The following is a 144,179-nucleotide window of genomic DNA, read 5'->3' as shown; positions in this document are numbered from 1 at the left end:
TTTTCCAAGCTCTGCAGGGAAGGTAGGAAGTAGGGTTGCTAGGTTCATGGCCTGAGAGTGATCCTGTATCTTTAGGAGAAGATAAAGTCAGCCAAGTGCAGGTGTTCTTGCAACTCTTTAATGGGTTAAAACCACCAGGTGGAATTCTCTCTTCCCCCTGCACAACTTTTAAAGATACAGAAGACCTCTTGGTTGCCAGGCCCGGCCTCAAAGAGGACTTCTGTATCTTTAAAAGTTGTACACGGGGAAGGGAGAATTCCACCTTGTGGTTTTTCCCATTACAGTGTTTCAAAAACACCTGCACTTGGCTGACTTTCTCTTCTCCTAAAGATACAGGATCACTCTCAGGCCATGAACCTGCCAACCCTAGTGGGAAGGGAGGAAGGGTGGGTGCAACAAAGCACAAAAGAGGGAAAGGAAGTGGTGGAGCTAGCTTATAAGCCAAACTCCACTCCTGCACAAAAGCCTGGAAACCCCCACATGACTCTGGAAAACTTCATCCTGTCGGGAGGGATCATCCTGAGCGTCCTTTGTCAGGAGGGGGGAGCAAACACGCCCCCACATTAGGCAGGAATGGTATTATCAGACTGCCATGATGATGTATAAACCAAGCCAAAGTGTTGTATGTATTTCGTAAGATGAGACTACAGTCTGGCCCCACATTCAGAACACCTGCATGATCTTGAATGAGGAATTTAACTTCACCATTTGTTCTTCTCTTCTCCTTCCCCTTTCCTTCTTTTCTGATAAATAATGCGATGTGCTCCGGTCTCCTCAGGGAGATACTTATCCTCACAGAGATACCAGTGATTTAATTCATGTTTGTAGCAATTCCTGTGATCGCCAGATGAAAGGTGCTTTATCAAGGCAGAGTATTATCCTAATTAAATACAAAATGGCCGAATCAGATGATTTAAAGAGTAAATACTCAGCAGGTGAAATGGTAAAAAAAGAGTCGTCTCAGCCAACTCTCCCATGTCTCAGCAGGAGGTGAGAATAAAGGCATAATATGGGAAGGTAGAAAGAAGTCTTGTTCGACAGTTGATCTGCTTGTTTCAAAAGCTTCCCTACAAGTCAATTCACTTATTTTGCCAGATTTTGGTGGGCTTAAAATAAAGGTTGGCCTTGCTCATACAGCAATTTGTGTTTTCAGAAAGAGATACAAAGAGATGCTCTCCTGGGGTCTCATTTAAAACTAGTGTGATTACAACAGCAATATATTTATTTTGTTTTATTTATTGCATTTGAATACTGCCTTTCTCCAAGGCACCCAAAGCAATTTACAGTTTAATACTAAAATAATTAATATAAAAAGTAAAGTTGGCCCTGTAGGTGGTGGTGGAGGGGACAGTCCAACTAGAACAGGTCCTGATCTTGGCTCCATCTGCATTATACTGTACAATGAAAGCAGTATCATACCACTTTAAATAGATGCTTCTCCCGAAGCATCCTGGGAACTGTTGTTTGTTAAGTGTGCTGATATTTGTTAGGAGACCCCTACTCTCCTCACAGAGCTACAGTTCCCAGAGTTTCCTGGGAAGAGAGTTTGATTGTTAAATTACTCCAGAAATTGTAGCTCTGTGAGGGGAATTGGGAGCTCCTGACACTCTCAACACTGAACAAACAACAGTTCATAGGATGTTTTGGAGGAAGCCATGACTGGTTTGATATTGCTTTAAATGTATAGCGCAGATAGGACTGTGGTCTTTCCCTGCCTGCCCATCTCATTCTCTTGATTAAGGTGCCCTCCTCACTGACAATGAGGAAGATGTACCTGATCCTGCCAGACACCAGAAGATTCAACTAGTGTTCTTTATGAATAGGGGCTATCAAAGCTAATCCAAGATGTGGCACCCCAATATTATATATTATAGTATTAAAATCATTATATCCTGCTCTTCCTATGGCAATCGGGGCGATGTTCACTAAAAACAGTAAAATAGTATAATACAAACAAGCAGTAGTAAATAACAAGACTCACAGTGGCCAAATTATCTAGAGAGGCTCAAAAGAAAAGTTTTAACTGTCCTCCTAAATGCAATGAAGGAGATGTTCTGATCTGTGTGGGCGTGGAGAAGGGAAGTCCAGAGACATGGGGGGGGCACCGTAGAAAAGCTCCTTTTGTGAAGTGTCATTTTATAAATGCCTGAAGATATAGTTGCTCTGTGGAAGATCTAAATTCTCAGACAAGATAATATGGTAGATGCCTTGGTCCCAAGCCAATTAGGTGATGGCTGTGTTTCAGTTCTTATGTTGCTTTGGAAAGTGTGGATTTGATAAATTCAGCTTTAAATATGAACTGAATCAAATTTCAGACCCATCCCTATCTGCAAGTGATCAGTTCAGGTTTCTGGCAAGAGTGACCTGTCCCTCTCCTGGGAGAGAGAAGGGGTGTTGGAGAGAAAGAAATGAAAGGGTATGGCTGAGAGAGAGGTGGAAAAGGGTGTGACTCCTTTCAATTCTGGCCACACCCACTTATAGACCTCAAGAGATTACCCCTGAGGGAATGTGACCCTGGGCATACACACAGGTTTTTTCCACTTCTGCTTTAAACAGAAGTCTTATGTTTCAAGGTAAAGGTGGGAATGGAGTAGAATATGGCAACTTGGGGGTTTCAACCAAGAGAGGGAGAAAGGAAGCCAGAAAAGATAATGTATCCCAGCTGGGATCCAGAGAAGAGCAAAGTCTGAATAAAGCCACCAAGGGCTGTAGAAGAAACCAGCTGCTAGAAGAAAAGAACACACACTGCACCATAGTGCTATTAAATTAAACATACATGTAAATGGCCAGTTGACACGGTCACATTTGACTTCAAAAGAGGAAATTTCACAAAAATGAGGGGATTGGTAAAAAGAAAGCTGAAAAACAAAGTCCAGAGGGTCACATCACTCGAAAATGCTTGGAAGTTGTTTAAAAACACTATATTAGAAGCTCAACTGGAGTGCATACCGCAGATCAGAAAAGGTACCGCCAGGGCCAAGAAGATGCCAGCATGGTTAACGAGCAAAGTCAAGGAAGCTCTTAGAGGCAAAAAGTCTTCCTTCAGAAAATGGAAGTCTTGTCCGTATGAAGAAAATAAAAAAGAACACAAACTCTGGCAAAAGAAATGCAAGAAGACAATAAGGGATGCTAAAAAGAATTTGAGGAGCACATTGCTAAGAACATAAAAACCAACAACAAAAAATTCTATAAATACATTCAAAGGAGGAGACCATCTAGGGAGGCGACTGGACCCTTGGATGATAAGGGAGTCAAAGGTGTACTAAAGAACGATAAGGAGATTGCAGAGAAGCTAAATGCTTTGTGTCTGTCTTCACAGTGGAAGATATAGGGCAGATCCCTGAACCTGAACTAACATTTGCAGGAAGGGATTCTGAGGAACTGAGACAAATAGTGGTAACGAGAGAGGAAGTTCTAGGCTTAATGGACAATATAAAAACTGACAAATCACCAGGCCCGGTATTATAATAATAAAGTATTATTAAAGCTAGATTAACTAAGCACATAGAAGAACAAGCCTTGCTGAAGCAGAGCCAGCATGGCTTCTGCAAGGGAAAGTCCTGTCTCAGTAACCTATTAGAATTCTTTGAGAGTGTCAACAAGCATATAGATAGAGGTGATCCAGTGGACATAGTGTACTTAGACTTTCAAAAAGCATTTGACAAGGTACCTCACCAAAGACTGCTGAGGAAGCTTAGCAGTCATGGAATAAGAGGTCCTCTTGTGGATAAGGAATTGGTTAAGAAGCAGAAAGCAGAGAGTAGGAATAAACTGACAGATATCCCAATGGAGGGCTGTAGAAAGTGGAGTCCCTCAAGGATCAGTATTGGGACCTGTACTTTTCAACTTGTTCATTAATGATCTAGAATTAGGAGTGAGCAGTGAAGTGGCCAAGTTTGCTGATGACACTAAATTGTTCAGCGTTGTTAAAACAAAAAGGGATTGCGAAGAGCTCCAAAAAGACCTCTCCAAACTGAGTGAATGGGCGGAAAAATGGCAAATGCAATTCAATATAAACAAGTGTAAAATTATGCATATTGGAGCAAAAAATCTTCATTTCACATATACGCTCATGGGGTCTGAACTGGCGGTGACCGACCAGGAGACAGACCTCGGGGTTGTAGTGGACAGCACGATGAAGATGTCGAGCCAGTGTGCGGCAGCTGTGAAAAAGGCAAATTCCATGCTAGGGATAATTAGGAAAGGTATTGAAAATAAAACAGCCGATATCATAATGCCGTTGTATAAATCTATGGTGCGGCCGCATTTGGAATACTGTGTACAGTTCTGGTCGCCTCATCTCAAAAAGGATATTCTAGAGTTGGAAAAGGTTCAGAAGAGGGCAACCAGAATGATCATGGGGATGGAGCAACTCCCTTATGAGGAAAGGTTGCAGCATTTGGGGTTTTTCAGTTTAGAGAAAAGGCGGGTCAGAGGAGACATGATAGAAGTGTATAAAATTATGCATGGCATTGAGAAAGTGGATAGAGAAAAGTTCTTCTCCCTCTCTCATAATACTAGAACTCGTGGACATTCAAAGAAGCTGAATGTTGGAAGATTCAGGACAGACAAAAGGAAGGACTTCTTTACTCAGCGCATAGTTAAACTCTGGAATTTGCTCCCACAAGATGCAGTAATGGTCACCAGCTTGGATGGCTTTAAAAGAAGATTAGACAAATTCATGGAGGACAGGGCTATCAATGGCTACTAGCCATGATGGCTGTGCTGTGCCACCCTAGTCAGAGGCAGCATGCTTCTGAAAACCAGTTGCCGGAAGCCTCAGGAGGGGAGAGTGTTCTTGCACTCGGGTCCTGCTTGCGGGCTTCCCCCAGGCACCTGGTTGGCCACTGTGAGAACAGGATGCTGGACTAGATGGGCCACTGGGTTGATCCAGCAGGCTCTTCTTATGTTCTTATGTTCTTTAGTAGGATTGCCAGGTTCAGGGCCTGAGACTGATCCTGTATCTTTAGGAGAAGAGAAAGTCAGCCAAGTGCAGGGGTTCTTGCAACACTGTAATGGGAAAAACCACAGGGAGAATTCCAGGGCCCAATGAACTGCATCCTAGAATATTGAAAGAACTAGCTGAAGAACTCTGGGAACCACTGTCTCTTATCTTTGCAAAATCATGGAAGATGGGTGAAGTGTTGGATGACTGGAGGAGGGCTAATGTCCCTATCTTCAAAAAGGGCAAAAAGGAGGAACCTGGGAGCTAGAGACCAGTCAGCCTGACATCAATTCTGGAGCAGATTGTAAAGCAGTCAATCTGTCAGCACCCTGAAAACAATGCCGTGATTACTAGAAGCCAACATGAATTTATCAAGAACAAATGCTGCCAGACTAATCTTATCTCATTTTTTGATTAGGTAACCTTCCTGGTAGATTGTGGGAAGGTTGTGGACATGATATATCTTGACTTCAGCAAATCTTTTGACAAAGTGCCCCATGATATTCTGATTAGCAAGATAGCTAAATGCTGGATGGATGGAATAGCTCCGGTTCTGGTCGTTGATGAAGGGTGAGCTTTTTCCCTGCCGGCTCCGTCGGTTTAGCTATTTTGGCCAATTAACTTTCTGGATTATATTTTCTTTAAAAGTAATTTAGCAATCTACACATTTTATGTTTACATACATGCTTAGAGAACTTGGAGTTCAAAAGACAACTGGCTGCTTCCAAACAAATGAGCAAGCCTGATTTCCTCCCACTCTCCACTATCAATTGAATAACAGCTTCTTTACTTCTTTACTTTTGAAGTTGGAAGATCAACATATGGTATTAACGAGAAAGGAGAGGAAAGCTTTGGGCCTTTCTCCCCCCTTGGAGAGCTTGCCCAAGGAAAACAAAATAAAGAAAAAAATGTGGAAAGACTCGGCTTGTCTCTCCACCATCATTACAACAGGCTGAAACCCCTATCCTGAGTTAAAGGGCCAGCAAAAAATTACAAGCTTTTTTACCTCCCTTTCTCAGTATAATGCAGATCGAGAATGGAAATCCACCCCCCCTTGTCTGGACTGGTCTATATCACACAAGGGTTTTTTAGGCAGCCCAGAGAGGGAGTCATTGGCAATGAATTTGGCAGATGAAATTGGACTGGCTGAAATGCATGATAGACATCATGTTAAACAATTGGAAGACTCTATTGAAGACCCAGCGTACATAGACCCGGTTGTTCAACAAATGCAGGCGAATATAATTCCAAGGGTGGAAACAGGGACCCCTTCTAACTCACCCGAGCTCGGTGTTCGATTCTCACAGGTTAGGAAGAGGAGTTCCTCTCCTATTAACCCCGTAGAGCAAACGGGAATGCAAGATCTGAATGAGAAATACAGCGACATACTAGACGATTTAAATGGACTATCTTTAAAAGGCTGGCTATTTATGTTGGCAACGGATTTGGAACACTTAAAAACATACATGAAGGAATGTAATTCATTTTTAACGACCTTAGTAACGCTCCAACGGAATATTCAGTCCTCATCGCCACCTACGGAACAGGCTCTTTCGACAAATCGGCCAGTTATAAATAAGCTCCCGTGACAAAATACTATTAGAGCAAAAAATAAAAAAAAGAGGCATCCGACAATTCAGCCAAAAAAGAGCAAAAATATGAAGGCTCAAAAGCCAATTCGGAACAACAAGATAAATTTCAAAAGACTCTTTAATATATTGGATGATCTAACCAAAAAGGAGCCACAGAATCTAAAAATGAACCAGGGCAACTACTCTAGATTGAACATTCCCAGAGGTACGACAGCTGATCGTTTTAAAACTTCTACATCTCAGAATAATGGAGAATTCATAGAACACCCCGCTAAAATAAATGCAATTGGATATATTCCACATCAGGATCCTTGGCAGGATGCACTGTTAAATAATTGGCTACCACTCCTGCCAGAGCCGGCACCTTCTACTTCCTGTTGGAACCTTGTCCTAATCAGGAATAAACTAGTTTTTGAAAACTATCCAAAACCGTGGGGTTGTATTAGACCACTCTCTAGAAAGCGGCATTTCATCAACATCTTAAAGAATTCTTTCCCAAAGATTACAAACACGAATATCAATATTAATGATATTAATCAAATAGAATATCTTTATTTTAATAACTTCAACGCCCGAGCAGTGGTTACCTTTACATCCACGGAAACAGTAACCCATTTATGGCGCAACAAGGTTTTTCTAGAGAAGATGGACATACGTACTTCGCGCGTCTTTGAAAATCAAAGTCTCCCCATGGATTTATCATTGATTTATAAGCTTCCTCAAAAACAGGTTCTTTCAAGTTACGATCCGTTGATCTCCCTGGAAATACAACGAACCCCGGAAAGAGGAAATGACGCTATTAATCTTTTGGACTGTCAAGTCTAGCCTATAGATTTAGGGAAATATTATGATCCTCCCATCAATGCCAGTAGGCCATCATCATCGACCTCGGTTTTATCGCCAAAGCAGTTATGGATACGGGCCCCCGAGATGAAGGTAGGGGAGGTTGATCTGCTGGCCGCGGACAACTCCTCTGAATATTCTCAGTGTGCTAACCATCCGACTCCAGATGAATTTATTCAGCACCTGGGATCGCAGGCTATTCCTCTGTTAGAAGAGGAACAATCCTTGCAGCACTCATTCGCTCTCTTACCCAAGACAGAAAGGGATGAAATCCTTAACAGGTTGGTCCAACTCTCTCTTCATCTTTCAGTCATCCACGAACAGTTAGAAAAGGCCCAGCCCACCCCACGAGAAGGAGACAAGGGGACAGAAGATAGGATGGAACTACACCTTTCAAACTCCTCCCATCTGACTCAGCTGCAACAAAGAACTGTTATGCCCTTTGCTGAGCTCCACCTAAGCCCAACGCAGAGCTTGATGCCTACAGTCTTAGACCAGAAGTGTCCTACTTGATTACGTCACCTGTATTATCTGGTACTGATTGACATCTTAGACTTTTGTCTTGGAACATCATGGGGTGGAATAACAAAGTTAAGGAAGATGAGTAAATTCCTTTCTAAATCAGTGTAAGATCATCTGTTTGCAGGAAACCTGGGTAACGGAGGAAACTTCAATACTCCTTCCAGGTTTTCGAGCCTTCCCACTTCCAGCATTTAAACTTAATTACAATGGCAGAGGTAGTGGGGGCCTGTGTATATTCATTTCTGACGATTTACCGGTGGACATCTACATATTCAGTCCAATCTGTGAGCATTATGTACAGGCTGTAAGGTTAACTGGTTCCATGTTTGGAGCTATTATTATTATAAACATCTATTTTCCTCCCCTCAAGGCTAAGATACTAACTCCAGGCTGTGTTTGGGATCACCTCGCAGAATTTCTGACAACTTTGGAACACCAATTTCCTGCTTATAAATTAATTCTCTGTGGGGATTTCAACGCTAGGCTGGGACCTGGCTTGACAGAGGGACCCTCCTCAAATCATGGGCAGTTATACAATACCCCACATAACGTAAGAGTCTCCCAAGATCAAATATCAAATAAGCAAGGCCTGAGGTTTTTAGAAATTACGCACACCAGCTAGAGTGTCTGCATGGCTCAAATGTGGACCGCTCTAATGGTACATGTACTCACCTATCCTCTAGAGGAGCCAGTGCGATTGATTACACACTGGTTTCAAGTTCCCTTTTCTCGGAAGTAATCAAGTTTTTGGTTCTGGACAGATATGATAGCGATCATTTTCCCTTACTTACGGTCCTAAGTGTGACCCTCCCTAGGATTTGCCCAATCCTTCCAAACTTGGAAGATCTCCAGTTAATAGACCAAAGAGTTCGCTGGTCTCCAAATTTGCACTTTTCAATTTACCTCTGCTTGAGAATAATTCCCTTCTCGAACTCAGACAGGCTATTATAGCTTCTAAAATTGATGTCCAGGACGCTTACCAAAATATAACATCCTTGCTAAAACCTATGCTGACTCGGAAAGATATTCATAAATCCTCTCGTCATGGATATTCCGGATGGTTTGATTTAGACTGTAGAATGGCAAAGCGCCAACTATCCAATCATTTACGAAAGATGACAAGAGACCCCTCTATTTTTGATCAAAACCACTGTATCGCCCTCCGCTCTTCTTATAAGAATTTGATTAAACAAAAAAAGGCACAGTTCGCGAGAACTCAGTGGCATCAGCTCACCCTCGCACAGGCGGAGGGAAATGAGCGCCTTTTTTGGGATATAGTAACAAGAGGTACAGGAAACTCTAGACAATATGTAACCAGTCAAATTTCTGCCTCTGAGTGGATTGAACACTTTACTAAGATATATTCTGACCCGAGTGTTCCCCTGGCTCCCCCTCCGTGCTACATAGAGGAGAATTGGCCCCCGGTTTCGCCATTGCAGGTTAGGACGCTTATTTCTACACTAAAAAAGGGTAAGGCCCCGGGTGAAGATATGCTCCCTCCGGAACTGTTTTACAACTTCCCTGATTGGTGGATTCCCATCTTCGCCAAATTATTCACACAGATAAATAATACGGGCATTATGCCGGAGGGGTGGAAACAGAGCATAATTATCCCCATTTATAAAAAAGGGGTGAAAAATGATCCAAACAACTATCGCCCCATTAGTCTTCTAGACATAGGTGCTAAATTATATAGTAAATTCCTCTTATGCAAGTTGGATGAGTGGATAATGGATAATTCAATAATTAGGCCAGAACAAGCAGGATTTCGTTGAGGACAGAGCACTATAGATCATTGCGCCACTTTATTATTCCTCGCGAGACAATCGATAAGGGGACCCACAAAACACCTTTATGCCACCTTTGTAGATCTGGCGGCAGCTTTCGATTTGATTGACAGAGATCACTTGTGGAACAAACTGGGCCAAACAAATATTGATAAACGTTTACTATATTTAATTAGAGAATTGTATCCCTTCAATACTATTAGAATCAGAGTGGGAAACAATGTTACAGATCCAATATCAACAAACAAAGGTGTTAAACAGGGCTGTTTATTAGCCCCTACCCTCTTTAATTTATATCTGAATGATATTATTACTGAAATAGAGGGTCCAAAATTTTTCCCTCCCTCTGTTGGTAGTAGGAAGATATCCCTTTTATTATATGCTGACGACATGATCCTTCTATCCTTGACCCCTATAGGAATGAGAAGGCTTTTGGCAAAATTGAACCACTACTGTAAAAATGAGGGTCTTCAAATTAATTATAAGAAGACCAAGATTATGGTCTTCGGCAATAGACATCGTCAACATACATGGACCATTGGGAACCATCCAATAGAGCAATGTCGCTCATTTAAATATTTGGGAATTAACTTCCAATACATGCTTGCTTGGAAAATTCAGATGACAGCAATAAAATTAGCCGCCTCTAGATTGGTAGGGGCGATTCTCAAATTTTATAGAACAGCAGGGGGTAATTTAGTTTTACCTGCTTTGAAAATATTCCAAAGCAAAGTCATCCCACAGATAATTTATGGGGCGGCTATCTGGGAATGGTTGGTGCCCTCGTTCCCGGTGTTAGAGGCCATTCAAAATAATTTTCTTAGGCGCCTTTTGTGTGTTCCTCCAAGCACTCCGGCCGTGTTTTTGAGAGCCAAAACCGGCTTACTCCCAGTCACAGCAAGGATCCATGAATCACTGCTGACTTCCTGGGCTGCACTATCCAATTCTACTTCTAAGATTATAGTAAAGGCATGTTTTGACGTGGCAGCGGTAGAGAAACACTGGTTTTTAAAATTCAAGACGGTCTTAGCCCATTATCATATCCCGACCCAATCAATCACCTCTCTTCACAAGTATAACTTTCGGGCTCAGATAGAGAGAAATAGTGTTTGGCGGGACAGTCTGGCAATTTTAAACACTAAGTTTTCCAGATGGTATGGTATATTTAAAACCAATCACCTAAGGGCTAATTACTTGTCTTACTCTCTACCTGTACAATTAAGAAATGCTTTTACAGCCTTAAGATTTCAAATTATGCCTAGTGCCATTGTAACCGGCCGATATCATCAGACCTTATATGAACAACGATTATGCATTTGTCACCAGGGGAAGGTGGAAGACCTTAACCATTATCTATTTGAATGCCCGATTTATACACACCCCAGATTTAAATTTCTTGACGGTATGATTAACCGTCTAAGACAAGAAGCGGACGAAGATTTAATCTCTTTCCTTTTAGCAGATAATAACCCACAAATTACCTATTATGTGGCACATTTTGCCCTCGCCGCTCAAAAGTTGAGGGTTAAATTTTTGACTGACACAGGATTATAGGTATAAATGAGGATATCTCATAGGGCTGTTTGGTTTTATGCTGTATTCGCTACTACTAAATAAAGTAAGGATCATAAGAAAGTGAGAGATCTTATAGATCAAGAATTTTATAGTAATATTTGGTACTATGATTTTAATGGTTTTAATAGAAAAATTTTATTTTGTGTCTGATAATTTTAAGGTTCTATTGCTTTGCTATTGCTGTATTTGTGTTGCGACGGCCTATGGCCTGCAATAAACTTTCTATCTATCTATATCCAAAAAAAAGAATAGCTATCAGGTGGATCCACCCTTGGCTACAGAATCGTACTCAAAGAGTGCTTTTCAATGGTTTCTTCCCAAACTGGAGGGGAGGTAACAAGCAGAGTACTGCAGGGCTTGGTCCTAGGCCCAGTGCTCTTCAGCATTTTTATTAATGATTTGGATGAGGAGGTGCAGGGAACAATTATCAAATTTGCAGATGATACCAAATTGGGAGGGATACTGATACCCTAGAGGACAGAAACAAAATTCAAAATGATCTTGGTAGGCTGGAGCACTGGGCTGAAAAAAACAGAATGAAATTTAACAGGGATAAGTGCAAAGTTCTTCACCTAGGAAAAAGAAACCAAGTACACAGGTATAAGATGGGGGATACTTGGCTCAGCAATACTACAGGTGAGAAGGATCTTGGGATTGTTGTTGTTCACAAGCTGAATATGAGTCAACAGTGCGATGTGGCTACAAAAAAGGCAAATGCTATTTTAGGCTGTATTAACAGAAGTATAGTTTCCAAATTGCATGAAGTACTAGTCCCCATCTATTCAGCCCTGGTTTGGCCTCATCTTGAGTACTGCATCTAATTCTGGACACCACACCTTAAGAAGGATGCAGACAAACTGGAACAGATTCAGAGGAGGGCAACAAGGACTATCAGGGGACTGGAAACAAAGCCCTATAAGGAGAGACTGGGCATGTTTAGCCTGGAGAAGAGAAGACTGAGGGAGATATGATAGCACTGTTCAAGTACTTGAAAGGTTGCCACACATAGGAAGGCCAGGATCTCCTCTTGATCATCCCAGAGTGAAGGACACAGAATAATTGCAAGAAGCCAGATTTTGGCTGAACATGAGGAAAAAACTTCCAACTGTTACAGCAGTACGGCAATGGAGCTAACTACCTAGGGAGGTGGTGGGCTCTCCAACACTGGAGACATTCAAGAAACAGCTGGACAACCACCTGTCAGGTATGCTTTAAGTTGAATTCCTGCATTGGGCAGGGGGTTGGACTCGATGGCCTTATAGGCCCCAGCAGATCTACTATTTTATTATTTTCCGAATTCCAGCCACACAGTGCATGTGATTAGAAGGAGAAGGGAGAAGGAAAGACCCAGGATGGAGCAGAATGGGGTGGGGGTGACGAGTGGCAATAATTACCTGAAGCCTGTCCAGAGTTTTGGAGTGGATGGAAAGGAAGGTTCTCTTAGGAACTCAGGAAGTTTACTTGCATGCTGTTTGCTGGACTCATGTTGACAATATAACAACAATGCAGGAAGGAGGCACAGAAATCACAAGGAATGCAAAAGGAGAGATTTGTTCTCAAAAGTGGCAGTACGTTTCCCCTTTTTGCATTCTTCTCGAACCTTCATTGGGCTGCTGATTGGCTTTGGCTCCCTTCCTCTGCCCGCTGAAACCTTCCCCATGGTTTCCCTATAGGTTTCTGCTTAGGTTTCAACTCTGCCCTAGGACTGAGGAAGCGAGGGTTTGACTTGCTTTACTGCAAACACGCCCCTAATTAATGCAGAATCTCCAAGCGTTTCCCTCTTTGTTGTGAGCTTGACCCTTTCAGCCTCAATCAACAGATCCTCCATAACCTTCTGGGTCTCCTGCTGCTTTGCTAGCAGCAATTAACATCTGCTTGCTTCTTTCTAGCCACTCTTAATTAAACATTTTATGCAGTAAAACAGAAGGCAAGAGGGACTATAAGGGCAGGATTAATTTAAAAGCAACCTATGGCTGCATAGATTGAAATTCAGAAGGCTTTCCAAAGCAGCCTGTAGGAAGAAAGAAAACAAAGTAAACAAGATGGTGCTAGACGGACTAATATTTTGAGTAGAGGTAAGGCACTTTCCTAAATTCTGATTTATACTTATTTCTGTACCAAGTTTAGCATTGACTTTCCCCTTTGTTGCCCTCTAGAGTGGGCTTTTTGAACTTGCAGAGTTGTAATTTGCTTTCTGACACTCATGCTATGCCCCATAGAGCAAGAAGCTTGAGATTGCAGAGCTGCAGCCTACTTTCTGGCACTCTCATTCTCTCGAGCTATCATTAATTCCACCATCACCTACAAATCTCTGGCCATGTGTTAGAATGAACAGGGGAACTTCAGGCCTGAGGATCAAATGTGGCCCTCTGGGCATCACTGTTTGCCCTTGGGATTCTTTCCAGGCCACATCCCTTCCCCAGACACATCCTCTCTTCCCAGGCCATACTCCTTACTGGCCTTGCTTTGCACCCTCCTAGAGTGTTTTTGCCAAATGAAATATGGCCTTGAACTCTGATAATTCCTCTTGCTTCCTGAATGGTGGATAGAGAGGGGTATGTGAGTTTGTGTAGAAATCAGCCTACTGTACAAAAGTAAAATTTACATTCATAAATTTATATTTTAGCCCTGCCCATCACTGGAATGTGGCCCTTGGAAGGTCACAAATAAGAGAATGTGGCCCTCAGCCTGGAAAAGGTTTCCCATCCCTGTGTCAAGAGATCAAAATGCTGAGTCAGACCATCTAGCTTAGCATTGTCTGCAGTGATTGACAGCAACTCTAGGGCGTCAGGCAGGAGTCATTCCTGGCTACCTCCAGATGCCTGGAACTGAATTTGGGACCTTCTGCATAAGAAGCACATGCTGTACCATGGAGTTATGGGCTCCTTTGCAGTATTGAACTTCAGAGAGCAGATGTCATACCTCCTCTATGCCCTTTGAAAGCTCACAATTCTACTGTATGCTAACTCTACATTTCCTCCATGAACAGATTCCGCCACTCTGCTCTCGGCCGACTCAATTTGCTCTACTGTCAGGAGCATTATTCATTCTTTTATTCTGTTGCAGTTTTCTCTTAACTAATACCAGGCCACCCTCCCATTCATTGGCATTTGTAACTTCATACCGTTATATAGAGATAGCTACTTCTTCATTGAAGTCATATAGATTTGGTTCTTTTCATCTTCACAAATCTGCACCTCCGTTCAGTGTGGTTCTTTTTTTTTTAATGGGAAGCCATTGTTCTTTCCTATAGTACTCTCTTCAATTGCCCTATCATCCTGTCTCTCTACCATTCATGTTTCAAAGACTCTTTCAATTTCTCATTCTCCTTTGTGATCTATCTTTCTTCCCACCTCTCATATTTCTAAAGCATTATCACTCATTACAGGTTGAAATGAAACCTGAAACCAAGCGGGTCTACCTTTCCCACATTTGCTCTCCTTTAATTATGTCTTCTTTCTGTCCATTGGTGCATTTCTTCTTATTAAGGAATCTAGAAGTGAAATTCCAGGTATGATTCCATGAGGACCTGCAACAGACAACTGATTCAATGGCCTGTCCTATGAAGGCATTCATAAGATCCTCAGTCTTGCCATAGTCTCACCTTCTCTGTTCCGGCTGCTGTTCTTGCATGTCAAGATCTTCTTATATGTGGTCAGGATGTATGTGTGTGTATGTGGAAATGAATGACTGCTCGAGAGTATGAGAGTGTCTGAAGGCAGACTGCAACTCTTCACATTCAAGATGCCCACTCTAGAGAGTACCAGAGGAGAAACCCAACACTGGATTTTGTACAAGTTAGACTAGTGCAATGCATTGTTGAGCGGGATTGCCTTTGAAGATAGTTTGGAAACTACAGTTAGTTAACTATGGCTACTAGATTATTTAGTGAAACAAGATGGTGTGAACATATAACACTGGTTCTGGCCCAAGTGCAGATTGCCAATTTATTTCAAGGCTCAATCCAAAAGGCTGGGTTTGACCTTTAAAGCCTTTTATGGCTCAGGACTCTTATTCCTACTTGACCTCTTTTCCCCATATGAACTTCTGGACCTTGAGATCACCATCTGAGGCCATTCTCTTCATGCCACCTGCAAGGGAGATCCAGGGGGTGGTGACAAAAGAATAGGCATTCCCTGTAGTTGTGCCCCATTTATGGAATGCTCTCCCCAGACTTCATTGTTTTCTTGGTTATAAATCACTTAGGGGCCTTTTTTTAATGGCACAAATTCTATAAACCTAACCTAATCTAAACCTTCAGAAACATGTACACAGCAGAATTTAGGATGCTGCCTTATACCATGCCAGACCGTTGGTCCATCTAGCTCAGCATTATTTACGCTGACTGACAGTGACTTTCCAGGATTTTAGCACGAAGCTTTCTTAGCTCTGCTGGGTGATGCTGGGAATTGAACCTGGGACATTTGAACCATGCAAAGCATGTGCTCTACCATTGAGCTATAGATTCCCTACCCTACCCCCAATACACAATTTTGGATTTGGGTAATTCAAATCTTGCTCCAAAATTCTGGTGACTACACTTCAATCACTCATGCTTAGTCTGTGTTCAAAGCATGACTGAGCATTATATTGCCATTGTTGTCACTCTTCTGTCAGCATGTTGATCTGTGTGGCACCCAGGACCAGGAATAAGGAGGTGAGACAACTTCAGTGGCTGTTTGTTTTTAAAGGAACACAGCTTTCTCTAACTGAACTGCAATGGAATACTTATTATCTATTCACCTGAGTTGCCATATTCTCAAGTTATAGGTAAACTTCCTAAGCTGAGCCTTTGGTTGCCCATTCTTCATCTCCCTTACTCCCACACCTAAATGAGCTCCATTCCGCTCCTAGCTTCTCTGCCTTATATTATTATTATTTATACCCCGCCCTTTTTCCAAAACTGGAACTCAGGGCGGCTTACAACTAAAAATGGGTACATATAATTTGGACATATAAAAATCTACATTTAAAATAGAATTAAACTCATTACAGCATTAAAACAATTAAACATCACCTAAAAATACCTAAAACCAATTTAAAAATAATGTAATCAAACAGTAAAACAATACAGGATACCTCTAGAAGTTCTGTCTTAAACAACTTCTACTCCAACAGCCTGCTGGAATAAATAAGTCTTCACCTGTTGACGAAAGGACAGTAAAGAGGGGGCCATTCTTGCCTCCCTTGAAAGGGAGTTCCAAACCCTAGGGGCAGCTGCACTTGTGATGGTGGTGGGACTGAGAGGAGGGCCTCTCCTGAAGATCTTATATCTTGGGATATGGCCTAAAAATTATAATCCTTTAAACACCCAACCAAATGCTGTGTTCTACAGGAGAGGGGATCCTGCAGGTACCATTTTTATCAGGAGGTCAATTCCGTGCCAACTGGGCCTTCAGGGTGGTGGCGGCGGCACCTACGCTTTGGAACTCCCTCATTTTACATATCAGACAGGTCTCTTTATTGTCTTTTCAGTGCCTGTTGAAGACTTTTCTCTTTCAACAAGCCTTATAAGTAAAGATTCTTTTTATCCTGAATTTATTTGAAATTGTTATACATATGCAATTGTTTTTGTATATGTCCTGGGAAAATTACCTGAAGAACTGCCTGCCTCTGTACAAACCTGAAAGATCACTTAGATCATCAGGGGGAAATTACTCCTGATGCTGCACCCTAGAGAATATAATTGGGCAGTGACCTGAAAAGAAACATTTTCTGCTGTTGCCCCTCTTCTATGGAATGCCCCTTCTTCTTTTATGTGTGAAGCAGAAACTATCAGTTGCTTCAGATTTGTAAAGACTTATCTTTTTGTCTAGGCTTCTCCTGACCCATAAGATTGGATCTTGTTTTATGTGCTTGAAACCTCACAATTTTTGCTTTATTTGCTTTTATATGCTTTCACACATTTTTGTACTTCTGTTTTATTGGTTTTCAGGGTTTTTTGTTTTTAATGATGTGGGCTTTTAAATATATATAATGTATATGGTTTAGAGATTTTTTAAAAAGCTATGCAATTTATAAATGCTTTTAAATAAACAAAATACATAATTGTTTTAATCTTTTATATATCTAATTTTAATTGTTTTTATATATGCAATTGTTTTAACTTTTTTATATCTTACTATATAATAAAAAGGTAAGACATCATGCCGTTGCACAATGTGATGTTGGGGGCGGAGCGTGGTGGCAGGATGGTAAGACACAAAAATGGCTTACCAGGTGCAGGGTGTTTGGGGTGGTGGAGCAACAACCAAGGCAAGTGTATTGGGGTGGTGACTGTGGGTACCTGTGGGTGGCAAGGGGGTGAGCCAACGGAGGCAAGGGAGTGAGCAAACAAAGTAAGGATGGCAGGCAGGTGAGTGAGCAAGCATCGGGGTGAGCAGATAGCAAGCAAGCAAGAGAGCCTGTGGGTGAGTTGGCTGATGGTAGGGAAACAGTTTGGGAGTTGCTTGTGGGTGGGTGGGTGTGTTTTGGGCATTGCCTGTGTGTGTGTGTTTGGGAGTCCCAAGTGGTTAGAAGTTCTTGTATGTGTTTGGAAGTCCATGTGTGTGAGTGAGAGTGTCTCTGTATGTGTGCATGTTTGGGAGTTCCTGTGTGTGCGTGCGTGCACATGTTTGGGAGACTCTGTGAGTGTGTGTTTGGGAGTCTCTCTCCGTGTGTAAATGTGGAGTTGACATGTGAAGGATACAAGGTATGCAATTTGTTTTGTATATGGTCTTTATTGTATTGTGAAATCACTTTGCAATCCTTTGTAGGAAGTAATTTATAAATGTTGTTGTTGATGATGATGATGTAATATGTTGTGGGACTCTGGCCCAAGTCACTACTCCCTGAGCCTGTGGGCAAAGGAGGGAGCGCTCCAAGAGGCTTCTGTTTCCTTTTCTCCTGAGTCCGTAGCCATGAGACACTGGTCTAGGGAAGCCCCTCCTATTGAAACCTCAGGGAGTTTACCAGCATTTCCAACTTCATATTCCCTTCTTACCCATTCAGTTTCTGTCAGCTGTGACCAAAGTAATTAAAGCTCTTTAACAATGCACCTGCTCTGCTAGAGAACTAGGGATGCATGTGAATTTCAATTTTGTTAGCATTTTGATGAGAAATGACATAATTTGCACTTTAGAACCAATATGCAAACCAAAGTAAATTATTCTTCAAAATTCGCTTTTCTCCTAATTTTGTGATGCCATTTTCCAACCAACCAATGTATACAAAAATGCATTTATTAGGGGAAGGTGTGCATAAAAATGCACACATCAGTGAAAATAACATACAAAAATGCATTATATTAGGGAAAATTGCTTGCAAAATGTGCATATTAGGAGAAAATGCACACAAAAATGTATATATTAAGATAAATTTGTACCAATTGACAAATCTTCATGAACGTTAAAAATATAGTAAAATTTCTGAGGAAATGTGGAAAACTGAATTTAAGATTGGAAAAATGAGAAACGGAAACTGACAGATTCATCCATCCCTAGAGGGAACATGACTCCACCTATCCAACCGTAGAGAGTAGGAAGGGGAACTCCCATCCCAAAGTCACTGGGGGATGAAGGTAAACATATCCTTCTGGGGAGACTCGCGGAGTTGGGTGTCGGGGGCACTGCTTGGCAGTGGTTCCGCTCCTACTTCGCGGACTGTCACCAGAAGGTAGTGCTTGGGGAACATCACTCGACACCATGGACTCTCCATTGTGGAGTCCCTCAGGGGTCGGTCTTGTCCCCCATGCTTTTTAACATCTACATGCAGCCGCTGGGTGCGGTCATCAGGAGTTTTGGAGTGCGTTGCCATCAATATGCTGATGACACGCAGCTCTATTTCTCCTTTTCATCTTCTTCAGGTGAGTCTGTTGATGTGCTGAACCGTTGCCTGACCGCGATAATGGACTGGATGAGAGCTAATAAACTGAGACTCAATCCAGACAAGACTGAGACACTGTTGGTGAACGCCTTCCCTGCTCAGATGGTGGATGTTCACCCTGTTCTGGATGGGGTTACACTCCCCCTGAAAGAACAGGTACGTAGTTTGGGGGTTCTTTTCGATTCTTCCTTGTCTCTCGAGGCCCAAGTGGCTTCGGTGGCACGGAATGCATTTTACCATCTTCGTCTGGTAGCCCAACTACGCCCCTATCTGGACAGGGACGACCTCGCCTCCATTGTTCATGCTCTGGTAACTTCAAGATTGGATTACTGTAATGCGCTCTACGTAGGGCTGCCCTTGAAGACAGTTCGGAAGCTTCAGCTGGTGCAGAACGCGGCTGCCAGACTATTGACGAGGACCAGTCGGTCTTCGTATATAACACCTATTCTGGCGCGTCTGCACTGGCTCCCTATTTGCTTCCGGGCGAGATTCAAGGTGCTGGTTTTGACCTATAAAGCCTTACATGGCGTGGGACCTCAATACCTTGTGGAACGCCTCTCTCGCTATGAACCTACCCGTTCACTTCGTTCAGAATCTAAGGCCCTCCTCCGGGTACCAACTCATCGGGAAGCCCAGAGGGTGGTTACTAGATCTAGGGCCTTTTCTGTGGTGGCCCCTGAGTTGTGGAACAGCCTCCCCGAAGAGGTACACCTGGCGCCTACACTTCTATCTTTCCGGCGCCAGGTAAAGACCTTTTTATGCTCCCAGGCATTTTAATCTTTTAATCTTTTTCTTAATCTTTCTATTTTTAATATGTATCCTTCTTAATTTGTGTTGTATTTGTTTTTGTTGTGCTTTCTGTTGTTTGTTTGTACATGTTTTTGTGATTTTTTACCATGATATATTGTATTTTACCTTGTTTGTTCACCGCCCTGAGAGCTATTCTGCTAAGGGCGGTATATAAATTGAAATAATAAAATAAAATAAATATTTGGCCCAGAACTGACCAGCTAGTCCTGCAGTATGTAGATGGGAGCCCCTCCCACTTGCTAGCTCCTCACTTTTTCCAGTGTCAGATCCCACCCCCCAGTTGGCAGTGGAGCTGTGCGTTCCTCAAACTGAGGCTGCTCTAGTTGAGATGTGGGCTCACATTTCTGAGCCCTCTTATATAATCACCCCATCTCTAGAAGTCATATGCTGTAGCTCAGTGGAAGAACATCTGCTTTGCAGATGATCCAGCAGGACTCTTCTTATGTGTCATTAGAATCTTACTAGAGGCATTCCAACTACCAGAGAAGATGGTGGTGGTGGTGGGTGCCTTTTCTAAGATGGCATCCCATATTTATGGCTTTGTAAGTACTTGTATTAAATATAACGAATAGCTTTTAAAAAACAAACACCACACCTGCTGTCTGATTAATTGAGGACAATTGTTTTCGTTGATGAAAAGGTTTGTAATTGCTTAAACTAATTAATGCATCACTGAAACACTGCAGCCTTAATATTTACCATTCTTTAATAACTTGAACTTTTGGACCACACAGTCCATGCACAAAGAGAAGGGGAGAGAGATCCATGTGGCCCACTTCCCACATTGTTAGCTGGAGCTGCCAACTTTTCAACAAGCCACGCTTAGAGGTGCCCTTAACAGAAGCTTGATGTGTGCAGGCAGAGGTGGCAATATTTATTTTCATGCAGCATAAAGCTTCACCTACGGTATTCCCTGCACATCTAGCTGCTGTTAAATGCAAAAGAGCAATCTATTTTCCCCTGATCAGTTGGCAATCCTGGCAAAAGCAGAAAAAGAAGCACAACTTCTTTTGTTCGCTACTTAGAATGCATGAAGTAGCTCTTGGTTTTCAACCATATATTACAGTTGAATTGACATAGCTTAACTATTGCTCTTTTGTTTTGTTTGTTAGGATCCTCCCTGCATCTGTCTTGGGATTCTTTTCTTTCGTGCACCACACCAAAGTGTATCCCATTTGATTATTTCCTGCGCCTGTTGCTAAGCTTCTTAAAACCCCATTTTATTACTTCTTTTTCTTCCTTCCTGGTGTTCATCATGCCTCCCAATTTAATAACAGCTGCAAATTTCATTAACATGAGCTCCTTCCAGAGGCCTAATGGAGACATTAATAAAAAGGAGCTAGCTGTCACATTCTTTCTTGTGATGAGTGCACAGTTATGCTCACCATTTGTATCAGCACTCTGACATTTATTACTGCCCTTTGATTTGGACCCTTCCTCCTTCCTCCCCTTTGTTTTCAGTCCATATGCTTCACCATTCCACTCAAAAGGAATTGTGCAGAATCAAAAACAATGACACACTAGAGCCCAATTCAGGCATTTGTCTTCTGGGTTATGAACATGTAAGGATCAGAGTGGGGATAAGGACAATAGCATTGCATTGTTATCACCTTTCATAAATAGGAGAGTGACTGTCTGCAATGAGAAGCCTGCTTATTGGTGTGGGCTTTGTGCATGATGTGTAACTGTGAAAAATCAGAGTTCTACATGTCATAGAGCAGGGGGGTTAATCTTGGGGCCAGGGGCCAATTGTACCCCCCCAAACCTCACCATCTGACCCTCAGGACTCTCCCCAGGTCCTTCTCCCTAGGCTATGCCCCTCACTGGCCTGGTTGTGCACCATCCTTCAGTGTTTTTGCCTGGTTGAAATGTGTCCTTGAACTCCGATCTGCTTGACAGGATGGAGGATAGAAAAAGGCGTGTACAATGAATGTAAAATTTACATTTGTTGCTCTACCCACTTTTCCCTCTGCCGTGCCCACCACTGGCATTTGGCACCTGGAAGGTTGCCCAGAAGGGAATGTGGCCCTCAGGCTGAAAATGGTTCCCCAACCTTGGTGTAGGGGTAGAGCAACACCCCCCTGCTGATCGTCCCCCTCCAACTTGTGGAGACAAGAGGGGTGATGAGGGCCATGGAGAGGGGAGCTAGTATGCTTGTCTCTGCCCTCCCTCCCTTGTATGTGGATTTAAGGTGTGTGGGTGCTAATGGTGATGATGCAGCAAAAGAGAGCCTCATAACAATCCTGGAGTTTGGTGGTGCTGCTGCTGCTGATAGCGCTGTCATGAGATTAGCTCAGTTTCTTTACCTACTCCTTTTGGACAGACATAAGCCACCCAGAGAGCTATGGCTATGGGGCGGTATACAAATGCAATAAATAAATAAATAAATGTAAGAACTACCTTGATTCATAATACCAAAATTGACCAAGAAATTCAGATTAGGACGATTTCAGAAGCATGCTTAATTCAGCATCACCATTTGACAATTAACATGTTTCAACAGAGTTCCTGTCATGTTCCCCAAGCGCACTCTCTGTATTGCTCTAAAGAAGACATGGATGGCGAGGAGATATGGGCCACCTTACTTAGGGGTCAACTTTCATCATCTTCTGTGTCCTCCAAGTCTGAGGACATGGCTCTTCTACCATTCTTGGACTCAGAGGAAAAGTTCTTAGATAAGGGCCATTTGTGTTTGCTTTGAAGAAGCCAGAGATTGCAGAATTAGATGAGCGTCATTTAAAAAGCACAGCTAGCTCCTCCAACAAGGCTGGGCAAGCTGCAGTACAGGCCCTTTCAGCCTTATAAGCCTTCAGCTCTTTGCTAAGACAAAATCTCTCCATTATCTGTAGCAGGGAGAACCAGCAGGGCTAACTGGAAGCTGTCCATTGTTATGATTTCTGTGACCCTGCTTAAAAATCTGACCAGAACAGGCTTTGCCTGATATGAGTTTAACTAAGTAAATCAGTTACCATTTCCCCTGTAAGCTCTAGTAGAACATGATAGCTCCCAGTTAATATTCTGTTGAGACCTAATATGAAATATTTGACAGAAATGGACATTCCTATTCCTAGAAAGATACAGTAACCAAATACAAACCCAGTATTATCTTCTGAGATAATTTGTTGGCCTGACAACCCAATATTATCTTCTGAGATTCCACCAGAGCCAGACTGACAGTGATGTTGCTGCTCAGATCATCACCCACTCCAGTCAAGTTATTCAGAAGCCTTTGAGATTTAGAGATGAGTGACTGAATACCTGAGCTACCATACATTTCATCAGTCCTGATTTCATCAGTCCTTTAAAAACAAAGAAAGAGAAATGAGAAGCCTGTCCACATCCTGACTCTACTAGTTAGGCCTAAATATTAGGGCTGTGCAAAGCACCTGTGATTCAGTTCCGGGCCCAATTTGATGATCCTGATCTGACCCGGACAGATCCTGGCCTGACCTGACCTGGGCTCTGAACCAAATTGGGAGCATTGCATAGACCCTAATTAATAAACCCTAATGCACTTTGTGGTATCCTCTCCTTTTCCTCCCTGACCACATAATCAGTTGAGGAGGGGGGGAGAAGAAAGAGAAGATGCAGGTGAGAGTCTCTGCCTGCATTGTCCCTTGTTGCCTGACCATCCTTCCTTTTGACAGCCCCTGATTGAACCCGGACCGATCTGGCACTGTTTCAACATGCTGCAGACAAATTCTGGATTTACCCAAATCAGCCCAATTCAGTTCAAGATCCAGGATTTGTCCATACCAGATGCATAGCTCTGCTAAATAGTTTTAGAACTAGAACAGGATTCCTGACCACACATTCTGGTAAATACCATAGCTGATGAGACCTAAGCAGTGCTGAACAGAACAGAAGGGAACTAGTACTTCTCATGATTTGGATACTATACTTTTGTTAATGCAGCCTAAAATAGCATTTTCCCTTTTTGCAGCCATATCACACTGTTGGCTCATATTCAGCTTGTGATCAACAACAACTCCAAGATCCTTCTCGCATGCAGCACCGCTGAGCAAAGTGCCCCCCCATATTACAACTATGCATTTGGTCTCTTCCTCCCAGACCTCCCAAACCATAGCTGCTGTGGCTGAAAAGTTGGCCATCCTAAGCAGAGGACCATACTTAGAGTTCTAATTTTTTCAGTCTTCTGGATATCTACCAGGCTGTTTGGGACTGCACTGTAACAACAAGCACAAAGCATGGCTCCTGTAGGCAAGTATGAGAACTTGCCTATGTAATGGAGATACCAGTGAGTTCATTAGCACCAACACTCTTGAGCTTTGTTTGACACTAAAAGTGTTCATGTTGATTCCTCCACACTACACAAAACATCATCTTTTATTTAAGGACAGATTAAATTAAGCTCCCTTCTTTCACCAGTGCCTATTCCTTTGAAGAAGAAATTGGTCATGAGGTTAGATAATCTGAAATATAAGAGATGGTTTGAGTACTGTAGGAAAAAAGGCAATTAGAATTATGAAACACAGAGTTGCACTTTGAAACTTTGCTGCAGAAGGATGAGGCTGCTTTTCATGAGATGCCTTTTGAAATATTATAAAACTCCATGTTCGCTGATAGCTAAAATGACACTTTAAAAAGTATTATGATCAGGCTTTTACAGTCGTCTCATCAATCACTTGAGTAGCTATAGTAACAGACAGATTTTCATGTTCCTTATACTCAAAATCTGGGTCCAATATTTAGAAAAGCTCAGTCCTCATTTAATAAGACAATCTTTAAAAGAGACAGAGCGCCAGCACCAGTGCCTACAAGCCTGGAATATTCTTCAGGGTGTCACAACATATTATCTTAGCAAACATGTATTCCCAGATTTGTGTTTGCTGAAGAAAAGCAAATATAGAGGAAGGGTAGGGACAACTGTGGGGGAAAATCAATGGGTAATAGCATGTTTAAGAGCTGTTGCTCAGTGGTACAGCACATGCTTTGCATGCAAAAGGTCCCAGGTTCATTTTCCAGGGTCTCCAGGTAGGGCTGGGAAAGATTCCTGCCTGAAGTCCTTGAGAGACACTGTTAGTCGGTGTCAACAATATTGACCTAGATGGACTGCAATGCTACAGGGTTTCCTATGCGCCTAACCACAGCTGCACACTCATTCTTCCTTGCAAATACTCCCCCACAGGTGTATTTTCCTTGGCCTAACTTGTTTCTAGTCTTAGAGCCTGACTGGGAGAAAATAGTTTTAAAATAGATGGTGGGAGAGATAACCTGGGTAGATTCAGGAGGCAGGATAAGGTTGAAGCATCCCTTGGAATGATTCTTACAAACCAAATGTGAATATGCGAACTCCGGCTTGAATCCTGGAATAATTTAACTTATAGAAGTATACAGAGAGGACGCTTCCCCTCCACTCTGTCTCTCTGCAGTCATCCATGATCACTGAAAAGCCTCTCCAGGGGGTCAGAGGGCTTTCTTGAACAATGGGGTGGAGGTCTGGGAGTCTATGGTGGGAAGGGAGAATAAGAACCTCTCCTTCTAACTTCCGTAAATTAACTTATCTTAGAAACCATGCCCAATTTTGAGTGATCCCCTTCTTGCCCTGCAGTTCCCTACCCCCCACCCCATGTTGTTCCGAAGAGTCCACTGACCCTCCAGAGAGGCTTCCTGGGGAGCACAGGTGGCTACAGGAGGAAGGGAGGAGAAACTTTCCTTCTGCCAACTTATCTTTGGATCCAAAGGTTGTATCCAAATCTGTTCCACTCAGAGTAGACCCACTGAGATTAATGAACCTCAGTAATTCATGTCCATTAATTTCAATGGAACTACTCTGAGTATGATAGCATTGGATACAACCTCAAGCCTCTGTGTTTATATCATAATGTGTAACTCCAGTGTCATTTGCAAGTAAATCTCAAAGGTGCAGTCATGTATCAGTACCTGCAGAATTATGAAAGGAGAGATGGTCCCTTAGAATTAAATGGTAGGGGTGTGCATGGACCCCAAGATTCACCTTGTATCTGTATCTGTGCTTTAAAAAAGAACCCAGTCGGTTTTTTAATTGCTCTGTGCTGTGTCCATATTGATCCGTAATTTGGGCCCTGAACTGCTGTGTATATAAGAAAGCCTCTGTGTTTCCTTTTCAGTCTGGTGGAGAATCTCCAAATGGCTGTAATCTTTCCTCCTCTTTTGGCAGAAGAAGATGGAATTTGCAGTAGAGGAGTCCCTACAGAGTGGATTAAGACTACCACATTGCAGGTCCAGGGGCTTTTGTAGGGGAAGTAAAAGGGATTCATGTTTCTTCATAATCCATATTATATGAGGTCAACTAAAATTCCAAAATCCATATTAGCTTTTATATTTTTGAGGGGCAGTGGCATGTAAGTTTGTGTCTTAAAATAATTAAGAGGTGGATGAGTGATGTGTATTCTTGGGTGTACTTTTTATTTTAAAAAAGTTGCAGTTTCACACCAGCCTTTTCTGGTACTTGTTGTTTTGGGAGGGAACATTCTTCAGTAGGCATCACAAAGTGAGAATGTCCTTAGAAATGCCTACAAACTGCTGATATGAATTCCAATATGGAAATCTGATATACAAATGAATGGATGCATCCAAGTTAAGACATCAAAACAGTCACTGTGAAATAAAGATAATATGGATTTGAGAAAACCCATTGGGCTTCTCTCTAGAGTTTACATGCATGTTGATCTTTGAATTTCTTGGTTTGCATTTGTAGTAGCTGCAGCACATTGGAAAAAGTTGGTCTGATACTGTTTTGAGACACATGTTCCCCCAATTCACCATGCCTCTTTTCCCTCTCCATTCGAGCTCTATTGAAACGTTTATGTATATTTCCCCAGCTTGTCTGTTTGAAGCATGGGTCACTTTCCCTGTCATATTCTATTTATTGAAGAAAACTGATGCTTTCCCTCCAACTAGATAGAGTGAAAATGTGCAGACGCTTCAAGCACTGGGATGTTGGTTACTAGGAAACAGAGTCTCTCAAGAATGGTCTAGGAACACTAGCGGCCTTGGACTACAAAGATTTCTCATGGGGAAGATCTTGTAAAGAGCTGGAATTAGAATAATAAGTTATATATTAATCTAAAATAATTGCTAATGTCAGTGGACTATTTTAATGAACGTGGCAGGCTTGGGACAAGCTTTCTCCTCCTGTTTTAGCAACATCCTTTATGAATATATTTCAACTCTGTGCCCATTTACTTCAGGAGGAGAAGTGGAGAGGTTCATGGGAAATATAGATCAGAGCCCTAAATAATAACTATTCTTCAAGGTCATCTCATTGGCCCCCTTCCTGTTTGTTATCCAAAACCGAGAGTTGCCTCATTTCCCAGGGCAAGCAGTCCTTGTGCATCAATAACATCAATGTATATGTAGGTTTGTATCCAGTGCTCTGCGCACGTAGTTCCATTGGTGCAACGGAACTTCCATTTGCTCTCCTTCCCCTGTATACTTCCAAAAACATCTCCAGGGGGTCCCCCAACCCTTCAGAGCTGATTTTGAGGGTGCATAGGAGGCTGGAGGGGACAGAAGACGAAGCTCAGTTACACACACAAGTTTGTTGCATCAGCAGAGCTGAAGCATTTTCCCATTTTTCCATTACTTTTTCACTTGAGGTGCAAAAATATCTTAGGTAGCACTGCCTATACCATTTGTCAACCAGCCCACTTGGAAAAGGGTGCCAAAAAGAAGCATTACATCCATCATCACTTGCAAACCAATCCAATTGATTCTCATGTTATTGGTATTTTATGTTATTTTACTGCTTAGAGGGTTTTTTTTAAAAAGGCAAGTGGTATCTAAATCTTATTAAATGGTATCTAAATATTTAGTGATATCTAAATCTTATTAAGTAAATAAATCCTGGGTGGAGGGAATGGATATTTTGTGCTTTTTCTTTGGATGAACACTTTTTTTTACTATTTTATATTGTTTTATTGAATTTCTTATGTACATATCTTTATTACTGTAAATTGCTTTGGGACACTTCTGGATATGTGAAGTGATATATACATAAAAGAAACCAAATTATGCATACTTACTCAGCAGTAAGTCCCACCAAATTCAGTGGGGCTTACTCACAAGGAAATGTGTAACTGAGTTCAATGGGATCTACTCCCAATTAAGTGGGAATAGGTTTGCAACTTTGGCTGCTTTCCCCCTCAGCTAACTGAGCAATGCTGGCCTCAAAATGTGTTGAAAATGGCAACAGAGCTGATATTAGGATGGGTTTAATTTTGTGAGGGTGGGAAGTGAGTTGCATATGAAATCTCCAACCATCACTTGGATTAATCTGGAAGGAACCATGTCTTTTCCCTTGTTGAGGTTGAGGAGGGAGAAGGAGGGGATTGGAAGGGGATGGGGAGGGGAAGGGAGGGGTGAAGGAAGGGAGAGGGAAGGGGCAAGAGGGAGGGGATAGGAGGGAGGAGGAGGGGAGGGCAGGTTTGATCATCTGCATGGTTTTTTGAGTTCAGTGGGATTTACTCCTGTGCAATCATGCTTAGGATAGGTAAAACTGACCTGGGAGAGGAGGAGGGCAGGAAGGGGAGGGGGAGGGGGAGGGGAGGGGAGGAGATTGGATGGGTGGGCACTGGGCAGAGGGGAAGTCCCTTTACTTTCCAAAAGGAAAACATTGTGAACAGTATCATTCTTTTTCAGGGTTTCTCCCATCTTTTTATTCTACAGCGGGCACATGTAGCCTCCCACCCAAATTTAAACTAAAGCTGTCCCTGGCCACATCCACACCAGACCTTTATTTCCCTTTAGTTATTTAATTCTGGGTAGTGTAGTTAGTGAAGGGTGCTGAGAGTTGCTAGGAGACGCCCTGTTCCACTCACAGAACGTCAATCAGAGTGGGTGGCTGTTAAACCACTCTGGCCACTGGAGCTCTGTCAGACGAATAGGAGTCTCCTCTCAGCACCCTTCACAAACTACACTTCCCAGGATTCTCTGAGGGAAGCCAGGACTGTCTCATGTGAAATCAAAGTCTGGTGTGGGTGTGGCCCCCTGATTAGGCAAGCCCAGCAGCTTGGAGTCTGGCTTTTAGAACACTGACAATTCGTTCTTACTGAGCATGCCCGACACTATCATTGAATTCAAGCCAAAATTTCTTAAATTAATTAAAAATCAGCCAGGCATGGTTTTTAACTTTTAAACTGCAGAGAATGGTCAGTGTATGGGGCAAGTTCAATAATAGGATTACAGGTACTCTGTGAACATTGCTGATTTTTAATTAATTTGAGCAGATTATGAGAACTCTGACAGAAAAAAAAGTCCAAAAGGTCTCTGGCTTTTTCCCTCTCTGTTTTTACACTTCAAACTCTCAATTCTGTCTGACTGTTTTGTGTATCACCATGAAAATTTAGAGGGTTGTTAAGCAAGCATTTCTGAGTTCAGGACTACACATTTTGAAAGGTTTTGTTTTGAAATGAATTTATGGGAAGGATCAGAATGGCATGGGGGTATTTTACATTTAACATTGCGAAATTCCAGGATTCTTTGGGGGAAGCCATGACTGTCTCACATGAAATCAAAGTCTGGTGTGGGTGTGGCCCCGATTAGCCAAGCCGAGCAGCTGTGAGGCTTTTAGAACACTGACAGTTGGTTCTTACTGAGCATGCCCTCATAATCATAGAGTTTCAGCCAAAAAATTATTTAATTAAAAATCAGCTAGGCATTTTTTTTTTAACTTTTAAACTGCAGAAGATGAAGGTCAGAGTATGGGGCAAGGTCAGTATTGGGATTACAGGCACCCTGTGAACATGGCTGATTTTTAATGAATTTCAACAGATTATGAGAACTCTCAGAGAAAAAAGCCCAAAAGGGGTCTGGGTTTCCCCCCCCTCTTTTTAGACTTTGAACTCTCTATTCTCTCTGCCTGTTTTGTGTATCATCATGAAAATTGAAAGGGTTGTTAAGCAAGCGTTTCTGAGTTCAGTACTATAAGTTTTGTAAGGTTTTGTTTTGAAATGAGCTTATGAGAAGCATCAGAATGGCATGGGGGTATTTTCAATTAACATTGCAGAATGTGAAAAATCCACACTGGCTATAGTATACAGCCACTCTCATGGCTGTATAATCTTGCTTTCCTCCTAGATAATTTGTCAACATGGGCCTCAAAATCAGCTTAAAATCACACAATTCTTAGAGCTTACATTATAATAAGTTTAATGTTTAAATTTTAATCAGGTGAACTTTTTTATTTAAAAAAAAGCTTGCATATCCATGTTATTTAGTTAGCCTATGGTTTGCTATGTGACAATGTGGAGAGTAATATAGGAACAGATGTGGATATGCATAGACTTAATGAGTTAAAGGCAGCAGAAAGCATGTTTCCTTTTTCGTTATTAGAGATCAGCTCTGTTCAGGTTTCAGGGTGAGATATTAGGAAGAGATGGGTCATTTTGCTTCATAAATCTATGAGGCAGGAGTCATCAACTCTTCCGTGACCTAGCAAGACCATCGTTGTGATAGCTGCAATGAATCAAGGCAGAAATGGCTGCCTTTAGCATTATCCCTTTTCACGACCCAGTGAAGTGCCTTCTGCATGTCCTAAGAGTTCCAACTGTCTAGATAACACGTCTCAGCCTAGCTGTCACTTCAGATTTCTCTTGGGATTCTCCACCACCCTGGGTTGTTCTGATCAGACAGCACTGCCCCAACTACCAGAGTTTAAGGGTTTGCTCAATCCCTGAATAGTATATAAGTGGGTCAAGTAGGGATGGAAGGATTTGTCCATTTCAGTCCTCTCGGTTTCTTATTTTTCCAGTCTTAAATTCAATTCTCCACATTTCTGCAGCAATGTGTGATTTTTTTAAAAAAAAATCTCATGAAAATTCTTCAGCATTACAGTTTTGACTGAACTACACTAAAGTAAACATGTTGCAAGTGATTTCTCCTAACATTCATTTTTGTATATTATTTTCACTAATATATTCATTTTTCCCTAATATATGCATGTTTGTAAGCATTGTTTGGTTGGAGAACTGCATCAGAAAATTCGGACAAGTGTTAATTTTGAAGGATGGCTGTTTTTCAGTTCTCATATTGTTTTGGAAAGTGCAAATTTGATAGATGCAGCTTCAGATGTGAACAGAATCTAATTTCTCCCTATCCGTAGTGTCAGGTAAGTCTGTTCCTGGGAAGATGAGGGGCTTGGGGCAAATCACACTGTTTGAACTCTCCCCTGGATGCCTTCATATCTCCCCTGTCTCTGTCACCCTCTTTTTCTTTATGGTGATGCTGGTGCCCTCTCAGGTTACTATTTTTGTTGTTTCTTTTGCAGGGAAATGCTGTGTGCCTGTGTGTCTGTCTGTCATTCTGTCTATGTTTTGTACTTTGAAAGAGATTTCAGTGACCTCTGTTGATGTCAGATTGTCCAAGTTTGAGACCTTCTGCTGTTAATATGTTGCAGGCTGTAGCTGCTTGGTGATGGAGGGCCAGAGAAATGATAACTTTTAATGGTTACTGATGGGGTCTAGATCAGGTAAATTCATTTTGATTGGTCTAGCAAACAGCAGACTTTTATTATTTTTATTATTATATTTTATTTATACCCCGCCTTTTGGCCAAAGGCCCTCATGGCAGCTTACAAAGAAAAATAAACACTGGTATAAAAATACAATATAAAAATACAATAAAAGCAATACAATTTACAAAAATTAAATTAAATAACAAATAACATTATAATAACAAATAAAATTAAATAACAAATGTCATGAAATTTTAAATTTCTATGAATTAATAATCTGATTTTTAATATCATGGGTCAGTTATACAGAACTCTGGGAGTTACATCTTGTCAGGAGACAGGCCTCTGGAAAGGGAAAAATGTTAAGTTTCGTTTCCAGCTGTAAGCAGTTGGGGAGGCCTGAATAGAAACACCTGTTTATCTTTGCTAATCAGTAGGAGCCTGGTACTCAAGGACATGCAGGCCTGTGAAGGTTAAGAACACAGTTGGGAGGGGGGCCTGCAAGGTGTGAAAAAGTGAAGAAGTTTCGGGAAGGTGATTACATCAGAAAGCCCCTGATTGGTTAATTAATTCTGGACTGTTGGGTTTCTTTTTCCTTAAGTATAGGGTCTGAGACCCATAGCCTTTGTTCCCCCTGGAGAGTTCCCTCTGGAGAGTTCCCTCTGGAGTGTTCCCTCTGGAGTGTTCCTTTGGGTGTCCCTTTGGGTGTCCATCTTGCTGGTGGTCGCCTAAGTGGGGTTCCATTGTTTCGTACCTGATGCTGTTCTCTCTGAGGAGAGGTGAGATTACAACTAACTACCTCCCAAGTAAGTAGACAGGATAGCTAGTTTGTTATTTTCTTGTTGTGTGTTGAAACCTCTTATGTTGTACCTGAACCCCTGATTGGGTGTGTGGTTTTGAGGAAACTGTTTTGCTGCTATATATTGATGTGCACTTATATTTTTTAATAAAGCTACTTCTATTTAACCTGGTGTGTTCATTGAGGGTAAGGGTGGTTCTGAATCCAGCACCTTGACCATTTGACCACGAAATTACCAAGGACAAAGAAGTTAAGCCTAAGTATATTTGGGGGTTTTACCAGAGGTTTCTTGGCAAGGAGTGTAAATTTGGCTCTTGTCTTATTGAACCTTGGTTTACCTATTTCTGGGCTCTGAGTTCCCCTAGTTCAGAGCTGAACCAGTGAAGGGGTGGTGGCAGCCTATCTTCTACCTTGCAGGGTTGGTGTTGGTTTGCACAACCTTGGCAAGGAGAATTTGGTGATTGGGTTCCAGATCAGTTGCCCTAAGGGTGGGAATTGGGTCTGAAGCATGCAATCCATGCCCTGTGGGGGCAGGGGAGCATGACAACAAATAACATTATCATTATCGGCACCGCCAAGAAAGAGGAGGTGGTGTTAGTGGGGGCGGCAGCTCCCGAGAGGCAGAAGGGTGACAGGCATTTGTTACAGCAAAGCTGTGTGCTGTTTCAATGTTGTCTTCCTCTCCATGTCCTCGGGCTTGCTCAGCTGATGCTCCCCAGGCTTCTGAAGGTGGTGATGGTTTATGTCGGGAGTCAGCTGTGGGAGCTCGGGCTTGGGGCCTTGCCTGGAGCAGGAGGAGAAGGATGCGGCAGCAGCTGTTGTTGAGCAGGAGGCCCTGTGCTGGGAGGCCCTGCGCAAGAGGCCCCGTGCCAGGCTGTTGTTGGGCAGGAGGCACCGGGCTGTTGTTGAGCAGGAGGCCCCCGCACCAGGAGGCCCCACACTGGGCTGTTGTTGAGCAGGAGGCCCCATGCCAAGAAGCGGTGGTGAGGACCTGGGCCTTGCCTGGAGCTGGAGGAGGAGGAGGACGCGGCGGTGGCTGTTGTTGAGCAGGAGACCCTGTGCTGGGAAATGGTGACGAGGAGTTCTATTTCTCTGCTGCACACGCCAGCGTGACGGTGAACGCATTTCTCTCTCTCAGGATGGGGTGGAAGGACTGCCAGTTGGCGCTTTCCATGTTGTTGTTGTTGAGGTTTTGCAGCAGTGACGGTGGTGCTTTGATTGGTTGGAGGTTCTATTATTTATTTCTTTATTAATCACTTTCCATGAGGCATCCCAAAGCAATCTACAGTATAACATATTTAAAAAGTTACATATACAAAAACAGCTTGAAAATTTCATATATAAAAACATTTAATATATATATATATAAACAATTTGAAACAAATCAAAAATAGATACCAACTGGGATAAAGATTGTAGAGGGCATGTTGAAAGAGGAACATTTTTAGCAGGTGCTGAAAAGACAATAGGGAAGGCACCTGTCTGATACGCAGTGGGAGAGGGTTCCAAAGGGTGGGTGCCACTCCACTAAAGGCCTGATTCCAACTTTGTGCAGAATGGACTCCTGATAGGTTGGTATTTTCAGGATGCCCTCTCCTGCAGAATTCAAGGTTCGGTAGGATATGGAGGGGGTGAGATGATCTTTTAGGAATCCTAGTTCTAAGTGGTAAGATTTAGTATGCCTATACCAACACTCTGACCCTAGCCTGGTAGTTAATTGGCAGCCAATTCAATTCTTTCGGCAGCAATTCTAATCAGTGATTTCCTTGCTTCATAATCACTGAAAGATGAATATATATACACACATTCATAAATGTGTTTATGGGTGCTGGACTAAATAATAATAAATGGTCTGAAACCTGGGATCTGAAGTAGCATTTTCTCTAGTGTGAAGCTCCCCAATTAAGACCTTCATCATGTACTCTCTTCTGGGTGCCCCCAACTTCTCAGATGAGGAAGGTGGCTATCCGGGTCAGGGCCTGTTCTGTGGTGGTGCCTCACTTCCGGCCCTCATTTATCTCATTTTATATATGCATACTCTGATGTTTTTTAAGCACAAGTTAAAATGCTTTTTTAAAAAATTAGCCAGGTATTTAGTGGTGCATCATGGGTTTTGTTAAACTGAACTTCTGGCAGTTGTCATTCTTGCCACTGATTTGTTTTAATGGTTTTGGACGAGTTTGTAGCTGTGTTTTACTGGGTTTGAAAAAAGCATTTTTACTTTAGTTTATGGTTACTGTTCTAAACTTTGCAAGTTGCCTGGAGGGCAAAGATAGCTAAGAGGTAAAAATATTTGAAAGAAATAATGCAGCACTTCTGGAGCATTCCAAAATCTTCATAGGTATTGATCGTCCATGCAACGATCTTGTTAGGTAAGCAGCACTGGTAAACTTTTGATACCCAAGACCACTTTTTTTTTTTTTAACATGGAGACATGCTTCACTCTCAGTAAGATTTTTTTCTTTTAAAATCCCAGTAACACACTGTTTTTACAGAAAAACAAAACACTTTCATGTAGTTTTTTTATAAGCAAATACAGAATAACATAAACAAAAACAAAGATTGAAACATGGTCAAAAGATAACATTAGGGGACTAAATTTACTTGTTTAAGTTATTATTAAATTTATGGACTGCCCTTTCTCCCAAAGGAAGTCCAGGTTGGCAAACAACAAGTGATAAAACACTTAAAACATCTATAATTAATTAATAAATTATATTTATATCCTGCCTTTCTTTCCAGAAGGAGCCCATAGCAGCAAACAAAAACACTAAAACGCTTTAAAACATCTCGAAAACAAAATATCTTTAAAACATATTAAAATCATCTTAAAAACATATTTAAAAAACAAGTTTAAAAACATATTTAAAAGCAATTTCAGCACAGACACAGACTGGCGTAAGGTCTCTACTTAAAAGGCTTGTTGAAAGAGCAAGGCCTTCAGCAGCAAAAAAAATCCCATCTAATATTTAAGGGGATGGAATTCCACAGGGTCAGTATCACAACACTGAAGGCCCTCTTTAAGTACATCTGACCAGAATGACATCCATCTCGTAAGAAAACATTTAATCAATGTATTGTTATTTACAAGCGAGATGAATGGATTCCTATCGTCTGAAAAAGAATCTGAACCATCCCTTCTACTGCAGCTTTGAATTTCCTTTGTTAGCTTGTCCATTAAAGACAAGGGAGGATATTTTACTATACCATTGTTCTATGGCAGGATAATCTTGACACTTCCACTGGTATGCTATATATATTATACTACCAAGAGTGCCCCCCTCTGTAGATCTTAATTTCTAGTCTTGGTGTCAAGATGACAACACAAACAAACAAAAAGCAAGCCTCTTGTGCACAATGTCATGAGTATGACTGAGCTGAAAGATCTCAGAAAAGAATTTCCTGACTTTTGGGGAAGGGCATACTTTGTCATGTCCCTCCTGAACTGATGAAGAATCTCACTTCTTCTCTGGAGAACATTCAGCAAAAGGACCTCCCCAGTTTTACCATGCATGAGTTTTGTGCAGAACAGAGGAACCAATTTTAATATTGCTTAATTTTATTTTAATAAAAATGAAGGAAGGAATGGGCTTTGCCCCTACTCCTTCCAGTTCTCTTATTTTGGTTCACGTTCCTTCATCCACCAATATGAGCTAACAATTAGGGCTATGCAAGGCACCATCTATTTGGTTTGGGGTCTGGTTTGGCAGTCCTGATCCAGACCAACTTGAATCAGCCTGATTCAGTTTGGGATCCAGTATTTGTCTGGACTGGATGCACAGCCCTACTAACAAGAGCCTTTCATTTAACATTAAGCGAGCTGAAATTTCTCAGGAGGAAGTTTCTGAGAAAAACTGTTGGACAATATCATCTCTCTCACCCACAATATTCAGCAAAAGGCCCCCTTCTCTATTTCAGCTCTCGCAAATAGCGTGGATAATTTTGAGAGGTTGATTTCATTCAGCCCTATTCCTGAAAAGCTCCCCTTGGTCCCAACAGGACCAATCAGATCCCAGAATAAGGGACATGCATCTTCCTTGCAATTGTGGAAAAGCTCAGATCACAGTGCCCCCTGAAATAACAGCAGCAGCAGCAACAACAACAACCCGCCCTTCACCAGTAGGTCCCAGGATGGGTCACACAATATAAAATACATTATTAAAAATGTCACCCTCTCCTTTGCCCAATCAGGGCTAGGGAAGGGTAAGGCTTTATGGCAGAGGTTAGGAATGTTTTCCAGAACCAGAGCTGCCTTCCCTTCTAGGCAACCTTCAGAGAGCCATGTGCCAGTGGTGGTGAGGCCAGAGGCAAAATTGGGTGGAGCTACTATTGTAAACTTTTACCTTTGTACCGTAGACTAGTTTCTGCACACACTCACATACCTCTCTCTATCCTCCATTCAGACAAGCAAGAAGCTTTATCGGGATTCTAGGACACATTCCAACCAGGTAAAAGCACTCATTCCAACCAGGTAAAAGCACTCAGGGTGCCAAGCGGGGCCAGTGAGAAGTGAAGCCTGTGTAGTGGGGATGTGGTCTGGGGAGAGTTCTGAGGGCCAGACAGAGAGTTCTGGAAGGCCGCATTTGACCCTGGGTGTTCCACTCTCCACTCCTGCTTTATGGACAGTCTTTCTGTCAGGAGCTGTTGGATCTCTTTGTTGCTGGCAAACCCAAGCTGCCCATTGCATTCTTCTGGACAGAAAAAAGTATAAAGGGCTTCATGTTCCAGCTCAGTCTTGCTCAAACGATCCATTGTCTGTGAGCTTTGGTACATTACTGTGTCCTTGGCAACTCTTTGCTCCTGCCACCTGGTTTGTCCTCCAGTTCTGTCTTGCTCTGTGGTCCTAATTCCTGGTTTGTACCTTGATACCAGTTTGCCCTTCAGTTCTTTTGACATGTCCTTTAGCCCTGACTACTGGCTTAACCCATGGCTCCTGGCTCCTGTATCAACTCAGACCGCTGCCTACAGCTCAACTCTGAAAGGTTCTGGAGTTCCCCAGCAACGGCCAACACACAGGAGGAACTTGGTATGACCCAACTCCCCCTCTCAAGATTGCGTCATACAGACAAAGACAGGAGGAATCAATGCTGCAGGAGGATTTTCAGCTTTAAGAGTAACTTTTAGCCACTAAACAACAGCAGCTCTACATAAGATACCTTGGAACCAAAACAGATCTGCCACTAACTTACCTTTGGCCAGCCACTTTGCCTCCTGCTGCCTTTGCTTCACCTCAGTTTGCCTACTCTCTGTCACTCAAAGGCAGAAAGAAACTGCCTTCTATTGTGTGAGGAAAGGAAACAGCATCTAACAAAATGATCTCTGGCTGGTTGGTGCTTCTAAGCTGCTGTACACACAAAAATGATTAGCTGTAGAAGCTACTCTACAGAATACATAATTGGTGAATTTCCTCCCATTTGTTATGAAACTGAGATGGGTCAATACGTTTTCTAGTCTCAAATTAAAACCCAATGCTTTATTTCTTCGTTTTTCATATTTTACAAAGCGATAGAAATCACACCACTCAAACAAACTGAATCAACTGCTAGAAGTTTGCATCATTATCTCTAAGCCTAAACTAGTAGTACTAAGGTTCAATGTAATTCCACAGCAGGGCAGGTAATTTTGCACAGTTCTCTATATCATCTAAACATGGGAGGAGGGCAGGCAAGCCATTGTGGTGATTTATATCTGATTTTCAAAGCCGTTTCCTGCTGGATATCTTTCAGAGAGCTGTTTAATACTTTGCAATGAATGATACTGAGAGATGCTAAATTTAGATGTTTGCTTAAAGGTAGGCAAAAATAAAAGCTCATCTGGATGAGAAGATCCAACGCTTGAGAGCACATCAATCATGTTCAGCACCAGTCTTGGGGATTATGGCCTCATCCTGGTTTTTTTCCTACATTAATAATGGGGAGAATCACAATGGGGTTGCAGACAGACCCAGTGTCAAGGTGAGGCAGCAGTATAGGCTAGACTTATCATGGGCTAATGATTATTGGCTTGTGGTGATGCAGAAGAAGACTTTTTCAGTGGTGGTGCCAAGGTTATGAAATATACTCTCTGCTCTAATGCAAGAGGGCCCATCTGTGTTGGCATTCCACTGGCTTTTAAAGATGCACCTGTTTACACAGGCATTTCCTTGGTTTCTTCACCTGAGTGCCCAGTTTTAATGACTGTTGCTGAAATGATGAAACTGAGGTTATCATACTTTGGACACATCATGAGAAGACCTGATTCACTAGAAAAGACAATAATGGTGGGAAAAACAGAAGGGAGTAGAAAAAGAGGAAGGCCAAACAAGAGATGGATTGATTCCATAAAGGAAGCCACAGACCTGAACTTACAAGATCTGAACAGGGTGGTTCATGACAGATGCTCTTGGAGGTCACTGATTCATAGGGTCAAAATAACTGTGTCTACTGAAGACCTTCCTTTTAACAAGCCTTTTAAGTAGAGATCTTATCCCAGTCTGCATCTGTGTTGGAATTGCTTTTAATGATGTTTTGAAAGATGTTTTGTTTTAATATGTTTTAAACTCTTTTGTTTTTAAGATGTTTTAGGGTGCATTTACTGTTTTTGTTTGCTGACCTGGGCTCCTTCTGGGAGGAAGGGTGGGATATAAATCTAATAAATAATAATAATAAATAATACTGAAGCAGTATATAAATTACTACTACTACTAAAGCATTCATGCAGTTTTGCTTTCATTACAAAATATTCATAGAATATTTGAACGGAAATACAATATCTACACATAATTGAAATCTGCTGAATTCTCACATTGCAAAAGTAGACCCTGCTCTCCAGCATTGTTCCATGGGGAATTGTGTATGTGTGGAAAAAGATGGTGGCTGCCTGCTTTCAAGATGAGTGCCACCTCTAGCAAGGGCTCAATTTTATCTCTTCCCCACCCAATCATCAAAATGGCCCTCTCTCAACTTCATTGCCTGGGAACGGCGCAATGTAATTGTGAAGCATTTTGACTAGCCCTATACAAGCTCAAAGATGGAGTGAGATTGTCCTTGTTAACTCTGTTTCTATCTTGCACATTTTGAGGAAATGGCAAATCAGTCTATTTCTGGTCCATGTCACTTTCACATATGTTCACCCATATGCTTGTTTTGTCCCATTTTTGCTTTAGTCTGCTTTTAAAAAAAATCTGACCTGCACCACCATTTGTATAATTGGAAAGAAAGATGGGGAGAGCCTTCCACTGTAAAAATTTCAAAATCTTTGAATAAAAATACATAGTAACAACAAGAACAAAAGCATCCCATTACAGAGGCTACGTGATGTGTACAGATGTAATGTGCATAGAATATGGATAGGGGAGAATTTTGATTCTGTTCTCATTTAAAGGTGAATCTACCTAATTCACACTTTCTGAAATAATATGAGAGTTAAAGCACAGCTGTCCTTAGAAATTTGTACTTCTACAATTTTTGCAGTGCAGTTCTCCAGCCAAGTAATATGTACAAAAATGTATATGCCGGGCTGAAGTGTGCATATATTAGTGAAAATAACATGCATTATATTAAGGAAATTTGTTTTTGCAAAATGTGTATATTAGGCAAAATTGCATACAAATATGTGTATATTAGGAGAAATCCATGCTAAAATGCTGGTGGATGTTTGTTGATTTTTTAAAAATAAGAGTAATTGCAAACTGATGTGGAAATGTGGAAAACTGAACTTAAATTTGGAAATATGAGAAACTGAGAGAAACCAGTATTGCCAGATTCACCCATCCCTAGTATGGAATTGGCTCAGAAAGACTCATCAATGTGCCGAGGCTACAGATGAGACCAAAAGATACAGGCAGCCCAATGCATTTTGCTGCCTGAGGCAAAGGACAAGATGGCATCCCCTCCCATTTTGTGTACAGAAACTGACTGGACTGGCAACTGAATCTTACTTCAACACTGGCAACTGCGGGGAGCAAGGTAGCTCAGGGGGCACAACGCTGTCCTCCACCATCTGACTGCTATCTGCCCCCCCCAGCCTGGGGCAGCCACCTCATTCTCTCTCAAGACAGGGCCAGTCCCGAGTGTATACAATCTTGTGTCCCTTCCACACACTATGTTAATTATCCCCACATGAAAGAGAGTTATAAGCTGTGAGATATACAAGGGGAATAAACTTGAGATTGTTTTTATAAAAAGGAATACATGCTGCTCCTTAACTGTTCTTTTGTTAACTTTTTTTTTTCCATTTGAGAGCATAAAAGGCCAGCTTATGCTGTTCATACTACTGTCCCGCCATCTTATTTTAATTATTTTCTGGACCTGTTGAGGAACAAGTCCGTTTACTGCCTGCTAATTCTGTGTTGGGATGAATTAACTTTGAAATGAAATTAATTAAAGCAGATGAAGTTTTTGTTTATCCATTATTCAGAAGCTCATTCGAACAAGAAGGAGTACATTAGCTTTATTTAGGGTATTCTTTAATGAATTTCCTTTTCCTAGTATTTAACACGACTGTTAAGCAAGAGTTCATTTTTGTATTGGTGGTGGTGGATTTTTTTCTTTTCCCTTTTGCTCTGTGCAAATAATGTAATTAGCCCCTTTCACTGCTCCCAAAAAGAGCTGTAAACCAGTGGCTCAAGCAATGATTACATCAAAGACCAAATCTACAGGGTGTTTGTGTGTATCAATTAAAATACATGCCAATCTGCAAAATTGTTTCTTGAACTTCTCTTTTATCCTGACTTATAGCAGATGATGGGAGGGGTAAGGAATAAACATAATGCTCCCCACTCAGGCACAGAATACATTGAAGAGATTTAAATGATTCTCATAGGTACCTTTAATTTTGGCAACCAAATCTTATAGGGCAAGAGTAAGGAAGAGTTTTTCAGCACATGGGCTGCATATCCTTCTAGCAAACCTTCCTGGGGGAAGGGACACCTGCCAGTGGTGGGCGAGGCCAGAGGAAAAAAGTGGGTGGAGCAATTAATGTAAATGTTATCTTCATTCAGTAGGCTAGATTCTGTACACACTCACATCTCTATCCTCCATCCAGGGAAGCAAGAGGCATTTGCAGAGTGCAGGGACTCATTCCAGCCAGGCAAAAACACTCAAGGAGGGTGTGCAGCAGGGCCAAGGGAACAGTGTGGCCTGGGGAGAGGTGGTTTGAATTGGCTGGGGAGAGGGCATAGTACGGGGAGAGTTTTGAGGGCCAGAGAGAGAGGGTTGAAGGGCCACCTTTGCCCCTGAGCCTGAGGTCCCCCATCCCTGCTATAGAGTTACAGAGTCCACAGAGATTGGCATTGTTTTAGCTAAAACCAGATCCACTCCTGAAATGAGGATTGCCAGCTGCATCAGCCACAAAAGGGGCAGCCACGAAGCCTGTGAGGTCATGCCAGGATAGGTGCCAACAAACCAAACATGAATGCAAGATGAGAGCATAGCTCACAGGGCCAGGATAAAATGAGGAACACGACTGTGCAACAGAGCCCCAGCAACTTATTGGCTCAGGCCAATAGGTAGGCATCACATTGCTCAGACACGTTCATTGTGTTTGACATTCATTGCTGTCTTACAGTTGCTCAGCAAAAGCTAAGATTTAGATATTTTTAAAACTCCCAAGCCCACAGTTGTTCAACATTCTTTATTGGGACCAATCAAAATGTCACAAAATAAGTGCAAGGCATCTGCATTCTCCAGAACTCTTGTCAAGCAAGATGTCACACAAGGCAGGGGATGAGGGATGATGAAAAATAAAACAACCCCCCCAAAGTGTGTGTGTGTGTGTGTATGTACACACACACACACACACACACACACACACACACACACACACACACACACACACACACACACACACACACACACACACACACACACACACACACACACACACACACATATATACACACATATATTGCGAGATGGGATTTAATCTACAAACAGTCCTTTGCCACTGTGAGTGAGCATGGGGTTTTGCCACCACACCAAAGAAGAGTCATGACACATATATGGTATAATGTTATATTTATTAAAATATAACAAATATTGAATCATATTCAATTCAGCCAATTAATCGAATTCCAACTACTTCGGGCAGGTGAGGCTCAACCTAACTGGGAGGGAATACTCCCTCCAATTGTCAAGGCAAGTCCGACACCTCAGACTGTAACTCCCTAGTCAAGGATGTGGGAAAACTTATCCCTCCTTGCTATTGGAGTCGGGTCTGTGGTTCCAACCTCCGCATCCTGGCCCCACCGTACAGGTGTTCACCATGATGCCCAAGCCAGTCCCACGAGGACACTCCCCAGATCCCCACCAGACATTAAGCCCTGATGGTTCCCTATGGAGTGCCCTTTCCCAGAATGCCTCAGCCGCCTCAATTTTTACCCCAATTACCTCACCTGCCCGAATTCCATGCCAGCCAAAGCAGGATAACCACAACCCTTCCCATCAGGCCAATTAAATCAAACCAAGCACTATGGAGTAGGCAAAACCAAAGGGATTCTGAAATCAGGATCCCCCCCAAAATTCCTACTCGGCCCCAATTGGCGACTAGCAGAGCCCATACTGACAAGGAAGGGAGGGTGGGTGCTGCAAGGCAAAAAAGGCAAGTTTTAAGGGAGGAGCAGTCTTATTTATACCGGTTCATCCCTTTGCCTAATTGGTCCTAAGACCCCACTTGACCCATACAAAACCTTCGGGAACCTTCCCGAGTCTTCTGAAGAATGGGGGGGGGATGGCGGCAAACATGCCCCCGGACAATGCAGGAACGCCATTTCTAAAGTCTCAAGAGCAAGAACAAAGCAAAGGATGCAGAAAAAAGAATGCCTTGTTTGCAGCAGGCAAAGGTCTTCATGAAAAAGCCAAGTAGGGTTCAGTACAGCTCTGACACAGAGCCTGTTTGTTACCCAGGCCTGTCCCAGGCCTTATGAGAAACAAACAGGTTCCTATCTAGGCAAACGGCAGAAACAAAGAGAAACAAGGAATAGGAATAAAGCATCACTCAAAGATGTATTTGAAAAATGAAATTTGAATTCTGTAATAATGTCTAGTTTCATCTATCTATCTACACACATACCAGTGTGGTATAGTGGTTAGAGTGTTGGGTTGCAATCCAATCTTTGTATACTCAGAAGTAAGCTCCATTGGGTTCAATGGGACTTACTTCCAGGTAAGTGTGTATTGGATTGCAGCCGTGGACTGGGACCTGGGAAACCAGGGTTCAAATCTCCATTCAGCCATGAAGCTCACTGGCCCACCTTGGGCTAGTCACTGTCTCTCACCCTAACCTACCTCACAGGGTTGTTGTGAGAATAAAATGAGGAGGGGAAGAACCATGTTTGTATTCCACTTTGAGCTCCTTGGAGAAACGGTGGGAGTTTGGAGACAAAAGAATGAAATTAGTTGTGATTAAGAGTACCCCTGAAGAATTCAGTTCTAAAATGTGTTGGGCTCAATAAAACATATTTCTGCGCACTCAAAGATCCCCTTCCTTATGTGCCTAGCTTATTGCCAGACTAGAAGCATGAGTGTTTGCTCATCCCTATTCCTCACCCCCTCTAGGATGCACACCTTAATGTGGTGAGGGGGTTTGAGAGTGTCGAAGAAGCTGAGAGCAATGCCGTCAGGAGTTTAGACTAAGAGGCTAGGCTCCTAGCAGGGGCACCCAAGGTGGAATGGTCAAAGCTGAAACACCACACTAAGATGCATCCAAACTCAGAGGAAGGCAATGGTAAACCACCTCTGAATACCTCTTACTACAAAAGCTCTATGAACAGAATATCCAAAATGCAACATGAAATAGTGCTGGAAGATGAGACCCCCAGGTCAGATGGCACTCAGTGAGCTACTGGGGAAGAACAAAGGACAAGTACGAGTAGCACTGTGACTAATGACACAGCTGGGTCAAAGCCGAAAGGAAGTCCAGAGGCTGATACGCACAGATATGAAAGGAGAGACTGGAGTTGTACAACGCATGCAATAGGAACATGGAATGTGAGAAGCATGAACCAGGGAAAGTTAGAAATCGTCAAGCAAGAAATGGAATGTATCAACATGACAAAACTTGGTGTGAGAGAATTAAAATGGACAGGAATGGGACATTTTCAATCGGGCAACTACAAAATATTTTATGCAGGAAATGAGAAATCAAGAAGAAATGGGGTTGCTGTAATAGTGAGAAGTGATGTAGCAAAAACAATTAAGAGCTATAATGCAAGTCTCTGCACTTCAAGAAGGATGCAGACAAACTGGAACAGAGGAGGGCAACAAAGAAGATTAGGAGACTGGAAACAAAGCCCTATGAGGAGAGACTGAAAGAACTGGGTATGTTTAGCCTGGAGAAGAGAAGACTGAGGGGAGATATGATAGCACTCTTCAAGTACATGAAAGGTTGTCACACAGAGGAGGGCCGAGATCTCTTCTCAATCATCCCAGAGTGCAGGACACGGAATAATGGGCTCAAGTTGCAGGAAGCTGGATTTCGACTGGATATCAGGAAAAACTTCCTAACTGTTAGAGCCATACGACAATGGAACCAATTACCTAGAGAGGTAGTGGACTCTCCAACACTGGAGGCATTCAAGAGGCAGCTGGACAGCCATCTGTCAGGAATGCTTGGATTTGGATTCCTGCATTGCACAGGGGCTTGGACTTGATGGCATAGGCCCCTTCCAACTCTACTATTCTATGATTCTGAGTTCTGAGCGAGTGATATCAATGAGATTAAACAGGAAACCTATTAACATAACCATCATCCAAGTTTAGGCTCCAATGGCAAATGCAGAAGAGGAATTGGAGGGATTTTACGCAGAAGTACAGGAAGAAATTGATCACACACCAAAACAAGATGTGCTGATAATCATGGGGGACTGAAATGCAAAAGCAGGGAACAGAGAAGAACTAGGAATTGTGGGGAAATGGGGCTTAGGAGATAGAAATGAAGCAGGATAAAGACTTATCAAATTCTGTGAAGCCAATGATTTGTTTCTTGCAAACACATTTTTTGAACAATCTAAAAGATGAGTGTACACATGGACATCACCAAATGGTCAATATAGGAATCAAATTGATTATATAATTGGTAGCAGAAGATGGAGAAGTTCCATACTTTCTGCGAAAACAAGACCAGGAGCTGACTGTGGTACAGATCATGAACTGGTCATATCGAAAATCAGAGTAAAGCTTAAGAAGAACAGCAAAGCGATCATAATGCCAAAATACAATTTAAATATCATCCCAGAAGAATATAAAGGTCAAATAAGGAACAGATTTGAGGTTTTAAACTCAGTTGACAGAGAACCAGAACAACTATGAAGTCAGACATTATCAGGGAAAAATGCAAAAAGACAATACCTCTTGTTAAAAAGAGAGAAAGACCTCAATGGATGACTGAAGAAACTCTTAAAATGGTTAAAGAGAGAAGGAAAGCAAAAGCAAAAGGAGATAGAAACACGGTTAGAACCCTAAATGCAACAATACCGCGACTAGTACATAGGGACAAAGAGAACTATTACAATGGTTATTGTATAAGAAGAGGACAGCAAAAAGGGTAGAACAAGAGCACTATTCCAAAAGTTTAGAAAAATGAAAGGGACATTTAAACCAAGGGTAGGGATGTTGAATAATCAACACGGGAACACACTGACTGACCAAGATGGAATAAAAGGAAGATGGAACCAATACACTGAAGAACTCTACAAGGGAGATGCAAAGATGACAGATTCATTCATGGAGGAAATGTATGATGAAGAACCAGAAATTTTAGAATGTGAAGTGAAAGCTGCTCTTAAAATACTTGGAAGAAACAAATCACCAGGAACAGATGGCATACCAATAAAGTTGCTACAAGCTACTGAGACTGAATCTGTCCAAATTTTGACAAAAATTTGTCAAGAAATACGGAAAATTAAACAATGGCCCACAGACTGAAAGTGTTCAATATACATCCCAATTCCAAAGAAAGGGGATCCTAAGGAATGCACTAATTTTGAACTATTGGCTTAATATCCCATGCAAGTAAAGTAATGCTCAAGATTCTACAACAAATGCTCTTACCATACATGGAGTGAGAAATGCCAGATATCCAAGTTGAATTTAGAAAGGGAAGAGGTACCAGAGGTCATATTGCAAACATATGTTGGATAATGGAATGGACCAAAGAATTTCAGAAGGAAATCACCCTGTGCTTTATAGATTACAGCAAAGCCTTTGATTGTGTAGATCATGAAAAACTATGGAATACTTTAATAGAAATGGGGGTGCCACAGGATCTGATTGCCCTGATACTAATATGGAGAAACCAATTGGTTTCCCACAGGTGTATTTTATCACCCTACTTTTTTAATCTATACGCTGAACATATCATATGGAAAGCGGGATTGGACCAAGATGAAGGAGGGAGAAACATAAGATATGCAGATGATATTATACTCTTAGCAGAAACCAGTAATGATTTGAAACGAATGGTGATGAAAGTGAAAGAGGAAAGCACAAAAGCAGGACTACAGCAGACCGTCAATAAGACTAAAGTAATGACAACAGAAGATTTATGTAACTTTAAAGTTGACAATGAGGACATTGAACTTGTCAAGGATTATCAATACCTCAGCACAGTCATTAACCAAAATGGAGACAATAGTCAAGAAATCAGAAGAAGGCTAGGACTGGGGAGGGCAGCTATGAGAGAACTAGTAAAGGTCCTCACATGCAAAGATGTATCACTGAACACTAAAGTCAGGATCATTCAGACCATGGTATTCCCGTTCTCTACATATGGATGTGAAAGTTGGACAGTGAAAAAAGCGGAGAAGAGAAAAATCAACTCATTTGAAATGTGGTGTTGGAGGAGAGTTTTGCTCATACCATGGACTGAAAAAAGACAAATACTGTAATTGGGTGTTAGAACAAATTAAACCAGAACTATCACTAGAAGCTAAAATGATGAAACTGAGGTTATCATACTTTGGACACATAATGAGAAGACGTGATTCACTAGAAAAGGCAATAATCCTGGGAAAAACAGAAGGGAGTAGAAAAAGAGGAAGGCCAAATAAAAGATGGATTGATTCCATAAAGGAAGCCACAGACTTGAACTTACAAGATCTGAACAGGGTGGTTTATGACAGATGCTCTTGGAGGCCACTGATTCATAGGGTCGTCATAAGTTGTAATCAACTTGAAAGCACATAACAACAACAACAAAGTTGACAATGAGGACATTGAACTTGTCAACGATTATCCATACCTTGGCACAGTCATTAACCAAAATGGAGACAATAGTCAAGAAATCAGAAGAAGGCTAGGACTGAAGAGGGCAGCTATGAGAGAACTATAAAAGGTCTTCAAATGCAAAGATGCATCACTGAACACTAAAGTCAGGATCATTCAGACCATTGTATTCCCGATCTCTATGTACGGATGTAAAAGTTGTACAGTGAAAAAAGCAGATAAGAGAAAAATCAGCTCATTTGAAATGTGGTGTTGGAGGAGAGCTTTGCGGATACCATGGACTGTGAAAAAGACAAATAATTAGGTGTTAGAACAAATGAAACCAGAACTATCACTAGAAGCTAAAATGATGAAACTGAGGTTATCATACTTTGGACAGATAATGAGAAGACATGATTCACTAGAAAAGACAATAATGGTGGGAAAAACAGAAGGGAGTAGAAAAAGAAGAAGGTCAAACAAGAGATGGATTGATTCCATAAAGGAAGCCACAGACCTGAACTTACAAGATCTGAACAGGGTGGTTCGTGACAGATGCAGTTGGAGGTCATTAATGCATAGGGTCGCCGTAAGTCGTAATTGACTTGAAGGCACATAACAACAAATTCCTTACCTTATGTGGTGTAGTGGTTAGAGTGTTGGACTACTACTTGGGAGACCAGGGTTTGAATCCCCAGACAGCCATGAAGCTCACTGGGTGACCTTGGGCCAGTCACTGCCTCTCAGCCTCAGAGGAAGGCAATGGTAAACCACCTCTGAATACTGCTTACCATGAAAACCCTATTCATAGGGTTGCCATAAGTCAGGATCGACTTGAAGGCAGTCCATTTCTATTTTTAAAACTTGTACCATGGACAGCTCATGGAGAATGCTATGGTAAAAGATATGGCTCCATCCACCTGGCCAGGGCATTGTTTCCTCATGTGATAACTTAGAATTTCATTAGGTGTGTCTCTTACTTCATCAGGATGAACTGTTCCCAAATAAGTCAGGCCCTTGACAGAAAACTCTCCTCTGACAAACTTCAGCTCCTTTAATGCAGAATGAACTCCATTGTTAGTTCATATTGCTGGATGAAGGAACCAAAAGCCTAAAGGAGTAGGACTGGAAAGAATAGCGGGCAAGCCCATTGCTTCCTTCAACAATACTAAAATAATATTAAATAATATTAAAACTGGAATCACAGTTGTACCCAAAATTCACAGATGGCAATAGCAAAACTGGACTGGCTGTTTAGCGGAGGGCAGGCATCAGGACTGGTGCAGAACGCAGCTGCCAGACTACTGACGAGGACCAGTCGGTCTTCGCATATAACACCTGTCTTGGCGCGTCTGTACTGGCTTCCTATTTGCTTCTGGGCGAGATTCAAGGTGCTGGTTCTTACCTATAAAGCCTTACACGGCGTGGGACCTCAATACCTTGTGGAACGCCTCTCTCGATACGAACCTACCCGTTCACTTCGTTCACAATCTAAGGCCCTCGTCCGGGTACAAACCCATCGGGAAGCCCGGAGGGTGGTTACTAGATCTAGGGCCTTTTCTGTGGTGGCCCCTGAGTTGTGGAACAGCCTCCCCGAAGAGGTACGCCTGGCGCCTACACTTCTATCTTTTTGGCGCCAGGTAAAGACCTTTTTATGCTCCCAGGCATTTTAATTTTCTTAACCATTTTAACCTTTTAATCCGTATTTTTAATTTTTGTCGTATTGTGTTTTTGTAGTGTTTTTTTGTTGTTTGTTTGTATATGTTTTTATGATTTTTATTATGATATATTGTATTTTATCTTGTTTGTTCACCGCCCTGAGAGCTATTCTGCTAAGGGCGGTATATAAATTGAAATAATAAATAAAAAATAAAAATAAATAAACTGGATCTTGGTGGGTGCCCAAGGGTGTCAGGTGGTTACCTGGGCTCTGTCCTAATAGCCAGGAATCGAACAGGAGCATGGATAAAACCAAAAACTGCTTTCAAGTCACTTGATCAAAACCATACTAAAAGTGCAATTATCTATCATTTCTGAAGATTTACAACCCCCAGAGATACCTTCCAGAAGATGAGCCTAATATAACCATAAGAACATAAAAATCTGCCTTATACTGAGTCAGATCATGGGTCAGTATTATCTACTCTGACTGAGCTGCTTTCCATGGTTCCAGACAGAGGACTTCCCTAGTCCCACCTGGAGATGATGGGGACTGAACCTGAGGCCTTTTGCATGCAGAGCAGCTGTTCTACTACTGAGCCTAGACCTTCCCCATAATATGTGTATGATATACTGTTCCAACATGTTGAAAAATCTGCATTATTGTCAGAGACTCTTGTCTTGAACTGAGACAGAGCTCCCAGGGCTATGGGTGTTCAGGGCTTAGAGTCATTAATTAAGGTACATAATCATTAAACTACCCACAGAGCTTGTCTAAGTTATTTCTCATTCCTGTGATCCCCTATTCCAAATTCCTTGTTCTGTGACTCTGAGGCCTGAACACCCATACCTCTACAAGCTCACTAAACACTGTCCTGGGTCCATAGCTTGATATCTGGAAACGCTAGTCTGGCCATTCCACTTCCTGTTGTTGGAGTGCTCACTAGTACTGTCTCCATGAACAATGCTATGCTACAGTACAATCACTAGAGTCCCTCCTCCACCGAAGATGGCAGGAATGGGAAATTGCATAGACAAGTTCTGTTGGTGGATCGATGTGCCTCTATTTCACTTGGTGGTTTCTGACTTTGATGCACATGGTCCAAAGCACATACACAGCACAGATAAATGCTAATGGGAGAGAAATTAAAGAAGTGGCATAAACAAGTGGAGGTGATCTTGTAGACAGGAGAGGTGATGGGGCAGAAAAGATACAGGAAGCTGTTCTGAATTGTACAAGAAGAGAAAAAGACTCTCTGAACAGCAATCATACAAATGGGGACAGAGGGAAGAGCAACAACAAGACCAAGAGGAGTTCATCTTCTTAATGAGCCGCTGAAGAAGCATACAAGGTTCCTAAGCAGTGCTTGCTAGACAGAATAATTATACAACCATGAGGTTTTTTGCATTCCACAATGCTAAATTGAAAATACGCCCATGCCATTCTGCTGCTTCTTATAAGCTCATTTCAGAACAAAACCTTACAAAACTTATAGTCCTGAACTCAGAATCGCTTGTTTAAGAACCCTCTAAGTTTTCATGGCGATACACAAAACAGTAAGAGAGAATTGAGAGTTGAAAGTGAAAAAGAGGGGGGGGAAATCCAGACCCCTGTTGGACTTTTTTTGTCAGTGGTCTCATAATTTGTTGCAATTAATTAAAAATCAGCCATGTTCACAGAGTAAGCCTATTACTCTTTGAGGCCGGGCCTGGCAATCAAGAGGTCTTCTGTATCTTTAAAAGTTCTGCAGGGGGAAGGCAGAATTCCACCTTGTGGTTTTTCTCATTACAGTGCTGCAAGAACACTTGCACTTGGCTGACTTTCTCGTCTCCTAAAAATACAGGAACCGTCTCAGGCCATGAACCTGGCAACCCTACCGTACATACATTTAAAGAGAACATGCAAGTTGTACATTTTAAAAAGACTTTTGTGTATGTTTAATAAAGAAAATTAGGTTGAAAATTAAATAGAATGTACTTTTAGTTCCAATAGACATGTGCAATAGACATGGACCCTAATTAAGATTGTTCCACCCTTAACTTGGCAATTGACACCACCAAGTGGCAACAGTAGTTTAAGAAATGATCATATGCATGGTTTTTGTTTACATAGAATAGGACTTACACCCCAGAAAGACTCGTTAGGAATACAGTGCTGGATAAATGGAACTGCATTGGTTAATGGCCATTTAAAATGTGAATTGCCTATCATTGCCTATCAGTGAACAGGAAAAGACTACCACCACCACCTCCACCACCACCACCACCTCAAGTCCTGCTGGACTGGCAGTGCATATAAAAATTGACCAATCTTGTTTGGTTAAGGGACGGAAGGGAGAAGGATAAGAAATTCATTTAACAAAAGTAGATCTTGTTTATTGCTAGCTGAAATGAAAAAAAACACATCTTGAGACACTGAATCCATGTGCATTCTTTCTTTATTGTAATGATCAGTAAATGATTTTTTTAAAAAAAGTTAAACAGATAGCCAGGAGTTGCACACCAGAATGGCTCTGTGTTAGAGTTTCTAACATTTTTCTTTCTGTGCCTTTCATGGGTATGTGGAAGCATCAAATTCTGTTGGTGCAACTTGATTTCCCTGTCTTGGAGCTAGTGACAGCTAACAGCGGAGCTGAATGATATAAGGTCTTCCAAAGTTTCACTGTTATAGACAAGGATTCATTGCAGACCATTTTTAATATATGCTGGGGGCTATTATGGTTCCCAGAGCAATTCAGCATGCTGAGTCGACATGTTTGCTACCTGGGCTCCTCATAAATCTTCCTTGGTGTCTCAGTGCACTAAATTTTATCCTTATGCAAATAGCCTCCAGCGGTCTTCAGAGACAAGAAGGCTGGCACCAAGCAAAAGGCCATTGTCCAAGACAAGGGACACAACCATGAGTAGGTGGAAGTTAAATAATTCTGAATGTCAGGAGGGAGAGAGCTTGGCAGTAGCAGATGCCACCCTCTCTTGGAAAAAAAAATATTGGCAGTTTTCAGAGGCTCCATTCCTAGCCTTATTTAGCAACAATGGACACTCCCCAAAATATCACTCAATCGATCAGTCGGTCAGTCGGTCAGTCATAAACTGCTTTCAGAGGGGCCTTCTCACTTTCAAAGTCAGAGTCTTCAGGAGCTTTCTGAACATTCTTTTCTTTGTGCAGTACATTGTTGCACATTTTCTGCAGGGGGATCCAGATGTCTTTCCTCCTTATTGCTCCAGTCTCTTGACATCAGTAGAGAATGAGAAATTGAACTGAAACGTAGGACTACAAAATCAGACACTGGAGGAGATCACTGGCATTTCTGGTTCTCTTGCCAAAGCTTATTTACACGTACACCATCTTTATCTATTCCAAATGCTTCTTAACAGCCCCCTTGAAAGTCTTCTGTTTCCCACTTGCTCTTATGAGGAGCTTGACTCCAAGGCTCATAGAGTCCATATAGCTCACCAGCCTGGTTTCCTGCTGGGGTACTTAGTTCTAACCTCACATTTTCGGACACTCTTTTGGTGGGCCAAGTTATTCCTCCCCATGACTGAACTGGATCATTTCTTTGAGAAGCACCATACTAACCCTGCAACCTAGCCCTCCCAATCATAGATCCCTCTATTTCTTTGAACTAGCTCTGTCTTATGCCCCTAAGTCCTCATCATTTTGTCTCCATTTGGTTTGGGAGACTAGCTTGCTTTGTAAGGAGCCTTTCAAGGAATGTAGGGCCCCAAGCCATACATCTGTGACAAAGATGTATTGTACAGAGATGCATGTATGGCCAGGCATCCTGCATTATATGAGTGGTTCCTTTGAACACATATTAGTGACTCCCCATATGCATGAGGCAGCAGAGAGATGGATCTTTTGACAGCAAAAGCTATCGGCATATTTATGCTATTTTCTCTCCCTTTCACTCTTCCTTCTTGTAGGGTGGTCGTAGGATTTCCTTGTCCTAGCACAGGAACCGTTGGCCCTCCAGATGTGGCTGAACTACAACATTCATCAGCCCTAGCTATGGCTATGGATGATGGGAGTTGTAGTTCAGCAATATCTGGGAGACCAATGGTTGCCCACACCTGTCCTTGCAGAAGAAATAATTCCAAGGACCAAGTAAGGCAACCAATTATAATTCCTGTGAGCCTCTTTGGGAGGCAATCCTGCCTGAACAGCAGAGTATAAATGTAATAATAAATAGAGTGTGGGAAGACAGATGACCCACATTGTGTGCTAACAGAATAAGGTAAAAGATGTGAGAAGCAATCATGGTGAGGACAAGTTAACCTTACAAGAGAACAACATTCTTTCCCCATCCCCCATTTTCCCCTTTTGCTTTCTGCTTTGCAAGAGTTGGCAAAGGATGAATAAAAGGTTATCTTGCTCTGCACAGAGCCTTGACTTGCCAAATCAGGAGAACTGCTAGAAAGGTAAGATCCACCAGGGTATTTCATGCCCTGGAATGAGCAACAACTAGTCTGAAATTTCAAAGTCAGAGAAAGTAAATGGGGACTGCAAAGGAAACTACTCAGAATAGAGCTTTCCCTGAACACAGACAGACAAGCTATTAGATGGTAGGGTACATTTTATTTTATTAATATGTTCCGTTTGTTGGGGCTGCTGAAGGAATTTGCTCTTTACAAATTCTGGTGTAAACTGACCTGATCCGTACCTCCAAGACTAATGTGTAGTTTGGAGTTTAGTTATCCTCCAAATTTTGCACTTCTCTGAATTTTGCAATGCGGTTCTTAGTTCAAAAAGCATATAACATTGCATTTTAAAATGTGCTTGTGCAGATAAAATACATTTAGAATGCATATTGTGAGAGTAAATACCTTAAGAGAGCTGTGTTGTGTGAGAAAATGCATTCAAAAGTACATATTTATATAGTATTCAATTTTTGTTTTTTGGTTCTTTTTAATCCAAGATTAATGCAGAACAACAATGGAAAGGACTTATGAATGATTATATTCAAAAAGAGATTGATCATCCCTTCTATTTATAGGCCACTCTATAGCAGAGGTTCTCTGGGCAGCTTACAAGAAGAAAAAGAAAAAGAACAATGTGGAATCTTCAACCCTCCCACCTTGGATTCCTAGGGTCTTCAAAGCTCCAGGAGTTCCCTTTCCTTCAGAAAACACATGGTGAGCTCTTCACTTAGATGGGTTTAGAGCCCTTCTTAGCCTCAGAGTCATTCTGATTTAAGTAGTCTTGCTTTCCCATCAATCTCTTTATCGTCAGCTATGTAAGAAGCCTACAGGTAACACTTTCCCTCCTTGCCACTAGGGTGGCTAGCCCCAGAATTGCTGCCTTTTTCTTCTTTTCACACTGTGTCCTAAGTTGCTGTGGCAAGGCTTGCCCATAGCATAGCTCTTTACCCTGTTCTTTTTCTGTTAATCCATTTCTGCCCTTGCTCCCTCCCTGCCTGGAACCCCCTCTAGATGTGCCACCTATCACATCTTTAACCTCTGGCTGGTTGAATGTTTCTCTCCTTCTCTGGTGGGGCCACCATGCCCAGACTCTTTCAGTCTGATTGGCTGACCTCCACAACTGACCATCATGCTGACAACTGAAATAAAAATACAGAAAAATACAGCAAATAAATAAACTATAGAGTGAAATAGACCATTTGAAAAATGGGGAGCAATGGAAAACGACTTCTCAACATGAAATCAGTTAAGACACAAAGCAGAGAAATTCACACAGCTGAATCAGTGCTAAATTACCACAAACATTAAAAGGCCTGGGAACATGTCTTTGCCAGAAAGACATTACATTAAGTATTTAGTGCACCTCTCTGGGTACGGCATTCTACAGCCCAGGAGCTGGGGTGTTTCTGCAAAGGCCCTTTCATGTGTGACCTTCCACTATTTGGCAGGGGCACTTGTAGAAGGGCCATGGATGATGACCTCAAGGTATGGGCAGGTACGTGTAAGAAGAGGCAATCCTTCAGATACTGAGGGCCTCAGCTGTGAAGGGCTTTAAGGATCAAAACCAGTACATTGAACTGGGGTCAGAAATGGACTGGAAGCCAGTGAATATGGTGATGTACTAGTATAACATAGTTCCCTCACTCGAGCCTTCATCAGCTGTACTAGAAGCCACAAGCATGCACTACTGGTGCTGCCATGGCTTTCCTACATCTTATTAATTTCACCAGAGAGCAGCAACAGTGAAGAAAATGGTGGTGTGGTGGACAGACTGCCTGATGCAGCAGAAAAGTTTCAGAAAGCCCATCAATGGCAAGACAACATCAAGGAAGCAATGTCATTTATGAAGCAACAATCACTTTAGTCAGCTTGAAGTTTCTAAAGAAAAGTTCTGGAAGACCTAAACTGGCATCAGGAATTGGCATTGTTGGGCACATGCTAAAATCCACATCCCAGCTGAGGACCAACTGTTGCCAACTCTTAATGTCTCCTGATGTTGTTCCTCCTCCTTGTCTTCACTGGACACCACCACCACCGGAATAGACCCCTCCCTGCAAGTGGTTTATAGCCATGTTAAAAATGCAATGCAAGACAACTAACAGGATATATATATATTCTGAATTCCTGATCTGTATTATTAGATGTGAGAATGCTTTTTTTGTAATATTCATGTGAATTTTTAATAAAATCAGACTGACACAATGTTTTGTGATGGCCCTGATCACGACTGGATTAAGACATGCTGAGGCCCTAAGCCTTGCCAAGATTCAGAGGCTTCATGCCATAAAAATAAAGAGAAAAAATGTGGTGGGAAAGTGGTGAGAAGGGGATTAGAGGAAATTTTGCCTGCTGTGGAACAGAACTTTAGAATGTGTTGGTAGTCTGGCTCCAATTGTGTCCCCTTGAGGTCTGAGGTGTGGTTGGGCAACGTGTGGATGATGCAAGAAGTCTAAAAGCCCTGGAAGGGAAGTTTATGGGACTGGGTATGGACTGGGATGTGGAGGCCAGGTTTCAGAAATTTGGAGGTGGGGTTTATATGAAAGGGCATTTAAGCCAGTGTGGTGTAGTAGTTACAGGGTAGGACTAGGACCTGGGAGACCAGGATTCAAATTCCCATTCAGCCATGAAGCACACTGGTGATCTTGGGCTAGTCACTGCCTCTCAGCCTAACCTACCTCACAGGGTTGTTGTGTGGATTAAATTAGGAGGGGGATAACCATGTATGCCACTTTGAGCTCCTTGGTGAAAACTCCTTAGTTATCTCCAGTGTATTTAGAGGCCCCTCATAATGTGAGGCCCTAAGCCACGGTTTACTTGGCTTGTTCCTAAATCCAGCATTGGCCCTGATCTAACTCAGTGTAGGGTTATAGACATTGCATTTTAACTTGACAGGGCAAAATAGCTCTGAGCCTTCCCAGTTCACCTCATTATTCTGTCTGCACAAGAACCAATGTGCACCCCATCATATAAAGCTATAAAAAGCACACTTAGGTGAGGTTCAGTCCATTAAAACGAGCGGGAGTTACACCGGTGAATATGATAAAGAATGTGTTTCATATATCAGTTGGAACTTACTTGAACTGGGCATTTTATCAAAGAAATGAACACACATTATTCCAAGAAAACAAAATGAAGTGAGAAAATCTAGTTTCCAAATATCCTGAGTATCTGCTGTGTAAGCTGCAGCCTTTGAGGCAGCAAAACAATAGGCTGCAGACTCACTGCAAATCCGATATGGAAATATTATGTCTTTATTTTTCTAAATGATTTGAAGGACAAGCAAAGGTTTCTGAACAAAGAGATTTGGCTATATGGGAATATTCCCATGCAACCAAATCTCATTGTTCAAATTCTTTGCTTGTCCTTCAAACCGTTTAGAAAAAAATATTTCCATGTTGGGTTTGCAGTGAGTCTACAGCCTATTTATTTCCATTTTAGAAGATGGTACGCAGATTAGCCAGTCTGAGAGAATGTTTTCCCTGGAGATGACTCAATGTTTTAACAAACAACCCCTAATTCAAGTGGAAGACAGTTAAAACTCTTTGAGAAATAGTAGCACTTTCCCCCCTTTGTTTTCTTCCCAACAACCTTTGCTTCCAGAGACATGAACGAATGTATAACTCCAGAAAGATATGTATTGTTATAATTAATAGTCTAATAACAGCAGCACCTTAAGTGTATTTAGAGAGACATGTTCGTGTACCAGCCCCAGGCTGCTTCCTCTGACATGAAGGATATGACATGGTCCTTTTTCATTGTTTTTCTTGCACTGATATTATGCATATCGCACCCACTTTGCCTGGAACCCCAAGGCCTAGGGACATTGGGAGAAGGGGGTGAATGGACAAAAAAAGTTGAGAAATGAAAATATGGGTGGGAAAGGAAGGAGAGGCTTTGTGAGGACATTAACCAAAGATACCCTTTCCACCAGGATTGGCATCAGCATCATGCAAAAAAGAGGAGTGAACATTGGGCCAATTCAATTTTTTATAGCCTGTCACAGCCTTATACAAACTCCATATAGCAGTGGTTCCTAACCTGGGGGCTGTGACCCATGGGGAGGGGCATGAAGTAATCCACAGGGGGCCATGAACAGTAAAGAAATGAATTATTATTATTTTTAAAAAAGTCTTCACTGCGTGGACACTGTCTGCTCCCCACAGCCACTGCAGATGACACCTTTCCCTTGCTCCAAACAAGAGCGGAGGACATCTGCTGAAGCACCAGAGTGTCTTTCAGGCACACCTATACAACACATGGCAGATGCTGAAGGAGTCTAAGGTGGAGCTACCAGGAAGAAGAAGGGATTACTGTCCCAGCTCCTGTCTCCTCACTCTGCTGCTGCTGACGACACCCTTGCTCAGAACAAGAGAACAGAGCTTTTCTTGAAGCAAAAAGAAGCAAGGCTGGAAGGAAATGCTGCTTTCCCTCTTCCTTCCTGTCAGCCAGCCTGCCTGCCTTTCTTGGCTCCTGCTTTGTTGCCACCTCCTTTTAAAAATTATTCTTATTTGCGAGGCTGCCCAGGTCTCACCTTTGGCCCAGACGGAGCCAAGGAGCAGAGAGGAAGTGTAGGACTTGCTCTTCCCCCATCTCTGAGGCTAAGGGTGTGTGCACCAGCATCCTCCCTTTCTTCTGCCTACACTCCGCCTCCTCAATCTCTCTCTCCAAGATGGTGCAGCAGTTGAGTCTCCCCTCCCATGTGCCCAAATGCATGCATACTTGCAGATGCTTGTGTGCGTGCATGCACCGATCTGTCTTCTACTCCACTCGCATTCCCCGAGTGCTCATATTCCCCATTGCCACCCTGGACTCCTGCTGGGAGGAAGGGCGGGATATAAATCAAATAATAATAATAATAATAATAATAATTGCATGCTTACCAAGTCATCAACACTAATCCCTTCCTCAATTTATTCACCCTTTTGTCTTCACAATCTAGATCTAGCATCCCCACTACTACCACATTGCTGCTTCTTGATTATTATTATTATTAATAATAAAAAGCTCAGCAAGTTGGCTGAGGCTGGGGTCCATGTACTGCAGCTGAATTGTATTTACAGTAGGGCCCCGCTTACCGGTGCTTCGCTTACCAGCGTTCTGCTAATACGGTGGCTTTCATTCCCCTTTTTTAAAGCTGGCTTTGTGTCATTTTCACATGACGTACCCCATTATACTCAATGGGGTTCCGCTTTATGGCGATTTCCGCTTTATTGCGGGGGTCCGGAACGGAACCTGCCTTATAAGTGGGGCCCGCCTGTATTTATTTAATTATTATTGCATTTACATCCCACCTTTCCTCCAAGTTGCTCAAGGTGGTTCACATGGTTCTCCCCTTTCCATTTTATCCTTACACCAAACCTGTCAGATAGGTCACGCCGAGATACTATGTCTGGCCCAAGGTCACCCAGTGGGCTTCATAGCTGGGTAGGGATTTGAACCTGGATCTTAGTCCAACACGGTAACCACTGGTGTTGGGAGACAGGACTGTACCTCTTCAGACTGTGTCTGTGCGCGGGGAGAGGGGGATACCAATTTGATTGAATATTTGCATAAAGAAAAGAAAGCAACACCTCCCTGTCTGCAGGGAGCTTTTAATGGAAAGGGATATTTGGAGATGTGACACCCTTTTTTCAATTAACAGAGACTAAAATTACAATTAGCGTGGGGGGTCATTAAATGTTTTGAGCTTACAAAGGGGTTCTGTACTCATAAAGGTTGGGAACCACTGTCATATAGGACAATAATCAGCAGAAAGCAGATTGAAACAGTGTCTATGACTGTCAGGAGACTCCTATTGCCCTCACAGAGCTACAGTCACCAGACTTCCCTGGGAACAGACATGGATGGTTAAACCACTCTGAGAATTATACCTCTGTGAGGGAAATAGGAGTCTCCTAACAACTCCCAGGACCCTTAACAAACTACAGTTCCTAGGATTCTTTGGCGGAAAACAAGACTGCTTAAAGTGGTGTGATATGTGTATAGTGCAGATGTGGCCTTAGAGAGGCATGAGTGCACCAAAATGTTGAAGTGTGGGGTGCTGTTGTTAAGAGTTCCAAGCATTCCCTTCCTCTCCTCACTTTCCCTATTTCCCTGGTCTCCAAGCATCAGTTAGCATTCTGTACTCACTGGGGATGGTCAAAGCTGTCCATTTTGGTTTCTCTCACTTTTTTTTTTTTTTAGTCTTAACTTTTCCATATTTCCATATCAGTTTGTTATTTAAAAAAAAACTGATGAAAATTCACCAGCATTTTAGTGCATATTCCCCCCCAAATACACCTTTTTATATGCACTTTTCCTGAATATAATCATTTTTGAAAAGCAATTTTCACTAATATGTATGTTCCTTTCACTAACATATGAATTAATAGGCACACTTTACCTCAGTATTTACATTTTTTGTACATATTACTTGACTGGAGTACTGCATTGCAAAATTTGGAGAAGTGCACATTCTGAAGGCTGGCTTTCGGTTCACACTTTGTTTCAGAAAGTGTGAATTAGGTAGGTTCACCTTTGAACATGAACTGAATTTCTTCCCCATCCCTAGTGCCCACTGAGCATGCTCAGTCCTCATTGTGGTATTTTAATTGGGGGCTTTTCCTGTGTGTTTTTTCCCCCTAAAGACTTTATGTACTTCTGTAAACCTTGGAGTTTCCCCAAGCTTGCTTATGATACCCTCTAGTGCATGGATGGTGCTGTCTTGACATGAGGACAAGCGCTTAGAGAACTGAGATCAGAATTAGTGTGTGAATGATTATTCTCAATGATTGCCTCTCAGCTGTGTGACATCCTTCTGAAACCCTCCAAAATTTAGGCATTCACAGCTTTCTAAAGTTCTGTCTGGAGAATATGGGCTTGTAATAAGGTCATATTCTAATATTACTTTATGAATATGATTCTGAACTTTCAATTGTTCTGATTCTGAGTGCCATGAAATACAGCCAGATACTGGCACATAAGCTCCATAGAAACTTTCATGTGTAAATTAACCATTCTTGTGAATTCCTCCATGTTATCTAAATTTCAAAGGGCTTGATAAATAATTCAGGAGAATGAGACTTGACGTTTTTCAGAGGTTTGAAAATTTCAGGGGCATAGCCACTGTTTTTACCACTAACCCAGATCTATATATGACATTAGAAGAGCCCTGCTGGACCAGGCCAAAGGCCCATCTAGTTCAGTATCCTGCTGTCACGGTGGTCAGCCAGATATCTATAGAAAGCCCACAAGCTGAAACTGAACACAACAGCACCCTCACTACTTGTGATTCCTAGCAAGTGGTTTTCAGAGGCAAACTGGCTCCAAACCACTTGTTTAAAAAAAGGTTTGGGGGATGTTGTTTCTACCTCAAGCTTCATTCCTTCTTGGGGTAGTGAAATGTTCTCAAAAACCAAACCAAGGATGGAGAATTAGAAGAAGTCTTCTGCCTTCAATGATTTTTTTTGGGGGGGGGAAAGAGGGCAAATAATCTTTTATTATTATTATTTATTACGTTTGTATACTGCCCCATAGCAGTATTAACATTAGCTGGGACAAAAAAGCTGCTTTGACACTGATAGGGCCAGGGAGCAGAATCCTTTCCTAGGCGAAGATACGGACAGGGCCAAGAAGGGGCGAGGTCTTTGATGGCCGTTGGCAGAGGGATCCCGAGCTCGCCGTGTGTGTATGTGAGGCAGCCCGCAGTGGGTTCCAGCTAGTGCTGCTCCCATTTCCCCTCCTGATATTGTAGTTACCACAGTCGCTGCTCTTGCTTGAAGCCTCTTGAGGCTCCAGCTGTTGCTGCTGTCGCCAACCGCAACCCAGCCATGGCTGACCAGCTTATTGAAGAGCAGATTGAAGAATTCAAGGAGGCCTTCTCCCTCTTTGACAAGGACAGGGATGGCACCATCACCACTAAAGAACGTGGGACTGTGATGCGCTCTCTGGGCCAGAATCCCACTGAGGCAGAACTGCAAGACATGATCAATGAGGTGGATGCTGATGGGAATGACACAATTGACTTCCCAGAGTTCTTGACCATGATGGCAAGGAAGATGAAGGACACAGACAGTGAGGAGAAGATCCAAGAAGCTTTCAGAGTGTTTGATAAGGATGGAAATGGCTACATTAGTGCAGCTGAGTTACGCTACGTGATGACAAACTTAGGGGAGAAGCTCACCAATGAGGAGGTGGATGAAATTATAAGGGAGGCAGATATTGATGGTGATGGGCAGGTCAACTATGAAGGGTGGAGTCCTGGGTGAGAGCCAGGAGGTTGAGAGATGTTGAGTGGAGAAGTGCAAGGCAATTGTCTTAATATTCATTTGTTTATTTGTTAATCTGTATTATCTATGCTTTTGTATTCTGGTCTTATTGTGTATTTTTGTAATATTTGTTTTTGTTTTATCTTCTGTATACCGCTTAGAGATTCTTGTATATATTAAGTGGTATAGAAATAGCTTAAATAAATAAATAAATAAGCATCCCAATGGCAAAAAGCAATTTTTTGGGGGGGGGATGTTTCACCTCCAGGTTCTTTTTGTTTTTCAGGAAGAAAATTCTGTTGGGGCCTTAAACTTACATCACTGGATTGAAAAAAATTACCTCAACAGATTACATTGGCTGGGACAAAATTAAATAAAAATCACCCGTCATAAAAATTCAGTTAGTTTTCCTAGGATTTTTTTTACCCCAGGAACTTTTTGTTAACAGAAAAAATGGCTGAAATTTGGGGACAGTGTTTCCAACTCTGCATACAACAATGTGCGAGAACAGGGTGGGAAACTGGATCTGGCTAGTGGGTCTTATCCCCAGTCCCTCCTTTTTTGGACCAACTTCAACAGGTAGGTGGGATATCATAATGATGTCAGTTGATTGACACCTATCAGAGTTCAAAGAGAATCACTATAATTGCTGATCAGCTAATTGGTGGTTACAGTGACCTCCTTGAAGATACTCTCACAGCAATTAGCTGATTGGTGCTGGGCCTATGCCTTCAGAGGGGCTTGCTCAGTTGGAAACCACTTCCTAATCAGGGCTGCTTGAAAAACAAGAATGGTGAGCTCACCTTACGCTAATTGTTCCTTTGTTCCTATACATACCTGCCCCACATCTGATGTCATGTCTGACATCAATGTGAGCGTAGGGCAGATGGGCATGGTTTGTGGGGAACATCCTCATGGGCCAAACTGGGACCTGTACCAGGCTTAAATAAGCTGGTAGGCCAGTCATGCCCCTTTCTGTCTTAAATTGTCTGTGGTTCCACCCCATCACATGGGGTGCTACTATTTAGTGTTATTCTTGACATGGGGTAAAATATCTTTGCAGTATAGGCTAGTCATGAGTCATGGCCCCTCATCTCAAGGATAATAATGCTTCTCAGCTGGCCTTACACACATATTCACATGTTCTTTGACTGTGCAAAGACTGAGGTGTGGCCAGGAGAGTTCATTGTATGATCATAAGTTAAGGTCATCTGTGAGCTCTGCCACCTGATGATGGACTCATTGCCTTGTGAATTGTCACAGCTCCTACAGGCCTCCATCAGATAAGGCCAACCACAACCAAGACATCTAGTTTGAAATTAACCTGTTGATTCAAAATCAAGAGCAAAGCATTTTCTTTCTTTATTAAAATATTTAACATTTATTAAAATGTTTATATAAAATATTTATATCCTGCCTTTTTGTTGTTTATTTATGATAGATAATGAGCTCGATCTAGACTAACAGTGCGATCTTAACCATGTCAGCTCAGAAGTAAGTCCTATTGAATTCAGTGGGGCATACCCCCAGGCAAGAGAGGTTAGGATTGCAGGCTAAGTTACTTGTACTTAGATTCCATTGACATCATTGTGAAAATAAATTCACAGTTAACTCAAGTCTCATCAATTTCAGTAAGTTCAACATAAAATAAAAACTGCAGCAGTAAACTTCCAGTATAATAAATGTTCAATGAGGCTCAAAGGTTCTCTGAAATAGAACCACCATTGCTTGGCATCTAAAGTCCAATAAAGCTGAAGCAAAATGGACCTCTCAAAGAAGGGAGTTCCACCATTTTAGAGCTACTGCTTAGCAAGCCCTCATTTTAGCTACCCACCGTATATTAGGTGGTGGGATCACACAGAATAGGCCACTGTGGAATATTTTAATATGTAAGCAGAGTCATATGATAACATCCTGATCCATAAGGTATTCCTCCCATATTTCCAGCAGAACAGTCAATTTCTTGTTTATTTTTTCTAACGGATTTTCTGTCTTCAGCAGCAGCAGCAAAACTGCATCAGCACCAGTTTTGCCTTTGTCCTTATTCCCTAGCAAATACAAAATAATTCAAGGTAAAGACCAGGAAGAAAGACAAATCAAGGTTGGATTTAACTGCTTGCTTCTAATTTCTGTTGCAATGGGTCAGAATAATATGTAATAGGTATTCATTTATTCCTTTCCTCTATCTTTCCTCTCTTTTTTTAAAAAAAAAACTTACAAAGGCAGGAAAAAAAGACATATGTCAGTGATGGTGATGAGGAATATATTTTGCTGGCAGATATTTGCTTTCGTTTAATTAAGTTGGTTTAATAAAGTAAACAGCATGCAAAACACTTCTCACACAGATGATATTAAGGTATGCAGGACTCATTTGGCAGCCTGCAAGAGAAGGTGCCGCACAGCAGGAGGGTTGTGGTTATGCCTGTGCATAGCAATTTATAAGTGTAGCCCGCACAATGAGTTTTATGCAGCACATAGATCTTGTCAGTTCTTTGAGCACTCCCCTTGGCGCAACCTAGCTTTCTTAGGTGCTGCTGTTGCCTTCATTACCGCAGTATATTCAAACTCATTCATAACCCTCTCATGTACACAGTACCCCTTGGTGTTAGAAATAAGCCAGTAATGTTTTTCAACTCCAATTGCAGACCAAAGTCATAAGTACCCAAAAGCTGAGTAACTTGCTCAACCATAACCAAGGTTGGATGGGGAGGAATTGAGCCATAACTTCCGAGCTGACTCATTGCAGAGCAGCAAGCAGTAGGAGCAACTTATCTGAGCCAAAAGAACTTAGAATAACAGCAACAATACCTTTAAGAATCTAAAGTCATTCCTGACTTGCCTCAGATTTTATTGTCTTGCCCTTCAGGTAGTCACACGAGACATAATTCCTGCTTTATCCTTTGAACTTCTTTATGTATTGCATATTGTCATCTCCTAGAATATACAAGCATCCTGTTGAATTTTCATGGTGCTGGGGCCCGAGGAGTGGGGTACAAAGAATTAGGAGTCTTTCTTTTTTGCAGGAATATCTAGCAAACAGCACTGATCATACCTAAGCTGAAAGCCACTACTACCCTCTTTCTCCTTGAAGTTTGTGTGGTAGATACTCATTTAGCAAATCTGCATGGAAGATTGCTCCACCTGCAATCCCAATCCATTCCAAGAGACAGTGAAGATGTAGATGCATTATAGCAGTTTCCTCTCTTCCAATTACAGCTTTGTGAATTTGAGCCTAACCGCTGCAAACCATAATTTTTCCTTCCTCATTTCTGGACCTGTATGCATTTACTATTCATGCTTTCTCAAGACTGGCACTTGTATTCAAAAGAAAGAAGGCAGATTTCCCTTGAATCTCTCTTTCTCTCTGCTTTGCTTTGCTTTGCTTTATTTTTGATGACTTATTAGTTGTATATTCTGGATTTCATGTGGAAATTCCAGGCTTGACTATTTAACAGTGCAATACAATTGGTGTCAGAAGTAAGGGCCACTGAGCGTAATGGGTCTTACTCTCAGAGTATAGGATTGCAGCTTCAAGCTCATACTTTCCATGTTCATGAAATTCTACCTTTATGGAATTTGGGAAGAAATCAATACTCCCAGATTCCAATACTGAATCGTGCTTCCTAATTCTGTGTATGTTTACTGCACAGGGGGGGAGGGAGAGAATTCCATGGTAGGGATGATTAGGAAAGGGAATGAAAATAAAACTGCCAGGACCATAAGGGCCTTTTACAAATCTATGGTGAGATCACATTTGTCTGTCATTGTTCTTGTTGCTAAAATCAAAATCAGCCTGGACAGGTGTTGAGATGCTACTTATCTGTAGGGATGGGTGAATCTGTCACTTTCAGCTTCTCATTTTTCCATTCTTCAGTTCTCCACATTTCCACATCAGATTCTTTAAAAAAAGAGTCCTTTTGAAAATTCATCAGCATTTTAGTATGAATTTCTCTAAATATAACACATTTCTGTATGCAATCTTGCATAAAATATTTTTGAAACACAATTTTCCCTAATATAATTAATTTTTGTATGACATTTTCACTTATATATTCATTTTTATGCACACTTTACCCTAGCATGTATATTCGGTATATATTACTTTGCTGGAGGACTGCGTTGCAAAAACTGAAGATATGTGAATTTTTAAGGTTTCACTTTGGGTTTCACTCTGCATATTGTTTCAGAAAGTGCAAATTAGATACATTCACCTTTAAATGTGAGCTGAATTTAATTTCTCCCCCATTCCTACTCATCTCTTTCCCTTCAGTCCTTTTCCATCTTAAAGTCATCCTATGTGAATTGCTTTTTCAACAATGCAAAGGGAAAGACACAGGGTCCTGACATCATTCCTGTATTCCTAATGTTGGGAAGGGTGATTTTGAGCTGGCAATGATTGGTGGGGAAAGGATTAAGCAGCCTCCTTCGACCCTCCCTCTACTTCAGCACACAACCTGGCTAGGCTGATTTTGCTTTACCAAAAACAAAACTGTAGAGGGAGAAAAACACAGAACTTTGTGTAATGAGCAATGGGAGCCAATACCATTGTATGCAGAGCATCAGAGTATGGTGCTTCTTGTTTTCCCTAACACTATGGAGCCATCAGATATGCAAAGAGCTTTGCCTAAACACATGTGGCTTCTTTGGAAAGCAGCATAAAATTAGCCAGCTACAAATTCTTCCATGACTTGTTCAAGAGGGCTTTTGGAACAGTTGCTCTGTGCTCTCATTAAGCCTACAAAATACTTGTTTATGTACAAAGAGACCTGGGACTTTATTTGATTTACCCTAGCTATCCAGTAACTGCATTTCCAAGGGTGCATGACAACAGTGGCACACAGTAATGCTTGGCAATCTAGTAATGGATAATTAGTTTGCTGAGGGCTCACTCAAACATGCATCAAATTAAAAGCAAAGACACAACCTCTTCTTCCTATTTTCCCATTACAGCCATCCTCTCTGGTGTACATTTCTTCTTTTGTGTCTGTCTTAATTAAATCACACCAGACCTAATTTGAGCATACAGATTTTAAGAATGGTCTTAATTTGAGGATACAGATCTTTTCAAATGAGAGAGAGAAAGAGAGAAACCAAGCTACTAATTTTAGACATCAAAACCAGAACTTGTCAGTTCCTATCAGTAGAAAAGAGAGGGACACAACGCAAATGGGAACAAAACTGGTGGACAAATTGCACTCCATACCTGGCACAGTTTTTTCCCCTTTCTGAGTTTGTTAGGGCATGACTGGATGACTGAAAGTTGGCCCATGGGAGATAAGGATCAGGTTACTTACTCTTGGTCTAATTCTTTTTTATTTTAAGCCATCTGAGTTAGTGACTGTCACCACATCACGTGGCTTTGGGCATATAGGAAGCTGGTTTACATTGAATCAGATCTTGTTCCACCTGGCTGAATATTGTCTACACTGACTGGCAGCTGCTATCGAGGATTTCAGACAAAGGACTTTATTAACCCTACCTGGAGATGTTGGAAATCAAGCCTTTCACCTTCTGCATGCAAAGCAGATGCTCTGCCTGTGAGCTGTGGCTATGAATTATGTGGAGAATGTGGAGTCCCTTATGTGCAAAACTACTCTTTTTTCTGTCATGAAGAAAATGCCATTCAGCTTTTGTTAATTTCACAACTTACACGTCCTTGCTGAGCCTGCCACCATTGCTTGATGCTCAGACAACAGCAGGTACCTGGATTTTTTAAAATTTGTGGCTGATGAGTAGAGTCATTCCTTTTGCAGCAATCATTCCAATCTTTTCTCCTTTGAGATTGCATCATTGTGATGTTGCACATGGGGGTTTATTCTTAAGGCATTCCTAAAGATGGGTTCTGTGACCACTTAAGGAGAAAATGATACGGAGAGCATTTTGTGGAAATGCAAGTCAAAACTAGGACTGGGTAAGTCAATCTATTTCTAATTCATGCCACTTTCACCTGTGTTCACCCAGAAGGCTGTTCCATCCCATGCTGACATTTGTCTATATGTCAGGGCCAGCACCAGAGCGCAGCTAGGTTGAGCCCTGGCCGAGGACCCCTGAAGGACCCTTCCTTAGGGTGAGAGGATAGCTCTTCCATTCCATGATCCATGGCAGCTTCGGCTCCCTACCCTGCTGTGGATCACAGAGAGGGAGCTCCCAGACACCCCACCTATACAGACCACTCAGGCCTGCGATGCCCGCATGCATGCCCCACCTACCTCTCCCATTGTGGTGAATGCTGTACACCCTGTGCATGCATACCTGCCATCAACCAAGGTAGTGGCTGAGGCTTCCCTAAGGGGCTGCTGCCCCTGCCGCCATCTTGGTTGATGGCAAGCATGTGTGCATGCATGCCATCAACCAAGATGGCAGAAGAGGCATCAGCCCGTTAGGGAAGCCCCCGCCACCATCTTGGTTGATGGCAGGCATGCGTGTGCATGGCATTCACATGAAGCGACAGGGGAGGTAGGGGAGGCATGCAAGGCGGACACTGCAGACCCAGGACAGGCTGGTGCCCAAGGGCCCAGTCATGCCTGACACTGGCCCTGTTGTGCGTTTTCAAAATCTGCATGAAATTTCACATTTAAATATGTGTTTTAGAAATATTTTTTATCTCAGAATATGTATTGCTAAGAACATTTTCTCTCAAAATACTCATATGTTTTGTTGCATTTTTTTTTGAGCTGAGAACTGTGCCACAACATTTGGAGAAGTGGTGGATAACTAACCAAGCAATCCAAACTGTAGTGTTCTCTCACGTTTAGTGTCTGCTGCTGATACACATAAAAATCACTGCATCTAAAATCTGTTTGATGATGGCTAGGAGGGGTGCAGCTGGCAGAAAGCATGCAAGCCTAGCAGGAAACACAAACACACCAATGGCATCTATAGCATCACCACTGATGTCACCCATTCCCCACCCACCTGACTTACCACATGCCCAGAACATGCACAGCTAGTCACAGACACCCATGCACAACCAACGTGATGCAGCATGACATAGGAAACAAATTATGTGGACACACTAGCATTCCCAAGTGAGCCATGATCACAGCCACCCACAAGCACCCCAAGCATTGGCAGATGGTGCCCACACTACTCTCTCTCCCCTTCAAGGAACCACCACAACACAGAGAGAGATGCTAAAGAAAGCTTTATTGCAATAGTGGAAGTGGATGCATAGCCAAATGTTCACAGCAACACAGTGCAGCGAGAGGCAGATCATGCATCCTTCAAACACCCACACAGGCCCATCCCTTCAGGTGTGGTGGCAGATGCAACCACAAGAACAGACAGTGGGCACCTCCTCCTCAGTGGCTGTAGCAATGGCAGCAGCACACAGCTGTCACCATGGCCAGTCAGGGAGCCAGCTGAACCACTTTGGCCACAGGAATCTGAGGCAGTACGCAAGTGAGCTACTGGCTGGATCAGATCCCAGAGAAGGGGATGCACTTCTGACACCCCTGCGACTAACATTACCAGGTCATGATTATGGTTCACCATGCTTCTCTGTCAGAGATCAGCATGGCCTAGGGAGGCTATGAAGTTGCCATTGACCATGCCACAAGGAGGTCACCATAGTCTGGAGCTGCATTGTCATTTCCCCAGCACCATCCTGGACTTGGAGCATTGTCAGTGACTGGGTTGAGGCAACAGCTGCCTCCTGCCACGAACAGCCAGCCTCTACTCCACAGAGCGGCCCCAGGAAGGACCAGACTGGGTAGAGCTGATTCGGGAGGTGCAAATCTTGTCAATTCATATTAGAATTCACATTACTCAAGCATCCCTATTAGTGACTCAGAATAGGAGGCAAAGGGTGTTTAGCCCTTCTTTCTATCCCTTCTGCGTGCACACATTCATGCTTCTCACTCACCATCTCATCATGGAATGTCTGTTTCCCAGTAGCTAAGACTGCAGTCCTAACCCTACTTAACTGGGAGTAAGCCTCATTGAATTCAATAGGACCTACTTCTAAGTAGGCAAGGCTAGTATTGTGCTGTAAGTGTGTGACCTGCATCCACTGAACAGTAATGTACTTGACTTGATAACAGTTTCGTCCAAAATGGCTGTTACACACACACCAGTAATAATTAAGGTGTTTTTTTTTTAACACTGCAGGCCAGGTCTCTCTTTTACTATAACAGAGAAAAACAGTACATAAGGCCATATATTATCCCAAAGTTGTATATGCCAGGACATCATCAATAATAACCATCACTCTACAAAATGATTTTCAGCTCAGCAACCTTCCCAGCGCTGAAATTAAGGTGTTAGTTTATCATCAGCCAACTAATAATATGTTAGTTTGTTGTCATCTGCCAAGTCCCAATGTCTATAGAATCATTTTGCTAATGGTGCTGAGGGAGGGAGGAGATTTTATTTCAACCAACACAACAATATAGCAATTTCTGTGGCAGTCAGAAAGTTCATCACGAATTCCAAACTTTAACCTCCACAGTGCCCTTCAGGTAACCCAGAAGAACAGTCTGCCAGATGTGCTGAAATCAATTTGATGTACTGTAATTTGTCAAGTGGCAAACATGGATGTTAAGTTCTTATTAAGCATGGACCTTATTATGAATTATAGGAGTATTGATTCATATTATTGTATATTTTTAATAAGATGTTTTCTTTAACTTATTGTTTAACTATTTGAATTTTGTTTTGTAACAGTGAATTATGTCACTTTTTCATGTTGTGAGCTGCCTTGGAAAGGCAGCATGCAAATATATTATGATGACAGTATGATGGCTGTAGCAACAATTTTGAAACAGTGCAAACATTCACAGTGCAATCCAAAGCCCCTTTGCACCAGGATGGGAGAGGATAGAATGGGTGGAGGGACAGCCCTGCTGACCTCCACTAGCCTTTGCTGAAGGAGTGATGTCACTCCTCCAGTAAGGAGTTTCCCCTTTTATTCACCAAAGGTGCAGGTGGGTGGAAGTACCGCTCACAGGTTCCCTACCAATGGAAAGCCCCGGACGGGACATTCCAGGGAGCGGAGGGCCTGGGCTTATCTCAGATCTGTTGGATCCTCAGCTGGACCCACTGCAGTCACAGGACAGCATCAGGGCCAATGTGGGCCTGATCACTGGGACAGCTCCAGGCTCCCACCTTCCACCCTGGCTGACTTGAGCAACAGAGCTGCAGATGTGTTGGTGGCCCTGCTGCTTTGTTAAACTCCTCTGGGAAGCAGCTGGCACTCTAAGCCTGCCATACATTTAAAGAAATATCAATGTAACATGTGTCATAATTATATATGCATATTAGCATTTTTTATTTAAAAGTATAATCCCTAGAGGGTGCATGTATATGTTGCAGCACCATGTTAGAAAAAGCATTCCCTCATGTGTGAGAGGGAGTTAAAATGCTTCTTCTAAGATGGTATCTGCTCTCTGTAGTCTTTGGGTGTGCTTCCATCATTCCCTTTATTTCCAGTGTGCAGGCTCTGAGTGCTGTTACCTGTGTAGCCAAAATGGCACCACCCCCGCACAAGAGGGAGGTATTAGCAGGCTTGATGGAGCCCAAATGTTTCCAGAAGTACAAAAATATCTGTAGAAAACAACCCTAAGCACTCTCTCTCTCTCTCTCTCTCTCTCTCTCTCTCTCTCTCTCTCTCTCTCTCTCTCTCTCTCTCTCAACAGACCAAAGTGGACTGAGCACATTCAGTGGCCATAGAGTGTTGACAGAATGTTGGGGTGGAGGATGGAAAACTTGTGCAGTCTTGGCACAGAGCTTTTATTTCATTTTATTTTTTAAAAAAGCACAGAACACAGGCAGCCAAAGGCTTTAAGTCCAACGTATCACATCTAACTTGCCATGATCCCATCTCAGCTCTGTAGTGTACAAGGCACAGAAAAGTCCCTGGGAAAAAGCAGTTACTTTTTACCTCACACATCTCCATGCTAAAAGGCAACAGCACAGTCCATGCTGGTCAGAATGCAGAGCCTCCACCAGCCCCACAGTAGTATTTCTGTGAGGTAGCACAGGATGAAGGGTTCTATGTGTGTATACTTTGGGCTCTAAATACTTTTGAAACAGTTCAGCCTCCAGTCCTTTACCTGAACACTGTCTTAACTTGGCAACCGAAATAAGAGGTGTTTCTATACATGTGGGGTCACAGTGTGTTGCTGAAATACTTGCTAAAGCCTCACCTGTCTCCAATGTGAGCCTGCCTGTTTTTTAACATTGCTTGCTGAGGCCCTGCTCTGGGAACTCTAGCTTTTGAAAGTGGGGGGGGGGGAGCTTCAAGGGACAGGGCCTTTTCTGTGGTGGCGCCCCACCTATGTATTCACCTTCTCCTAGCACATTTTCCAGGCACTGATCTTAATATCTTTAATGTGTGAAGTGAAATCTATATTCACCCAAGCCAACGAAAGTATTATCTTTTTTTAAAAAAGGGTATCTTCTATTTTATTGAATCATTACCATCTTTCTTTATCTTTCTTTTTCTCTGTTTTATTTGCTTTAATAACATCTGATTTTTTTTTACAAGATCTCTATATTAAATTGCAAACTATTTTGCAGACCAGCAGATGGAAAGGTGGGACATATTTATTTATTTGTTTGAAAACTTTCAAATATGGCTTGAAGTTGACACAATGGCCATTGATTGTGTTTTTGGGCAGAGGAATGAGGTTCACTCTTGTTTCATATTGTTAGGAACCTTGGGCTCTACTGTGTGTTGTTTTCCTCTGCTGTCATTAGGGGACTTTGCAGTGATGCAGCCTGGCTGAAAGAGGTCCTGCATTTTAACTGTCTCAGGGTTATTTATCCTTGTATTTTTAATTTTGCATGGTGCCCAGGGCTCTGGAAGCACTCTGCTCAGTCAAAAGAAATAAAACACCTGTAATAGGACTTTCTTGCCTTTGTTTGCAAAATGCCCTATGTTCCTTCACCTTTCCCTATTACCTCTCAAATCAGAAAGTAATATAAGTAGCTTTAGACATCCCTAAATTTAAGCTGCGTTGAAATCTGGCTTTCTGGTAATTGACCAGCCTTTTGGTTCCTCTCCACACACTCTAGCTTGGCCCCTGTTTTCCTTGAGTCTCTGCCAAGCCTATTAAATGTGTCAGAACAGCCAGGGAAATGGAAGAATTATGATTTCCATTTGGCTTCTGCAGACGCTTAGTCTAATTTTCACTAGGCTTTGAAATGTAGCAATTGCTTTGCTTTTTCTTTCTTTCCCTTTCCCCCCGTGTCATTTGTGTCCTTGCCCCCCACTCTTTTTGTTCTTTCTCTAACGGAATGCAAGAAGCTTACACAAACAGACTCATATATAGTAGAAGACCCCTGCTTCTCCTTATTAAAAAAAAGAGATGGGGGGACTTGTTTGTTCCAGAGAAGAATTTCATTATCTGAAGAGCTTTGTGGTAAGAGGGAGGGTGATAATGAGGTTATATCTAATCAGAGCATATGGAAAGCTTTACCATTAAGCTCCATTTTTCACTGTTTCTGAATTAAAATATGGAGAGAGGAGCGGAAGATGGCGAGGGACAGCTGTGAGGACAGGCTGTTGCTGTGCCATAACAAATGCTGAGGGTGGCAAGAAGGGTTTGAAGCAAATGGAACTGCTGGCCTAGGGGTGTTATCACAAGTGATACTAAGAGCACCCTGTTGTCTTGAATGCACCACTTCTGATTGTTGTTAACATGAGCACCATCCACATATTATGTCATGAGGAGGGGAGGAACCTTAGCTCAGTGGTAGAGCACATACCTTGCATGCAGAAGATCAATCTCTGACATCGCAGTTAAAAAAGAACAGGTGGCACTTGGATGGAGAACTTACGTTCCTCCAGATGTTGCTGGACTATAACTCCCATCATCCCTGACCATTTGCTCTGGGGATCCATTTGTGGTGAGGTTGAGGTGGGGTTGGTGAGAGGGTGGGGGACAGCTAGGGGCACCAGATGGAGGTGGGGGGTGACATGAACCTGTAATGTTCATGAGTTATTAAAAATCTTAAAAGCAACACTTTGGCTCAAGCAAGGGGCTCTGGGAGATTCTGCAGTTAGAAAAAAGACAGGCCTCTGCCAATGTACAATCTTGAGTTTCATTTTCCAGCTGAAGACGGTTAGAAGAAGCCTTAACAAGCTGCACCTGGTTATCTTTGCTGATTAGCAAGTGCCTGGTACCCAAGGTCATCCTTGGCCTGTACAGTTGGAAACACAGTTGGGAGGGGGGCCTGCAAGGCGCGAAAATATGAGAAACATCGAGAAGAAAGTTACATCAGCCAAGCCCTGATTGGTCAGTTAATCTTGAGCCGTTAGCATGATTTTCCTTAAGTATAGGGCTAGAGACCCATAGCCTTTGTTCTCTGTTTTCTGTCCTATGCTGACTTGGCACCAGAGTTCCAAACCTTTCTGCCTTATGGTTCCAGGGGGTTGCCTATGGGAGGTAACCTATGTCTGGTTCCATTGCTTTATGTTGAACATCCATCTCTCTTAGGAGAGATGCCACACAACCAACTACCTCGTATGTAAGTAGTTAGGTGAGTTAGTTTGTTATTTTCTTGTTGTGTGTATGAATTCTCTTGTATGTACCTAAACCCCTGTTTGGGTGTATGGTCTTAAAGGATTACTTGCTGCTATATATTTTGTGTGCACTTATATATTTGAATAAAGCTACTTCTATTTAACCTGGTGTGTTCATTGAGAGAAAGGGTGGTTCTGGATTCAGTACCTTGACCATTCTCAGTCACTAACTACCAAAGAGGGTTAAGAAGTTAAAAGCTTGAATTTGAGGTGTTAAACCAGAGGTGCCAGGCAAGGAGTGTAACTGTGACTCTTGCCCCATAGGACCTTGGTTTTACCTATCTTCTGGGCTCAGAGATCCCCTGGCTCTGAGTGGACCAGTAAACAGGGGTGGTGGCAGCCTACCTTCTACCTTGCAAGGTTGTTGTGAGCGTACACAGCCTTGGCAAGGGTGAAGTAATAGTCTTTTCAGTTCCAGACTCATTTCCCTAAGGGTGGGGGTCTGAGTCTGACGCATGATCCCTGTGCCTTGACGGTAGGGATTCATGACAGGGGGAATGATGGGAGCAGCATGCCAGAGGGGATGGAGAGATGGCTAGGGGGCTCCTGGAAGAGGGGGTAGGGGCCCTGGGGGTGCTGTAGGGTGGGGTGTAGGGGGTTTGACAAGTAAAATGAGCAGGGGCAGCAGCCCCTAGTAAAGTCATATGAATACAAGAATAGTTCCATTGGATCAGGCCAAATGCTCGTCTAGTTTAGCATCCTGTTCTCACAGTGGTGAACCAGATGCCTATGGGAAGCCCACAAAAAGGACGTGAGCACAGCAGCGCTCTTACCACTTGTGATTCCTAGCAACTGGTATTCAGAGGCATACTGCCTGTCATTACATCTTGTAAGAGTGATTCCCCAAAGTTAATTGAGTTTTTTTGTGAAGAAGTACTTCCTTTTTGCCTGTTCTAAATGCAATACCAAGTAACCTCAGATTTTTCTGGTCTCTGAATTAATATACGAAAATGGAGTGGTCCTTCAGAAAAATACAGACGTTGGCAATTTCCAGTCTTAACTGTGAGATATTAGACTAGGGATAAGGAACCTGTGATCCTCCAGATAGTGTTGGCTCCAAGTAGGCAAGGGGGAGAATTTTTTTTCAGTTCACTTTTAAGAAGGTGAACCTACCTAATTCGCACTTTCCAAAACAAATACATGAACCAAAACACAGCCATCCCTCAAAATTTGCACTTCTACAAATTCTTCAGCCAGGCAATGTTTACAAAACTGCATATATTGTGGCAAAGTGTATGTAAAAATGCACGTATTAGTCCATTTCAATGTAATATAATGTATAATGTAATTATATTAGGGAAAATTGCTTTGCAAAAAGGTGCAGATTAAAGAACATTGCATACAAATCTGTGTATATAGGAGAAATTTGCACTATAATGCTAATGAATTTTCATGACAACTGTTTTTTAAGAGTGCTAACTTGTGTGGAAATGTGGAGAATTAAACTTACAGATTGTTAAAATGAGAAATAGAAACTGAAACTGACAGATTTGCCCATCTCTGTCTCTAAGTTCCATCAGCCCCAACCAGCATGGCCAATGATCAGGGATAATAGAAACTGTGTCCAAAAACATGCATTCCCTAATCTTGTGGTGGACTTTCACCATCACGAACAGACTAGTGTCTTTGTTTAACTATGTATATACGGAGAGAGGGTGTGGTAAAGAACACCTTCACTTTCTAGGCAATCATAAAAGTACAAAGTGTTGATTATTGTTATTATTTTGCCATACCTATAAGGAAAGGGGTGGAACAAAAGCCCTTCCCATCTCTTCTAAACAAGTGGACTTTGGTTATTGTCAGCAATTGACTGCTTTTAACAAGAAAGAGAAAGAGAGAGCGCCTTTCCCCCTTCTGCTTTTGCTGAAAAAGGGATGGTCTTTGAAGAAAAATGGTACCAAATGTAACAAAAGTCAAGAAAAAAAAAACCACCCACAACCAACCCCCCATAAGCATAAGCTGAAATGCCTTGGAAAGTTCCATTTCAAGTCACTTTTGTGTAAAGCTTCAAGCAGCATGCCAGTAGCTCTGGCAGCTTATTACCCTCCTTTCAAGCTCTTTCCTCATCTCCAGCTGTTCAGAGCGCTGTGGGAAACTGTGTAAGGGGAGCTAGTTTCACCATATAAAAGTTGGTCCCTCTCAGATCCAGGCGGCCCTGTCATCGGACTCCAGATCATATTGGTGTTGGCCTCAAACAACTTGCTCATCTTCATTTTCCCTGCCCCACCCTGATCCAAATAAATTAAAATAAACCCATTCTCTCCAAAGCATTTCCCATTTTCCTCCTTTTTGAAAGTGGTATAAAGAGCCTCCAGCACAGATGCCCATCTCTGAGGGCGTGACAGATCCTGCTGAGCTGAGTGACACATCTTATAGACACCAGCAGTGAACATCTGACCCCAGGAGCAGTTACACAGTGGGGGCAAAGCTGTACTGTGGAGTGCCTAGCTGCCAGCTCCTCCCTCCCAGGATTTTCCAAAGAGCTTTTCTACACTTTTAGACATTTTATTCTGTTCTGAGAAGGAATAGAAATGTCATTTTTTAAAAAAAACACTATTTGCTTTATAATAGATGAGCAGAATTGTAAAGCCTGCAATTAACATCCTTAGCAGCTCTTGAATGTCTTTCTACAAAAGCTAGTTTTCTGCTTGGTGAACTCTTCCAGTGAAGAGAATTGACATGGACCACTGGACAGAGAAAGGTTTGGGAGCCACTGAGATACACATCATATCAGTTATCAATATTAAATACTAGGGACACACATCAGCAATGTGTGCAGTAGAATAATGAGGCAAATCAGGGTGATTTAGGGTAGTCTTTCACATTACAGAGTTGGGTCATGTTGTGAACAACGCATATCAAGGTGTTTTAGGGAGTGTCCAACCTTCTGAGTAGTTCTGTTGCCTTAGTTTTTCCATAAAGTTAAGTTCATGTCCCTTTTTTCTTTCCCCCTTTTCTTTTCTGGGAAACAAAACCAAGCTAACTGGAGAAATGTTGGAACTTGAGAAAAGAGGGAGTATAGAGTGGAGGGAGAGGGGATCTTTCATTTTTATGGACAGATCTAGTGTTTAATCATAGTGAATTATTTTCCTGGTGCTCTATAGATCACAATGACCTGGGAGAAGAATATTGAAGTAAACACGTGGATTGTCCTTCTTCAAATTTTGACTATGAGAGCAAGACTTAAGCCATGGAGCTAGACTATTGGGTTCTCCTGCTTCTTTCCCATCATTCATTGTCTTAACAAACAATTAAAAATCATAGTCCTCTCTTTTTTCTTCATGGAGAGTACTTCCAGGAAAGTGGAGTGGTAATGAGAAAAATGGGGACTACTCCATTTTTTTATATAATGAAGGTAAAATCACCTAGCATTATAGCCCCTGAACCTATTTGTCTAAACTTTGGCAGGTTTCTTATCAAGGAGCATCTTCCTCATGTCCTCACTTTTCAAACTGATTGTCCTCCCCCTCCAAAAAAAATAAGCAAAGGGAATGTAATTTCTATTTCCCCATTCCAAAACAAGGTTTGCCTTTGCAGGAAGAAAATGACTGCATCTTTCTTTCCAATTCTGGCAGAAAATTTAAAAATTTAAAGGTTTTTTTTTTTTTAAAAAAACAAAGTCTCTAAAGGTTCTCTGCATGAACCTCCCTGGATAAATCTGCCTGAAATTTTGAAAACTTAATTCACTCTGGAAGGACTCCTTTGCTGACAAATTTCATCCACTTATGTGAAAAGAAAAAAAATAGCCATTTTTAGATTACTCATTATAGTTAAGTGAGACCAAACAAATATTTGGATTTAACAGCTCAGATTCAGACCAAATAATGAATTGTTGGAATGACACAGAGTGGATCCAAAACAGACCAAGCTGCTAGAGATACAGATACAGATGTAAAGTATTGGTTGAATATCAAATATGTTGGATAAACAATGTTGATATTCACAGCTGAAGAATATTTGATTATATTGATAACATCTGAAGACTATTCAACATCTCAAATCTTTCAAAGGAAAATCTGGGAGAATTTTTGAAAGTGAATTCAGTGTCCTGCATAATATTCATATACGGATTTTGTACCTCACCAGCTACTCCCTTTGTCAGATAACACAATGATCAAGCATGTATGCAGTGCAAAGTATCATTCTCAGTATGATATAACATAAATTGGATCTGCGGGGTGAATGCAACAAATATGTAATTAATTAGGGAGATGTGATTGGCTTCAGGTCCCTCTTGAGGGTACACTTGGTTGCAAACTCAGGTTTGCCTCTGTGATGTGTGAGATGTCCCTAAAAGAAGCTACAGTGATAGAGCTGAAGCACATATATTCTACTTACCAGATAGACATTGCCATCTTGAGATTCCCAATGTATGCACTGGAAATGTCAAGACAGTGGACCCTACTGATAAAGATGTGAGATGTCATAGGCATTAGGTGGCCACTCAGAACATCGGATGTTGACTTCTGTGTTCTGCCATTCCATTTTTACATGCACACTTATTTATTAATTGGCAAGGGTTATGGGGCACAACATGCCCCTTTGAATTCTCATATGCACCTTAATTTTGTTTTTCCATGGCTGTGCTTAGCCCTGGTAACCTTCTTCTGCCCCTCCATGCCATTCTGTTTCAGCACAGAAGAAGCTTCCAGCAATGCGCTGCAAGACTGCAGGTCAGCATGGGAAAATACCAGAACTGTCTAGAACTGTGATGTGAGGCTGTAACTAGAAAGAGAGGGACACATCTCCATGTTGCCCTTGCAACACAAGGACATGCTTGCTTTCCCCACACAACTGGCAAACGTCACCCAGCTTTGTGGGACTTAATGGGAGAGTCTAACTTCACAATCTGTGAACAAGGCTGTGATGCTGGGGGGCTGTTTTGGCTCATCCCCCTGCGTATTCATGTTTCTCTGTGTTTGTATGTGATTCAGGGCCAAACATCTGATTTTTATTACTTAGTTTGCTAGAGAGCCAGTTTCTTTGTATTTCATCATTTGCCAGTGCAAGGTCCCCAGTCCAGATTGCAACCCTGACATGGAGATTATGGGGCTTAGCCCCCCCTCCACTATGTTCCAGACTCCCCACACACACACCTGCAATTTACATACTGGAAAAATTATATTGGAGTGAATGAGAGCTTTTTCTCCACAATGCAAATTGCAGTGAGTCCCCCCCACACAGATCTCTATCCCCCTACCCCATACCAGGGTCTCAGTCAAATCAGGCCATTTGCACTGGCAATCAGTGAAAGAACAAGCTTGCACTCAAGGGCAAACTATGTGATAAGTGTCCCTTGTAGTTTGATCCTCAGTATAGTATAGTGATCAGCAGTCTTCCCTCAAACAGCAGAGGGTGTGGGGGAGCTTTTGGATTCATTTGTGCTCAGTGCACAAGTAAGATTCTTCGGTTCAACATTCAGATGTCTGCTGTTATGGAAAGAATTGATGCAGAGGGAATGTTGCTCCCATGTTCTCTCATTTATTACAAGTGCAAATCTTGGATGCAGCTGCTTAATTTTTCTCTAGACAGGAAGATGTCTAAATCTTCATTGCAATTTGGCTCACATGCAGCAGGGCCTCCCTCGCTTCTTCCTCTAATTGATCAGAAATCAAATCTTAGTACAGTCAGGAGACTAGTTTAAAAGCATTTAGGGTTTCTTCCCCCCCCACCTTCCTCCTTTCAAAAAGATGGGGGAAAGCAGCAAAAAGATAGGTTGCCAGGCAATATTTGTTTATCACCTGTCTCTAGAAACCTCATAATATGCTGTTTGTATTCAGAAGGTTCCACTAGCAAATCTTAGCAGCATGAGACACCTATGTGTCCTCAATGAGTATATGTCACATATCTGGCAATAGGGGCCCTTGAAGGTGAATTTAAGCAGTCCTAAGAACAACTTTTCTCCTCTGTTAAAATTAAACCAGCAAGCTACAAGCTCTCCAGTCTTGGCACAGATGATCCCACAGTGGAATCTGGAGGAAGGAGTTCAAGCAGAAGATAGCTGGAACAGGGAACTAACAGACAAAGATCTTATATCCACTAGAAAAGTCTCAGGTCAGATAAGTTGTTCAGAACCCTGGACAGGTCAAAGGGAAAAGACATCTTGTTTTGACAAGGGGTTGTTGTTGACTCAGCTCTTATGTAGCCCCTCAGCCTGACTACCTCTCCAAAACACTACCCCGTAGATGGACAATGGAAATCTGGCATGGAGTCTGATCTCCTGTTGGGCAAGCTGCTTGCATTGGATAGCAGATTTGGCACATGAGGTCTTTGGGGGATAAGGATGCTATTTTCTCTGTGGGGTCTAGCTCAGGGGTTTCAGCCCCTGAGGCTCTTGGCTCAGGATTGATGCCTCCATTCAACAGCTGTTGCACAGATGCATTGATCCTGTAGTGTGCAGATTCACAAATGGATCCCCTGCAGAGAAGCCACTTATAAAGCAGCATCCCTGCATCCCACATGATTGGTGTCTATGCTCAACAGCTATTGATTTGAGTCATCACCCACATGATTGGTGTCTATGCTCAACAGCTATTGATTTGAGTCATCAATCAAGTACAGTGGTGCTTCAGGGGTGGGGTGTCAGACAAAAAGGAGAATCAGGTGGCATCAGGCTCTGTGTGCTGGATCCAAAGCAGCTATGGCTTTGGGGACCCTGCCTGGAAACTTAAAGGGAAGTGAGATCTGTTGGAGTATTAATGCTGTGAACGCTTCCCTTGTATGCTAAATAAAACCATATATCCTAAAGACAACACAGTATCAGGCTCAGCTGACCTTCATTCCAAGGAAACCAAAACTTGGATACATGTGGGAACCCCTAGAAGTCTCTCACTGCTCAGAGATTGTGGTGTACACAACACTATGTGTCCATGCACATTTTGAGCCCAGAAATGGTCCACACAAATCAGAGAAGTGCAAAAAAAGTTGTATTCCATTCTGCATATTAGTCTGAGAAGTATGAATTATGCTGGTTCACTTAGACATGTGGAGTGAACAGTTACTATAGCATCCTTAGCTGTCAGCACACCTTCAACTTAATAAATAAAATTATAAATTGACACAAAACATAAATTGCAATTATTCCATACATAAATACATACAGGAGGGAGGGTGAGGCAAGTTCAATTCAATAAGCATATTTAACAATTCATCAATAAATACACAAATTCTTATCTATACCTGGGGAAATACCTTTCTGCCAGTTCTTGATTAGCATTGTAATTTATCTTTCAGTAACAAATTCATTACCTATTTCTCTTGTACATGTTCTAATTATACCATACCAGGGCATATCTCTGTGAGGGTGGTCCTCCAACCCCCAAATCACTGCTCGCTCAATAAACCTAGATCACGTTACAAAAAATCTGTCTTTGTCCTCTCATGACTCCAGCCTTACTTGATAATTTTTCCAGTTTAGCTGTTTGCGGGGCCTTTTGGCACCACTGATTTAGATCAGATTCTTTGAAATTCTTCCAAGATTTCAAATAGTGAAATCAGGCTAGTGAGAGATAAGATTCTTGGATGTCAGATCTTTCAATTGGCCTGAAAATTCAATAAAGCAAGTCCCAAATCTGGCTGAATTGACTGAGCACACCATCAGTTTGACTGACTGGAAGACTTGTAGTTCTCTCTTCATAGCCACTTGTCTAGTGAACTCTACAGACAAAAATTCACCTTCAGTATAAATCTATGGAGAGTTTATTTTTCTTTCAACAGAAAAACTCCACTGGTGTCCTCTCTTCTTTGGTACATAGAGCAGGAAAGGTGTTTGCTTCCAGAAGCCATGGCTGCTGTTACTTTCAGAAAGTAGAAACTGATATTGTGACACAAATTTGGCTTTCTGGAAATAACTAAAAATCCATGCTATTGAAGGTGATTGCATCAGCAGTTCATCTGGGGAGCCATAATTGAAATTGCAAATGTGTTGCAAATGTTTCCAGTAGATAAAGAAGCACCTGTTCCATCGTTTTTCACTTCACATTGCTCGATACGTAGCACACACACAAAAAACTCCGAACACCACACTTTCCAAACAGACATCATGGTGAAACCTACACTTATTTTTTTCACCAATAGTAAGCTACTGATATTCCCCTAGATATAATAAAATTAACAAGTGTGGAATCATCTGGCACTAGCATTAAGTATACATGTGCTGCACATTAAACAAAACCAAGTGAAAGCCATATTCCCCCAAGCATATTTCCTGATAAAATAACTTCACAAAAATATTTTGGTGCTGACTAACTTCTGCAATAGTTCTTTGCACCCGGACCCACCCAAAATGATGAGGCAGGCACTAAGCATATGGGTTAAGAACAGGCAACATTTTATTAATGCCAATCAAACCAATTGAATAAAATTAAACTAATTAAAGCCAATAACCTCTTAAGGAATAAACCAATTAAGCCGGATAGGAACTGGAAACCAAATTAAGCCAATTGTCCAAACTGAGATCTGCGGAGGGAACCAAGATAATTTTAAAAGATCAGTGTGGGCTCCTCTAAATCTGAGTGCTATGAAACTTAATCCAGCAGCTCAGATTATTGAGTGAAGATCCTTGGCTCTAGGCCGCAGTGTAGTGAACTAGCTACTCCTGGCCTTTCATTGCTGGCACATTAACTGTGCCTAGGGAATCGTGTCCATCTCACCCTCGACTCCAGCCTTGAGGCATTGAGCCTGTGATCTGGGCAGTCCTCAAGAAGGGCTCCTGTCCCCAGCATCAGGCCTGGAGGCTTTGATGGATAGGTCTGAGGAAGTCCCCTTTCACCTTCTAGAACAGCCTTTCCCAACCAGTGTGCCCCCAGATGTTGTTGGACCACAATTCCCATCTTTCCTGACCATTGGCAATGCTGACTGAGGCCGATGGGAGTTGTGGTCCAACAACATCTGGAGGCACACTGGTTGGGAAAGGCTGTTCTAGAAGGTGCCTCAAGATTCTCACCAAATTTTTCCCTCTTACCGCCTTTTTCACTAACCCCGCACTGACCCTGCCAAACTTTTTAAAAATCACTCCGACCCAACATTGCCCCCTAGTGTGACACAGGACAAAAACCTCCCTGTCAAAAGGACGTCTGGAAGGAAAAATTCCTGTGTGGCCCCCTAGTGTCGACCAGCAAAGCCCACACTATAAACCAAAGAGTGGGTACCACCAAACCCCACAATGAGTGGGAGAAGGGGAAAGGCATGAAAGCCAGCCAATCAGGCAGCTTTGCATACAGCCCCGAGGCAGACTAAACATCTGCACCCAGCACCAGGGGTCTTGCCCCATCAGATTTGGGCCAGGCACAAAAAGCGATCCCACCTTCCAACAGCGAAGCTGGGGAAGGGGACCAGGATCACCACTGCATGAACTCTCAGCATATATGTCTAAGCAGATAATAATCAATAATCTCAGGTCTGGAAGGAGGCAGGTCCTATGATTGACCACCCACCTTTCTGTTTTAACTTGAGCCTGCCATTAATTAATTGTGCAAATGCACAAATCCTGAATTTATGCACTAAGGGTGCAGAGAGTTGCTAGGAGACCTCTTTTCCCCTCACAGAGTTACAATTTTCAGACACGTTTAACAGTCAATCCCTCTTCTCAGGGAACTCAGGGGATTGTAGCTCTGTGAGGTGAATATGGGTCTCCCAAGAACTCTCAGTACCCTTAACAAACTACAGTTCCCAAGATTATCTGAGGGAAGCCATGATTGTTAAAATGGTATGATACTGCTTTAAATTGATAGAGCAGATGGGGCCTTAGTCAGCTAGACTAACTTAAGTTCAAATGATTTCACTGGGTCTGTCATGTTCTTATGTTCTCTGGCCTCAGTCTGTCTGTCTGTCTCAGGGGAAGGCTCAGAAAAGGAGGAGGCATCACCAGAGAGCCATTGTCTCCCACTCCAATTGCCTTTTCAGAAACACAGAAAGAGGGGGTCTGGGTAACAACAGGTCCAGACCAGCCAGCCTTCAGAAGGCCAGAGACAACATCTCTTCCTGTGAGCGCTAGCCAAGATCTACTACAGTCCATGGTCCTGACAGACTGCATTCTTTCCCCTTGCCTTGCCTGTTGTGAACATGCAGCACCAATTGACTGTGATTCTGCTCTACTGGGTGTGATCCTGTCCTTCCAACAACTGCTGTTGCTCCAATCCAGCCTCCTCTGAGAGCCCTGAGCCGAGCCGAGCTGGGACAAGGTGTACTCTAAATATCAGTAAGTCTGGATCCAATAGTTAAGAATTTTCTTTTTTCCTAAACTTTCCTTAACAGAAACTAAAATTGCTTACAACCAAAGGTGGAGTGGGGGGAGATTTCCTAAAAATAAAAGTTACTTCACGTGGTTTAATTTTCTAGATGAAATCTGTTTTGTAGAGAAGCCTTAAAGGGCAGTAAGGAACTGAATTTAGGCCCCAGAATGAGTTGGATAAATCTTTGCAAAGAAATCTTCTATAACAACACTTTTAAAGGACGGCTCATGAACACAGCATTAGGAGTGCATTTGAAATACATTCCACATCCTGAAAAATCACAAGCAGCAATTGAATTTCCCTTCCTGTTGTTCATAATGCCTCACTTTTAAACAAAATGTCTTGACCCAACTGAATCTTGTTTCGTGTGTTTTGCTGAGAAAGCAGATATAAAGAAAACCGTGCAGGGTGCATTCTAGAGGAAGCAGAAATCCATCATATGCAGCAGATTGGGTGGATCAGGGATGGCTGGGGGGCAGGGATACCTTTGCTCATTTGCCTGCTCTGTGACCACCTCCTCCATTACAACACCAGCAACAACAGCCAGAGAGCCCTGAAAAGCCTGTGTGCTCTGGCTACTTGAACTCCTGATTCTGCCTGAGATGCAGAGTGTTATTTACTATTTATTTCCAATATTTATAGGCCACTTTTCGCCATACACAATCACAAAGTGATTTACACCACAATCAATAAAGCAATCCATCAGTCAAAATAATGTGTTGTTTAAAACAAACAGAAAGCACAGGTAAAAACATAAATGCAACTTATTTAAAATAGGGGTGGAAAGTTCTGTCCATTTCAGCTCTTAGTTTCTCATTTTCCAATCTTAAATTCAGTTCTCCACATTTCTGCAACAATTTGCAATCTTTTCTTTAAAAAAAAATTCTCATGAAAATTCTCCAGCATTTTAGTGTGAATTCCTCTTAATAAAAACATTTTCTGTAGAGAGTTTTAACTAATGTACACATTTCTGCAAGCTGTTTCTCATCATATAATACATTTTTTCATGTCATATATTCATTTATATTCATATATTCAAGTAAGTGCTACTTTTGAAGGATGACTACGTTTCGGTTCTCATATTGTTTTGGAAAGTGCGAATTTGAGAAATTCAGCATGAAATGCTAACTGAATCAAAATACTCACCCATCCCTAACTTAAAATTTTAAGGTTTTACTATTATTGCTTCAGATTTTTAATGTTTAATGTATTTGTACGTTTTATTTTGTACGTCGCCCAGAGTGGCTGGATAACCAGCCAGATGGGCGACTAAATAAATTTAATAATAAAAATAATAAAAATAAAAATGCCTGCTGTAATAGAAAGATTGTCAAGTGCCTGAAGTTCAACAAGGAGGGAGCCAGTCTGATTTCAGCTGGGAGTTCCACTGAATCATGCCAACAATACTGAAAATACAGCTCCTGTTGGATACAACCTATACAGCTGATGCATGAGGGACTAGTAACAGAGACTCCGCCAAAAATCTCAGTAATTAGGCAGGGATATAAGAAATCTGGGGGTCCGTAAGGTACCCTGAATCCAAGTTGTTAATGGCCTTCTAAAATTAATTAAAAAATCCTGAACCCGGCCTGGTAACATATTGGCAGCCAGTGCAAGCTTTTAAGCACTGGAATTATCACTGGTGATAGCTAGTCCCCATAAGCACTCTAGCTGCAGCATTTTGCACCAGGCTGAACTTCCAGACCAGGCACCCAAATCTCTCTCTACAAATCTTTTTTCCTATTTATTCTCTCTCACTCCTTCACTCACTCCTTCTTTCTCTCTTCTCTGCTTCCCTTCATCTGTTCCCTCTGATTTTGCCACTCCCTCACTCCCTAGTCCATAGCTAAGGCAACACATGTAATTGAAAGACACATATATTCTCCATGCCTCTATTTCCTGCTTCCTTTGTTGTTTCCTTATGTGTGTTTTTTTAGATTGGAAGCCCTTGGGGGCAGGGACCTGTCACACTTATTCTTTGTAAAGCACCATGCATGCAGATGGCACTAAATACATACACGCCAAAATATTTTGTCCAAATTACTTCCTTAGCTGATTGATTCCGAAAGCAGCTACTGACTCTTTCAAAACAAAGCACCTTTTGAAGTTAATCATCTAAGAAACTGCAAGAGATCCTAGCCCCCTTCACACGTTATACACATGAAAGACAGTCAGTGCGGTACAGCAATTAGAGTGTCAGGCTAGGACCTTGGGAGACCAGGGTTCACATCTCCACTCATCTATGATGCTCAAGGGGTGACTTTTCCTTTATGAAATGAAACTTTCACTGTCTTTCAGCCTAACCTACCTCACAAGGTTGTTGTGAGGATAAAACGGAAAGGGGAAGAACTGTGTATGCCACCTTGAACTCCATGAAGGAAAGTTAGAATATACATGTAAACAGAAATGAATACATAAGAGAGTCCACATAATCGAAGGGGCAGTTGGGATGTGTGCTACTTAGATTAATAAATTTGTCTCCAGTCTAGATTTCTGTTTGTTTCTGTTTTGTGTCGTTGCTGTGTTATTGCAGCATTCTGCCACACTACTAAAAGCAATGCAATTAGATAACTTTAAACCCCATTAAGCTACTACTATTTATGTTACGGTTCTTCTTCCTCACTCCCTTCCGCCCCAGCTCAGCACAAAATCCCTGGCTTAGGGTCTGCAACCTGCACTGAACTCAAATTAGGGAGTAAGGCTTCAATGCTAAAGGATGTGCTTTTCAGACAGACTCAGATCCCTGCAATTTCCATTTCAGAAATGAAGTTCTGAGAGAGACAGGAGTGCCAAATACCAGCCAATTAACATGCCCAATACTTGCAAAGTGATCACAAAAAGTAATGACACAATTTCCTTGAAAAGATGTGGTGGTAAAGCGAGCATGTTCATTTAGAAAGGCTTATTATCATGGGCTGGAGCCAAAACCCCACCCTTGGAATCGATGTTCTTTGTTGTTACTTTCAGTTCAGCTGAAGAGTTCTTCCAGCAATAAAGCAGCCTGTTTGTTGACATGCAGTCAGTGATTCGGAGTGAGATTTATATCAAAGGAAGCCCCTCTATGAAAAAAGATGGAAGCTCCTTATGGTCAAGCCTCTGAAGCAGGAATGGGTGAAACTCAATTTTGGTTTCTCGCCATTTCTCATTTTTCCAGTCTGAAGTTCAGTTCTCCTCATTAATTTGTGATTTCCCCAAAAAAACAAGTTCTCTTAAAAATTCAGCTGCGTTTTTGTGCAAATTTATTCTCATGTACACATCTTCGTATACAATTTTGCCTAATATACACATTTTTGCAGATAAACTTTCCCTAATGCAATGCATTTTATGCTGTTTTCACTAATATGTGCATTTTAATGTACATTGTACTCCAGCATATTCATTTTTGTACACATTACTTGGGTGGAAAACTGCATCGCAAAATTTGAAAACGTGAAATTTCAAAGGATGGATGTGTTTCAGTTTTGGTATTTATTTTGGGAACTGTGAATTAGGTAGGCTCTCCTTTACATGAGACCTGAATTGAATTTCATCTCCTATCTTGATTCTGAACTGAAGGTCACACTGTTGCTTTGCATTTCTGCTGGGACTCTAAAGGAAATAATCTAGACTCTCTTCATCTTGAGTTAGACTAGTGGTTCCCAAACTTTTTTTTCCATGGACCCCTTGAAAGTTCCTGAGGGTCTTGATGGATCACATAATGAGTTTTCTGCCTGTTGTAGCAACTATAGTCCTCTGTGTCAGATGCTGTATGATTTTTCTGTGTATTTTATTGCTTCTTTTATTTCTTATATATTGTAATTTATTCCATTACTATTTGAATTGCAATACAATAAAGTGCAATCTAATAAATAAAAGAGGCAATAAAATACAATTAAAAAACAAAATGAATATTCAGTGCAATGGATACATCTCCTGTCTTCAACCACAAATCCAGACAGATATGCTGTGGACCACCTGAATGAAGCTCAAAGATCACTGGTGGTCTGCAGGCCACAGTTTGGGAGCCCCTGGTGTAAACTTTTGGAAATAATTAGGCCAACATGAACACGGAACTTTTTCCTAGGCCCCACTGGAACTAACAGCTTCAATGGTTCCCAAGCAGGTGGAAAGAAGAAGCCCCAGGGACAAAATTGGAAAGTGAGGGCTGAAAGCCATCCCCTCCCTAGGGGATGACTTATCAGGGCCTTTTAGCTTAGAAAAAGGGTGAGTAAGTAGGGGAGGACATGTTAAAAGTATATAAAATTGCCCATGGTATGGAGAAAGTGGATAGTCCTCAGAATATTTTTTCATTTTCTTCATTTGCACGTCAGTTTTTCTTTGTTTGGGCTCTTACCATTACAAACAGGCTTGGAAGGAAGGACATGATAGAGATGTGTAAATTTATGATAGTGTGGAGAAAGTGGACAGGAAGAGGTTTTTCTCCCTCTCCCCTAATACTAGAACCCTGGGCCGTCCAAAGAAGCTGAATGTTGGAAGTTCAGTACAAGCACATGGAAGTACTTCTTTGTACAGGGCAGCCTTTCCCAACCTTTGGAGCCCCAGATGTTCCTAGACTACAACTCCATCAGCTCCAGCCTACACAGTCAATGGTCAGGACTTACAGGAACTGTAGTCCAGCAACATCTGAGGACCCAAAGATTGGGAAAGGCTGGTATAGTGCATAGTTAAAATGACAGAATTCACAACCACAAGCTGTGTGCTGGCCACCAGCTTAAATAAGTTTAAAAGGGGATTGGACAAATTCTTGGAGGATAACAATGTAATCCTAACTGTGTCTACTCAGAAGTAAGTCCTATTGAATCCAATGGGGCTTACTCCCAGGTAAGTGCTTTTAGGATTGCAACCTAAGGCTATCTATAGTTACTAGTCATGATGGCTATGTATTCCCTCTCAATACCAGTTGCTAGAGGACATGAGCTGGAGACGAATATTGCATTCATGTGCTACTTACGGGCTTCTCATAGGCATCTAGCCGGCCACTATGAGAACAGGATGCTGGACTAGATAGGTCTTTGGGCTGATCCAACAGGGTTCTTCTTATGTTATTCTGACTTGCAAGGGGATGGACTTCACTCCCTGATTCTGGAACCTTTTTTTTTCTTACCTTATAATTCACTATTATTTCCAAACAGGCCAAGAGAAAAGCCTATGTGGGGACAAAGTTGGAGGATGGGATCTGAAAGCAACCCTCACAGGTCATCAAGAGGAGTGACTTTCAATCTCACCCCGAAGCTTATTTTTCTCATCCCATAAGAACTAACGCTTCTGGGCCCAGCCTCCAAGAGGTTTTCTGTATCTTTAAAAGTTGTGCAGGGGGAAGGGAGAATTTCACCTTGTGGTTTTTCCCATTACAGTGTTGCAAGAAAACCTGCACTTGGCTGAATCTTCTCTTAAAGATACAGAATCATTCTCATGCCCTGAGCCTGGCAACCCTAAAGGCTTCCTATGGGGGCAGCAAAAATTATCTTCTGAGATGGTAAGAGAGTAGGAGCTGAAGTGCACCCCATGGGGGAATTAATGGGACGTGGCCTTCAGCCCCCACTCTCTTATTTCATCCTCACAGGTCTCTGTCAGTGTGTTTTGTTTATGCTGGCCAAGCAGCTTGTTGTTTAGCTATACTGAGCCTGGTTTAGCTCATTCAATGTTAGTCCTGTTCAGAGTAGACCCATTGAAGTTAATGGATATGACTAACTTAGGTTTAGTCTACAATGGGTCTACTCTGGGTAGGACTTAGTTGAATACAACCTTCTGTTTCTTCACAAAGACCTGATGGCACCAATGCATACATACCCACAAAACTGATTCCTGGGTCATTGTCTCTGTGATGCTACTTAGACATTTTGAGAGCAATGACAATCCATAGTTCCTGCTTGGTAACCCCATTGAAATAAATGGGTGATCTTGGTTGAATGTGGAAGAAGAAGATGATAAACAGAACTAATAAAATGGTGATAACTCACACTAGATGAAAGACTCAACAAATGTTTGCAAAATAAGATGGCTTGACCTGGAAAAAGAAATATTACAGAGTGACCCCTGTTAAAAATTGTTTTCTGCATTATGGATACTGCTTGTACTGTTACACTTTAATAGAAGATCATGGATTTTCCTTATTTCACATAAGCAACTAGAATCATAATACATAGATCAAGGCAGCTAGCACCACACACATAATCAAACTCTCAGCTGTATAGCAAGCCAGCTTTGAAACTTGGTGGGGGGTTAAAGTGGTTTGGAATGCAACACAGTTCAAAGAAAATTCAAAAAGAATGAACTAGGATAAACTAGGGCCACAACTTCATGAAACATTACAAAAAAGATCTGGAAAATCTAACTGTGCAGAAACTGTAAATGAGCCAACCCTCCCTGGTTTGCAGGCAGTATCACTTGCCTGCTTCCTGCCTTTTGGGGCAGACGAAGTTTTGCCGACTCACTTACCCCATAGCTTTTACTGAGCAAACCAGGTAAGTATCAGAATGGCTCCTTACCCAGCCACCCCTGGCCCCATAGGACTAAAGAGATGGCCTCAGGAACCCCTAATCACCATAAAGGTGCCTGGAGGTGCTCCCCAATTAATCTATTTTCTGCTGCTATTCCACTTATAATAGTGACCAGCCTTACTTATAGCAGGTACCATCAAGCCAATTGTCCTGATCTCAAACCCCTAGGTGTAGTACAGAGTAGGTGAAAAAAACCTACCAGAATGTGGGACAAAAATATCCTGCTTGGCCCTAGAGTGACCACAAATTACCTATACCGATATGGTAATCTCCACATTTCCATATCAGTTTGCATTGTTTTTTAAAGTCCTCATGAAAATTCATCAGTATTAGGGTGTGCATTTCTCCTAATATACACATTTTATATGAAATGCTGCCTAATATACACACTATTACACAGCAGTACCCCCTAATATAACACATTTTATGTTAGTTATCACTAATATATGCATCTTTACACACATTGTATCCTAGCATATCCATTTTTGTATATACATTACTGGGGAATTGCATTGCAAAATTTGGAGAAGTGTGAATGTCCAAGAATGGCTGTGTTCGTGTATTGTCTTGGAAAGTGTGAATTCGGTAGGTTCGTGTTTAAACCCTGCAGAGTTGCTGTCAGTCTCTGTAGGCAATACTGAGTGAGACAGATCAGTGATCTGACTTGGTATAAGGCATCTTCCTATATTGCAGGGTTCCCAACTACATGAATACCTTTGAGTGGACAGCTGTATTCACAAAGGTGCCCCCTTTCAGACCTTCAGCAAAACATGTCAAGGCATGGGCAGCCATTCCACTACTCCCTCCATCCCTAGAGTGAATTTAATTATTTGTTGCCCTTGTATGTCACCCATACAACTGGGTGGTTTACAGACCATTAAAATGCCATACAAAATGCAAACGGTTAAGAAACACTAAAATCAATTGTAAATAAAGCAAAATAAGAGACATTTATTTTGTGAATGTGTGGAGGGGTAGGTATGAAAGGGGCTTTCATTCTAAGAGAATTCACAACCTGAGATTTTGGGAGATAACTGAGATACGATTCACTAACAGGCAAAAAACCCTTGCAATTTAAGAACGCACACATAGCCAACAGATATTTCTATCAAACTTTAAAAAGCAGGGAAATTGGGCAGCTATAGTGAATGCACCAGGAGAGCAGGAGATCTGACCTCCTCTCTGAGATATTGTACTGCCCTAGGATAGGTAAAACTGACCATGGGGCAGGAGGAAGGGGGAGAGAGGGGAACAGAAGGAGAGGGAGGGGTAAGGAGGGGATTGGAAGGGGAGGGGGAGGGGTGAAGGAAGGGGGAGGGAAGAAAAAAGGAGGTGATGGAAGGGAGTAGGAGGGGAGGGCAGGTTTAATCATTTGCATGCTTACTAAGTTCAATGGGATTTACGCCCGTGCAATCATGCTTAGGATCGGTAAAATTGACCAGGGAGAGAGGGAGGGCAGAGGGGAGGGGAAGTAAGAGGAGGGGGAAGGAGGGGTTTGGAAGGGAATGGGGAGGGGAAGGGAGGGGGGAAGGAAGGGGGAAGGAGCAAGAGCTTGTGTAGATAGTGAAGGGTGCTGAGAGTTGCTAGGAGATGCCCTGTTCTCACAGAGCTTAGAGTGGCTGACTGTTGAACCACTCTTGCCATTGGAGCTCTGTCAGGGGAATAGGAGTCTCCTCTCAGCACCCATCACAAATTATGCTTCCCAGGATTCTTTGGGAGAAGCCATGACTGTTTAAAGTGAAATAAAGGTCTGGTGTGGGTGTGGCCCCCTGATTAGCCAAGCCAGGCAGCTGTGAGTCTGGCTTCTAGAACACTGTCAATTGGTTCTTACTGAGCATGCCCAGCCATATCACTGAGTTCAATGCTAAATTTCTTAAATTAATTAAAAATCAGCCAGGCATTTTTTAAACTTTTAAACTGCAGAAGATGAAGGTCAGAGTATGGGGCAAGGTCAGTAATAGGATTACAGGTACTCTGTGAACATCACTAATTTTTAATTGATTTCAACACATTATGAGAACTCTGACAGAAAAAAGGCCAAAAGGGGTCTGGTTTCTCTCTCTCTCTTTTTACACTTTGAACTCTCAATTCTCTCTGACTGTTTTGTGTATCGCCATGAAAATTGAGAGGGTTGTTAAGCAAATGTTTCTGAGTTCAGGACTATAAGTTTTGTAAGGTTTTGTTTTGAAATGAGCTTATGGGAAGCAACAGAATGGCATTAAATATTATTATTATTATTATTATTATTAAATTTGTATATTTGTGTATTTGTCTTTAATGTTTTTAATTATTGTAAACCGCCCAGAGAGCTTCGACTATGGGGCGGTATACAAATGTTAATAATAATAACAACAATAACAACAACAACAACAACAACAACAATAATAATAATAATAATAATAATAATAATAATAATAATAATAATAATATGGGGTATTTTCAATTTAATATTGCGGAATGCGAAAAACCCAAGCTGACTATAGTATACAGACACTCTTGTGGCTGTATAATAAAAGGAAACAGGAGGGGTCTGGTGAAATTACTAGAGGTGGTCAGTGGCTATGTTACTTCTCTGTTTATGTTTACTTGTTAGATCTTCTTTATTACTTATTGCAGAAGAATGCTGTAGATAGGCTGTTGATGCTCTGAAAAAGATTTTGTCTCTGTCTCGGTGTGACTTGTCAACCATTCCTAATGAGCTCAGAGGTAGAGCATCTGCTTGGCTTGCAGAAAGGCCCAAGTTCAATCCTGTCATCTCCAGATAGGGCTGGGAATGTTCCCTTTTTGAAAAGCTCGAGTGGTGCTGCCAGTTGCACAGAGAATACTGAACTAGATTAGACTCAGTATAAGACAGCTTCCTGTGTTCCTAAGACTTGCCTCAGCATGGGGACAAATCACATGGTGGGGTCTGATCCATCCTGTGAGCTGCAACTCAAGCCCCATCTGCACTATACATTGAAAGCACTATCATACTACTTAAAACCGTTGCCGCTTCTCCCAAAGAATCCAGGGAAGTGTAGTTTGTTAAAGGTGCTGAGGGTTGTTAGCTTTCCCTCACAAAGCTACAATTCCCAGAGTTCCCTGGGAATAAAGATTTATTGTTAAATCACTCTGAGAATTGTAGCTCTATGAGGGGAATAGGATCTCCTAACAACTTTCAGCACCCTCCACAAACTGCACTTCCCTGGATTCTTTGGGGAAAGCCATGACAGCTTAAAGTGGTATGATACTGCTTTAAATGTATAGTGCGAATGGGGCCTCACAAAATGGCTCCCTATGGGCATCATCAATGGTATTTTGTAAATGGCTTTGAAATGGCAGCCATATTGTGCATTCTAGAAGAAGTATGGAATCTTTGTCAGTTTTTTTTACCATCTGTTTAGTAAGCAGAAAAATCATTTCAACATGCAAGACATTTCTAGAAAGTTCTTCCGAGGACTGGATTAACTCCACCTCCTCAGGTATAAAATCCTCTACTACACCACACTGGCTCTCACTGTCAAAAGCAAATGTATTGTTTTCCCTCAGTGAAGGGATTTTTGTAAATGTAGTGCTAGAGGGAGCTGGTGCCTAACAAAACGAGTCAGCACTTTAAACATGGAAATTTATCTTGTCAAGAGAAGGTAAACCTATTCTTTCTCTGGGGCTATACAGATCAGGCTGCCAACTTGATTTCAAAAAAGTCAGCAAGTCTTTCCCCTAGAGGGAATGAAGTGGTTTTTGTTTTGTTTTGTTTAAAAAAAGGACCTAAGGACACATCACTTTAGACCATTTGTAGAGTGCTTTCCAAAGATTAAAAACAGATATAAGTAATGGATCCAAAAATGGTTGCTGTGTTAAGATGTAACTTTTTTTTCAAAGGAGACCTGGCACATTTGTAATTAATTAATTAATTTAGATGTTCCTCTCCTAAGCTGAATTTTCAGTATTGTATATGTGCTTGCTGATTTAAAGTGCCAGTGGCTACTTTTAAAGTGATACACTTTTGGGAACCAAGTTATTTGAAGGACTGCCTGTACCTGTGTGGACCTGTCTGAACCTTAAGATTGGCCATCAAGAAGTATTAGATTTCCAAGAACCGGAAACCACGAGGACTAAAGCTCAGTGGTAGAGCTTCCATTTTGTATACAGAAAGTCCCAGGTACACTCCCTGGCATCTCCAGGTTGGGCCAGGAATGTCCAATCGGAAACCCTGGACAGCTGCTGCCAGTCAGTATGTACAACACTGAACTAGATGGGCCAATGGTCTGATTTGGTATAGGATAATTTCCTATGTCACTCTTCAAGTTTGCCTGAACATATGAAGGTTAAAACTGTGTAGCGGGGCGGCATGCTTGTACATGCTCCACCCCCAATGGCTCCAAGCTCCTTGCAGATCTTTAAGAACTGAGCTCAAATGAGGCATTTATACACATCAGCTAAGCATGCATAGAAGCCTCCACGTGGTTGGGAACTCTGATCAGGAAGCATTTTTGATCCCATGGAGGCTTCTAAGCACAATCAGGCGTCATCTGCATTATATATTTAAGCAGTATTAACAGCCATGGCTTCCCCAGTTTGTGAAGGGTGCTGAGAGTTGTTTGGAGACCCCTATTCCCTTCACAGAGCTACAGGTCTCAGGGGGGGTTCAATAATCAATCCCTCTCCTCAGGGAAAGGAACGGGAAGGTAGAATCTCTAGCAGGATGGAAGAATGGGGCAACTCCAGTAAGCACTGGGGACCACATAAAATGATGTTGGGGACCCCATGTGTCCCCAGGACAGAGGTGGCCCACATGTGTTTTAATGACTTTTATGTTTCATTTATTTAATTAAGGTCACCCTAATTGTCTCTTCATAACTCAGACACTGAAATGAGAATGCTGTTTTAACTGGCCGGTTGCTGTATGGATGGCAATTGAGGGAGGAGGGAAACTTCCATTCATATGTTTAATCGCTGTCAGACATCGGTGGAGGCAATGATTGCCAGATCCAGCACTATGCAAACACACAAATTCAGACTGCTGCCCCTCCTGCTGCTGACACCAGTAGATTGCTTTACCTGGGGTGATTATCTGATCAGCCACCATGAAGTCATAAAATGCTAGCTGTGGCACTCCTTGCCTCCAACCCTACCTCCAAGTGCTTCAAGATCTTTGTTTCAGTCATTCTTAATCCCACTCTTCAACTGGCAAAAGGCTCCCAGAGTGGCATACCTGTACATATATATCAGTAATTAGACAATCCCTACCCTCAGGCTTACAATCTAAAAGACATGGCACAAAAGGAAAGGGATTGGGGAGGGAGGAAGAAAAAAAGCAATCTCAGGCACTCATTCTCTGTTGCAGTGTGCTTGTAACAACCAGCTGTAATGGGAGAAGTTCAAGGACAGGAGGAGCCACAAATTGCCAGCCTCTCAACAGAGCCAGTGAAAGAGCTCTGCAGTCCCATCTCTCCCTCTGCTACAGCCTGATGCCATGGCTGCTGCTAGATGACAGTCGACAGCTGAGATATGGAGGGGTTTTTCCTCCCCCCTTGATTGCCATGCAGTGGCTGCTGGCAGTTTCACCTAATGAACCACCTCAGTCACTGCCACTGACGATTTATCATTTCAAAATTAATTGTGCTCTTCCAATGAACTAAATGTATGTTGTCCTTTTCCCCTTGTTTTGGCCTGGAGCCTCCTCACCCATTCTGTTGATTAAAGACAATCACTGTGTAAGGGTTCTTCCTTTCTCTTTCTAGCATGTATTTTGCTTTTGTACTTCATTCAGCTATGTAAGATGGTTAGTCTTCCCATTCTGGCATCACTAGAGCGGTCTCCCTCTTCCACCTTCTCCCTTTGCTTATTTCCCCTTGTGTAAAAGTGATGGGTTGTTCCTGTTTATCTTAAATGGTGGGAGTCACTCTGAGAGACAATAATTGTATGGAAAGCAGGATAAAGAATGAAAGAAATCCAGTGTGATGTAGTGGTTAGAGCAGGGGTGGAGAGACCCTCCGGCCCACTGGTCTAATGAAGCCTGCCAGACCTCCCAGGATTGCCAGGGCTTCTGAGAGTAGCACAGGGTACAGGGCTCTTTGCAAGCCCTGGAAATCAGCTGATTGCTGATGCTAGAAGAGAGCTAGAAGAGAGCCCTGCACAGCTGAAGTCTCCCAGTCAGTGAAATTGGCTGCACTAGAGTCTTCCCCTTTGGGAGTTTCCTAGTACAGCCAAAGGGGCTGGAGGAAGTGGCTTGTTTTACAAAAGAAAAAAAGGGGGGGGGGGAAATGCTTCATTTGAAATCAGGATTTTTTTCTTTTCCTCCCCAGAAAGCAGTTTGTATCCAAACCCCTGGAGGACAACGAGCTGATTGGCACTAAAAGCACATCCTCAAAGGAGGGTGATTGGCAGTTGCAGAAGCATCCTTTCAACGTAGACAAGTGTCAATCATCATTATAATGTAGGGTGAACAATAGGCGGGTGCTATGACCCACCTGTGAAAGTTGGCCTGCAGTGGGTGGAAGATATATGGACCTGTCCCTCCAGAGAGATCTAGTTCCACATCTTTGGGCTAGAGTGTTGGACTAAGACCTGGAGCACAAAGTTTCAAATCCCCATTCAGACATGAAGTTCACTGGGTGACCTTGGGCTATTCACTGTCTCTTAGCCTAAACTACCTTGTAGGGTTGATGTGAGGATATAATGGGGAGTGAGAGAACCATGTATACCACCTTGAGCTCCTTGGAGGAACACCCAAAGGTCTTTCCATTGTATGGTAGGCTGATAACTTGACCCCAGATAAAATGTGTGTCTATGGTGTCAGATGAAGTATGCTTGCAATACCCAAACACCGAGAGCCAGAAAACACTTATTCAGAGGAGGTAGAAATTGCTGTGTGGTAAACATTTGCACCTCCCTGTGGGACCTACTGGTGAAGATTGGCAATAATAATAATAATAGTGATAATATTGAGTAAACACAATTTCTGTTCCTTTAATAAGCTATGATTTTTAGTTTCAATTACAAACAAAGAAAGTATCTTTAAAGTAAAATTGTTATGGAAATATTGTAAACTATCTAGAAAAAAACGTTATTACAATTAGGAACTAATGTTAACGGATCTGTGGGTTTTTTCTTAACCCTGTTAAGAAACCTGCAAGAAAACTGTCCTTGGTTAGAGAAATGTCCCCAAACAACATTATATGGTTTGTGCCAACCTATAGACCCCCACACACACTTCGTTTCCACCATGTTGTGGACCATGCAACAGAACTTCCCATGACTGTTGCATCATCTGCTGGTTTCCTTAACCTGTATCCTATCGTAAAGGTGTCAGTATCCAGTTGTTCCAGAAGAGTAAGATCTTTCTGAAGCAAATGTTCTGCCAGCTCAATGCTGGTGAAGGAGTTGTCCCCAACTACGTTCCTTCCACTGTTGCACATTGTTCTACCCACTTGATAACAACCTTGTAACCATGCTGGGTTTCCCCTGCCCCTCCAGGCTGCTTGCCAAGGTAGATGTCGCTCTTCCAAGGCAATGCCCTGAGCATTTCAAAGTGCACCCACTCAACCCATGAGGGATGCTTGGAACCAGGTCTGTATGGATGCAGGTTAGTTATTTTCCTGCCTTTCTCATCCCAGCTGCTCCCAGAAAATGGGTTTGGGGTAGGATATCCCGGGGAAAGAAAGGGATTTCACTCCTTTGAATGCCATAAAAAGGGTGGGGGAGGGTGTTCATAACACTTCCCTAGCATTTCTAATTCCCACCATTTATAAAATAAAGCTTACTTTGCTTGTAGAAGCCGTGTTTTGTTTCTTCCAAGAGCCAAAGGTATGTCCTTCTATAATGGGCCTTGGGGGTGTGATTGCAAGTTTATTTACTATTTGTCATATGACTGCAAGCTTGTTTGTTTGGAAGGGGACATTTGACTCCAGTGCTCTTTGCGGACCCATCCCTGACCATTTTTCTATGAAAAAAATTGAATGTTTTACTTCAGTCTGCTAACATTGGCTGGGATATAAAGACACCCCAATGGCAAAATTCAATGCACTTCTGGGACATTGTATAACCTAGGTGGTTTTTTTGTTTCCAGAAGGAACATAATAGTAACTGGCTAATATTTTGGGATGTTGTATGGATGACAATTTGTGACAATATCCCAGAGCTTGGAAAAGTTACTTTTTTGAACTACAACTCCCATCAGCCCCAGCCAGCATGGCCACTGGATTGGGCTGATGGGAGTTGTAGTTCAAAAAAGTAACTTTTCCAAGCTCTGCAATATCCTAGAAAGATTACCCCATATGTCTACTTATATGTAAACTGCACAGTGAAAACTGCTTCTGGGGTAGTTTTTTACCATACAAAATTGAATGAAATAAATAAATATGGCAGTCGAGAAATTTAAATGTGGGACATTTCATTTTGCAGGAAGGGAATCTTATGAGACGCTGACCACCTTTGTCTATCACCCAGCCTTTTCCCATCTCTCTAGAATCACGTAGAGCGTAAATAGAAGATTAAAAACAAAGGTGTTTTTGAACTTGATCTGTCCAAAAGAATGTACAAATAAAGTAAAAATAGCTCTCCTGCTTCACTGATGTGATGTTAATGGACACTTAATAATTAATGCTTCAACACACAATCCCCCACCACCTTGCAGATTGCACTCCACTCTCCTGTATTCTCTGAAAAAATAAATTTAGTCAGCCTGATACTATGCAGAGTTAGGCACACTTATGATTTCAGTGAGCTTAGGTGTGCCTTATTACACACAGTATTGAATGGAGGTTAAGGGGAGCAACTTGCCATATTCTCAGAATAATGGTGAACTGTTTTTGTTTTTTAACATGCAATTAAAAAAAACTGGATACCTGTCATATGTTCCAGTCTTCATTACTGATAATAGGAGATAGCGAAGGATATCTACACCACAAACTTAAACTAGTTTAATTATTTTTCCCTTTCCCCAGGTAAACCTGGGCTTTTACTTAAGGTGGTACGGCATGCTAGATTCTCTTACACAATATTCTTAGCAACATTGCCAAAGATCCAAAGATTATTTAGGAAAAAGCCATAGCAGTTAAGGTGGCATACTAAAAAAGCAGTATAAATTTGTAGGTTCCAGCCTGAAGGGGATAATTCTGGTCAGGTGTGGCAAGGAGCAGATGAGACAGCTGAGGATCAGGACTATGGGGTGCTTCAGGGTCAGACTTGCAGAGAGGGTTGCCTCAGCACAGATGGCACAGGTTTATATGAGGAGTGGACAACCTATGACCTTCCAGATGTTGCTGGCCAATCTCCCATCATTAGTCATGCAACCTAGGGGTGATGGAGTCCAACAACATCTGGAGGGCCGCATGCTAGTTACCCCTGCTTTATATAGTCTGGGTGAAGCCCCACATCCCTGGAGGAAGACTCTTTGGAGTTAAAGGCCTGCATCTTATTACAGAGGCAGGCTCTCTCCACTGGAGCTGGAAGATCTCCTGGGATCCAAAGGCTTGGCAGTGTGGAGGAGGAGGTCTTTCTGGGCTGCCACCTGCAAGTTCAAGTGATGAGGGCAGAGTTACTTCTTTTAGAACCAGGGATGAATGCTTCACTGTCTGCTATGACTGCTCCTCTGCAGAAGTCTCTACTGGGATTACTGCTTCAGAGATGCAATTATCCCAAATCATTGGAGCTCTCCTCTGACTGAGTTGAGTCAGGATTTGGGGGCCATGTGAGATATACCTATATATTTCAAAGGTCTTGGATCTAGCATGACTGCAGTGCTGCTGGGTCTTTTCATATTAAAACAGAAATGGGGAACCTGTGGCCCTCTGGATGCTGTTGGACTCCAGCTCCCATCAGGACCAAACCAATGGTCAGCTATGATGGGAGGTGGAGTCCAGCAACATCTGGAGGGTCACAGGTGCTTTATCCCTGCATTAAAACATACTCAGGATTGTGGATTTAAATGCAAGGAACATAGGAACAACAAATACATGGAAAGATTCCTTATACCCAGACAGACCATCTAGCTCAGTATTGTCCACACTGATGTGCAGTGACTCTTCAGAGTTTCAGACAGGGAGTATTTCCCAGCCCTACCTGAGATGTCAGGGATTGAAGCTGGGGCCTTCTGCATGCAAAAATAATTGCTCTACCATTGAGCTATGGTCCTTCTCTTTGCCAGGGACTTATTTGCGAGGAATTGCAAGGGTCTTACTAAATAGTTGTTTGTGACAACTTTGTAGAAATGAAACCAACTGTGCATTGTTTTCCCAAGACTGTACTCAGCTTGAAACAGCAGTTTTGAGACATATAAACTGGTCCATTTAATCTTAATTGGTTACTATGTTGTTATTCTTTTAGAATATTTATGGATCATTTTTTTTCAGATGCTTTGGAGTTATTCTGATAGATAGGGCTGCATATGGCATATGGGGAGAGGGAATAAATCTTATGAAATAGAATTAGGGTGACAAGATACTGTAGAGGACAGAGTAGCTGTGCCTCAATGTGTAATTTCAAGAGGTCCAGCAGCACAAGGATATGGCAAGCTTCAGTTGATGAAATCTCTCTTCTGCAAACCTACTAAAGGTACATGAGTTCTCTTGACACCCGTTCACCTTAGGTGAAGGGGCTAGGTTTTCTAGTCACCACTACAAATCTGCTTTTAGTCTATCTGGTAACTTTGACAGCTTTTTGTATTGTTCCATTCATGCTGATTTTGTATTGCCCATTAATGAAGGCTGGAGTTGTTTGTTTTTAATGATGAGTAGATCTCCTCCTCATTTGTCCCAGTGGTGAGACGTTGGGGCTGTGGCAGCTGCCCTACACTCTCCAGCTTTGGTTTCTTTTGGATGATAAATTTATGACATTTCTAATATTTGCCTCAATTTAAGATTGGGGACAGAAGAGAAGCCCTGCTGGATCACACAAAAGGCTAATCTAGTCCAGCATCCTGTTCCCTACAGATGCCTCTGGGGAGCCCACAAGTAGAACATGAGCACAATAGCCCTCTCCTGTTCTCAGTCCTCAGCAAATGGTATTCAGAGGCTCTGAGATGGGAGGCGGCACAACCATTGTGGTTATTAGCCACATATAGCTCCATCTTCCATGAATTTATCTACTTCCCTGTAAAGAATCTAAGTTGATAGCCATCACCAAATAGTGTGGTAGCAATTTCTATAGCTGAAGAGTATGGCATGTGAAGAAGTCCTTCCTTTTGCTTCCCACATCGCAGGGTACCACTGTGGTACCCTCCAGGTGTTGTTTGACTCCAGCTCCCATTATCCCTGACTATAGGCTATGCTGGCTGGAACTGATCTGGTGTCTAAGGCTATGGGCATACTAGTTGCTTCAAAAGCAGTGAGAATGGCCCTTGGATGGCCACACCTCCTTTTCCCACTGCTGACTTCAGACCTTTCAGGACCAGCTACAGCAAAGTGTTGGGCTAATCACTGTCTCTGCCTGAGTTTGCAGCAAAGCATTACCATTGACCCAGAGCTTGGAAGTAACTCATTATTTTTAACGAGTTACTTGTAATTACTTACAATTTTAAATAATGAGTGGGTAATTCCATTACATTTGGCAAGTAACGGAATGACTAGTAATTTCCCTACTTTTCAGCTGCAACTTTAACATTTCCAGGTTAGGTTGGACATTACTTGGGGGCGGGAACAAGGGGAAGTCAGCTCCTGGCTGTGATTAGTTAACACAAGACATGTGCCTCACACTGATTGGACCTCTGCACAGACTCTCTCTTCCCTCGTGATCTGTGTTAGGAGGCACGAGGGAAGAGGTGAATAGGCAGGGCCTGCTAGCGTCTGAGAGGAAAAAATGGATGCCGGAGGAAAAAGCCAGGGCAAGGACAATGGAGGAGATGGCAGCAGCAGAATGGCGAAGAGCTGTGGAGGTGAGTGATGATGATTTGTGTGTGTGTGTGTGTGTGTGTGTGCCCCCTGCGGCCCCTTCCGCCCCCCCGCAGCATTTTTGCCCCCCCCGCAGCCCCTTCTGCCCCTCCCACTGCCTCTCCTTGCCTTGCTGCCGCCCCCCCCATCAATCACAAGGCACTTCTGAAACTTCGGCCTACTTCTCTTTTTTTAAAAAAATAATTTTTATTCAAATTTTTGAAAAGACAAACAAAACAAAGTCAAAAAACATAACAATACAACAAAAAATAAAATAAAATAGTTGACTTCCGACTTGTCTCAGATCAGCTATAAGTATATAATATACATCAAACCTGTCCCTTAATATATACATACATGATCACTTTTCTCCATAGGCTATCTTAGTTAATCGTCAAATCCCAATATCATCATTTTATTTTGATCTTTCAACAAAAAGTCTAAGAGAGGCTTCCATTCCTTAAGAAATGTGTCTGTCGATTTTTCTCTAAGTAGACATGTCAATTTATCCATCTCTACTAAGTCCATTAATTTCAATAGCCATTCTTCCGTTGTTGGTGTTGATTCCATTTTCCACTTTTGTGCATATAATAATCTTGCTGCCGTAATCATATATAATATTATTCTTCCATATTTCTTTTCTATTTGTTTATCCATAGAACCCAATAAAAAAAATTCTGGTTTTGACTGAATATTTATCTTTAGAATTTTTTGAATCATCCTACCTATCTGTGCCCAAAATGTCTCCTTGCCTTGCTGCCACCCCCCCATCAATCACAAGGCACTTCTGAAACTTCGGCCTACTTCTCTTCCTTCCCCCCCTTTTTGAACTCTCCCCCTTGTTCCTATGCATACCTGTGTGCTGTATTTATCCAGACAGAGCACTCCTGCCTTTTAAAATGCCGGCTAGCTTTTTATTGTACATTTATTTGAACTCCATCTTTCTTTTTATTTGTATTTTTGTCCTGTTTAATCACAAGACTGAATTGTATGTGGGACAAAAACTGTCTCAGTAATAATAATAATAATAAAAATAAAAAATCATTAGGCGTATAATAAATGGCTTAAGGCTGGTTTTTTTGTTCTTGGCAGAGATGAGGTGAGAAGTAGGGTCCTTGCAGCTCCTCCTCTCAGTCCCCCAGCTCTCAAACTCATGTTCTGTGAGAAAGAGAGACATTCCCAGTCCCAGAGAGAGATAGACTGTTGACAATCTCTGCTAATATCTATACAAATGTACATAACATGCATCACCTGAACTCACATGATCTAGAGTTACCTTAGATCTTGCAAGATTTGCAAATGAGAAGCAATAGAGTTTTATATTAGTTCTGATTGTCTATTAGGCTATCATAGGTTGTATGTTTTTTTCATTTTCTATGGCAAAAACTCCAACTTCAGTGGAATTTATGTGATGTGTTCTAATCATTTGAATTTGGCTAATGAATGCTTTATTCTTTCATCAGAACTTTAGCAGTAGTACTAAAATATTAATAAAAAAGAAAAGGGAAAGAAAAAATACTTTACATACATCATTCAGCTGTATTGCTAATTATAGATATAGATATAAAAGATAAACGGCATTTTGTCAAAAGTATTTTTGTCTACATTTTATACCTCATCCTTGGTTTTCCAAGCTTGGCATGGAATGCTTCTCATACAGAATTAATTTGAAATGCTGCATGTTTATTATCATAATCATCATATTCAAAATAAAAAATATATGTACCGCCTTCAAGTTGATTCCAACTTATGGTGACCCTATGAATAGGGTTTTCATGAGGCTGAGAGGCAGTGACTGGCCCAAGGTCACCCAGTGAGCTTCATGGCTATGTGGGGATTTGAACCCTAGTCTCATTTTGTTCTCACAACAACCCTGTGAGATAGTAGGTTAGACTGGCCCAGGCAGGGTTATTCAGTGAGCAAAAATGATGCAAATAGGATCACTTTTAATTGTGCTATCGACCTGCTTACTTCCACTCTGACTGGGGGATCTTGCAGCATGGGAAAGAGATGGGGGCACATCACAGCTGAAGTTCACCCATATAGGAGCATTATCTCTTGTTTATTACAGAGACGCCTGTTGCAGGTTTTGCTGCTGAGAGCAGCAGTCAGTTAGTGCGGCCACTTGAGTCACAGCTTGTTGATCCTGAGGAGGCAAAACTAGAAAGTGAGGTTCAGAAAGGAGGCCCTGTGCATGAGGAGGAGGAGGGCATGAAGCAGTGCCAGTTGCCCACAGCCACATCTGCAGAACAGCAAGTACCATGGTTTGGCTTTGAGAAAGCTTGTACATTTGTGAGCCAGAATGGGAAAAATGTTGTTGTACGATGCAATTACTGCCTTCCAAGGATCAAAAATCTGAGATCAGCTGTTTCCTCCTCATCCAATGTGAAGAAACATTTTGAGGTAAGCCTTTGTCATGCTGGTCCTCAAAGAGTGTCCATTGTCTCTTTATGTTTAAATTGTGAAGTTCCTCTTCCATTTTTTCTTGGATTCATGCTTTGTTCTTCTTCCTCAGAGGGCACACCCTGAGAAGCTGAGAGCAATTGAAGAAGCAATAAAGGCAAGGAGACGTGGCCTTCCTGAACCAATGCATGACACCCCTCCTCCCAAAATGCTGAAGCAGCAGCAGACAACCCTTGAGAGGTGGGGATCTGGCAGGGAGCCTGTCACCCAGAGCAATCTCGACAGGAGAATCATTGATTTCATTGTAGAGGAGACATTACCACTTCAGACTGTGGACAAACCATCATTCATTAATCTGGTTCGTATTGGACTCCCCAAAGATCTCACCATCATATGTGCCAAGACTCTGAGAGACAGAATTGAGAAGAGAGCATGCCACATGAGAGAAACTCTTGCAAACCGAATGGGTGCTGTGGCATATATAGCAACCACTGCAGATTGTTGGACCAATGGCAAGAAGAGTTACTTTGGGGTAACAGCCCACTGGATCAACCCAACTACCCTGAAACGTGAGGTCGGGGCCTTGGCTTGTAAGCATCTGAAGGGGCACCATACATACGATGTCCTTTCAAAAGCACTGCATGATGTACATGTGCAGTACAGGATCCACAACAGAGTTATGTGCACTACTACAGACAATGGCTCCAACTTTGTGAAAGCATTCAGAGTTTTCATGGCCAAAGAACCAGTGGAAGCTGCAGGCACCAGTGACGATGATGGTGATAACCAGGAGGAGAAGGAGGCTGAGGTGGAGTTTGTGCCTATCTGTGAGATCCTGGATGCAGGACCTGAGGCAGAGGAAGAAGCTGCAAGTTGTGGTCCAAGCAGAACCAGTCAGCCCAGATTGCTGAGTATATCCGTGCGCAATGTGGTGTGTATCTGAAGGTACCGAATAAGACCAGGTGGGATTCCACCTTTGATGCGTTGAAGCAACTACATGAGCTCCTGTCAACTGTGCCACTAAAAATGCATGCCATAATGGACCGCTGCTCCTTGTCCAGGATCACAGCTGCTGAGATTGAAGTGGTACAGGAATACACAGATTATGGAGCCACTAGCCCAGTCCCTAGATATCCTGCAACGGGAGAACGGCATGTTCATGGGGTATTTGCTACCAACGTTCTGCAATCTGGACTGCAAGTTAGAAAGACTGGAAAACAAACCTGAGAGGTACACATACTGTTTTCAGCTGCTGAGAGGTGTGCGCGAAGCCCTAAGAAAGCAGTTTGCAGCTATCTGGGAGGACAAGAGGCTTCTTCTGGCAGCCTGCCTACACCCTCGCTTCAAACTAGATTGGCTGGAATCGTGTCAGGCCACCACCCATACCAACAAGTAAGAACATTAGGGAAGCCCTTTGGGTGGATTACTCCAAGGGAAATGTTGTCTCAAGGGAGGCATCAGAGGGCTTAAGGTGGTAGGCAGGGGCTGGTCCTTTTCTTCCTGGGGCTCCTCATCACAACCTTGGGTTGCTGCAGGTAATCCTTAAGGGTCTGCTGTGCTGCCCCATGAGTGTGGTGACTTGGTCACCTTCCTACCTTCCATGTCATCATCCACAGGCTCAGGCTGGACCCTGAACCAGGGGACATGACAAGCATCAGGAAATGAAGAGCAGATGATGGTTTCCTAACATATATGTGTTAACATATCCTCTCTCTTTCTTAGATACACAATGGAAGCCTTGTTGAAAGCTGAAATAAAGATGGGTGTACTTAATGAGAACAGTGATCAGTCTTCAGATAAAGACCAGGAAGGAGATGACTTAGAAGATGACTTCTTTAACTTTCTGCCCCAGGGCAAGAAGTCAGCAGTGGACACTGCTGAGGAGGAACTGGTGAGGTACCTGAGGTCTCCCAGCAGGGAAGTGTCATCACTCCATGGCTTTCCACGTGTGCTGCGGTGTTTTTTGCAGCACAACACAGGCATGCCTTCAAGCGCCGCAGTAGAACGCCTGTTCAGTACTGGTGGCAACGTAATGACTGTAAAAAGACATTCCTTGTCTGACATGCTCTTTGAGCATCTTGTTCTTTTGAGACATAACAGAAACATATCATAAAAGCATTTCAAGTGTAAAATTTGATTTCAAGAGTTGGGGTATCTTCATTGCTTGGGGGGATGTGAGATTCTGTTATGCCATTATGTTAATCTTATGGATAATTTTTTTTATTCTACTACCCCCTGTGTGTGTGTGTTTATTTTTAATATTGTTTTAGGCTTCTTAGATGTGCAGCAGGCAAGGCCAGCACCTTGTAGGAGTTTTTTAAAAAAAGTAACTGAAATGTAATTGTAGTGATTACTTTTGAGAAAAAGTAAAGTAATCAGTTACTTTCAGAGCAATTGTAATTGTAACGGTAATTACTACCTTTTTGGGCCAAGTAATTGTAACTGTAATTTATTACTTTTTAAAAGTAATCTTCCAAGCTCTGCATTGACCACACCTGGAAGGCAAATAGGTTGGTCTACCAAACAGTTGCAAAATTTGAAGCTGATTTTTTTTTAAAAAAACAACCACGCTCGAACTGATCTGACCAGTTTTACAGTAAAAAGCAGTGGACTTTAACTAGCATTGTTTGTCCCCATTTTCAGAAAAGAGAGGTAGAGACTCAGTAGAACTGGCACAACAGTAAGTGTGCTTATATCCTAACACGACTGGCTACAATTGTCATATCAGATCCCCAGAGAGATACATTGCACTCTAAGGTGGAAAAATGGAAATGGACTGCATTTAAGTCGATCCTGACTTATGGCTACCCTATGAATCGGGTTTTCATGGTAAACGGTATTCAGAGGGGGTTTACCATTGCCTCCCTCTGAGGCTAGTCCTCCCCAACTGGCTAGGGCCTGCTCAGCTTGCCAGCTCCTTCCTTGTCTGCAGCTGCCAGCTGGGGGGCAACTGGGCTCCTTGGGACTATGCAGCTTGCCCACGGCTACACAGGTGGCAGGGCACATAACCCTGAGCCACTCACTGTGGGGGTGATCTTTAGCTGGCCCTTTATGCCCAGGAGACATGAGCGGGGATTAGAACTCACAGACTCTGGACTCCCAGCCAGGTTCTCCTCCCCACTGTGCTATACCAGCTGCACTCTAAGGTACCTCCAATCAATTCATGGCTCACTTTCTCTTTGCCTTTCTTTCCATCTCACAATTGAAAACTGCTGCTCACTCCCTCTGCCCCCCTCACACACAGCTGCTCTCTCTCCTAAGACGGGATAGGGAGGTGTCACCTTCTCTATCCTCTGATGCCTATCTCATTCAAACACACTGAGAAACCATCCACCTCTCAAGAAACCAGAAGACAGCAGGAAATGAACCAAAGTGCTCCAGCATGAAAAGCATGTGCTATGCATGACAACCTGTATGGTGTAATGATAAGAGGCTCAGATTGGGCCCTGGGAGACCAAGGTTCAAATCCCTACTCAGGCATGAAGCTCACTGGGTGTCCCAGCCTGACTTACCACACAGGACTGTTGCAAGGATGAAATGGAAATGGAAAGAACCATGTATGCCACTTTGATCTCCTTGATGATAAGAACATAAGAAGAGCCCTGCTGGATCAGGCCAATGGCCCATCTAGCCCAGCCTCCTGTTCTCATAGTAGATGCCTATGGAAGCCCCAAAGAAGGATATGAGCACAACAACATTCTCCACTCTGTTATTCCCAGCAATTGGCATTCAGAGGCATACTGCTCCTGACAGTGGAGGAAGAATACAGCCATCATGGCTAATTTGTCTAGCCCTCTTATAAGAACCTCTCCTTAGTTAGAACTGCAAAAATAATTGAAGTGAAATATACCACGGAGCTATGACCCTTCCTATTCTATTCTGGTTTTAATTGTTGCTAAAATGGCTACTCTTTTTCTCTGCTTTTTCAAATGGTGTTGGGTTATTTTAATTGATTTAAACTCTTATTAGCTCTCTCTCTCTGTGTGATCTTCTATCAGCTGCCCTGAAAATATTGACACTGCTGGATGGGGTACACATTTCTCCTCCTCAGTCAGGTAAAAGCTTGTCTGGGCTTCTTTGCTTTTGTCAGCCAAAGTGACTGGCTTATCACTCACATATTCTGCCATATGGTTATGTGCTTCTCAATGCAGCATGCTGAATTTTAAGGACAGCATAAAATAAGCTTAATTTAATTCCTAAGTCAATAACACAGGGGCTGCTGGCCCGCGTGTTTTATTCATTTTCCATATTTAATTTACTAAACACATAACACTTCTAGCTGAATTGGGCCTCATACAAAAAACAATCTTGTCTGCTGCACTGCAGTTTTATGGAAAGTGTAGGGATCTGGCCAGAAAAGGTTCATGAAAACATTTAACCTTCTTCTTCTTCTTCTTCTTCTTCTTCTTCTTCTTCTTCTTCTTCTTCTTCTACTACTACTACTACTACTACTACTACTACTACTATGCATACCTCCTGTGCCATTAAAATCTAGCAAGTGAATCCTTTCCCATTCATTGCATCTGCATGCTAAGAAAAAAATCAGGGCTTTAGAAGGACAGTCCTTTCTATCTGAAGATGACTTCTATTTGAGGGCTGTACAGTCCAAATCTGGTTTAAAGATATGGAACCATAAAAAGGAGAGTAGGAGCCTTAACGTAGGAGCCCATCCACACTTAGCAGTCCCTGGTCAGCAGAGTGAGCAGGCGCACAAGTCACCTGGTACCTTTCCCTCTACAGTGAGATGTACTTCTTTATTTCTACACTATTTGAGCCTATGGCTCAAATCAAATGCCTAAGAAGCTTGTACATCAGGGATGGGCAAGCTGCGGCCCTCCAGATGTTTTGGATTCCAGCAACCATGAGCCCCAGCCAGCACGGCCAATGCTGTTGGATTATAGGCAGTGTAGTCCAACAAGATCTAAAAGGCCACAGATTTGCCATCCTTGTTGTGTATGCAGCCTGTACTTTGGATACAATGTAGATGTATGTTAAGGGTGGGGGACCTTTTTCAGCCTGAAAGCTACTTTCCCTTTTGGGCAACCTTTTGGGGAGGAAGCATGCCAGTGGTGGGCAGGGCCAGAGGCAAAAATGGGCAAAGCAATGAATGCAGCTTTTGCCTTTGTACTGTAGTTTAGTTTCTACACAGACTCACACACATATACCTCTGTCATCCATCCAGACATGCAAGAGGCATTATCAGAGTTCAAGGACAAATCCCAGCCAGGAAAAAACACTCAAGGGGAATGCAAAGCAGGATCAGTTAAGGTTCTGGCTAGGTATGTGTGGCCTGGGGAGAATCCTGAGGATAAAAAGGCCTAGAGGACCACATTGGGCTACCTGGCCTGAGGTTCCCTATTCCTCATATATGTTTTATTACTGGGGCAAACAGCAGCTTGGGAGGTGGCATGATTTATATGAGGAAAAATGATGCTATGGGAAAAGCTTGCTCCTGTCCTCCCCCAACCTGCTCAGGTGGACGCAATTTAAAAACAAAGCAACTGAGATGTGTTTATACATCTCCATTGCCATGTCCAGTATGATCCCAACATTTCTGAACTAATTTCCAGAAGCATCCTTCTTAAGTTGGGGGGGGCACTTTGGTGAAGGGATTTCAGGAGCTGCTACCTCTGTGTGCAGCTCCCTCCTGTGGTAAGACGCTGAACTGCAGGTAGCAGGAATCAGACTGTTCAGGATCCAGACTGATTCCACCCACCCAGGTTGGCCATTGGATCTTGCAGGGTGGGAAGGAGTATAAAAGGCTTCCTGTGCCAGGTTGAGCTATGCTTCAATGTGTTCCTTTGGCCTTGGTTATTCTTCAGTCCTACCTGCTGTTTTTGGTTCTTGACCTTGCCTCCTGTCTTGTTCTGTAGTCCTGGGGACTCTTGGCTAACTTCAGATGCCTGTCTACAACCTAGCCCTGAAAAAGAAGCTCCTGAATTCCATTTTAAAATTGCAGACCCAGGTAAGTGTCCATTTCAAGCCATGGCCTCTGCTTCTACCCTTCTTTAGTTGTTACTTCATGATAGCAATGAGCAAAAGAAGCCACTGCTTTCTATTGTGAGAAATATGTACAGTAGATAAATGCATAATAACCCACATTTATTATTTCCCCACTGTGTTACCCAGTCAAGAAGAACAAATTTAGATTGCAATTGTGTCAAACGTGTATTTAATTTAGAGTGATCATGTTATTTATACAAATTTATATCCTCCACCCAATCCCATTGTGTCACAAAGGTATAACATCTTTCTAACAGTGTCTTAAACATGAATCTTTTTAAAAAAAGATCCAATGCTTATTTCCATCTACTAAATACTCTATAAAATGAGAAAAATACTGCTTTTTTAACAGCTCTGCTTCTTTTACTACTCAACTGCTCTGGACTTTAGTGCTTGGCCCATAGAGGACACTATTGTGATGTTGCATTCATCCATATAACACTGACTTATATTGAATGATTTATTTAATCCACAGATGAGAAACCTGTGGCCCTCCAGATGTTGTTGGATTCCAACTCCATTGGCCCCAGCCAGCACAGCCTGAATTCTTATTTTAGGAGAATTTCTTAAATCAATTCCAGAACATGCATAGTTTACCATCGTTTTCATTTCTTTAAGTTCCTGTACATGTTTTTGCTCCTGTTTGTTAACAGGGAAGAGCCACAGTCCAGTAGCAGAGCACATGCTTTGCATGCAAAAGGTCCCAGGTTCAATTCCCAACATCTCTAAGTAGTCCTGGGGAAAACTCCTGTCTGAAACCCTAGAGAGTCAATGTAGATGCTCAGTGTATTCAATACTAAGTTAGATGGACCAATGGTCTGACCAGGAACAGACAGCAAGGTGGGCTGGTGGAACTGGTATGATGCAGGGGTGCAGAAAGGAAGTAATGAGGTTGATGGTTGGTTTGTGTATTTGATTGATTTCTTAGCTGGCCATCACCATAAGGTCCCAAGATAGGTTACACCAATAGAATAATACAATATTAAAACCGGTAACATTATTGTTGCTATCTTTGTTATTGTTATTAATTAATTAAATTTATATCCTACCCTTTCTCCCAGTAGGAGCCCAGGGCAGCAAACAAAAGCACTAAAAATACTCTAAAACATCATAAAAGTAGACTTTAAAATCTATTAAAACAAAACATCTTTAAAAACATCTTTTTTAAAAATAATAATAATAATAAAATAAAATTTTATTTATGAGTCGCCTATCTGGCCGAATTAACAGCCACTCTAGGCGACGTACATCAATACAATAAAATACAATATAAAACAATGAGAGCCACAATCAATAATTAGACTAAACACTACAATTCTGATTAATAACATTATTAAAAGCTAACCCACCCCAGGGATCCCATAGGCCTGCCTGAACAGCCAGGTCTTCAAGGCTCGGCGGAAACCTATCAGGGAGGGGGCATGGCGAAGGTCGAAAGGAAGGGAATTCCAGAGGGTGGGGGCCACAATCGAGAATGCCCTCTCTCTATTCCGCACCAGCCTCGCTATTTTAACTGGTGGGACTGAGAGAAGGTCTTGTGTGGCTGATCTCGTCAGGCAGCATAATTGGTGATGCTGGAGGCGCTCCTTCAGATAAACTGGGCCGAAACCGTATAGGGCTTTATAGGTCAACACCAACACCTTGAATTGGGCCCAGTAAACAACTGGCAGCCAGTGTAGATCTACTAACACTGGAGTGATATGATCACGGCGACGGCTGTTCTTAATCAATCGTGCCGCCGCATTCTGCATCAGTTGTAGTTTCCGGACCATTTTCAAGGGTAACCCCACGTAGAGCGCATTACAGTAGTCTAAGCGGGAGGAGACCAGGGCATGTATCACCCGTGGGAGCAGATGGACAGGAAAAGTTTTAAACATCTTAAAAAATTCCAACACAGAAGCAGACTGGGATAAGGTCTCTACGTCAAAGGCTTGTTGAAAAAGGAAGGTCTTCAGTAGGCGCTGAAAAGATAACAGAGATGGTGCCTGTCTAATATTTAAGGGGAGGGAATTCCAAAGGGTAGGTGTCATTACACTAATGGTCCATTTCCTATGTTGTGTGGAACGGACCTCCTGAAAAGATGGTATCTGCAGGAGGCCCTTGCCTGCAGAGCTTAGTGATCAACTGGGTGTATAAGGGGTAAGATGATTTACAGTCTGAAGAATATATACTGAAACTCAGGTGTCAAAGGCCATGGTAAAGAGCATACGGTGGAAGCTGTACATACTGTTATGATATTGAGAGTTGAGGTAGATTATTTCTTTGGAACCCCTTCAAACCTGTGATCTTATGTCTTAAGTTGGGATATGCAAACAAGAAACCTGCTCTACTGGTCAGACAACTTTCCTTTGTTAACCTAGCCTGTGAGTTAATGGACTTATTGAATGGTAAATCTGCATATCCAAAAGGATGTTGCCAAGAGAGATCCTGAGGGGCCCTTCTCCCCCTATCCATCTGGGAGCCAAAGAGAGGCTGGTGATTTTAGTCTAGCCTGGAGAAACTGGTAACTAGAAAGACACACAGAGAGGCCTGCTCTCTGCACCGTGGCTTTGGGGTGCCTCCCTGTAAACCTGATGGACAAGCAAGATTTATTGGACTGACAATGCTGTGAACCCGTGTTACCAACAGGCAAGAAAATTCAAGAGCTTCCAGAAGCAATGAACACTAAAGAGGGGGAAAAAGTTACAATGCTTTATTTGAAAGATGTAGTGGTTTATGGCAGGCAATAAGCAGATAAAAGCAGCTGCTGAGCGCAGTTGTCTTAACTCTCTTTTCTGTTGTTGGAAGCCCCGGGTAACAACAATGGAGAGATCCCAGCTGATGGCCAACAGTTACACAGCACCATTCCTCAATCTGTGTTGAGGCTCCCCGAGCAGGAGTTAGGGACCCTTATTTATACCCAAATGAGCTCCTGGACCTGGGTGCAAGTTTGTACCTGTGACTTTAACTAGCTATACAGTACCTGTGGAGATGGACTTTTTTTTAAAAAAAATGGGACTCATGCTTCTGCCTTTGTTTATTCATTCGGTTGGTTAGCGTACTTGCTTTGTAGCAGCCTGATTCATTGTCCCTGCCTTCAAAGGCCAAGTTCCCAGCGCTTAGCAGTGTGTGTGAAAACATCCTCCCTAATGATCTGTTGGCATCCACTATCTATTTTTGCCAATTAAGAGCCTCTCTTACCTCATCTGTGTTATATCAACAAAGCTTCTCAGACTTATTATACAGCCACGAGACTGGCTGTATACTATAGCCAGCGTGGATTTTTCACATTCTGCAATGTTAATTGAAAATACCCCCATGCCATTCTGATGCTTCCCATAAGATCATTTCAAAACAAAACCTTACAAAACTTATAGTACTGAACTCAGAAACGCTTGCTTAACAACCCTCTTAATTTTCATGGTGATACACAAAACAGGCAGAGAGAATAGAGAGTTCAAAGTCTAAAAAGAGGGGGGGAAACCCAGACCCCTTTTGGGCTTTTTTCTCTGAGAGTTCTCATAATCTGTTGAAATTCATTAAAAATCAGCCATGTTCACAGGGTGCCTGTAATCCCAATACTGACCTTGCCCCATACGCTGACCTTCATCTTCTGCAGTTTAAAAGTTAAAAAAAAAATGCCTAGCTGATTTTTAATTAAATAATTTTTTGGCTGGAACCCTATGATTACGAGGGCATGCTCAGTAAGAACCAACTGTCAGTGTCCTAAAAGCCTCACAGCTGCTTGGCTTGGCTAATCAGGGGGCCACACCCACACCAGACTTTGATTTCATGTGAGACAGTCATGGCTTCCCCCAAAGAATCCTGGGAAGTGTAGTTTGTGAAGGGTGCTGAGAGGGGACTCCTATTCCCCTGACAGAGCTCCAGTGGCCAAATTGGTTTAACAGTCACCCACTCTGATTGAAGGTCTGTGAGGGGAACAGGGCGTCTCCTAGCAACTCTCAGCACCCTTCACTAAGTACATTTCCCAGGATTCTTTGACAGAAGCCATGACTCTCCAAAGTGAAATAAAGGCCTGGTGTGGATGTGGCCAGGGAAAGCTTTGGTTTAAATTTAGGTGGGAGGCTACATGTGCCTGCTGTAGAATAAAAGGGTGAGGGAAACGCTGAAAAGGAATGATACTGTTCACAATGTTTTCCTTTTGGAAAGGAAAGGTTTTCCCCTCTGCCCAGTGCCCACCCACTCACCCAATCTCCTCCCCTCCCCCTCCCTGTTCCTCCCCCAGGTCAGTGTTGGTCTAGGACCTGGGCGACCAGGGTTCGAATCATCACACAGCCATGAAGCTCACTGGGTGACCTTGGGCCAGTCACTGGCTCTCAGACTCAGAAGAAGGCAATGGTAAAACCACCTCTGAATACCATTTACCATGAAAACCCTATTCAAAGGGTCGCCATAAGTTTGGTCGACTTGAAGGCAGTCCATTTCCATTTTCAAACATGATTGCACAGAAATAAATCCCATTAAAAAGTATGCAAATGATCAAACTAGGGTTGCCAGGCCCAGCCTCCAAGAGGTCTTCTGTAACTTTAAAAGTTGTGCAGGGGGAAGGGAGAATTCCACCTTGTGAATTTCACTCTCTTACCATCTCAGAAGGTTATTTTTCCTGCCCCCATAGGAAGCCTTAAGCGTTGCCAGGCTCAGGGCCTGAGCATGATTCTGTATCTTTAAGATGTATCTTGCAACAGTGTAATAGGAAAAACCACAAGGTGAAATTCTCCCTTCCCCCTGCACAACTTTTAAAGATACAGAGGACCTCTTGGTTGCCAGGCCCAGCCTCCAAGAGGTCTTCTGTATCTTTAAAAGTTGTGCAGGGGAAGGGAGAATTCCACCTTGTGGTTTTCCCCATTATAGTGTTGCAAGAACACCTGCACTTGGCTGACTTTCTCTTCTCCTAAAGATACAGGATCAGTCTCAGGCTCTGAACCTGGCAACCCTAATCATAACTACAATAGATAACTTTCAATCCAAGTTTTTACCTGCAAGAAAACCATTTTTAAGGCTAACATTTGATACAGCACTTGCCATTTTAACTTCCAAAACCTTGCTTATGAATTTAAAAATCTTCCCAGTTGTTAGAGGATCTGTTGCTTGCAGAAGAAGTGATGCATTTCTGATGAACAGAGGACACAAAATTAGTGGAGAAATGTGCAGAAATGTCTTTGTCAAGATTTATGGATGAGATGAAGACACAAAGCATGGACTTTTCAGTTGTGACACCACAACTTATATATTCCCTCCTTGAAAAGTCCTGCCTGAGCTGAACCTTGCAAATTTTCAGGAGATAAGTAAATATACAGTATTCCTATCAGACATACCAAGGCCAGCATCAGGGATCAGCATCACTGGGCAGCTGCCAAGGCCCATGTCCTAGTAGGGTGCCCACTGTCATTCTGTGGAATGTCCTGGCCCAGATGCTCCTTCTGTTGCAGCTTGTTCATCTGCCCATTCCAAGCAAATATACAGTGAGATGAGTGAGGAGAAGGAAGTGGATAAAACGAGTATATTAGTAATAATAGCAGACAAACATGCATCACATTAGGAGAAATTGCTTGCAAACATCTGTACATTAGTTAAAACTGCATACAGAAGTGGGTTGATTAGGAGAAATTTGTACAAAAATGCTAAAAAAAAATAAGGATTTTTGAGAGAGAGAGAGAGAGAGAGAGAGCACGAGCAAATTGCTGCAGATATGTAGAGAACTGAATTTAAGATTGGTAAAATGAGCAACTGAGAGACCAGAAACTGACAGATCCTTCCATCCCCATTTCTAACCCTCCTGTCTTCACAAAACTTGATCCTGGAGTGGGGTATAATGGCTCAGATCATACTACATAATGAAAACCAATAACAACAGTGCAGTAAAAGCAAAACAACTCCAGAGAGGGGTCGGCTGTTTGTAGCTGGTTCCAAGAAACCCCATAATGGTTCAGTTCCAGTTGAGTCTGAAGTGGGAGGGCATTCCTTAGCTGGAGTACGTATATCAAGAATGCCCTCTCATATGTTGTCACATAGTGAATGCTTGGCAAGTGTGGCACAGTGAAAAGGGGCCATCCACAGTTAGTTGATTAAGCACACAACTAACTTGGTCACAGTCTTCCTCACTACTGTGAGATGCAACGAAGACCCTCCTCCGAGTGCCTACTTATAGGGAAGCTCAGAGGGCGGCAACACGAAAAAGGGCGTTTTCAGTGGTGGCCCCCGAACTGTGGAACAACCTCCCTGAGGAGATACGCCTGGCGCCAACATTACTATCTTTTCGGCGCCAGGTTAAAACTTTCCTCTTCACTCAGGCATTTTAATTAAGTTAGTATGCGTTGGAACTGTTTTAATTTTTAACATTTTAAATTTTTTAATGTTTTATATTGTTATATGTGTATTGTATTTTTGATGTTGTTCTTGTTCTTGTAAACCGCCCAGAGAGCTTCGGCTATGGGGCGGTCTATAAGTTTAATGAAATAAATAAAAATAAATAAATATTTAAATTATAGTGATTATTTCTAAATTTGTATTGATACATATAAATTAGCATATGCAAATTTTATGCAAACCAGTTCCCTTTGACCTCTTCTTTTGGATGATGCGTTTGCTCCCTTTGGAGAATATATAAGTGGCCATTCTACTTCCTCTCACTGGGAGAAGTGACAAGCCTGACCTTGTACAGCCAATAATGTGTTGACCATCTCTAGGGCCAATGCAACAAACTTTTTATGAAATGGTATAGAAATGGACACAACGATTTTTTCTTGCCATTCACTTTTAAGGTTTATGGCTCAGGGTGAGTCTTGTATCTGGTGCCCACCATTTTGCAGAATGGCAAAAATCCCAGGGCGGAGAAGTAATCTGCACACTCTCTGATGCCATAGAGTCCAGTTGCATCAGGCCTTTTGTGCCTTGCTAATTAATGTGCTAGATCTGCAAGCCATCCCTAAATCTCTTCAAAGGAAGCCAGTTCCATTCATGAGCTGAGCCCTGCATGGGTCTTCTCTAATGCTGCTCTGTGTAACAAATTGAATGCATCATGAAAGCACAAATTAGTGGCAAGAAATCTATCTTTTCTTCATTTCAAACCTTCTTTATGCCAATATGTTAATGGAAGCAGTGACGCTTGCCACAAACATTGTCACCTTTATGCATGGCTTTTGCTTTTTTCTTCTCTTTTATGCTTGTCCTCAAATTACTCTCTTTGGATAGGCTCCAAGGTGTGGGCTTTGTTTTGTTTCCTGCAAATCTAATTACAATACATCCAACATGTTTCTTGCCATTGTCTTGCCTGTTTGCTTGTTGAAATGAAACAATTCAAGGGATACCATCTCTGGGTTGAAGCAGTCTTGCAGTGTACGCCGATACAGGTTAGATTGTGGTGCTGTTTTTCTCTTAGAGAAACGGTTCTGTAGCGTATAGTACAAAAAAGTCAAAATAATTGCAAATTAATTAAATAAATTTAAATTAAAAAACTGACAACACAATTAAATAAAAATTTCAAACTCTGTTTAAAACTGAGATGTCAGACTGTAAAACATTGTTATTTAAAAGGCTGGGGTAAATAGAAAGGTCTTCATCTGGTATTGAAAAGACCACAAAGAAGGTGCCAGGTAAATTAATGCCACTACAGAAATGGTCCATGTGACAGGGTCTTACATTTGATGCGGGGGGGGGGATACGTATTGCCAAAGGAAATGCATCTTTGAAAAAAAGGCCACAGAGCTGCATAAAGTTTGCATATGCATTTATATGTGCAGAGGCAAACGTAGACATGAATTATTACAATATTTTTAAAAAATAGAAATACAAGACATTTCACCATAGTGGGGAAGACTAACTAGATGACCTGTGTGCCTGCCCTGTCTGCTGACCAGGTGCTGACTGCATTGATGGACACTTTCAAGGTCCCTGGTGCTCTCCCTTCTTATGCTTCTGCATACTTAAACTAGACTTGGACCAGACATCACTTGAAATAGAGGTTTGCTTCGAGACTGCCCTCTGAAAGTCCTTCATATAGAAGAATGGGCTCCTGCTGGGAGGAAGAGCAGGATATAAATCAAATAAGAAAGAAAGAAAAAAGAAAGAAAGAAAGAAAGAAAGAAAGAAAGAAAGAAAGAAAGAAAGAAAGAAAGAAAGAAAGAAGAGCACACAACCACCCTATCAGAGCAGAACCTCTGAAGAGGACATTAAGGGATAGGAGGAGGCACTCTTCAGGTAACCTGGTCCCAAGCCATATAGGGCTTTTAAAGGTTAAAATCAGCACTTTAATTTGGATCTGAAAATGGACTGTGAAGTTAAGTACAAGTTATTATATAATACCACTCTAGTACACACTCTAGTACATTATTGAAATAAATACTAGCAAATAATACATGTAAAACAGCTAGTATAGCACAGTGGGGAGGAGAAACTGGCTGGGAGTCTAGAGTCTGTGAGTTCAAATCCTCACTCGTGTCTCCTGGGGGTCAAGGGCCAGCTAAAGATCACCCCCACAGGGAGTGGCTCAGGGGTTATGTGCCCTGCCACCTGTGCATGGGAAACCTGTAGCCTTCCAAAAGTTGCATCGTCCCTGACTGTTGGCCATGCTGGCTAGGGCTGATGAGAGATTGAGTCCATCAACATCTGGTGGGCCATATGTCCCCCACTTCTGTTAACATATGTTCCAGTGCTATTTTTAATGGTATGAATGTATGTTTACCTGCATGTTTTCATCAGGCAGCCAGCTAGCAAAGCTCCAGAGAATGACACTTCCACCCATGCAAAATGTACCTCTACACCTGGAGAGGTGAAGAGTTAGCAACATGCAAGCGAGCAAGAAAATGAGCTAATACATTCAACATGCAAGCAATAGGAACTGGCAGCTTCTTCCCATAAATATGCATTAGCTGCCAAGTTATCATTCTGCACTTAACAAACGGGGCAGATTTGTTGCTGTCTGCCACCCATAAAATATAATTCCCTTGTTACAGTGGTGCAGGGCTGCGGCACCGCTCCCAATTGCTGGGTTCCTAAGCAGTATGTACATGAAGGGATAATATTAATCTCTGCCACATGCTTCGTATACAAGTCCCTTTATTATTGTCTTTCCTGCCACACTGCCAACAGAGAGGTGGAATTCCTTTGCATAACATCACCACAGCATAAGGGCTGGAGGGAGCATCCGCATATGGGTATGGATAGTCAAGGCTGTGGCAGGGCTTGAGACTAGGGATGGAAAGATCTGTCAATTTCTGCTCTCTCATTTTCTCATTGTTCTAATCTTAAATTCAGTTCTCCACATTTCTGCAGCCATTTGCATTTTTTAAAAAAATCCTCATTAAAAGTTCTTCAGCATTTTAGTGCAAATTTCTTCGAATACGCACATTTTTGTACGCAGTTATCAGGAGGTCTGTTCCACACAACATAGGAAGTGGACCTTTAGTGTTGTGGCACCTACCCTTTGGAATTCCTTCCCCTTAAATATTAGACAGACACCATCTCTGTTGTCTTTTTGTTGCCTACTGAAGACCTTCCTCTTGCAACAAGCCTTTTAAGTAGAGATCTTATCCCAGTCTGCATCTGTGTTGGAATTGCTTTTTAATGCGTTTTAAAAGGGTTTTTAAGATGTTTTTAAAGATGTTCTAAAGATGTTTTTTAAAGATGTTTTGTTTTAATATATTTTAAAGTCTGTTTTTTGGAATGTATCAACATTACAATACTTGGCGTGAGTGAATTAAAATGGACGGGAATGGGACATTTTCAATTGGGCAACTACAAAATGCAGGAAATGAGAAATTAAGAAGAAATGGGGTTGCTTTAATAGTGAGAAGTGATGTACCAAAAGCAATTAGGAGCTACAACATGAGGTCTGAGTGAGTGATATCAATGAGATTAAATGGGAAACCATCATCCAAGTCTGTGCTCCAACAGCAAATGCAGAAGAAGAGGAATTGGAGAGATTTTACGAAGAAGTACAGGAAGAAATTGATCACACACCAAAACAAGATGTGCTGATAATCATGGGGGACTGGAATGAAAAAGCAGGGAATAGAGAAGAACTAGGAATTGTGGGGAAATGAGGCTCAGGAGACAGAAATGAAGCAGGAGAAAGACTTATTGAATTTTGTGAAGCCAATAATTTGTTTCTTGCAAACACATTTTTTGAGCAACTGAAAATATGACTGTACACATGGACATCACCAAATGGTCAATATAGGAATCAAATTGATTATATAATTGGTAGCAGAAGATGGAGAAGTGCCATACTTTCTGCGAAAACAAGACCAGGAGCAGACTGCGGTACAGATCATGAACTGGTCATATCGAAAATCAGAGTAAAGCTAAAGAAGAACAGCAAAGCAATCATAATGCCAAAATACAATTTAAATAACATCCCAGAAGAATATAAAGATTAAATAAAGAACAGGTTTCAGGCTTTAAACTTAGTTGAAAGAGAACCAGAAGAACTATGGACTGAAGTCAGAAACATTATCAGGGAAGAATGCAAACAGAAAATACCTCTCATTAAAAAGAAAGAAAGACCTCAATGGATGACAGAAGAAACTCTTAAAATGGTTAAAGAGAGAAGAAAAGCAAAAGCAAAAGGAGATAGAAACACAGTCAGAACCCTAAATGCAACAATACAATGACTAGTATGTAGGGACAAAGAGAACTATTACAATAGTTATTGTATAGAAATAGAAGAGGACAATGAAAAGGGTAGAACAAGAGCCCTATTCCAAAAGATTAGAGAAATTAAAGGGAAATTTAAATCAAGAGTAGGGATGTTGAATAATCAACAGGGGAACACACTGACTGACCGAGATGAAATAAAAGGAAGATGGAAGCAATACACTGAAGAACTCTGTAAAAGAGATGCCAGGATGACAGATTCATTCGTTGAGGAACTGTATAATGAAGAACCAGAAATTTTAGAATGTGAGGTGAAAGCTGCTCTTAAAATACGTGGAAGAAACAAATCACCAGGAACAGATGGCATACCAATAGAGCTGCTACAAGCTACTGAGACTGAATCTGTCCAAATTTTGACAAAAGTCTGTCAAGAAATATGGAAAACTAAACAACGGCCCACAGACTGGAAGCGTTCAATACTGTATACATCCCAATTCCAAACAAAGGGGATCCCAGGGAATGCAGTAAGTATAGAACTATTGCCTTAATATCTCATGCAAGTAAAGTAATGCTCAAGATTCTGCAACAAAGGCTCTTACCATATATGGAGTGAGAAATGCCAGATGCCCAAGCTGGATTCAGAAAGAGAAAAGGCACCAGAGATCATATCGCAAACATATGTTGGATAATGGAATGGACCAAGGAATTTCAAAAGGAAATCACACTGTGCTTTATAGATTACAGCAAAGCCTTTCATTGTGTAGATCATGAAAAACTATGGAATGCTTTAAAAGAAATGGGGGTGCCACAGCATCTGATTGTCCTGATGCGCAACCTATACTCTGGACAAGAGGCTACTGTAAGGACAGAATATGGAGAAACGGATTGGTTTCCCATCGGAAAGGGTGTGAGACGGGTGTATTTTATCACCCTATTTGTTTAATCTATATGCAGAACATATCACATGGAAAGCGGGATTGGACCAAGATGGAGGTGTGAAAATTGGAGGGAGAAATATCAATAATTTAAGATATGCAGACGATACCATACTCTTAGCAGAAACCAGTAATGATTTGAAACGAATGCTGATGAAAGTGAAAGAGGGAAGCACAAAAGCAGGACTACAGCTGAATGTCAAAAAGACTAAAGTAATGACAACAGAAGATTTATGTAACTTTAAAGTTGACAATGAGGGCATTTTACCACCATGAGATGGTTTACCATTGCCTTCCTCTGAGTTTGGATGCATCTTAGTCTGATGTCTCAGCTTTGACCATTCTGCCTTGGGTGCCCCTGCTAGGAGTCTAGCCTCTTGGTCTAGACTCTTGACGGCATTGCTGTCAGCTTCTTCAGCACTCTCAACCCCCCTCACCATGTTAAGGTGTGGATCCTATAGGACGTCAAGAAGACTAAAGCAATGACAATAGAAGAGTTATGTATCTTTAAAGCTGACAATGAGGACATTGAAGTTGTCAAGGATTATCAATATCTTGGCACAGTCGTTAACCAAAATGAAGACAATAGTCAAGAAATCAGAAGAAGGCTAGGACTGGGGAGGGCAGCTATGAGAGAACTAGAAAAGGTCCTCAAATGTAAAGATGTGTCACTGAACACTAAAGTTAGGATCATTCAGACCATGGTATTTCCAATTTCTATGTATGGATGTGAAAGTTGGACAGTGAAAAAAGGGGATAAGAGAAAAATCAACTCATTTGAAATGTGGTGTTGGAGAAGAGCTTTGCAGATACCATGGACTGTGAAAAAGACAAATAATTGGGTGTTGGAATAAATTAAACCAGAACCATCACTAGAAGCTAAAATGATGAAACTGAGGTTATCATACTTTGGACACATAATGAGAAGACATGATTCACTAGAAAAGACAATAATTCTGGGAAAAACAGAAGGAAGTAGAAAAAGAGGAAGACCAAACAAGAGATGAGTTGATTCCATAAAGGAAGCCACAGATCTGAACTTACAAGATCTGAACTGGGTGGTTCATGACAGATTCTCTTGGAGGTCGCTGATTCCTAGGGTCGCCATAAGTTGTGATTGACCTAAAGGCACATAACAACAAAAGCAGAGCTTGGAAAAGTTACTTTTTTGAACTACAACAAAAAGTAACTTTTCCAAGCTCTGAACAAAAGTTGGTGGCCATCGCTACTTCTTGTGGGAGCGAATTCCATAGTTCAACTATGTGCTGTTTGACAACAAATTCAGCTTCATTGGATGGCCTCAAGTTATAGTATTAAGAGAGGGGGAGGATAACATTTCTCCATCCACTTTCTCCATACCATGCATAATGTTATACATCTTGATCATATCCCTCTTACTTGCCTTTCCTCTAAACTAAAAAGACCCAAAAGTTGTAACTTCCTGTTGACATTTATGACCTCCCACTTCACATGAACAGTGGACAGCAGTAATATGGGGAAACTTTCTTCAGATAAATTCAGAAGTAGGGTATCTTCCAAGGGAAAACAAATAGAAAAATTGCTTGTTTCCCGAAGCCTAATGCCCTTGGGAGTGCAACAGGGTCTGAATACCTCCCCCTCCCCCTAAGCCCTAAATACTGCTAAGCTCCTCCTGCCTTTTCTCCCCAAGCAGGGTCATAGTCATGGTAAGGCCAACAGGGGTTGTTCTACACATCCCAGAACTCTGATTCAACTGTCCCACGGGAGCTGTACTCCCAACAGAGCAAGTGGGGTTGAACCATCTGTCCCGTGCTTCCACGGGCTGTACTGGTAGCCTGTAACTTAGATACCAAATGACCACTATCTGACCTATCCCCAGATACAGCCTTTGCTCCGGACATGAATTGTAGCCACAATTCTGGCTCCTGCCTGTCCCATCTCAAACTTGAGTCAAAAGCTACCTGCATCCTAAATGCCTCATCATACGCCAACCAGGCTCCCTCCCATGAATTCATTATATGCTCTAAATACAATATCAATGTATTTGTTGGGCTGTTTTTCTAATACCACCCCCGCGTAAGTCAGGAATCCTGCCAACCAATTAGTCCAATTCCTATCCACTTTCTTCCTTTTATACCTTTCTTTCTCCCTTTGTTCCCCTATGTTTTTATCCACTTGCTCTGGTTCTCGAAAAAGGAGTGAGAAAACATCCACAAACTCTCCCTTCCATACCTTCTCCTTTGTGGCTGGAATAAGATGATACCCTAGCCAACTAGAGGCCCTACCATATGGGATGTCTGTATCCCTCACCTCTGCATATGCATCCCGAACTGCAACGCCTGCCCTCACCCCTCGCTCTTCCTCTCCTCCTGTCTGTGTACCAAGACTAACTGCTGTAGGTGTGATTAGCTGCTGTTCTGTTGCTGCATGCCCCCCTGATGGCCTCTGTCCTTCCCCTGGCACATTTCCCACAGCTGTACATAAGGATGGCCCTGTAGCCCCCCAATACAGCCAACCCCATGGGGGAGGCTGGCCTGAAGCCGGCCATCCCCACGGTTGTGCATTGGTCTCACCTGCAAGGGGGTTTCCTGGTGGCTGTGGCTCCTGAGGTCTCCCCTCAGCTTGCAGTTGCTGAGGTCTCCTCTCTGCTTGCTATTGGTTATCCTCAACTGGTCCTTCTGCTGGAGGAGTAGTTTTGCTTGTTGAGGCTTCTAGCACATCCAGGCGTGCTGCGACATCCAACAAAATTTGCTTAGCAGAAGTCTTTCTCAGCTTTGCAGGCTTCTTCCCCACTGCCCTCTCCACAGCCTCTAACCTTGCCAAAATACTCCTAATATTAGGGCCATCCTCTTCCTCTAAAGCAGAATCCTCCGCCACCCCGTCCCTAATGGTCACCTTAGCAGGTTGCTTTTGGGCTTTGCCCTTACCCTTTTTACCTCCAATACCCTTTTTTGATGCCATGTTAATCACTTCCAAATCAACTCTGGCACCCCAAAATAACTGTTCCAAGCTGCCAACCTCCTAACCACTAAAGAAGGTAAGGCCTAAAGTCCTAGACCTCCCTCCTCCCCCAGGTAGATAGTACCTAAATCCAACCCCTCTCCTCCCACCCAGACCTCCCCCCTTCCCTAGCTCTAAGGCTCCCCTAAGTCCAACCCACACCTCCCCCAAGCTCTAAAGCTCCCCTAAGTCCAACCCACACCTCCCGCCCAGTTCTCCCCCCTCCTCCAAGGCTTCATGCTCTTCTTCCTGCCCCTCACACAAAAGCGCTCCCGCCCAGACCCTTTTTGGTGCCGGGTGGAGAGGAGTGGCATTTTGTAAACATTGGTTGGGGAACTGCACCACAAAAGTGCAAATTTCAAAGGATGGCTGTGTTTTGGCTCTCCATACTGTTTTTGAAAAATGCAGATTTGATTGATTTGCCTTTAAATCTGAACTTAATAAAATTTCTTCCCTATCTTAGTCTGGACTAAGTTTTTATTGGATGAAGTTTTGTGAACGTATATTCTAAAATCCCCCCAGTTCCCCGTTACTAGGCTTAGGTGTCTCATGACTGAGGGCCACAAGCTGACTTTTTTCCTGCATCTTGTCTTTGTATCCCTTGTTCATCCACCAATGAGTCATGAGAACAAGTTTTATGTTAAAGAGAGCACTGAGCTTTAATATTGACTCTAAAGTTAAAATAAAAAGAATAAATCATAGTTGTTTGCTTATGGGGGTTACAGTAACTTGATCTGTAGTTTTGTTCTGTAGGAATGAGACACAAGGGATTGTGGGTTGTTGTACAGCAAGATTAAGATATTTTAGAGGGTTCTCCACCACCACCCATTGACTATATGGATGTATGGAATCAATAATCACTGATCTGCAACATTTCCTCCCCTGCCACCTGCATTTTTTCTATTTGTGAAATTGAACACCAAGGCCCAAAGGCTTTTAAAGCAATATCCCATTTCTTTTCATTCTGTTCCAATAAGGCATAATGTATTTCCTCCCCATCTCCACTGTTTATATTTGGAACAATACATTGGCACTGTCTTCACAAGATTGTGCTCAGGTTTGATTAGCAATCTTTCCATGAAACATGATCTGAGTTTATAAGTTATCAACCAAATTTAAAGAACCATTTGGATTGCCTCCTGAACACTTGAAGTTCAGCATCTCTGGGGCCATGTAGTAAGCAAGCCAAGTTTTCTTTGAATTGAGATGTGACATGCATAGCTAGTACCCAGCAAGTTTCTACAGACTCACCATTTCTGTGCTCTATCCAAGCAACCAAGAAGTATTATTGGGTTCAAGGACACATTCCAGCCTTGCAAAAGCACTCGAGGAGAGTGCAAAGCAGGGCTGGTAAGAAGTGTGGCTCTAGAGGGTGTGTGGCCTGAGGAAAGTCCCAAGGGCCAGATAGACCTGGAGAGATGCATTTGGCCACTGGGCATGAGGTTCACCACCCCTTCCATAAGGAGTTATGGAGCAAAGGGAATCCCTTTTATGCTCCCCATAAAAATCCACTGGATATATTTGCTTCCAATTTGGCAGGCTTAATCCTCTCTGGAGGGCATCTGTGCCTGTAAATTTCATCTACTTTGGCCAAAAGGGAGAAAGTTTTTAAATTCCTCATTATACTGAATGGGGAACACAGCAGCTCAGAAGCGGAAACACAGATCAAAGTGGAGAGAGCACAGAGCAACTCATAAACTGATCAGAATGTTTTTAAATGCAGATATAGATACAAGGTGAATATCAGGGCCTCCCCCTTTCCCCGCCAGTGTATACCTAGCCAATTCAGGTATGAAATAAACTCCAATGTAAGACTAGTGGATGCAAAGTTAGGAAAACATTATGAGACAAGATAAAGACTAAGCGGTTTGGTGAGCTGCCCAGTTTGGTGAGTTGCCCAGAAAGTGCCTGCATCTACACATTATAAGAAGGCTTGGGTTGCTACCAACCCTTCCCCCCCCCAGCACCCAGGTTTTAAGATCCATGCACCCCACATAACTTGTCATGCAACTGATTTCTTGTCCTGTGATCATTACTCTGTTTCCCAATTCCATTTAATGGCTGCTGATGTGAGGAAATGATCAGCATAATGTTGTTAGGATACGTTATGTGGGATAAGTTATTCTGTGGCCATCATCCCATCTTGTGGTGATGAGTTTCACAAATTAGCTGTATGGCATGTAAAAGAAACAGAGTCCTTCAGGAATTAATGGAAGCAATCTGAATAATCACTTGCATAGCTGTTTGTTATGGAAAGTAAAGAACTGCTAGATAGTACTAGTGATGGATGAATGACTTCCAGCTCACTTTTTATTAGTTCTGGTTTTCTGAGCATTCTCTGAGAACTACTTTGGAAAAGCCAGTTGCTTTTTAATCTAAGAGTTCTCCAAGAAAGTATAGTGTGTTAACACATTCAGAGGAGCTGCCTGCCATTTTTTTCCTGTTGATGCTCCTTTTCCCAACTACTCTTACCCTGCAAAGTGGGGAACCACAGTGCCAGGGAGACCCAACTGTAGACAGCAGTAGACTTGTAGGCTTCATTATGGAGGCCTGGATGAGTATTTTTTGAAGTACATATTGTTATGAGCCTGGGGGTTGGGATGGATGATTCCTGTGAGTCACCTTTCCAACCTCTGGTTTGGAATCCTGTGCCTTGGAATGAGGAACTCTGCTGGTCAAATGAGTCTTTTGTTAACCAAATAGATTGGCCAGGTAAGATAATGGGCCTATTAGTTGCCCAGCAACTGCTGAATGTGCCAGGAAGATCCTTTTCTCATTGAAACTCTTCAGGAGGGCCTTCCCCTCCTCCTGGAGCCCAGGAGAGATTTTTTGTGCTTGTAGTTTTGAGTGTGTCTAGAGAATTGCTGGGAACTGGAAGGCAGATAGAGAGATTGACTCTCTGCACCATGGCCTTTGGGGTGCCTCCTGCAACCCAGATGGAAAAGCTGGGTATTGGACTGCTGATGCCTTGAACCCCTCCATTCTGAAGCTCAGGTTGGAATGTGTGTAAATAAACCATATTTCATAAAGACACCACAGTCTCTGCTGACCTTCTTCCCCAAAGGAAACCAAACCCTGGATGGGTGCAGGGACCCCCAAAATCTCACCGGTCAGAGATTGGGGGAGGAGCCCAACAATATTATTGCTGGAACACATGAAGATTCTCCTCCCAGTTCAGTGATTCTTCATTCCCTCTCGCTTTATTTATTTATTTATTGCACTTGTATACCGCCCCATAGCCGAATCTCTCTGGGCGGTTTACAGCAACCAAAAACATTAAAACAAATATACAATTTAAAACACATATTTTAAAAACAATTTAAAACACAATTTAAAAATTTTAAACAATATAAAAACAATTTAAAACACGTGCTAAAATGCCTGGGAGAAGAGGAAAGTCTTGACCTGGCACCGAAAAGATAACAGTGTTGGTGCCAGGCGCACCTCGTCAAAGAAATCATTCCATAATTTGGGGGCCACCGCTGAGAAGGCCCTCTCCCTTGTTGCCACCCTCCGAGTTCCACTTGGAGTAGGCACTCGGAGGAGGGCCTTTGATCTTGAACGTAGTGTACGGGTGGGTTTGTATCGGAAAAGGCATTCCATCAGGTATTGTGATCCTAAGCCGTGTAAGGCTTTATAGGTCAAAAACAGCACCTTGAATCGAGCTCGGAAACATAGAGGCAGCCAATGCAAGCGGGCCAGAATCGGTTTTATATGTTCAGACCATCTGGTCCCTGTTACCAATCTGGCCGCTACTTTTTGCACAAGCTGCAGTTTCCAAACTGTCTTCAAAGGTAGCCCCACATAGAGGGCACTGCAGTAATCTAATTTGAAGGTTACCAGAGCATGGACAACTGAAGCCAGGTTATCCCTGTCCAGATAGGGATGTAGTTGGGCCACCAACCGAAGTTGATAGAAGGCACTCCATGCCACCGAGGCTACCTGAGCCTCAAGTGACAGAGATGGTTCTAGGAGAACCCCCAAGGTACGAACCTGCTCCTTCAGGGGGAGTGCAACCCCATCCAGGACAGGTTGGACATCCACCATCTGGTCAGAAGAACCACCCACTAGCAGCATCTCAGTCTTGTCTGGATTGAGCCTCAGTTTATTAGCCCTCATCCAGTCCCTTGTCTCAGCCAGGCACCAGTTCAGAACATTGACAGCCTCACCTGAAGAAGATGAAAAGGAGAAATAGAGCTGCGTGTCATCAGCATACTGATGGCAACGCACTCCAAAGCTCTGGATGACAGCACCCAACGGTTTCATGTAGATGTTGAACAGCATGGGGGACAGAACTGACCCCTGCGGAATCCTATACTTTTGTATGATTAAGTGTGCTTAGGATTGGGTAGAGAGGGCTGGCTGGCAGTGAGCCCACCATGAGCAGGTCTCAAACTTTAATGGAGTATTAGCATGGATGGGGAACTGGCTAACTTTTTTTCTAAGCCTAATTGTCATGTGGCGAGAGGGAAGAATGAGAGAAGAGGGGAAAGAAAAGAAGGGGGAGAGAGACAGTAGTTTCTGGTGGTTCCATGGGAGTGGGGCAGTGGAATCCACTTCTGGTTTTAGACAGAACTTTCAGGAAGCTGTCCAAGATACCAGGCCTATTTTGGGAATAAGCTTTAGCACCTTGGATAGCTCCTCAAAAGTTTCCATTGGGGAAAAGGGGGAAGAAAAGGGGGAGAGAGTGAGTGAGTGAGAAGGGGGAGAGAGGGAGGTAAGGGGGGAAAGACAAGGGAGGGGAAAGACAGAAAAGGGGAGGTTTACATTAGTGTCTGAAAATGGTGTGTATACATGGATCTGTGTGAAAGGGGGTAATATGTGGATAGATGGGGTGTGTGAATAGAGTTCGTGGCTTTGGCTCTGTTCCCTGTTGACATGCAGCCCTTGAACTCAAAAAAGTTCCCTGCCCATGAGTAATGGGCACCTGAGCTCACTTTTATGAGCGCCCACTCCTGAAATTGCTATACAGAAATATATCACATCTTATTCTACAGCCAGCTGCACTCTCAGGACTCATTCTCTGGCTCATTGGCAATATGCTGATTTACTCTTCTGAAGAGTTACTTTGAAGTACTTGCTTCTTTCAGTTTTTACTCCAAGCTATTGATGAATGCACACTGTATTTAAATTGAGGATTAAAGCTGCATAGCTGGGTTGGCATGTTCAGGTTTTTCTACCTGATAAGAACAAATGTGTTTGTTTATTAAGTGGGCAAGCAAGATGCATGATGTCCTTAGCCAGTCGTTTCCCTGCTTTAAAAGGTTTAGCATTGGCAAATGACAACTTTTTAACAAATGTAAATTCCTTTAATTGCAACTATTTTTCTTTGGAAAGAATCGGTGTAGGCCATTCCAGAGAGCTGCATCTAGTATAAAGGAAGAGGATCAAACAGAGTTAAATTTGAGAAAGACGAGTGGGAGAGAAATCTCTACAAATACCCCATTATAGCAAGGAGATTAAAACATGACCTTGTAAGGACTATATGTGGGTTTTTGTTTACTGGGCAGAGTTCACATTCTTTAGTGCAAAATGGAAAAGAATGTTTAAGAGTGCCACATAGTATTCATCCCACCCTTGCAAGGAATTTGATCCTTCAGTGTGGCAGCACCTACACTTTGGAACCCCCTGCCCATTGACATTAGGCAGTGACCTTTGCTGCATTGTTTCAGCTCCTGCTAAAAACTTTTTTTGTTTAAGTAAGGCTATCCAGACATGTCAATTTGACTTGTATTTTAATATGTAATTCTGCAACCTCATAAAGCCAAAATCATAAAGTATGGGTAGATGAGGCTCTATAGAAATCTGGTAGGGATGAGGGATAGAAGGAGCTGTCAGTTTCAGTTCTCTCAGTTTCTCATTTGTCCAAACATAAATTCAATTCTCCTCATTTCTGCAGCAATTTGCCATTTTTTATTTTTTATTTTAAAAAAACCTCATGGAAATTCTTCAGCATTTTAGTGCAGACTTCTAATAAACGCATTTTTGTATGCAGCTTTAATTAATGTACACATCTTTGCAAGCAATTTCTCATAGTATAATGCATTTTGTATGTTGTTTTCAGTAATATATTCAGTTTTATGCACATTTCCCCTTCATATACAGTATGCATTTTTATAAGCATTGTTTGATTGGAGAATTGAATCACAAAACTCGGATAAGTGCAAATTTCAGAGGATGGCTGTGTGTTGGTTCTCACATTGTTGCTGGATTGGACCACACATGCTCTTTCCAAGAGCAGCCATTGGAAGCATCCAAGCAGGTATCATGGTAAATATCTGCTTCCTGTTGTTCTTTCCCAGCATCTAGTTGTCAGAGCGGTACTGTCTCTGATCATTTTGAAGTGAACTGTGCTCTGGAGTGTTTACCAGGTGGGAGGAGGAATTGCTTGGAGGAGGGAATGTTAAAGGGGAGGGGAGTCTCTTTGGAGGGTAGGATGTTGGGGAAAGAGGATGTGTCAGGAAAAGAAGTCAGTAGGTCTGAGATCAGGATTGAAGATGGATCAGGTTCTTCAGTAAGGAATAGACCTAGGAGATGAGCAAAGATGGAAAGATCTGTCAATTTCAGTTCTCTCCGTTTCTATTTTTTTCCAATCTTAAATTAGTTTCTGCAGCAATTTGATTTTTTTAAAAAGTCTTCAGCATTTTAGTGTGAGTTTCTCCTACTAAACAAATTTTCTGCCATTTTGACTAATGTACCCATTTTTGCAAGCAATTTCTCATAATATAAGGAATTTTGTATGTTATTTTACTAGTATGTTCATTTTTATGCACATTTCCCCCTAATACATGCATTTTTGTAAACGTTGTTTGGTTAGAGAACTCCATCACAAAACTCAGATAAGTACAAATTTCAAAGGAAGGCCATGTTTTGGTTCTTATATTGTTTTGGAAAGTGGGGATTTGATAAATTTGGCTTTAAATGTGAACCAAATTTCTTTGTCATTTGGTATTATTTGTTTTCCAGTCACATGAATAAAATCTGCCAAATTCCCATGGAATTAACATTTTAAAGGTTTAAACAACCATCCAAAAGCAACGTATTCATGGTGAGAACGTGACAGTGTCTCATGTCCCACCAACTTCCTGTCAGGGCTAGCCCGCAACTAGATGACACCTCAGAGGAAGAGGAGAATCCTGTCACTAGCCCTGGTACCTACAGGGCTCAAGAGGAGTCAGGTTCAGGAGAAATAATGCACCTCGGTTGACCTCACCCCTCCAGCTTCAAATCCTTCAGCATCATCCTCTGGATCCCAGGAACAGAGTGGGGTGTTCAGGTGGAAACCCAGAAGTGGAGTTGCGGTAACCACCTCTAGTATCAGCACTCTAATCCCTAACCCCTGCTCTTGAAGGAAAAGCCAGAGTCAAGTGCTCCAGAGCAGGCCCCTGATATCCCACAAAAGGGGGGAGAGCAGAACCAGCTGTAAAGTTGATCGGTTTGGAGCTAGCCCATTGCTGAAGCAGCATCTTATCCTGTCATGTTCCTTTTGCTGGATGTCTTCTCTATTATCTTTAACACCTTGATCCCTGACCCACTGGATACTCGCTGGCCTTGCTGGTAAGGCTGCATTTGGAACCACACTGTGTTGGTAGGAATGAGACGACATGGTGGCTCAATCAATCAATCAATCAATCATTTGATTTATATCCCGTCCTTTCTCCCAGTAGGAGCCCATGGCTAATAACAGCATATAGGCCTATTCTTCTTGAATTTGTCTAATCCTTTTGTGTGTGTGCAAAACCATCTACAAGAATATAAAAATGACGGCTCTTGTCCTCAGTTTAGCAGCTGGTCCAAGAGTGAGTTCCACAGAAAGAACGTTGGTGTGTTCATACATATATCAATATGCCTTTTTTGTAGTGCTTTCAGCAATATGCACGAGTGCACTGGTAATCAGAAGGATGGGGAAGATGCAAACAAATGGAAAGAACTGCACACACTCCAATTCTGGAATTAGGTTTGAGAAATTCATCTAGAAATTTCCCTGGAGATCAGGAGGAGCTGAGGGTCGAGCAAAATTCTGAACCAACAAAGGGACAGAATGGGGCAAATCTGCTCATCTCTAGTTAGCACATAGCAATGCCTAAAACAGATGTGGGGAACCTGTGGCCATCCAGGTGCTGTTGAACTCCAGCTGCCTCAGCTAGTATGGCTAGTGGTCAGGGATGATGGGAGCTCTAGTCCAGCAAATTCTGGAAGGCCACAGATTCTCCACTCTGGTCTAAAGCTTTGAATGGTCCACCTAAAATGCAATTGGCCCTAGCTTCCTGGCACATAGAATCATTGAGTTGAAAGGTACCTCAAAGGCCATCTAGTCCAGCCCTCTGTTAGTACAAGAAAGCCGCTGCTGCATTATTCCTGATTGGTGACAATCCAGTTTTTGTTTAATTTGTTTTAACAAAGAAAATTCTACCACCTTATAAGATGGTTCGTTCTACTGTTCTTCATTCCTGGATACTCTGAAAATACAGTTGACAAGAAAAAGTGAGATTTCCTTAGAAGTGTGTCATCATAACCATAGTTTGGCAACTGATGTGTAATCTATATTGATTCAATTGTGGGCAAATCAGCTGCAGTAGCAGGTATGCCAAGCAAGACACTTGTGGAGCAGGGGAGATTCTGTTCAAGGGCAAATCCTGAATGAGCCCAAATGGCCTCTTTTAATCATTTGTAATTTTTGCCTGCATACACATCATCCATTTAAAGAAAATTATTTTCACCAAAGAATCCTGGGAACTGTAGTTTAAGAGTGCCAGGAATTGTAGCTCAATGAGGTGTTAACTACAGTTTCCAAAGTTCTTTGGGGAAAGCCATGTGCTTTAAATAGATGGTGTATATGCAGCCTCAGTGATGTTTGGTGTAGGGACAGGTGAATCTGTCAATTCTGATTTCTCTGTTTCTCATTTTTTCCAGTCTTAAGTTCAGCTCTTCACATTTCCACATCAGTCTGCAATTTTTAAAAAAGTCTTCATGAAAATGCATCAGTGTTTTACTGCAAATTTCTCCTAATATACACATTTTTGCAAGTTAGTTTTACTAATACATGCATTTCTATGCACACTTTACCCAAGTAGACGCATGTTTGTACACTTTACTTCACTAGAGAACTGCACTGCAAAATTTGGAGAACTGCAAATTTTGAAGGATGGCTGTGTTTCCACCTGCATATTGTTCTGGAAGGTGCAACTGAGGTAGGTTTGCCTTTAAATGCAAACTGGATTGAATTTCTTCCTCCTCCCCACTTGGATTTGGATTTTTAAAGAGATAAGAACAACTTTACAACCCACATTGGTATGTGAAGAAAGTATGTGATAACTGTCCAGAGGATTTTAGACATTTTGTCTGTGCTAGACTGGAGTCTCCTTGCAGTTATTATCCACCTGAAACTACATCGGCCTTCAGTGATGAGGTCACTGGGATTTCTTAAAGATAAATTGTGACAACTTGAGTACACTGTTTGCGGGTCAAGTGCTGTGCCTATAAGCATAGATGTGACAGGGCTGAAGGTGAGAAGTGTGTGCTTAGCGGTAAAGTTCCAGACAAGGCATGAGGACATGAAGGTGAGAAAGAAAGGGGGAAAGAGATAATCCACCTCTATTGAAAGCCCTCTCATCCTCAACAGGGGAAGCCTTGAAATGGCTGCATATGCCTGCGAAACCTTCCGCTAGACTTACAGCTCCAGTTATCAGCCAGGCACTGCTGCCTGCAGATGAAAAATCCATGAGAGGCAAAGGGAGGAAAAGTTAATGTAATATTAAAACTAGAAATATCCGTTCTGTCAAATGGAAATGCCCTGCTGTTTGATCCCATTTACTGGAGTAAGGCTTTATATCAAGGCATCTTGGGTTTTAAAATTATACGTCAGATGTGATTTGGCAGTGTGAACATGAGCTGCAGGGCTGTCCTTTAAGGGAAAGGAAATAACGACTCAACTCCATGTGTCTGACTTGACAAATAGTGAGTCTCTGCACAGAATGGGTCCCAGTTTGGTAGATGGCCACTCAGCAATGTTGGCATAGACAGCTTCCATAAAGGTTCTTTGGCTTGTTCACAAGTTACACTGACCACTGGTACAATATGTCTCTGCATGTGTACAAGTGCTTGTCTGAAAAGTGTGTACAGTTGTTGATTTGTACAGTTCAACTATTGGGTACATTGGGGGGGGGACCTGAGGTCTAAAGGTGAAATGTGACCCTCCAGACCTTGCTGTTTGGCCCTATGGAATCTCCTCAGGCCACTGCCCTGCCTCACCCTTCTCCAATTTTCTTTTGCCTGGCTGGAATGTGCCATCAAACTGTGATAATGCCTCTAGCTTGTCTGGACTGAGAAATGCACATGTAAAAATGTCTGACATTTGCATGGGTAGACTTTAGCCTACTGTATAACGATAAGAGTCGTATCCATTGCCCGCCATCACTGGCATGTGGCCCTCTGGAAGGCTGCCCAAGAGGAAATGTGGCCCTTGTGCTGAAAAAGGATCCCCGCTTGTGTTGTACACAGACTGTACAGTCATTGGACACTGCATGTGAAAAACTGTACAAGTCTACAGCTCAACTGTTTAAGTGCACGGGTACACATATTGTGCACTTGTTGAATTAAATGTGTGACCCCCCCATTGATGATCTTGCCCCTGTTCTTCTTCTTGGTGCAGCAAGAGAAAGGACCATAACTCGCCACATTTGCTTCAGAGTGAAGTGGGTTTTGTTGGAATAATGGCAGAGTACATGGGCATCTGCAAGGACAGCTGCAAGGAGAGAGGCAACAATGGTGTGTGCATATGACCTTTGGATGTGACGGAACTAAATGCATGCTGGAGATACACTCTGTCACACTGTAGATCACCCTTCCCAAACCTGGTGCCCTTCAGATGTTGTTGGACTGCAAGTCCCATCAGCCCCAACCAGCATGGTCAATTTTCAGGAATGATCGAATTTGTTGTCCAGGAACATTTGGAAGGTACCAGGGTAGTGAAGGCTGTTGTAGATTAACTATTATATATGCAGAACCCACTCCTATTAATGTTTTGTCTGAAGTCCCACCAAGTTGAATACTTCTTACTATTAAGTATGAACCTGCCTATAAACTGAGATAATCTGCAAACCTCTTATCTGAAGGCCTCCATATTTAGAGGTTAGGAAGGTGGTTCTTGGGGACAGGTGGTGGTATCCCAACTCAGAATGTCCTTCTCTTAAGCAAAATTGCCTGGCACCAAGCATGGTTTCTTTTAGATGCCAAGAAAACAAGTTTTATTTACTCAAGCCTTTGGCAATTGTCGACATCAGTTGGTTTATATTTGTGCTGCAGGTTTTTTTGAATATGTATCTGTATTTTTTTTAAAGAAGATTGCCTTCATTCTTTGTTTTGTAATGCTTTTATATGTATGTAAGCTGTCTTAAGAAGAGGGATAAAAAGTGTGCATTGGAGCACATGCTTGAGCTGTGAGCACACTAGTCAACCACAGCAAAGTCAAAGAGCAGAGAGCAACGGATTCCATTTGTGGTAGATTTCCATCCAGCATCTCCTAACTATCACCGAGCAATCAGGGAGAGCTACCCATTGCTAGCAAACTCTGAACATCTTGCTAGAGCCATCAGCAGGCCTCCTGTTATAGCATTTCACCAACCTCCTAATTTGCGCAGACTGTTAGCGAGAGCTGTGCTTAAGCCACCTATCACCAATCCAGGGTCTCATCCTTGTCACTCCAAACGCTGTATCACCTGTGTGTACCTCAGGGAGACAGCTACTTTTACAAGCGCTAGGACAGGCAGGACATATTACATCAAACAGAACATGACCTGCAGGTCCTGCAATATAATTTATGTCATCGAATGCAAAAGACCAAGCTGTCATATCCAGTACATAGCAAAAACCACAACTGACCTACGCACACGCTTTAGAAACCACAAATTGGCAATCTTAACAAAAAAAAGTGGAGCAACCAGTTGCAAAACATTTCAACATTGAGGGTCACAGCCTGTTGGACTTTTCTATAACAGCGATAGAGATGCCAACAGATCCAGCAGCATTGACTAAAAGGGAGAACTTTTGGATACACTCTATGGACGCATTGGGACCACATGGCTTGAACCTGGAGGACAGTACCACCACTACTTAGCTTCTGCAAGTGAAGCCCCTCTGAGCATTCCATCCTCAAAGCTCTATAACTGCCACCTTGGTAACAGCATTTGTATGTTGGCAGCTGATGAAGGCGGAAGCTGAAAAGTTTTGTTAATACAATAAAAACCTCTGTTTTGTTAATCACAATTACGTTCATATATTTTAGGTGATTAACGGAATCCTTATAGGGATCCAGAGAATATCCAACCTGAAGAAGCTAGATTTGGGGGGGGAGAGGAGGGAGAGGGAGTAACAGAAGGTATTAGTGCAAACCACATTTTGAGTGCAGCCATGTTTGAAGGGGACTTGCTCTTTGAGAGAGGTGTGTTCACATTTTTAGTTTCCCCCCACTTGAGTGCTTACCCTATCCATAGTGTTTGCAGAAGAGTGTCCCGTTCAGAGCAGGAGCCACGAGATTGAGACGCAGGTGCAAGTAATTCTTGTTTTATTAAAGTAATGGATACATCAAAGGCAGCATGCTTCATAGGATTCCCCTTGCCAACTTACTACAATTGCCCAACTAAACTCTACACATGCTCTGCAACGTATGAAGGAAGTTGACTCAGCGCCCTAATCAAAAAGCAGCAGCCTTAAATAGGGAAAGTCTTGGATTGTAATCTCTGGCTCCTGCGCATGCTCTCCCTCTGTCCTCTCCATTTCTCACGGCGTTGAGAGCGAGGTGAAGGGGGGCGTGCTTCCTGCAGCTCATCCAAAAGAACCGGTTCCTTGGCGACAGGCTTGAGGTCAGGGAGCAGAGAAGCGTCTGAAGCATCCCCAAAGCCGCTTGGTAAAGGGGCGGTTACCGCGCGCTCCGAAGCATCGCCCAACAGCTCTACTGACATGTCTGGGGGCTGCATGTTGTCCTCTTTGGAGGCAGCGTCGTCCGTGGGAACTGGCATGACATCAAACTCACTCCCTTCCCCAAGGTCTTGAGGAGACTCAACAACTACTGGCTCCTCCATGCCTTCTAACTGCTGGTGAACCTGAAACTCATGCCTTTCCCCTCCCTGGGCCTCGTGAGAGAGCTGGGGCTCAACAAAGAGTGACCAAACAGCCTTCAGCTTAAATCTCAGAACTGTGGTTTCTAAAAACATTTGTCTTGGTCAGTGAATCAGCAGTAGGAATATTTATTTCTTTGTAAAGCATGTATCAAGTGCTGACCATTCAAAAATATTGTGGCAGTGTACAAATTTTTTTTAGAAAGCAAAATGTACAGTTAAAACACTCGGAAGACATTAAATCTATTTGTAAAACCAACTGCAATGATACCCAACAATGCTACGCTGAAAAAGCCTGGTTGAATAAAAAAATCACACTAAAAGAGAGGGCATTTTCGATCGTGGCCCCCACCCTCTGGAACTCCCTCCCATTTGATCTTCGCCATGCCCCCTCCCTGATAAGTTTCTACCGCAGTTTGAAGACCTGGCTGTTCAGGCAGGCCTATGGGACTTCTGGGGTGGGTTAGTCTTTTAATTGTTGTTATTAATTGGTGTTTCATTAATTATTGATTACGGTCCTTGTTTTTATATTGTATTTTATGTATTTGTACGTCGCCTAGAGTGGCCATTCATTCGGCCAGATAGGCGACTCAAAAATAAAATTTTATTATTATTTATTATTATCAGGACACCGTAATTCCCAGGGTGAGTGTATTCCAAAGGGTGGGTGCTACACAGTAGTGGACAGTGTGATGGTGTGGACATTGTGCTCACCAGACAGCTGGACAGCTGAGTCACTGCTGCTTGCCAGGAAGTAGAGGGGAAGGCATGAAGCAGTAGGGAGGTTAGAGTGGTGCAAATGCATTGGTGGAGCTAATATGGTGCTCCTGCCATCCACGACTGGTGCCACCACTGTAAAAGCTCTCCCCTGGGTACTTGTGAAATAAACTTGCAGGACATGCAGAACCCACAAGAGGGTCTCGCTTGATCACCTAAGGCTTCAAGCAGGATGATATAGTGAAATATGATCTTTTGGACTTAGGAACACTGTAGAAGTAACCTTTGGGTTTAGCTTTGGCTGTTATCAGTGGAGACTGGTCTATTGGGGCAAATGGGGCACAACACCACCAGCCTCAGTCTGCCCTTAGCCAGTTGCCACCTGCCTGACTTCTTACTTACATCCAGTCCAGGGAGTGGCCCTGGCATCAGCTTCCTCCTCCTTAGTCTCAGTGTTGTCCTTGTAGAACTCAGCAGGAAAGAGGACAGGAACAAAACTAGAATTAGTTGGCTCTGTCTGTCATTGGCTCTGGGTCCACCTATTGTTGGGCTGTCTGTCTTCTGCCCCACTAGTCTCAATAGATGCCAGCCACCACTGTCTGCAATTTTCCCTTCTCCAATTCTTTGCGATTTTGAAAGTTTGTGAAAATGTGGAAGAGAGGGGATAGAACTGTTAGATGACAGTGCTGAGGTTGAAGCCATTATGAGCCAAGGTGAACATTGAAGGTGGGTTGGGCTCATCTGTAATGGCCTGGGGATTTGCAAACTACGAGAGATCATTTCCAATGCTCTCATTTCTGAAATACTTCAGCCTCCTTAGTCCATAACAACATCAGTGTTTAATACCAAAAACTGCTATTTACAAAGCCACACTAATGGTCAACATTGACCAAGACTGTGCAACAAATTGTGTGCAATTTGCTACAGTCCCTGCTGTGTTAATTGTCACACCACTCAGAAGGCAAATGATCATAGACACTTTCTTACATGGTTCTGCAGGGGAAGAATGGACCAAATTTCTTTTGGATTGTTAGTTGAGCCATAAAGTGAAAGGCTCGCTAGCTTGATTATAACTTGGCCTCTTTTATATTATATGAGTTGCTCTGCCATCAAGCAGAATTAATAATTGTCTCCATAAGGGAGCTCAGGAAGACTCCACAATGTCCATTGCATTGAGCTTCACTTATACTAGGGAAAGCGAAACTGTGGCCCTGCTGATGTTGCTGGACTACAGCTCTCATTCTCCCTGATCATTGGCCATGTTGAATAGGGCTGATGGGAGCTGGAGAATGTCAACACCTGGAGAGCAGCAGGTTCCTCATCTTAGACTTACACCCTGATTTGCTGATGCTTTGCAAGAACTATAGTCAATGATCCTAAGGCTACTGCAATGTTGTATTTTTTTTAATGGGCCATGTCTGCCTTGAGAGAGCTTATTTTTAAACTCGTCTCGCCGGATGTAGGAATGAAAGTAAGGATACAATCGAATTTGCCAGCCTTACATGTAGGAACAGTATTCTCCTAGTACTGCAACACAGCCACTTCCTTCTGTGCATGCCTGGCTGCAGACTTTAATTAACTTCCTTGGCTGAGCAGAGCTGCTGCTAATGAAGCAGCTAATTCTGAGAGCAGAGGGCATGTGCTATCCATTTAGTGCATTCATGTGATTCCAGAACCCCATAAGTCACCAGATTTTCCCATGAGTTAGTCCTCTTTGAATTATTATTAAGATTTAAAGCATAATTACTTCCATTCTCACCTAGGTCTGTCTGTTCCAAGATCAAGCATACTTCTTGTCCCTCGGTCCCCGTCACCCTTTTATATATATATGCAGGGGACAAATGTTGCTGTTCAGAACTTAACCAAAATCAAATTTAATGTGGAAAGTGACGGGGGTGGAACAAAGCAAATGGCACCTGAGCTCTGGTTCCTAAAATAGGTTTTGCTGTCCTTCTCTCCTTCCCTCATGTGAATCCTTACTACAAATAGTAGGAAGATCCAAGCAGATTGAGAGACTTTGCCACATATGAGGCACCTATTGATGCCTCAAACAAATCTGATGGTGGACAGAAGCCTGTCAGTCAACCACTCTCAGAATAGAAACTATTTTCAAGTTTAAGGCATTCTTCTATTTTTCATCTCTCTTGCAGTAAGCATCTCTCTCTCTCTCTCTCTCTCTCTCTCTGTGTGTGTGTGTGTGTGTGTGAGAGAGAGAGAGAGAGAGAGAGAGAAGTTGAAGATAGCAAAAGGACAAAAAAAGCAAAAATACATTTGTTCAGAATGGAGGAGCTTTATTACATACACCAATGCAGTAGAAAATAGATAAGGTCCTCAAAATAAGGTCCCCAAAGCTTTTCAAAACCTATGGATTTTGTAAATGTGACCAAATAACAGATTATATATTTGTATGTTTAAGTGTAGGCAAACCTGTTTTATATATGATGTACTCCTCTTATTCACAGTTTATGTGTGATTTGAGTTGTTCTTAACTATATCAAAATAAAAAACAAAAAAAACACCAACCAACAGAATCTTGTGGCAACATAAAGACTGAAGACATTTAGTATGGCATAAACATTAACGGACTAGAGTCCACCTCATCAGATGGATGAAGTGTAATCTTACATTGGCAGGCAGATATGGGGGGGTATTCTGGCAGTGGCTCCTTCTCCTGCCCCCCTTCCAGTGATATGTTTACTTAGTTTTTTAACCCTAATTAAACACTAGCCCTGCCTTCTGAACATATTTGAGGGTGGCTCTGAGGCAAGGCACTTGGTCCCCAGGTCGACCCAAGGAAGGATGGCCTGATGCCCTCCCCCCTAGATTGGAATATTTGTTGCTCAGGCTTTCCCTGACCCCTAAGGCTGGACCTTGTTTTACATGGTTGAATCCTCCAAGTTTTTTATTTGCTTTTATATGCCTTTATGGATTTTTTATGCTGCTTTTTATTGGTTTTTGGTAATGGTTTTTGTTTTAAGTACATATTTGTTTTTAGACTGTACACAACTTAGAGATGTTTGAAACATTAAGCAGTTTATAAATATTTCAAAACAAATAAATACTCATAATCTCATTTCGATGTAACAATGTCGACACCAGGCAAACATTCTTGAGGAGTGCATTCCGAAACTGGGACCCCCTCAGTCTCTGGTTGACATTTTTTATCATTTATAATGCTGGAGAACATGGAGAATGGCATTGACATGTGATCTTAGAGTGGCCTTCCACAGCTTGGCATCCTCCAGATGTTTTGGACTTCAGTTCCCATCAGGCCCAGCCAGCAAGGCTGATGGTCAAGGATGATGGGAACTGCAGTCCAAAATATCTGGAGGGCACCAGGTTGGGGCATGTTGTTTTGAAGTATGGGTGGATTAACACCAGATATTTGATATATTTGTAGCCCATTTAGCAAAAGAGCGTGCACACATGCTTATGTGCTGTCTCACATAGATGTCAGCATGCACACACTAGGGATGTCAGAGAATTCTGACAAAAAATGGGAGTGGAAATTGCTGATGATCACTTATTCAGCCCATGTCCAGAATGGAAATCAATTCAGAGAATACAAGTGGCATTGCTGCTGTTGTTTTTAGTCCACAAATGATAATATTACAACAATATGTAATTGAGAATGTGTTCTCTTTGCCCCCCCATTTGCATTGCGATTCTTTTGCATTGAAATAAATGGTGTGGAAGAACATAATGACAACGTGACTAATTGTATAAAACTTCACCATAGCAGACAGCTAGATGAATAACATCATTTTGGTCAGAAGCCAAGCTGCAGTGGAACGGAAACAGCACTGTATGCGATGAATATGGGGGGAAACAAAAATTGATACCTTCTTATATCCCTAGCATGCATTCACACCTGTGTTCTTAACTAGGTTCATTTGTTTTTTAAAAAAATAAAAAGCAATAAAAACGAAACACAGAGATGGGGGTTAGAAACAGGAATGGGGACATCTTGTTGGAGTTTTCCCTTTGAAACCAATTCTTCCTGTCACTTCATGAAAGATAGGCTGGCAACCCTTGCTTCTTTGGGACATAAGTCTGTTTGCAAAGGAGGATGTAACCATCGGATGTATCTGTTCCATGCTCCTCTGCTGCGAAAGTCTAGACATTGCAAGTTTCACAGGTATTTTGCTACTCCATGGATCCAGAAGACAGGGGTGGCTTGCCATACAGTCCCCCACATCACCCTTTTCTCCAGTGCCCGATACAAGCCTGGTCTCAATATCTTGCTCTCTGTCCCACAGGACCATGAAGACATGGATCCTTATGTCTTGAAATGCAATGTGCTCCTTTAACCCACATCTTGTAATGGACAGACAGATGCTGAAATGTAACAGAAACTGCAGCTACTGTATATCCCCTCCTCCTTCCCATAAAACAACCCTTCCCCTTTGCACTTTTCTCCAGATTATTTGTTATGTGGAGCATTTCGCTCTAGGCAGCTGCCTGCATGACAAACAACTGAAAGGACAAGACATGTGTTAAGAAAATAACAAAAGCTCCCAGTACACCCCAAAGGATCGTTGCTTTCCAGGGTGACATCCCATCTAAGAGTCACAACAAAGCCTCTGAACCTATGAGCTGATGTGCTCTCTGAAGCTTCCCAAATCAAGCAAGC

At 42.3% G+C, this 144,179-nt stretch overlaps 1 protein-coding gene across 1 annotated transcript; it reads left to right on the top strand.

Annotated features, from left to right (window-relative positions):
• The first annotated feature begins 61,248 nt into the window (after positions 1-61,248).
• On the top strand, positions 61,249-61,694 carry LOC133363304 (calmodulin-alpha-like). The gene has a single exon (XM_061582709.1). The coding sequence runs from the start codon at positions 61,257-61,259 to the stop codon at positions 61,692-61,694; it is 438 nt and encodes a 145-aa protein (XP_061438693.1). The 5' UTR covers positions 61,249-61,256.
• Positions 61,695-144,179: the final 82,485 nt, after the last annotated feature.

Source organism: Rhineura floridana, chromosome 8 (assembly GCF_030035675.1).
Source record: "Rhineura floridana isolate rRhiFlo1 chromosome 8, rRhiFlo1.hap2, whole genome shotgun sequence".
In the NCBI taxonomy this organism is placed as follows: Eukaryota; Metazoa; Chordata; class Lepidosauria; order Squamata; family Rhineuridae; genus Rhineura; species Rhineura floridana.
This window is presented reverse-complemented; position numbering and strand designations above follow the sequence as displayed.

Bases quoted from the DNA above. Each gene is read 5' to 3' on its own strand.
- LOC133363304 (XM_061582709.1), top strand. From the start codon at position 61,257: ATGGCTGACCAGCTTATTGAAGAGCAGATTGAAGAATTCAAGGAGGCC.